The sequence below is a fragment of the Heloderma suspectum genome, chromosome 5, assembly GCF_057233095.1.
Source record: "Heloderma suspectum isolate Gila_16-S chromosome 5, 16-S_ref, whole genome shotgun sequence".
Lineage (NCBI taxonomy): Eukaryota > Metazoa > Chordata > Lepidosauria > Squamata > Helodermatidae > Heloderma > Heloderma suspectum.
Genome location: NC_139462.1, coordinates 86481719 through 86625897, shown reverse-complemented (window position 1 = coordinate 86625897; position 144179 = coordinate 86481719). Strand labels below are relative to the sequence as shown.

At 42.4% G+C, this 144179-nt stretch overlaps 4 protein-coding genes across 62 annotated transcripts in view; 3 read left to right on the top strand and 1 right to left on the bottom strand.

Moving 5' to 3' along the window:
- The window catches only part of ACSL1 (acyl-CoA synthetase long chain family member 1), a 58396-nt gene extending 15279 nt beyond the window's left edge, over positions 1 to 43117 (top strand). For 7 of the 29 annotated variants that reach the window (XM_084856544.1, XM_084856539.1, XM_084856541.1 and 4 more), the window contains 19 exons: positions 11160 to 11274; positions 11664 to 11728; positions 14668 to 14769; positions 17499 to 17598; positions 19912 to 20090; positions 22138 to 22170; positions 22281 to 22332; positions 23273 to 23346; positions 25690 to 25767; positions 28144 to 28278; positions 28482 to 28616; positions 31533 to 31628; positions 32334 to 32406; positions 34410 to 34498; positions 34855 to 34971; positions 37863 to 38006; positions 38760 to 38861; positions 40557 to 40628; positions 41500 to 43117. In XM_084856544.1, coding sequence (XP_084712670.1) covers positions 11160 to 11274; positions 11664 to 11728; positions 14668 to 14769; positions 17499 to 17598; positions 19912 to 20090; positions 22138 to 22170; positions 22281 to 22332; positions 23273 to 23346; positions 25690 to 25767; positions 28144 to 28278; positions 28482 to 28616; positions 31533 to 31628; positions 32334 to 32406; positions 34410 to 34498; positions 34855 to 34971; positions 37863 to 38006; positions 38760 to 38861; positions 40557 to 40628; positions 41500 to 41640 — 1902 coding nt within the window. In that variant the 3' untranslated portion in view covers positions 41641 to 43117. Of the gene's footprint in view, positions 1 to 11159; positions 11275 to 11663; positions 11729 to 14667; positions 14770 to 17498; positions 17599 to 19911; positions 20091 to 22137; positions 22171 to 22280; positions 22333 to 23272; positions 23347 to 25560; positions 25639 to 25689; positions 25768 to 28143; positions 28279 to 28481; positions 28617 to 31532; positions 31629 to 32333; positions 32407 to 34409; positions 34499 to 34854; positions 34972 to 37862; positions 38007 to 38759; positions 38862 to 40556; positions 40629 to 41499 lie in introns of all 29 variants that reach the window. The other 22 variants (XM_084856551.1, XM_084856545.1, XM_084856550.1 and 19 more) reach the window with 6 other exon arrangements.
- Positions 43118 to 69596: 26479 nt separating this feature from the next.
- CENPU (centromere protein U) lies at positions 69597 to 88958 on the top strand. 3 transcript variants are annotated; one of them, XM_084856585.1, is made up of 12 exons: positions 69597 to 69814; positions 73099 to 73153; positions 75109 to 75226; positions 77304 to 77436; positions 78503 to 78575; positions 80553 to 80622; positions 80942 to 81065; positions 83341 to 83419; positions 84493 to 84540; positions 86270 to 86331; positions 86795 to 86948; positions 87517 to 88716. In XM_084856585.1, exons 1-12 carry the CDS (start codon positions 69720 to 69722, stop codon positions 87634 to 87636), a joined length of 1131 nt encoding a protein of 376 aa, XP_084712711.1. In that variant the 5' UTR covers positions 69597 to 69719; the 3' UTR covers positions 87637 to 88716. The 3 variants fall into 3 exon arrangements, with proteins under 3 accessions (XP_084712711.1, XP_084712712.1, XP_084712714.1); XM_084856586.1 differs by lacking the exon at positions 69597 to 69814 and adding an exon at positions 69900 to 70023 and having other exon boundaries at positions 87517 to 88958; XM_084856588.1 differs by lacking the exon at positions 69597 to 69814 and adding an exon at positions 69900 to 69933.
- On the bottom strand, positions 73560 to 116463 carry PRIMPOL (primase and DNA directed polymerase). Of its 23 annotated transcripts, XR_014792142.1 has the most exons (17): positions 116049 to 116463; positions 114115 to 114190; positions 112707 to 112891; positions 107562 to 107653; positions 107271 to 107339; positions 105005 to 105146; positions 103756 to 103903; positions 99591 to 99878; positions 97198 to 97360; positions 96269 to 96366; positions 93760 to 93846; positions 93567 to 93675; positions 92093 to 92175; positions 91957 to 92003; positions 88972 to 89301; positions 78518 to 78558; positions 73562 to 74682 (listed from the first exon to the last, which is right to left on the bottom strand). XR_014792142.1 is itself a non-coding variant. In XM_084856569.1 (16 exons), the coding sequence occupies exons 2-15, from the start codon at positions 114122 to 114124 to the stop codon at positions 88981 to 88983; spliced, it is 1842 nt and encodes a 613-aa protein (XP_084712695.1). In that variant the 5' UTR covers positions 114125 to 114190; positions 116049 to 116463; the 3' UTR covers positions 78496 to 78558; positions 88972 to 88980. The 23 variants fall into 23 exon arrangements, 18 of the variants coding, with proteins under 18 accessions (XP_084712695.1, XP_084712696.1, XP_084712709.1 ...); XR_014792143.1 differs by lacking the exon at positions 107271 to 107339 and having other exon boundaries at positions 73560 to 74682; XR_014792145.1 differs by lacking the exon at positions 107562 to 107653.
- Positions 116462 to 143140, top strand: CASP3 (caspase 3). Of its 7 annotated transcripts, none has more exons than XM_084856590.1 (8): positions 116640 to 116750; positions 120878 to 120956; positions 123226 to 123311; positions 125973 to 126097; positions 130782 to 130910; positions 135976 to 136151; positions 138426 to 138543; positions 138879 to 143140. In XM_084856590.1, exons 2-8 carry the CDS (start codon positions 120879 to 120881, stop codon positions 139103 to 139105), a joined length of 939 nt encoding a protein of 312 aa, XP_084712716.1. In that variant the 5' UTR covers positions 116640 to 116750; position 120878; the 3' UTR covers positions 139106 to 143140. The 7 variants fall into 7 exon arrangements, with proteins under 7 accessions (XP_084712718.1, XP_084712721.1, XP_084712719.1 ...); XM_084856594.1 differs by having other exon boundaries at positions 116680 to 116750; positions 123230 to 123311; XM_084856591.1 differs by lacking the exon at positions 116640 to 116750 and adding an exon at positions 119567 to 119641.
- Positions 143141 to 144179: the final 1039 nt, after the last annotated feature.

Here is a 144179-nt window from a genome sequence, read left to right as displayed (position 1 = left end):
TATAGCGATCTTGGAAACAGTCTAGGCTTCATCAAATAGGTTGAGGTTGTTTTTTTAATTAAGCTTTAACACAATTAACTGGAATAACATGTTGCTTTGAAGCTGATGGTAGAGTGCCAACACGGCACCCATAGTTCATGCCAAACAAATTCCTCCTGTCTTTACAACACATACACGTACACGCACACACTCTAAGTACTGCAGCATTTTATCTCATTTTCTTATCTGATTTTAGCAGACTGTTTTGGCAAGGTCTTAAACAAGGCAGAGAAGCCAAATGTTGGAGTAAGTCTCGTTCATGGCATGCCTTGCTTTCTGAGACTTAAAAGTGCTGTCTATACACTCCAGAGCATCCTGTACAACCATGTAGGCTAGAAACATTTTTATCTAAAGCATAAGTAGATTCAGGTAATAGTTAAGGTACTAAATAATTGGTTATTTGTAGCTCTCCTACTCCTCCAATGCTCTAGCTCCCCAAGTGTAGTGTCTGAATCCCTGCCTAGTCACAGCTATGTGTTGTGCCAACTCTCTTCTTTCATTTAAAGTCCAGTTTCATTCTGGGACTTGTGAACTGTGCTTTATTATATGCTTATTAGCAAACAGAACATACCCCCATTCACCTTGCTTCAGTTCAGTACTGCTGAATCTATCTGCTGTCTAATGCAGAGCACTTTGCTATAATTGGGAGAAACATTGGCCGTGATAAGATTTAATGTGCAATGAATCAAATAGGAACACTTGGGTGGGACTGTACATCCCCATTAATAGTAAGATGCATCCAGTCATTTAATTGGGCCCTAGATGAGTGTTGCATTTCTGCATCAGCTGCTTCTGGACACAAATCTGTCTTGCTGGATCAAGGATAACGACACAAACACCTGCCTAAAATGCATATTGTATGCCTTCAACTAAGAACAACTTGCTTACCTGTCACATAGGTTCAAATACATCTAAGGCTATGTAAAAACTTGAATACTTCTTTTTTCGTGGTGTTGTGCTACTTGAGTGCTTGGACAGAACTGCCTTACAAATCTAATGTGCCTCACTGTATATTGTTCCCAGTGCTGTGATTGGGATGTCACTAGACCATAGGAAAGGGGTAGGCAATGTGGTGCCCATAGGCACCAGTGTGCCCGCAGACACCTCGCTAGGTGCCTGCCAAAATGCCCTACCCCTTCCATTTTTTTTTTAATTAGCACATTTTCTTATTGGCAGCTGGGATCACTTCAAAGCAAACTGAGGATCTTCAGCTGTTGCCATCTTTGTTTTCCATGAATGCCTCTGAGCTACATGATGAAGCTTCGGGACATTCTTAGGAAATGAAGTTGGCAGGCAGTTGCAGAGTGATGCTTTCCTTTGCAGTGTGCCCAGCCACCAAGAAAAAAGAAAGTGGCGGGGGGAGAAAAGAGCGCTGAAAACTGTGGGTCCAAAGGGGTTGTTTAGTGTGTTGTAGCTCAGACTCCATCTCTGCCTTGTAAACAGTTGTTTGGGCGGATGTCCTTTATGCCTAGCCGTGCCTCATGCAGCCATTTTGTGGTGGTGCCCATGGCAGTTTCTGAAATTGCTAAATGTGCCCACAGGCCTAAAAAGGTTGCTTACTCCTGCCATAGTTATGATATAACCTGCTCCAAAGTATTGTGATTAGATCATGCATTTGAAAACCATACTTGCTTCTAAGTAATGCTTTTACTACGATCTTTCGTTGTTCACTCCACTAATTGTATATCCAGCTAGTAGCTAGTTCAGGTTCTTGTGAAACAACCTACTTGAAACCAGCCTGTTCTTCTTGCCTAAATAAGCAAAGAATCTGAACTAATACCTTTTAGGCCCATAACATTAAAATAGTACGTGGATAAATCTTGTGTTGAACTGGTACCTTTCTATCCTTAGAGCCAGTAAACTGTTAATGTGGAGAAACTGGGGTGTTGCAGAGTAGGAACTGGTAACATGGGCCTGTCTTGACATTGGAGGGATCTGTTTGGAAGCTCTAAATTTCATAAGTCAACAAGGATTTGTTTGCAGGCTTGTGCATTATACTTTCCCATATACTTGTACGTGGGAGCAACTCTTGCAACTTTGAGAATCTCTACTAGCCAAACAGAAAAGGATCAATTTGTTTGCTGTCATGGAGTAACTACTAGCCTCTTCTGGAAAGTTCTTGGCACTTCATTTTCAAATAACTGATCTTGCTTAATGTTTGTGTATATAAACAGAGGGCAAAAAAGAAATTGCTGAACTTCACAAGTGTCTGCAAGGGCCCACAAATTGTGGCTGGCCTCAGCCAAATTTGTGCCTGGCATAACCCTGCTTCATAGGGTCTGAACTTCAGAGACAAGCATGGAGATAGGCATTTTATACTTGAGCTGGTCTCTTTAAATGTGGGGTACCTGGCACAGTAGCCCAGCCTTCATTTCAGAGTAGCTATCATGTCACATTTTATGCATCTTCAAGATGCACAGGATGGAATTCTCCCCCCACCCCTTAGCAAGTCCTGTCTACCAGGAAACATAAGGAAATATCTTCCCTTCATACCACTTGTTTTACCTACCTGGGTTGTCAAAGGTGCAAGGAGAAACTTCATTTCCACAGGTTGCTCCTTGCTTATGTGCTGAAATGCCATGCGCCCAAGGGTACTAAAAGCCCATCAGGAACACAATGGCCACATCTGAGTTTTGTTGTTCTTTCTACTGCCAACTCCTCCCCTGAGCCTACAGAGATTAAAAAGAGTCTTTTCTTCTATGATTTTTTGGTCATTGATTGTCATTTCTCCCTTTGGGGTATTGTTTTGTCTCCTCAGTGACTTGCAAAGGGCCTCTTTTTAGGATTATCTAATGCAGATTATTGGGAGTAAATTGTTTTGTTTCCTTATGCTACCTCTCTTTAACCTTAATAAAGCTTATTAATTTGTAACCTGGGGTTTGATTGCATATTCTTGACAACCCAAGGATCTGTCCTTTTGTGTCCTAGATCACTTGTTCATACTACATGCATTGACACAGGGGACTTAACGTGAAGTGGGCAAGTTTGTACGTTGCCCCTCCCAGGCAACAAATCTGCAGATACTTGAGTTCCCTCACTCAAGGTCTAGGGCAGCCTTTCCAAACCTGATATTTTCCAGATGTTTTGGACTTCAACTCCCATCAGCCCGAGCCAGCACAGCCAACGGTCAGGAATTTCTCAGGATACTCTTACTTAAAATTATTTTGAGGCCACCTTTTAAATGTAAAATCCTTTCAGGAATGTTAGGAGTTGTAGTCCAAAACATCTGAAGGGCACCATGTTGTAGAAGACTGGTCTAGAGTAAATTGAGAGGTAGTTGCAGCAGGAAGGAAGGAAGTGTTCCATGCTGACCTGCCCCACAGGACACATTCTTCACAGCAAGGTTCTCTGCAGTGCAAACTCGGACAGTCGTCAGCTCCAAGCTCAGGAGAAAGGTAGAACTGTCTCATATCTTCAGATGTAGTCTCCAAAGTACAGTGTTACGTGGAGGCCCCCCAACCTCTGTCTTCCTCCAGAAGCTAGGGAGGGAACGCTGTTTCTTCTTCACTCTTTCCTTCTCGCGCCTTACAATCCTGGCACCATTTGATGCTCAGTGTATAAGCTGCTAGTGCTCCTCAGCCTTTGCCCCTCCTAATGAGGCTGGAAAGGACAGGGATGTGCTTACTAGGTATAATTCTGTGGAAAAGGTATGTGGGCTGCAGGATTAAATGCTTTGGTTTATGGTGATAGATAGTATAAAGCTACAAACCAGTAGTTTTAGCAATCACTTTGTATAAATGATTGCTCAGGAAATGTATGAATTAGAACATAGGACATTTTGATTTATAATCAATTCCCTCTGCAGGAATGAGGAACCACATCTTCTGAAAAGTCCTTTTTTTATGCAATTACTGCTCTTATGAGAACCCCTCCAATGCTCACCTTCCTCAGTGCAAAGGGGCAAATATGAAAATATTTCTTCCTATTTCTTCCTGTATGTCTTAGTTTGTAGTTCCAACACTGTGTCCAGGGCTTTCTTCACATGGAGCATTTATCCTGCAATTGAGATTGCTCCTTCACGGACACTTGTGGGCTCTTTATGACGCTGTGACCCTCCAGGGTGTCTCCTGCACTAAATGCCCTTTGTTCCATTTTAAAATAGATTGCAGATAATGAGCTATCAAATTACCCCATTGTATTCCACTTGAGTTCCCTTCATGAAAAGAGGAAAAGCGGCAAGAAGAGGAGTGAGATCAATGAAAGATAATGGAAGACTCAGATATGGGGAGAAGGAGGGGGAAAGGGGAGGGAGAAAAGGAAGCTAGTGAAAAAGGGAGGTGTTGTGATCCTGCATTTAAAATGGAAGCAGAAAGCCCCATTTTAAATGGAAGATTTTAGGCTGGCGTAGAGATGCCCCAGGACAACTACAATCCAAGATCAACCCTCTTTCCTTCCTGTATTACACTGGCTTTGCAACTGAGTCACTGTATTTAATAGAATCAGTATGGCATTCTTCAAAATAGTTACCGCTAATGCTTGGTGACACTCTTTCCATAATCTAATAAACCTGTAGTTGGTAATAACTGTTGCAAAACATCTGGTTGTCAGATGTTTTGCTGAAACTGGTGATTGGCAGTCGGTGTGTTGCTGGGTGGGTTGGTGCACTGTTGTTGATTTAAGCAAAGCACTCTCCCAGCCAGACTTCCTCTAACATAGGCATACATCCAAGGATCTTTTCTCTACAGAAGTGTGCCTGCAACAGCTTGCATGAGAATCTCTGGCACTACCACTGTCCTGCTTCCAACTCTTTAAGTGAAGCCCCAGGCTAACAGCAGTGCAATTGCTAGCACTATCCCTTTTCCCACACCCATTGCCAGTAAGTAATGTTCCCTGCCCTCCCCTCATCCATTGCCAATAAGTTAGGCACTGGAATATTCATGCTGTTATATAAGCTCCAAAATTCCACTAGCAAAAATGAGAGCTGGTATAATATCCAAGAGCATGAACTGGGAATTTCCCAGTTCAGATCTCTCCTTTGCCATGAGTTTGCTAGGCAGCCTTGAGCAAGCTGTCTTCTCTGATCCTCATTTCCAATTTGTCCTAGAGGGAATATTATTGAACTACATCTTACAGGGTGGTACGATTTATATAAAATGTACTGGACACTGAAAATGTTTGACACTAAGTATTAACTTGCTAGATGGTTCATTAGCTGTGGAAATTCTGCCAGAAATCAGTGTCTGTAGGATAGCCAGTCCCCAGCTAACTTTAAGTCTATCTCTAAGGATGGAAGCTTCTGTCTAATGGGCAGTGGGAATATAGTTAACTTTAATTATTGAAGTGATCATATCTTGAAGATATGCAAACTTAAGATATTGACTTGAAGATAAGATAAGATAAGCCTTGTTATACTGCATTTTTTTGTTGTTTATTCGTTCAGTCACTTCAGACTCATCGTGACTTCATGGACCAACCCACGCCAGAGCTTCCTGTCAGCCATCGCCAACCCCCAGCTCCCCCAAGGTCGAGTCCGTCACCTCCAGAATATCATCCATCCATCTTGCCCTTGGTCAGCCCCTCTTCCTTTTGCCTTCCCCTTTCCCTAGCATCAGCATCTTCCCCAGGGTATCGTGTCTTCTCATTATGTGGCCAAAGTGCTTCAGTTTTGCCTTTAAGATCATTCCCTCAAGTGAGCAGTCTGGCTTTATTTCCTGGAATATGGACTGGTTTGATCTTCTTGCAGTCCAAGGCACTCTCGGAATTTTCCTCCAACACTACAGTTCAAAAGCATCTATCTTCCTTCGCTCAGCCTTTATGGTCCAGCTCTCGCAGCCATAGGTTACTACGGGGAATACCATTGCTTTAACTTTGTGGACCTTTGTTGTCAGTGTGATGTCTCTGCTCTTCACTATTTTATCAAGATTTGTCATTGCTCTCCTCCCGAGAAGTAAACGTCTTCTGATTTCCTGGCTGCAGTCAGCGTCTGCAGTAATCTTTGCGCCTAGAAAGACAAAGTCTGTCACTGCCTCCACGTTTTCTCCCTATATTTGCCAGTTATCAATCAAGCTGGTTGCCATAATCTTGGTTTTTTTGAGGTTTAACTGTAACCCAGCTTTTGCACTTTCTTCTTTCACCTTCATCAGAAGGATCCTCAGCTCCTCCTCGCTTTCAGCCATCAAAGTGGTATCATCTGCATATCTGAGATTGTTAATGTTTCTTCCAGCGATTTTAACTCCAGCCTTGGCTTCATCAAGCCCAGCATGTCGTATGATGTGTTCTGTGTACAGGTTGAATAGGTAGGGTGAGAGTATACAACCCTGCTGTACTCCTTTCCCAATCTTAAACCAGTCCGTTGTTCCGTGATCTGTTCTTACCGTTGCTACTTGGTCGTTATACAGATTCCTCAGGAGGCAGACAAGATGACTTGGTATCGCCATGCCACCAAGAACTTGCCACAGTTTGTGATGATCCACACAGTCAAAGGCTTTAGAATAGTCAATAAAACAGAAATAGATGTTTTTCTGAAACTCCCTGGCTTTCTCCATTATCCAGCGGATATTGGCAATTTGGTCTCTAGTTCCTCTGCCTTTTCAAAACCCAGCTTGTACATCTGGCAATTCTCGTTCCATGAATTGCTGGAGTCTACCTTGCAAGATCCTGAGCATTACCTTACTGGCATGTGAAATAAGTGCCACTGTTTGATAGTTTGAACATTCTTTAGTGTTTCCCTTTTTTGGTATGGGGTATTTTGGTATTTGATTTGATTAAAAAAATGGTATTTGATTTGATAAAAAATCAAATAAGTTGATTTTTTCCAATCTGTTGGCCATTCTTGTGTTTTCCAAATTTGCTGGCATATGGCATGCATCACGGTGACAGCATCATCTTGCAAGATTTTAAACAGTTCAGCTGGGATACCGTTGTCTCCTGCTGCCTTGTTATTAGCAATGCTTCGTAAGGCCCATTCAACCTCACTCTTCAGGATGTCTGGCTCTAGCTCACTGACCACACCATCACATCTATCCCCGATATTACTGTCCTTCCTATGCAGATCTTCCGTATATTCTTGCCACCTTTTCTTGATCTCTTCTGCTTCTGTTAGGTCCTTGCCATCTTTGTTTTTGACCATGCCCATTTTTGCCTGGAATTTGCCTCCGATGTTTCTAATTTTCTGGAAGAGGTCTCTTGTCCTTCCTATTCTATTATCTTCTTCCACTTCCGCGCATTGCTTGTTTAAAAATAATTCCTTATCTCTTCTGGCTAACCTCTGGAATTTTGCATTTAATTGGCCTTATCTCCCCCTATCACTGTTGCCTTTTGCTTTCCTTCTTTCTTGGGCTGCTTCCAGCGTCTCAGCAGACAGCCATCTTGCCTTCTTGGTTTTCTTTTTCTTTGGGACGTTTTTTGTTGCTGCCTCCTGAACAATGTTGTGAACTCCTGTCCATAGTTCTTCCAGGACCCTATCTACTAAATCTAGTCCCTTAAATCTATTCTTCACCTCCACTGCATATTCATTAGGAATATTAGTGAGCTCATATCTAACTGATCTGTGGGTCTTCCCTATTCTCTTTAGTCTGATTCTAAATTGTGCAATAAGAAGTTGGTGATCTGAACTACAGTCAGCTCCAGGTCTTGTTTTTACCGACTGTATAGATGTCCTCCACCTTTGGCTACAAAGGATGTAGTCAGTCTGATTTCGGTGTCGACCATCTGATGAAGTCCATGTATAAAGTCGTCTTTTAGGTTGTTGGAAGAGAGTGTTTGTTATGCACAGTGAGTTGTCTTGGCAAAATTCTATCAGCCTATGTCCCGCTTCATTTTGTTCTCCCAGACCATGCTTGCCTGTAATTCCAGGTGTCGTTTGACTACCCACCTTAGCATTCCAGTCTCCTGTAATGAAAATAACATCTCTTTTTGGTGTACTATCCAGTAGGTGCTGCAGATCCTCATAGAACTGATCTAATTCTGCTTCTTCAGCATCCGTGGTTGGGGCGTATATTTGGATCACTGTGATGTTAAATGGCTTACCCTGAATTTGAATTGAGAGAATTCTATCGTTTTTTGGATTGTATCGGAGCACTGCTGTAGCCACTTCATTATTAATTATAAAGGCTACTCCATTTTTTCTGTGGTCCTCTTGTCCACAGTAGTAGATCTGGTGGTCATCTGATGTGAAGTGGCCCATTCCAGTCCATTTCAGTTCACTGACACCCAAAATGTCTATATTTAATCTTGATATCTCCCCAATAACCTCATCCAATTTGCCCTGGCTCATAGATCTTACATTCCAGATTCCTATGGTGTGTTGATCTTTAGAACATCGGATTCATCGTTCACCACCAGCACCGTCGGCCGCTAGCCATCCTTTCGGCTTTGAGCAAGCTGCGTCATCACATCTGGGGCTAACTGAACTCTTCCAACCTGGGAGTCCCATCTTCTGATGGTATACCGACATCTCTGGTTGTACTGATCCATTTAGTTTTCATGGCAAGAATACTGGGGTGGGTTGCTGTTACCTTCCCCAGGGATCGTATTTAGTCTGACCTCTCTGCCATGACCTTCCCGTCTTGGGTGTCCCTTCACGGTTTAGCTCATAGCATTATTGAGGTGCTCAAGCTCCAGCACCACGACAAGGTAACGATCTCTTTTGCTGGAGTATACTGCATTTAGTTACACTTAAATGTGTGAATGTAGCACACTTCGATGATACAGGTAGGCCTGTTTTAAGAAGGTGCAACCACCTTTCATGCTCTAAAGAATATATATTTCTTGGCCAACTCAGGTTTGCTGCTGCTGCATAATCCGTGATTATGCAGCAGTGTAAATAAAAGGGTAATAGAAGGATAAAGTAGAATGTAGCAAGAGAGCTTATAAGATTCTCATTCCAGTAGACATTGGGTTGCATCATGCCTTATTTAACTATGTGTGTTGCACAGGAATTTCTTACCTGAGTGAATAATAGTATTTGCTTTTTGGGGTTGTTGAAAACTTAGGACTTAAACTGCAGAATAGTGAGGGATCACAATATAACACTTGCTCTTATTCTTTATTATTTCATTTCCATACTGCCCAATAGCTGAAGCTCTCTGGGTGGTTCACAAAAATTAAAAACACGAAATACAGCATAAAACAATATAAAATATGAAAGCTTAGTACTACAATATAAAAGTACAACTAGAATAAAATTTAGCAACAATGTAGAGATTTAAAATACAGATTTAAAACAGCATTGCTAAAAGACTAGAGTGCTAAAATGCTGGGAAAATAAAAAAAGGTGTTCACCTGGCCCCGGCAGGAGTACAACGTAGGTGCCAGGCAAACCTCTCTAGGGAGCTCATTCCAAAGCTGGGCTGCCACAGCAGAAAAGCCCTCTTCCTGGTAGCCACCCACCTTACTTCCTTGACATGGCTCCCAGAGAAAGACCCCTGAAGGTGATCTTAGGGTTCGGGCAAGTACATATGGGAAGAGGTGATCCTTCATATAACTTGACCCCCATGCCATTTACCGTTTTGAATGTTAATACCAGCTCTTTGAATCAGGCCTGATTATACTCTACAGTATTATACTCTACAGTAGAGGGCATGCTTTGTATTCTGCAATGATCATACCTTTTCATTCATGGCTTGTGTGGTCCTTCTAGTTCATTCATTGTCATCTGGAGAGTACCAACTGACTGATTATTTCAGTTAAGCTTTGATGTAAACACCAGTAAGTAGCATTTATATCGGTGTCAGTTTTTAAATATAAAACCCTGTGCAAGAACTGTTTTGGAACCAGTTGAACTAGAAAACATTGAACAATGCCTTTCCATAGCGAACAGTTTGTAAATACACAAAGAAGGTGCTTCCAGGTAATTGCCTTCCAAGCAGGAGTAACACTGTGTAAAGTGGAAGGAGGTTACAAATACGCTACACATTTGTGCAGGGCATGTACTTGTATCTCTATTCTGGTATGAATACTAAAGTACAAGAGAAATCTCTTAAGAACTCATTCTGAACAGTTTTCCTGAGTAAATGTAAAGAACTTAAGCACTGCTGCTAGAGCAGTAGCACAGGTGGTAGAGGAGGAGAGATCCCACACCTCTGTATGATTTGTATGGTTAGTGGGTTTGGTCACAGGGCCCAACCCAAAAGGTTGCACTCATGAAGAACTTCATAAACTATAGATCAGGGGTGCACAATCTTTTCTGCCCTGAGGGCCACATCAGGTGTCTGCTAAGAGGCCGGGGGCCACACGAGTGCGCTCGCACACCTTCTGTCATTATAAATATATATAGAGACACGCACGCGTTCACACACAGCGCCACCACACAGCTTTGGGTTACCCCATCAACTGCAATCACAGTCATAGCTTTACTGGTGGCATAAGCAGCAGTAAAGCTGTGATCTTGGCAGCAAATTGGTGGTAACTTTGCATTGCAAAGCATTGCAGGGCACGGGGGGCTGCGATAAATTGCTTGGGGGGGCTTCATGTAGGCTGCGGGTTGTGCACCCCTGCTGCAGTAGATTATTGCTTTAGCCATGACAGTTTCCAAAAATTGTAACTTGGAACCAAGCAGTTACATAAAGTCATCACAACATAAATCTAACTTTAACCTATATACTCTGCCAGCTTTAATTTGGTTTTAGTGGCAGTGAGAAATTAATAATTTGCACTGACTAGTGAATCCCATAGCTTACAGAGACTAATATACATTTTAAGTTCAATTTGTTTCTCTTATTCAAACAAGTTAGTGGGAATAGTTCTACCAAACTACCAGTTCCAGAACTGACTTAGACATGCTTCCAAAGTACTCTGCAACTAGACTAAGATATTGGCAGTACTTTTTGTTCTTGTTTACACCTCAACCGAATGCAACTTAGCTGGGATTTAACAGTGGCTGTACATATTCTTTAGCATTGTACTAGGAATGAAATGGGGTAGAAAATTACTTGGGGCACACAATCCTATGCGTGTTTAGACAGAAAAAAGGGTTGTTTCTGTCTAAATGTGCAAAGGATTGTGCCCTTAATACCATGAACTAATGTTCAGTTTTTACCCAGAGTTTTATTTCTTTAACATGCTTCCTAATTTGATAAATTGTTGTAACATCCTAATTACTTAGTTATTGCTGTCTGATTTTGTATGGAGTGGCACAGAAGGCTATGGAGAATGTTTAACTTTCACCTCCCTTTCTACAGGGTGAAGAGCATGCCCGACGATCATCGTTACTTGACAGTGATGAGCCAGTGACATACTACTATGATGATGTGAGAACAGTTTATGATATCTTCCAAAGGGGTCTACATGTGTCAAGTGAGTACTGATACTTTGGGAAAGAATGGTTAGGCAGAGTCTGGCCACCTTAATGACTTTCATGGAGTAGTACCACATGGTATACTGGATCTAAAAATCCATGTATAGTGGAAAAGCAAAGTGAGCTCCAAGTACTAATCGGCTAAACTTTCAGGACTTGAGGACAGGAGTTTACATAGTTCTCATCTCAATCTGCATGAGTTGAGGGGTTTGCAGTATTAACTCTTGTGAGGAATGGAAACTTGTACATGCATTTTCAACTTTAGGATTATAATTTAAAAGTCTAGACCAGAATAATTTGATAATGGAGTGAAATTGAATCTCTCCTTGGAGGCAGGGAGGAGGTTTGCTAAAATTATGTAACCCTTTAAACTTTTATATCTCTGTAGACAATGGCCCCTGCTTGGGTGTAAGGAAACCAAATCAGCCATATGAATGGATCTCTTACAAGGAGGTAAATGGACACAATTCTATGTGGTAATATGATTAGTGGGAGGGGCAGGGGGGCAGGGAATGCCTCCAGTGATTTAACAGCACACTCCTATGTATATGTCTGCTCAGGAGTAAGTCCCGTTGAGTGGGGCTTACTCTCTGGCAAATAGGTATAGGATTGTAGCCTAAGTTTCTTTCATTGCAAAAATTGTTGTATTGGAGAATTTTGAGAGCTGCAATTTTTGGATGCATAGTTTAGAGTTACATTCTTTGGGTTTAAATCTGCTGTTAAGTATCCCTAGCATTTAGGCTTCCTGTCCTGCACACTCGCCTAACAGCCCAGACTCTGGTTAGCAATTTCAAGATGTCTTATACAAAAAATATTGACTTGGATCTTGAGATAAGCTTTCTACTGTGAACTTAAGCTTCCTGTGCCCTCCCTACCCCAACCGGAACCAGAAAAGCCTGTCTGGAGGAGCACTGGGTGGGGTGGGGGATGTGCTGCCAGGGGAGAGGGGGAATTGTCAGAGGTTGCCGTTGCGTGTGGGTGGGGATGGGAAATTTCCTGCAAATTGAGCATGTTATGAATGAGTCTAAACATTGTTGAAATAGTCTAAATTCAGAACTTTCTGCATAGTTTGTACCCAGTACAAATGAATCGTCAGAATAGTTGCGGAACCCCTCTTGGCTTTGACAAGAGTTCAGATGATGTTGATGCTGTGTGGTATGTGTGACTACTTCCTAGATATTAAATCTGCTGAGACAGTTCAGCTCTTCTACCTTAAAGTAAAATTATGCTCAAAGTCAGGGGTGGAGAACCTCAGGCCTGTGGGCCAAATCTGGCTGTCTTAGGGTCCAGGTTTGGTCCTCCGGGTTCCCAGATAGCCATACCCCTTTCCCCTGACCACCAACCATGGGGTGGTTTTCCTGCTTTTGAACGCTTTTTCCCCCTCATTGTAAAAGCTTGGAATGCCTCTCCCTAAGACTGAGTTACTGGCAGGAAGAGCTTTCAGCTACAACGTGCTGGCATGTTTTGTATTTTGGCCCCACCCCTTTTGCCTTTGCCCCTACCCACTATGGGAACGTGGCTCTGGAGAGCTTCTCTGAAATCGAATTTGGCCCTTGGGCTGAAATGGGCGCCCCACCCTTGCTCAAAGTAAATCCATTAACACAAGTTCTACAGCAATGTTTGTAACTGTGAATCTACTGTGAATCTTGTTTAAAATCTGTGTGTAGCTTTGAGACTTTGACCTTTTATACACAGAGGCTGTATAAGGCTGATTCTATTTGGCTACAATCTGTCCTTTCAGAAATAAGTCCAACATGTGTGTTTTGAAATCAAAGGTCCTGTTTCCTTCTCTTGATCTGGTAAGGCTTTGGTATGAACATCAACCTGATAAGACATAGGAAGTGTCTAGAAGGCAAAACGTCACCACTGATTTATGTTCAGCTGTGCATGCATCTTCTTATACTGTAGACATACATCCTGCTCAGATGTAACAGCATACAGTCTAGCTTCAGTGCTGTCCTCATCATCATCATCAATTTCATTTCTATACCGCCCGATACCGGAAGCTGTCGGGGCGGTTCACAAAAATTAAAACTACAAAGTGCAGCATAAAACAATATAAAATATAAAAACCTAAAACCACAATATAACAGTACAACCAGAATAAAACCTAGCAGCAGTGCAGTCATTTAAAATACAAATTTAAAACACCAGAGCTAAAAAGATTAAGAAGCTAAAATACTGGGAGAATAAAAAGGTCTTCACCTGGCACCAGAAGAACAATGTAGGCACCAGGCGAACCTCTTAGGGAGTTCATTCCACAGCCAGGGGCCACAGCAGAAAAGGCTGTCCTCCTAGTAGCCACCAGCCTCACTTCCTCACCCTAAGAAAGGAATCTCTACCCTCCTGAGCCACCAGAGATTTTATCTAGGGCCCCCTCCAGGCCTGGTGGGAATAAAAGAATGTTAATGATACACTGTCTCCAGATTCACTTTGAGTATCTCTTTTTGGGTGGGGTCCTTCATGGCAAAGGCTGTTTTCTCTCTGGGCCATGTCCAAGAACTTAGCCCCATCCACTTTAATGTGTGGGTTTGCCTTGCCCATTTCAATGTGTTTGCCTTTCTGTCTGCTTGACCATGAGGAAAAGGCATAGTGGGATCAAAGGCCAGTGGAACTGATGTTTCCTTCACTCCTCCCTTCCCTGGCAGGGGCGGTTTGACCTGGCCAAAAAGTGGCATAGGCACAGGATGGTAGAAATATGGATCCTGTTACATTGCTGCTACCACTGAAGATTGCTAGAACAACCTATGGAGTCTAGCCGCCAGCTCTATTGAGGACATCCTATCCTGCTAAGGACTAAAACCTCTTCTGCAAGGGCTCCAGCACTTACAACCATATTTGTGGGAAAGGGAATATCCTCCAGCCAGAATGTAGGCAGTTGTATGCCATTATTGGGGATGGCCCTGAAGTGGTGTATATTGGGAGAGGCCTTTTGGTACGCTCAAGGGGCTGGAAGGAAGAAGCAGGAAAGTCACCTTCTGCACAAACCCTTTTGCTGGTGCTTCACTGGATCCAAGCCATACAGTTTCAATTTCCTGGAATATTCATTGATGCATAGCCATAGCTACTGGGAAATGCTCTTTATGTGTAAGATATGCTGTAGCAGCTGCCTCTTGTCTCAAAGCTGGGCAAAGCATCTGTGAGAGGATCTGATATCAAGGCAAAATTCCATGTAAGAGTTCTGTTATTCTTCTGTCATATATGACAGGGTGAGAATTGATCTTGTAAAATACCTGTCTAATACCTTATCTGTGTGAATGCGTTAAGTGGCTAGTAATTACTGAAGAGGCTGAATGGCATAAAATAGAAAACCAGAAATGCATACACACTAGCACAGCACTGGTAAGTGATACAGCATTTAAGAGATATCACAATTTTTCTCCCCACCCCAGACTGCAGAAAGAGCAGAATGCGTTGGTTCAGCACTTCTCAACAGAGGCTTCAAACCATCTCCTGATCAGTATGTAGGAATCTTTTCACAGAACAGGCCTGAGGTAATCAAGGATCATTATACTTACTAAACTTATGAGATGAGAGAATTGAGTAGTATAGCTTTGCATCTCAGTACAACTTCCCCTTGGCACAACTTCATGTATGGGTTTTGGATATGGAAGGCTTGGTCTAGTCACCCAGGCCCTGCTGCCTTGGTTGGCTTGGTTAGTGACACTTGAGGTGGGTTTGCCTTCTCATGAAGTATATAGCTTAGCTCACCTGTTCAAGCAGCCTAGAGTTATTGCTGCTTCTTCTGTTGACTGTATCTGCTACTTATAGAACACTGGTCTGGTCTGGAGGAGCCACGGAGCTGTGTTCGTCAGCAGTGCACTTATACATGGTGGAAGTAATGACTAACATAGAGCAGGTGCTGAAAATGGTAACCTTTTGGTCTCTTCTTATCTGCATCTTCCACCTCCCCAACAGCAGCCAGTTTCATGACTTTTACACTTCCAGTATTACAATGGAGGGAGAAACTCTACCATTTTCATCAGCATGTGTTCACCATGTCCCGTTCCTCCCAGAGTGGCAATATGAATTGGCCCTGAGAAACAAGATTCAGAAGTGGATTTATTCTCTCTTTCTCTCCCCCCACCCCCAAACTACAAAAGATTTGAAAATAAATACATCTAACGGGTAGAATTTTAAATGCTGAATTTCAGTGATGTCTTGATAGAATATGCCAGGGAAAGTATGAGTGATCTTGTATCGAAGTACTGGGGGGGGGGGGGGGAGTTATTCCCCTTGGTGTTGATTCAGGCTCACAGTGTGTGACTGATACCATTGTAAGACACACACAGAAGTCAAAATTTGGCTCATAACTTCATCGCAAGAGCCAACTCATGCTGAACGCTGTGTTGGCATGGGTTGCTATGGTCAGTGCATGGATTGACTAAATGGAACTTAACATAATTGAAACAATTGTATCAATAGTATGCATTAGATGTACAGATTTTGTAAATAGATGTACTATTTCAATTTGCATTTTTGCAGATTGTCAGGTACCTTTCATTCTGTTGTCTCCATTGGTGGAATTAGATTTTTTCCATTTTCCAGATTTATGCAAATTCACGTTTGCACAAATTCTCACTTGCAAAAATGTATAAATCCCTCCAAAATTGTGCAACTCCTCCCCCAAATGCACATTTTCATGTTTTAACCTATGAGGGAAATACATGTTTTCGGCCGGTGTTTTTTTTATTGTACATATTTTCCTACGACTAAATTTGCTTAAAATTCCAGAAAGTAAAAAAAACAGTCCTCAAGTCCATGGAATCTGTGCGACTCAGGAAAAGCTGGTCTGCTGGGGAATCCACAGGTTGGATTCATAGAAATCCAAACTCATTTGATTCCGTTGCAGAGATCTCTCCAATAACCCTAGTATGCATAAAGAAAATTTCAACTTTTCTTAGCATCCAAGAAACTTGCCAGCAGCCATTTAACAAAACATTGTTTGTCCATTCAGCTTTCTCAATTAGCAGAGGTAGGTGATATGATAGCTTTCAGTCGTAGATGGGAAGAAGGGAGCTTTGCAGTAGTGCACCCTCTGTACTGCTTTTGACCCCTGGCACAGTTGTTGCTTACCTGTGCCTTCCCCACAGCTCCCCTTTCTATGTAGGAGTTTATCTATGCTCATGTGAGCCTTTCTCTGTCCCAGCCCCTTCTACCTGTTTCTCTGGACCTCTTCCTGTAATGATAGTGCTACCTAGATTTTTCCTTCTCCCTTCTTGTCCTTTAAGGGATGGAGAATCATTTGTTGCAGTTTGGATTAGATTGCACTATGCTGTGCTGGTAAGAAATCCAAATGCCACTGAAGTGTGTATTTGTTCAGAAGAGGTATGTGGCATATTCTGACATAGGCCTTCTGCTTTTGGTACAAGGTGGACAATATATTTCAAGACTGGATTATGACCTTTGGTTTGTATGACAGTGGCACATGCCACCAAGAGCACAGCTTTTGACTGTTGTACATCAGCTGCCAGTCTAGTTGCTTCTAGTCCCATGTTTAGTACTCAATCTAAATTTCATCTAGCCTAGATATTCACATACCTTGCCTCAGGTCATGGTTTTGATAGCAACTATAGTTCTTGCATGAACAACTACTATGGTGTGAACATATATAGGTTGGCCTATATATAATCAACCAATCAAGGAGAGTTGGTACATAAGGACATTTCACATACTTGCCTAATATATTAAAACTTGCATATGTCAGTGACGAAGTCCTCAAGTGCTGAACAAAAACTTAGAGAATTAGTGCAGAGGTCCCGTCATTCTTGACATAGTAAAGTGGCATAACTGCATCTTTCTGTAGCCAGTACTTCATGTGGAAGAAAACTGCTTAACACAAATGTTTAATAACTGAACAGTACATTGGTTTGGTGCAGGAAAACTGTATGAGTAAACACATGTCTAGGGAACCTGATTAGGACCATGTTTCCCAGACATACAAGCACTGGCTTTTAAAGAAGTGTACATTCTTGTGATATCCACAAGCTACATATTTGCAGGAAGGAGTGGTGTTTTTCCACAGCAACAGTTGTAATGTGTGGAGCTGCCCTTACTGCATAGTTCATAGATGGTAACAGCATGTTTTGAAAACAAATGAGGCCGACACTTCCAAACCTGAGTCAGTGTTTGAATGCTATTGTTAAAATACCAAAACTAGGCAAGCTGACTGTAGTACCATTCTTGGCAAATAAGTGCTACATTAATTTTGCTTCTCTTGCAGTGGGTTATCATTGAACAAGGATGCTACACTTACTCTATGGTGACTGTACCCCTTTATGACACTCTTGGGGCAGAAGCTATCACTTACACTGTAAATAAAGGTATGTTCCGCCTTCCTCATCATCTGAATATGTACATATGCAATACTGTTATTACTGAAAACCCTCTAATAGGACCTGAACATCACTGAATACAACTAACTTTGCAATTGGAAATTATTTGTGGAATTCACTTGAAAGCTGCTGTAGCAACTTGATGCCTCAGTTATTGCAGAGTCTGGGGAGGTGTCTAGTTCTCTGTCTGGTTGTGTTTCCTGGGATCAGTTTCAGTTGTTGCAGCCTGATGACGTGGACAAGATGCTAGAATCAGTCCGTCCCACCACATGTACGCTTGACCCTTGCCCATCTTGGCTAATACAATCCAGCAGGGGTGGATTGGCTGGTTGGGTCCAGGGGGTGGTAAACGCTTCGCTCTGTCAGAGGGTGGCGCCTACCACCTTGAAAGGGGCTGTAGCGCACCCACTCCCGAAGAGGACCTCCCTGGACCCAGAAGTGTGCGAGAACTATCGTCCCATCGCTAATATCCCCTTTTTGGGCAAGGTGCTTGAGCGTGTGGTGGCTGGGCAGCTTCAGACGTTCTTGGAGGAAACTGATTACCTGGACCCATTTCAGTAGAGTTTCAGGCCAGGGTACGGCACTGAAATGGCCTTGGTTCCTCTGACTGATGACCTATTCCAGGTGAAAGACAAGGGAAGTGCTACCCTGTTGATCTTCCTGGATCCCTCAGTGGCTTTTGATACCATTGTTCACAGTATCTTACTGGATCGGCTCTGTGGAATAGGAGTTGGGGGCACTGTGCTACCGTGGTTCCGCTCCTACCTGCAGGGCCAATTTCAGAGAGTGGTATTGGGGGGATTCCTGTTCTACCCCATATCTATTAAGCTATGGGGTGCCACAGGGTTCGATTCTATACCCCATGCTGTTCAACATCCATATGAAGCTCTTGGGTGAGGTCATTAGGGGTTTGGGGTGGGGGTGTCACCAGTACACTGATGATGCTCAGCTCTACTTGTCCTTGTCGTCGGAGTCAGCTGAGGTAGTGAAGGTGCTGGACCAGTGCCTGGAGGCTGTAATGGGCTGGATGAGGGCCAATAAACTGAAGGTAAATCCTGACAGGATGGAAGCTCTGTGGATTGGTGGTTCCTGAGTCTAGGAATTGGGTAAGTGACCTGTCCTGGATGGGGTTGCACTCCCCCTGAAGGAGCAGGTGCGTAGCTTGGGAGTACTCCTAGATCCGTCCCTGTCACTGGAGGCCCAGGTGAACTGCATGGCCTGGAGTACTTAGAGCCAGGTTTGGCTGATCCACCAGCTACAGCCTTTCCTGGACAGGGATAACCTAGCCACAGTAGTGCATGCACTGGTAACTTCCCGATTAGACTACTGCAATGCACTTTACGTGGGGCTGCCCTTGAAGATGACTCAGAAGTTGCAGTTAGTACAAAATGCAGCAGCTAGACTATTGACTGGAACATCATGGAAAGATCACATAACACTGGTCTTAAAGGAATTGCACTGGCTGCCAATACGTTTCCAGTCCGAATTCAAGGTGCTAGTGATGACATTTAAAGCCCTCGGTGGCTTGGGACTTCAATATTTAAGGGAGCGCCTCTCCCTATATATGCCTGCCCGAGGATTGAGATGTGTTGGAGGAGCCCTCATCTGCATCCCACCAGTGCGAGATATACACTATGGTGGGACATGGGAGACAGCTTTTTCTGCTGTGGCACCCTGGTTGTGGAATGCCCTCCCCTTGGAGTCCTTATTGGCGCAGACAGTGGTTTTATTTCAGCGCCAAGTTAAAACATGGCTTTTTACTAAAGCCTTTGAGAGCTAATTGGATTCCCTAAGTTTGTACACTGCTTTAACTGTTTTATTGTTTTAGATTTTAAATTGGTATTGGCTAGCTTAATGATTTAGTATGTTTTTAGCTATTTAAATTATTTGTTGTTTTACACTGTTTAAATTGATTTTATTGGTACACTGCCCTGAGATCCTAATGATATAGGGCAGAATACAAATGTTTTAAATAAATAATAAATAGCAACAGAATATCAAGGACTAGGATCAAGTAGCCTCTAACAGCTTGCCTTTGGTAGACACTAGGACTTGCTGACAGTAGGAAATGAGCCCAAAGATTCTTGTAGTCTCTGGTTAGAATGGCTTGGGAGAAGCAGCAATTTCCCCATGTTGGCCTCTACAGCAAAGTAAATCAAATCAAATGTACAAAATGTAAATTGCTCTAAATCTCGGTTTCATAGTCTTTCATGCAGAAATAAATTGGACTTCATGAAAAGATAACGCTGGTTCTAATTACTTAAAGTTTGAACGTATTTGCTGTCTTTCTTCCCAATTTAGCTGACCTATCACTGGTTTTTTGTGATAAGCCTGAAAAAGCTAAACTTCTGCTGGATAGCTCTGAGAAAGGAGAAATGTCAGTCCTCAAAACGATTGTGATCATGGATCCCTTTGACAGTGAGCTTGTGGCTCGTGGAAAGAAATGTGGAGTAGATATCGTCAGTTTGAAAGAAATTGAGGTAAGCAGAACAGCTTCTAGGACAGCCTCCAGTTTTGATGAGATAGCCAATTGCCTTAATGAATGCAAGAAAGAAGTGAAGTTTAGCCAGTTACAAAACACTGCTCTTTGACCAGTGAGTGAAATATAAAGCTTGGACTTTCCACAATGAAGACTGAACCTCCTGCCCAGTTTACACATTGCTGTTGATATTTCAGAATACCTAAATGATTCTAAACATTTGCCAAGATTAATGATATACAAACTAATATGGCTGGTTCAAAGGTTGTGTCAATTCTGCAAGATTTGCACTTGACAAGTGTTCAAATAAATCTCTGTAGTCCTAATTCATAAAATGTCACTGTAACAAAGATCGAAAGTGGTCTTGTACATAAATTGTTACCTTATAATGTTTCTTAAGGTTTTATTATGTAGCTCTTCCGTAAACTTTCAAACTGATTCTTCAAGAATCCTTAACATCTGCATCGCACAGCACAAAATGAAACCCAACTTCTGAGAGCCTGATGCATCTAGTGCCGATGCCTACATGTTTCTAGTTGCTTAGGGTGCTTCCAGATGAGGCTTTTATTGTGCCATCACCCTGCCTAATTAAAGGAATTTTATTTGGAATCCAGACATCGTCTTCCACTCATGTTTTCCCACCACTACTTCCATTGTTTTTTTCTCACTTCAAAAAAACTGTTAAGGAAGAAAATACAGGATAGCTTCATAGTGCCTTCTGATGGGTAGCACTAGGGGTAAAGTTCAGTATATGTCTTACTTAGAGTAGACCCACTGAAATGAATTTCATTTGGTCTAATCTAAGTAGGACTTATGTTGGATTTTACGCTATGAGCCTTCCTGCTTCCAGTCTGGAAGCACCCTTATTTCATTTTTATACCGCCCAATAGCCAAAGCTCTCTGGGTGTTTCACCCTTAGACTACTGAATATCAAATGACTTGTTTAATCCTCCTTTGGGTGACAGACTTGTCACTGGAACAACTACAAGATTAACTTGGCTTGATACTCAGGGATGTCCATTCCTTTCTGAATTTCCCATCCCTGTTAACTCAGAATCACTGTTGCCACAGTGATAAGATGTTTTGCTTATCAATTTCATAGAAAATGTCATTGTAATAGCAAGAGCCAAAAGGATAATGCCTGCTACAGAAATGGTAGCATTGAAGAGACTCCTGGGGAAAGGCTTGTTTATCCTCATAGGAACCTGTTTAGCCTAGATTACTGCCTCCCAACCATCAGGTTGGTTTGCTTTATACCAATTTCCAAGGTAGGGATTCACTCTTGAAGTTCTATTCTGGCAGTCCAAGCTATATTTTATCTTTCCTTTCCCTACCCCCACCCCATCTTCATTACCTTCAGAAAATTGAAGTCGGAGGGTGTTACGTCAAAGGAGCACTGATACACCCAACATGGCGCAAACACACTTTAATCATTTGCCTGTTTACTGAATCATAGGGCAGGCAGCTCCAAATGCTGTACTATCAGCATGAGTATTGCTTCATTTAGTGAAGGAATGTGCTTTTTAAAGAATTCTTAATGTTGTGATATTAATGAAAGTGATGAATTTAAAAGTAAGGAGTTGAGAATTTGGCGTGTTTCTGGTACATTCCTCATGCATGTTCCAAGATGTTTAATATTACGGGGCACTGAGTGCTGGTCTAGAGTTGTCTTGGAATTAACTGCATGTGATCAAACAAATACTGTGCTGCCGCTGGAAGTTTTACCAATTCTAGTTCATTGAGAGAGGGAACAGATCAGAATCTGTAGACCTTTTTGTTGAGTACAGGTCATAACCATCAATTGTCTTCAAGAATTTGAGTTATTTTGCTAATATGTTTTATACATGCTTTCTAAAAAAACTGTTAGGCTTTTAGAAACAGTGCAACCAATTTGGATGAATATAGGCTGTCTTCCAAACAGCATTAGTCTTGGTTAGAAACTAGCTAATGAAAAGCAGTAGTCAGTGCAGCTCCTTATAATAATCTGGAAATTATGAAGATGACTTTAGCTTCCCATCTAATTTGCCATCTCTCCTTTTTCTTTAAAGGAATTGGGAAGAGCCCACAAACACAAACCTGTAGTAAGTAGCATACATCTATATAAGACCTATTGCTTAACTTCTTTAATCTTACAAACGGTATGTGAACCATTTAAAATCCATAATACTAGCAACTAATTTCTTATTCTTAGATTCCAAAACCAGAAGACTTAGCCGTAATCTGTTTCACCAGTGGAACTACAGGTATGCTTGTCTTAGAACTAAGGGCGCAATCCTGTCCAAACTCGGAGGCTGATAGGCATCCTATGCAGAGCGGGAGAAGCACAGAGACAATTGTTGCCTCCATGCTTCTCCTGCTCTGCATTTTTGCTAGATGGACTTTTTTGCCCATCTATCTGAGGCATTGGGAAAGGGGAAGAAAGGAGGCTGGGGAGACCTGGAGATATGATGTAAACCATCCCTTCCCTGCACACTGGCATGCCACCTTTCCCTTCCTTCCTTCTAAGGTTGCCTTTGCGACCTTGGAAAGGCAGCTGGCATAGTCCTCTCTGTGCTGGCAGGGAGCGGGTAGGGAGCTCGGACTCCTGGGTCTGAGGTCAGAGCATTGTTGTCAACCTCGGAACCAGGAATCCAAACTATCCTGTGCGACCCCCCACCCCACCCCCCGTCGCTGTCTAGGGGCCATAGGTTTGCTCTCTAAGTCTTGTAGTATGAGAACAAAATCTTGCTTACAGTGGGGAGGGGGTAGGATGTTCTTTCTAGATCACATGCTGGAGAAATTTAAAAATTGTAGTGAATATACTTCTGTTAGTCCTTCCTAAATTAAACTGCAGATATTGGTGTGTGTGTGTGTGTGTGTGTGTGTGTGTGTGTGTGTGACTGGCTTCTAAACATGTACTTGAATCTTGAGATACCTGGATTGCAATCGTATGGAGAGAAGTTGTGTTAATACTATAAAAGCAGATCTTTTAGTAAACTGCTATGAGCCCAAGCTCATAAAAGATTTTGGCAAAGACAAATAATAAATGTTGGGGATATTAGAATGTATCTTTCTTCAGCTGTTGATGGAAACGTGAGGGTGTCTATCTACTTACCTGGACATATACAGGAGTTCTCAGGAACTCTTTTAGAAACTGGATTATAGATCTCTGCTATTGCACATTTTAACACCTTTTCCCTTTAGGAAACCCCAAAGGAGCAATGCTTACGCACGAAAATATAGTGAGCAATATGTCAGCGTTTGTGAAAGCTGCAGAGGTAATGTTTGCTGATTTAAAATCCTTTAAAACCTTGGAGCATAGCTCACTTTAAAAGGAAGCACTCAAACCTTTCATAATGTAATATTCTCATAATTTAAGAAACCTGGTGTAGCCTGACTGTTGGATCCAGACAACTGCAATTTGCATGTCTAACTTTGCAGAAGAGTGTAGAAAAATATTCTGTATTCAATTTTAATAATTCTGCTAGCATTTTTTTAAATTTAAGCCATTTTCCTCTAACCACTAAATCAATATAGGCAAGGTTAATACTTTGTGGATTAATCTACTGTCTGTTATGTTTTATAATTCACCCTGTCCTGGAGCTTCAGTTAACTTTAATTGCAGGGTGAGCCAGGTCCCATGATACGGGTTTGTCTGCTAAATTTCTTAATAGAATTTAGCGCTTCTGTAATACTGAGTGTCTGAGTGTTCTAGTGCTTAACAGAGTATTGCAAGGGTTGTTGTAGGCTAGTATTTGACTAGTACCAACAGGGAGTAAAGAGGTGTTCAGAGTGTCTTGCCTAACACCACTCAGAATCAATGGCAGAGATTAAATTTGTGCCAGACACTACCTGACTTGCCATGTATGTAGTAATCTGTACTCTACCAGTTCCTTCCTAGCATTTTAATTTGTCTAACACTTTGGTTTACCACCAAATGTTAATTCTGTAATCATGTACACTGTTACCTCTCTACTTGTAGGCTGTTGTCTTTAACCAGATGAGTTTTAAGAATCTAAATCATTTGGCAGGAGGGGCGGAGTAGAAAGCTGGTTTTAAAAACTCTTGCAAAAAAAGCACATTTAAGCATATAATATAATATAACAGAACTATCTCTGGATTTTGTCTCTGGAAAATATCCTAATTCTATGTAGCTGATGAATCAGATGGAGGATTGGTTTTGTTGTCTATTGAAAATAGCCTGCTTTCTCTGAGTCATGTTTTACTTAAACATCTTCATCTGTAAGTTTCTCTGCTTTTGCTGCACCTTATTTAGCTCTGCCCTCTGCTTGTGCATATCATATATCCAGAGAGTTATGTCTGTTTTTGCCTCCAGTATAATGGCGAATCCTACCTGGGAGTAAGGGATGACCATTTCAGCATCTTATTTCTAATGCTCCTATTTAGCTTTTTGGATGGTGAAAGGTTCTTTCTGATTCAGTTTTGCAGCTCTGAAGAATGACTCTTCTATTGATCTCAATAACCCAAGATTAGACTTGAGAATCTTGGTCAGCTAAAATGGCTGAGTATTTAAAATTAGGGGTTCTCAGGATGCTAGCCCAGGGTCCACATGAGAGGTTCAACACTATCTGCCTTGTGCCCTAAAAATAATGTGAAATTCTGTCTAACAACAGAAGGGGGTTGTGATCTAAGCAACCATTGCTTTATTTCTAAAAGATGGTTCCACACAACTGCACCTTGCATTTGATGTTGAACTTTTTAGTATTCCTGTGCAGTGGTACCTTCCACTTGGAGAAATATCAAAGGTTATTGGAAAGTTGCGCAATTGAGGGAGAACAGTAATAGCATAGGTCTGTAAATTACTATTGTCATATCACATACTATTGTTCTAGCACACACAAGTTGCCATGGTCACAGTGTTAAAGGTACCTTTTTAATGATCCATATTTTACCTGCACATAGCACACAAGTGTAACAATAGCTTTATCCAATGTGTTGGAGTGTTGTTGCTGATGAAGTCTGCTACCCCAGTCCAGAGGGGAGAAGTATTGACCTCACACAGAACAGCAACATCAGTTCAACTTTAAGAGTTGGTTCAAGCTGGATATCCAAAAGACTTGGCCACATAACTGTTCCATGGGGTATAGAAAGTAGCGTGCATTAGCCAGACTAGCCTGATGCATGTTGCGTTCTTTCTAATGGCTTCGGTGATCATGTGTACTGATTTTGGTTATGGTGGTTGTTTTGGCATGAAAATGACAGCCTTTTCTGCATGTGGAATAAAGCAGGGAATACTTTGGTTACCTAAAGAGTATCTCAATTTTGGCAACTAAAAAATAAACAAAGGCACCTTTTTCAAATCTTTCTAAAACTCATGGTTTAACGGTAGTAAAGGTGAGTTTTTTTGGTTGCCTCAGAGTTGAGAACTATAGCTTTTGGTTCTTGCACTGCACAGATCGCAACTATCTTAAACTTAAATCTTGCCTAATGAGTTTCTATTTCCTCCTTCTTACTGGTGCTTCTGCTGACAGAAAGCAGTTTTTCCTAGTCCAGAGGATACCTTAATCTCCTTCTTGCCCCTGGCCCATATGTTTGAAAGAGTTGTGGAGGTAGGCATTTGCACGTTTTATGTAACTATTAAGTAGTCTCCTCTTTTGCAGAGTGGATATGTAGTGAATCCCATCGACACACACATTTCCTATTTGCCTCTTGCACATATGTTTGAACAAATAGTTCAGGTAAGTTACTTTGCAATAGGGTGGGGTGGGGGGTACTATTTGTAAGTCTACCCGCAACAAGTAAGTAAACCTCTATAGACCTAATGTGGCTTAAGGAAATGCTTAATCCAGCCTTTCACAACCTTGTAGCCCAACAGTGTCTGGGGAGCCAAAGTTGGGAAAGGCTGGCTTGGGACTCCAGACTCTGGCCTCATCCATTGGCTAGAGAACCGAGGGCCACTGGGGGGCTGCACCTCCTGCCTCCCAGGATGAACATCATCGCAGGGGGGGGACCAAGCTGGTCCTATACATCAGTCATTGGTGTATTTGCTTTCCTTCCCCTTCTTCTTCCCAATCCCTTTTCCTTTTGTGTCATGTCTTTTAGACTGTAAGCTCGAGAGCAGGGACTGACTTAATATTCATCTTTGTAAGCCACTCTGGGAGCCTTTTTCGGCTGAAGAGTGGGGTAAAAACACCCTAAATAAATAAATTAAGCTCTGAAAATTGGTATAAATTCACTTTCCTTTACTAGCTAATCAAAATTTCTGGTAAAAATCCTCTAAAATTAAATAATGCAGAGGTAGCATTGTCTAACACTAATCACTAAAACATGTAACTGCATGTTCTGTTAATTGAAAACTTAAAATTGTGGAAAGCCTTTTTAGTTCAGGAGATAAACGGATGTTTTCTATAAGGCTAAGTTACAATGCAAGCTGCATGCCCAGATGTATTTACATAAACGTTTTACTAAAAGCAGAAATTCCTCTGAAAAGACTCATGCTAATTACATAAAATACTGAAGCAGGCTGAAAGATTGGCATCTCAAATAATGGCTGAACATAGTCCCAGGAAAATAGATTTGAGTCTGTGAGGAGGATGTCATTTGCTGCCTGCTTCCCTGACACTAAACCTGTTCTTTAAAAACACAAATGATTTTACCTTTATTTCACCTTATTTAATGTTCTGAGTTGCAGTAAGACAAGTAAACAGAAGGCTTTTCCTTTGGCATGTATTTAGTTTCAAACACTGATAATATCTTGCTGCTCCCCTCCTCCTAATTATTCTAGTAAGTATAATATAGCTGACTAGTACTTTTTTCAGCCATTGTAGCTAGCTAACGTGTTTTTGTTGTAGCTCCTACAGGAAAGGTAATGAAGCAAGCTAGGACTCTTCAGTATGACTTCGGCTCAGAATACCCTAGTGTTATAGAACTTACATCATCTTCCTTCTTAAAAGAATAAGGGGAGAGGCCTTTGCAGTGGTGGCCCCCTGATTGTGAAATTCTCTCCTCAGTAAGGGTTGCCTGGTGCCAACTTTGTTATCTTTTGAATGTCAGGTTAAGACTTTCCTCTACTCCCAGGCATTTGATGACTTACAATGGAGCTCTTAATGTCAGCTGTTCTTACCAGGTCTTGCTATTTTAGTGTAACTGGGCTTTTTAAGCCTGTTTTAAGTTGCTTTTAAATTTTGTATGTTAATATTTATATTACATGTTTATTGTGTTGTATTTGGGGGGGTTTATAATTTTTGTGAACTGCCCAGAGAGTTTTGCCTATTGGGTGGTATAGAAATGAAATAAATGAATGGGTTTGGAAAGCTATTATCAGGATTGTTGTGTGAGTAGCCAAGTTATGACTCCATGTACTTTGAGAATATGAGTAAACCAATGTAGTCAATGCTATCTGAATGTCCAGCTATAATACTTAAAATTTAAAAAAAGCTGCATGGCTAGCAGGCAGCGTCTGTCCCACCATCTTTCTGTGGAAATAGCTGCTTATCTTCTGTTGGTCCCTCCCCTCAACCACCCTAATTATCAGTGGTATCACAAGCCCACAGGTGAACTACTTATTTCCATAATTTATACCCCATTTTTCTGTATTAAAATATACTCAAAGATGGTTCAAAAACACATCCGTTTAATTTAAAATGATATGAAATGGTCAAAAATAGTAAAAAAAAAAAAAAACACAAAAAAACCCCACAACCCTTCTCCATGAAAGGGCAGAACTGGCCTACTAGATGGAATTGTTAAAAGGGGAACATGATGTTAGAAAGGCTCTAACTAGGACTTGTAGCATCTCTCTTAATTGGGTAAGTTTTGAAATAATAAGGGAACTTGAAGCATAACAAAAGTGCTTTCTGTATGGTAGAAAGGAGATGTTTAGAGTGGCTAAGCCAGCACTGCATTTTCTTGGTAAAGACTTGTGGTCAAAGAGTAATTATAAAGTAGATATTGCTGTGCAGCTAAGCTTGTAGGTTGATGGAAGACTGCTAATGAGTTACACGACTACTACTATAAAATACACATAATGTTTCTTTATTTTTAAGATGGGGAGATCTAGTTGTTTTATCCACTTTGATTTGCTTTTAATTCTCTTTCGTGATCCTGTTCTACAGTGTGTGATTCTCTGCCATGGAGCTCGGATAGGATTTTTCCAGGGAGACATCAGGCTTCTTATGGATGACTTGAAAACTTTGCAGCCTACAGTGTTCCCAGTTGTGCCAAGGCTGCTGAACAGAATGTTCGACAAAGTAAGTCTCTGAGCAATTGAACTGGATAATGCTTTCCTTAAAAGTTCAGAAGAGCATTGTTTGCTCCTTGGTGGATCTGCGTGTAGTTAATAGCACGAACATAGCAAGTTTGAACTGTTGCTCACTGAACAGCTGCGCATAAGCTAGTGAAGGATCCATTCAACTTCTGCTGCAAACATAACAAAATTGTCCTCTCTTCTCAGATCTTTGGCCAAGCAAATACTTCATTTAAGCGGTGGATATTGGATTTTGCTTCCAAGAGGAAAGAGGCAGAACTTAGAAGTGGCATAATTAGAAATAATAGCCTGTGGGATAAAATGATTTTCCGTAAAATACAGGTAACTATACTCCTTCGGTTTTTAAGTGCTGGATCCTTGCTCAAAGAGATGATCGGTCCCCTGTTGAAAATAATGTCCCCTCTGCAAGGGGCAGAAGCAGCTTGACTCCCAAGTATGACCCTGTACTAAAATAATAATAATGGAAAATGTAGTTAGGAATATAGGAAGTGCTTTATACGAAGTCAGAGCATTGGTCTATCTAGCTCAGTATCGTTTACAGTGACTGGCAGCAGCTGTACAGGGTTTCAGATGGGGTCTTACCCTTGGCCTACCTGGAGTTGCTGGGGACTGAGTGTGCTCTAACAGTGAGCTACAGCCCTCCCCCAAAGAGTTCAGGCTGTATAACATGGTATGGTTCTTCCAAACTGTCTTGCTGCAGTTTGTAGTTGGGGCAACTGCATATTTGAATGTCCCTTTTACATGGGGAAAAACCCTTTCTTTGCATATAGAAAGCTCACATCAAGGAAGACCAAGGCTTACTAGCTTTTCAGAGGCAGGGAGTTCTTGATGTGGGGAACCATTCAAACATACAGCCCCCTCCCACCAGCGGTCTGAAGTAGTAGTTCAGCTTCAGGATCCTTCATATAGTGACTTCAACCCAACATGGTAATTGTGTCTATTCATGCTCACAGTACCTTTTCATGGTGTGCAGTCAATACCCCTCAATAGGGAGAGAAGCTTTTGCGTGTGATGAACTGATTGCGTAATTGCTACATGTGATGCTTTATTGCTCTTGTCCGGAAACAGAATGGTGACTCAAATGCATGAACATTTGATCCAAAGCCTTGGAAAATAGGGCCACCTAGTGTCAAGAATCCAGATATGGGGCTGTTCCTTCAATTTAGTTGGTCATTTTTAGCTTGCTGTCTGAGGAGGGGTTCATCACACAAGGCTGTTTATTTCACAATTTACCGTGGCTTCTCTTTCTGCATTCTAAAAGAGATCAAGATCAGCTCTTTACATAAGTTCTCCACAGCCTCTGGTAGAAGAGCCGATGGCAAAGCAGTGGGTCTCCGGGGGGATTCAAGTGTATATCTCCTCCCACAAAGCAGCGCAGGGGTGGGGGTGGCTTCGTTGCTGTCAGCCATTTACGTGAGGAGTCACAGTCTTCTTCCTCCTCCCCCGGCCAGCTCTATGCTTGCTTTGAGCTCTCCTAGCCCAGCCAAGAAAACTCACCTTCCAGCCCAGGTCAACCGGCAGACATGCTGGAGGAGGGGAGGCGGGAGAGCAGTTGTGATTTTCCTGCTCTTCTCAATGGCTTCTTCTTCCTAGGCTGTGGTTATAGGGGAACCGCACATTTACACACAGCCATTAAAAGGGCTTTACATTTAAATAGTGGATTATCTTGGGTGAGGGCGGGGTAGTGGGATAAAGGTCAAATACAGCTGGATATGCCCTGGAGGTTGACAGTGTCATGTAAACAACCAGCAAACTTCCGTGAGTGACCAATCACAAGCCCACGATAAATGCCTCGTGTAAAGACAGCCTAAGGCCCCTAATATTTTAAGAAAATACTCCATGCCCCAGGAAATTCTGAATACATAGTATCAATTCCTGTCAAAACCATTCTGAGCACTGCTTCCATGTTTTGGCTGCCACATGGAAGCTACTTGAAACATCCCCACAGGGTACCCACTCCATTTATGTGAGGACAAGCCATGATGCAAGCAGCAGCCATGCAGAAGCTGTTCCGTATAGTTTGCACACAGCAGCTGGAGTGAGGGAGGGAGAGACTTGTGTAGATAAAAAATACAGAGAAGAAACAGAACAAAAGATCCTGCATTGTATGGATCTTGATACAAAGGTTTTGCAGAGTAAAAAGGTAAAGGTGTCCCCAACCAGTCGTGTCCGACTCTAGGGTGCGGTGCTCATCCCCGTTTCTAAGCTGAAGAGCCAGCGCTGTCCGAAGACGCTTCCGTGGTCATGTGGCCGGCATGACTGAACACCGAGGTGCACGGAACGCTGTTACCTTTCCCGCCGAGGCGGTACCTATTTATCTACTTGCAATTTCTTGCTTTCGAACTGCTAGGTTGGCAGAAGCTGGGACTGAAGACGGGAGCTCACTCCGTCACGCAGCACTCGGGTCTCGAACTGCTGACCTGCCGACCTTCCAGTCTGCAGTTCAGCATCTTAACCACTAAGCCACCGCGGTCCCCTTTGCAGAGTAGATTGACATAAATATTGCATCCCATTACTAAAAGTATTTTTTGTAGCGAGAGCAGTAAACACCCATCTGTCTTAACCTTCACACGTGTACGCAATTCCTCTACAAATACTCATAGCCTGTCAGTTCAAAGCCTACTTAATTTTAGCTGCATACAATAATCGAATATTAAATAGGTTACATTTTCATGGATGTTCTAGTAATGAGACATTGTGTTTAATCTACTTTGTATTCTAATGTTTGACTACGAAAGACCAGTTATGCAGGTAACTGCTATTATATGAGCTAATGGAAGAATGCAATACTAAGTGGGATTCCCTTCACATAATGGCAGTAATATCCACTGCCATTATGTGATCCATCCATTATGGGACTACATGAATGGATTCATGTAGCTAGTCCCCATGGCAATGTCTTCCTCCCCTTTTCTAAACAGGATCAGATTATGCATTCATTGCTCAATATACACCTTTGTTTTTAGACTGGCTGTTAAACTCTATTGCTGTGACCTGAGGCAGTTCTAGGTGTTGAATTAACATGACTTGGGTTTTTTTGGTGAATGCTGTTCGAAGGAATAATAAATTTATTCATGTAATGCTTTATCATCTTTAGGCACACGTACTTGGAAACAATCAGTGGGACTTAGACCATTGAATATACTTCCAAGTATGACTCAAGTGCCACTCATCATAGCTTTTTCTTTGCTGTTGCTACTTCAGTGAAAATATTGTGTGGGTTTTTTTTTTTTTCAGGCAAACCTGGGAGGAAAAGTGAGGCTAATGATTACAGGAGCAGCTCCTGTTTCTGCAAATGTCCTGACCTTCTTAAGAGCAGCTCTTGGTTGTCAGGTGAGGTTTGACTTTGACTAGATTTTCTGGTATATCTTGTTATTTTGTAGAGTTCCTCTAGCACTTTTTATGTCAAGAATATAAATGTCATACTTTGTTCATAGTCTTAGGTTATAGATATAAAGAACAGCATTCCATATATGACTGACTGAATGAGGGAAGGTTGTATCTTTGCATGTTCACTTTGCACATGCTGAGAAGTACCTCTTAGATACTTAGACTTAAGTGCCACTTTAAGAGTCTCTAACTTCTTCCCGATAGAAGATCAAATAAATTCATTCTAGAGAACAACTCCATAGAAAAGATTTGCTAGCTTATCTTCAGTCTGCCTTCCCATTTGATGTGCCATAATTCAAGAATCCTTACTATGCATGCATTCATTTCAGAGTGGGATCTCTTGTAACATGCATTAAAATACCACGCCATCCAAAAGAGGGCTAGTTTTGGATAGTGTGACAGGAAAAACTCACTCCTGATGTCCACATAGTATAGGAATGGGCAATTCCATCCCTTTAACAAGCTTGGCCTTGGGTACAGTGTTGGTCAAGACTTAACTACAGTGAGTCCTGCATTTGTACAAGGTAGTCCTGGAGATTGCCTCCAGTTCTATTTCTGTGTTATAGGAACAACAGACTAGTATTCCAGCAAGGTTGAGGGCTTTGGTGGAAAAGCTCCAATAACTGACTTGTGTATTCTGCTTATCAGTTTTATGAAGGCTATGGACAGACAGAATGCACAGCTGGGTGTTCCCTAACAATACCTGGTGACTCGACTGCTGGTAAGGCTTCTGTAACTGGTATTTTTACAGCATTTTAAGCTTGTTCACTCAAGAAGAAAGTGAGCCTTCTGAAGACATTCAGAATATAAACTTGTGAGAAGCAATTAATAAGAAATGTCAGTTTATAATGGACTAGGAGTAAGTCTTATAGCTTGGCATTATGGTAGTCCAGTGGTTCCCAACCTTGGTCCCAGAAATTTTTGGAATACAACTTCCATTCATCCTTGATCATTGGCCATGCTAATGAGAGGTGTAGTCAAACAATATCTGGGGTGCCTGGCTGGGAGCCACTATGGCAGCCTCATAACCTATTTCCCTTATTTGCCCACACAGGCCTACCACTAATCAGTTGTGGTATATCTGAAAAGAGGGGTAGAGGGGACAGGGGGAAACCCACTTCCAGTCCTCAAACATTTTCCTTCCTAGAGGTTCTTGCCACAAATGACTAAGGAAACACAAGCATGCATTATTATATATTTGGAGGAAAGGTGGTATTTGCTGTCTCATGTTTTTAAATGCAAGGGATCTGAAATTTACTGCATGCAGAATCTTCCTCTGAACCCAGGCTAGCCAATACCTGAGAAGAGGCCTGTGGCATCCTAGAGATTCATGTTTCTATGGCAGGGCTTGCTTAGGAAATAGCACAGTTCCTCAGACATACGATGGACTGAGGTAATTTGGAGATTGGTGTCTACACTAACTACTATCACTGTAGTGACCGATACAAGTTCTGTCTTAACACACGCAAGGCTTGGAACCAGTTCACGTATGGGAAGCCTTGTGTATTTTCTAAATGTAGGTAAGGTTTGTGGAGAAATATTAATGAGAACTGGGCAGTGCATACAGATATAGCAATTCGCCAATAGAAATCTGTTTATTATAGTCCATAACTGGCTTGAGAATATGATAGAGAATACATGTTTGACAATATGAAGAAAATACATGTTAACTGGGCTCTCAACTGCAACAGAATGTTTTTAGCAATCTTTTCAGTAACTACAGGGGGGATGTTGGCTAAACAATATAAAACAGATTGTCTTTGCCTGGCAACTTAGACAATAGAGGTGTAATCAGTTCTCTCCTGATATCCTGATAGGAAATTACAATGTAGAAAGACATGCATTACAGTCCCTAAATTCCATGAACCACAAGGCCAACAGAGTTGCAATGAAGAACCCTTGTTGAATATCCTCTCTAACAGCAGATGGTAAAACATTCATATAAGCCAGTGTAACACAACCCAGGCTTATAAACATAAATAGTTCTTAAATAGTTAGCCCCTTTACTTCTAATTAGGAACTGAATGTCAAAAATGAAAGAACAAAATTTAACTGCCAGGGATGTCAGATTTTGCCATTCAATACCATATATTCTTAACAGGACTACTCTTGCCTTTTCCTTACCCAGAGGAAAAAGTTCAAATGGAAAGATACCCAGTTCCATTATTTTAGAGTGTATAGCCTTCACCCAGGTATTTCTGTAGGAATCTTGCCAGGGTATAGAACAGTAGCAAGAGTCCTATTAGTCAAAACAAATTTTAATCCATCTACAAAGGGTAGATGCCCAAGCTGTACATGATATGGAGTTTAACCTAGCAATTTTCAGAGTCTCATCACCTAGAAAAAGTGTAACTATGATAGAAGAGCAGTCTCCAATGTACTATCCAGTTCACATGTTTCTCCATGCAGTTATGAAGAACATAAGCAGATCTTACATGAGTGAGCAGACCCTTGGATGAGAGATCAAACTAGAACAGACTGTTTAAAAATAATAATTATTAATTATTAATAAAGCTTTAAAGGGCTGTGGTCAATGTACTCCTCTAAACATTCAAAACTCACATTTTAAAACTTGGGACTAATAAATTCCATGAGAAAGCAATAAAGAATGTAGCCTGAAGGGTGGCGTTTCTGCCTTTTGTAGACTTAAGATTCTGAATGGAGTGGGTTTGGCATTTGAGTACCTCTGCCCCACTTTAAGCTATTATTTCTTCAAACAAATAGGTCACGTTGGTGCCCCGATGCCTTGCAATCTCATAAAGCTTGTTGATGTAGAAGAAATGAATTATTTTGCTGCCAAAGGAGAGGGTGAGGTAAGTAGTGCTCTAAATTCAAAAAGTGGCCACATGCCAGGAGTCCTCAGTACCCAAAGTATGTATTCGGGTTTTCCCAGAAGAATACATCCTATATCCTACAGTAATCAATTCAGAAAAAATAATCTCAGTTTAATGACCTTGGATTGTGATCTCAATCAATGCAGCTTGTCAAGCAGAAACACATGGACTTGCTCTCATAACATCAGAAAGGAGTGAGATTAGAGAGAATCCTTTTTGGTCAGATACACTACCTACAGTGAATGAGCTGTACTCCTCTTACCTAATGCTGGAACAATTAATAGAAAACCGTTCTGCAGAATTTTTTACAGAGCATATATAACGTTCTATTTCAGGTTTGCGTAAAAGGGCCAAATGTGTTCCAAGGCTATCTGAAGGATCCTGAAAAGACTGCAGAAGTTCTCGACAAAGATGGCTGGGTACACACTGGAGATGTTGGGAAATGGTTACCGGTAAGCACACCTGTGTATTGGGTGTTCTTTGAATCTCTGAGAATCTAAGGGCGCAATCTAAGGATCTAAGGGCGCAATGTTAAACATGCATAGGATTGCACCCAAGACTCCTTTAGGCAGCAGGTACTTTACTTCTCAAGTAGTAGGACACTTTTTCCTTTTGTAGACCTAAATACTGCAATTCATATTAGGGTAATATGTTTGTTAGGACAAGTCAGAGGTTACAAAAACTTTGCAAGCTTTTGAGAGCTCCAGATCTCTTCATCAGGAAAAATGTTACAAAAAGCGTAGGGGTAGGGGAGGAAAAAAAGGCTGACTGGATGTTGGAAGAAATGAAGTTTCTGAAAATATGACATTCAGCTGTTACTTGGGACTGAATTTTCAAAAATGACACATCAACTATTGTTTGTTAGTTCTAGCAGTCCTCGGGGGAGTCCCAGGTACAACCTGGAACCACCACGTCACCTGTTAGAGCCTAATTTGAATGCCTCCAACCTCCAATCAGTTTTTATTATGGGTTTACTCTACCATGTCTTTGTCTTTAAGTGTGGTTTTCATGAGCTGATCATACGATCCTGTGGAGTTGTATGTCAGTGTTCTTCAGGCAAAGTCATTGATAGCAAACCTGATATTCTAACCTTCATCCTGTATTATGGGGGACTTTCTTTTCCTAGGCTCACATTTTGTTGCTTAATTTACACATATGTAGACTTACAATCTAGTCCTTCTAGGACATTGTCACCTGCATGGTAGTAAATAATGTCCCCAAATTTCAGCCATCCACCTTTTACAGTTTTCTTTCTATAAACGAAAACATACCTGGGACATAAAATATCCCACAAAGTCTATGGATTTTTGCCCCCGGGGTGCTTTTGCACCCCACACAATGTAACGCATTAGAGCACAAAATGTTCCATGCCCTTTTGATTAAACTACTGGTGATCTTAGACTTTTGGGTTCCAGGAAGAGAAATAAATCCCTCCCTCACCCAAACACTGAGAAACTGAAATGTAAAATCCCTTATTATGCTGATTGTAGTCTGCTGGGGAAAGATCAGTCTCCAGTGACTGCTGCTAGCAGTTGAGAACAAAACAGTTGCACGAGAAGGGGTGGACGACATGGAGGTGGGTTGGCATCATGTTCACCTGATCCTGTCCAAGGTGAACAACAGGTTGATGCAGGTACCTAGAAAGGCAAGAATGGGATGACAGCCAGTTCACCAAAGAGCAGCCAGAGAGATTGTGCGTGAACATCCAAGGCCAAAGAGAGGTGCCAGAAAATACTCTTTTTCAGAAACCTTTGAGCTGATTCGCATGGAACCCATTCTTAGCCTCTTAATCTGTGACACAAACAAAGAGGCGGAGCGTGTCACCAGAGAATGGAATGAGAACAACCCTACCAAAATGCGTCAGTGGAAGCACCTTGATATTACTCAGTTGAAGGCATACATTGGACTTTTGCTTCTGGCAGGGGCGTACTGTCGACTTCATGAAGCCTTTGGGATTCAACTTAGGGGTGCACCTCCTTCAGAGGAACTATGACCCTTAGAAGATTTCGTAACATCACACGGTTCATGAGGTTTGATAACAAGGGAGTCTTGTAGAGCTGCTGACAAGCTCGCTGCCTTTCAGGATATCTGGACCATGTTTATGGAGCAGCTACCCAAGTGGTACACACCAGAGATAGACCTCACTGTTGATGAGCGGCTGGTGGAGTTCAGGGGCGATGTCCATTCAAAAAGTACATACCAAGCAAACCGGGGAAATAGGGCATAAAGGTGTGGTGGTGCTGCAATGCTGGGACATCCTATCCTCTCAAGGGAGATGTGTATCTGGGCAGGCAGCCCTGGAGCACCACAGGAAACCCAGCTTGGGTTCAACATGGTGACAAAACTTGTGGAACCCCCTGTTTCCACACTGAGAGAAATGTGGTGGGGGATAACTTCTTCACAAGTATTGAACTTGCTGAAGCATTGACAATCAAAGACTTAACTTATGTAGGTACACTGAGAAGGAATAAACAGTACATCCCACCCGAGATGCAGCCACATCCACGCAGGGAACCACTCTCATCACTATTTGGTTTTGACTGTGACTCTACTTTGGTATCATATGTTTCCCCAAAAGGGAAAGCTGTCATTCTCCTCTCCTTGATGCATCATGACATGGTGGTGTGTAGGGAGTCCAAAAAGCCAGATATAATTGCACATTAGAGTGCTACCAAAAGTGGGGTGGATAACCTTGACCACCTTGTGATGCACTGTTCCTGTAAGTGTAAAATTAACAGCTTGCCAGTGGTGCTTTTTTTTTTTTTTTTTTTAATATACTGGATATTGCAGCCATAGCCAGCTATGTGTTGTGGGTCCCCATACATCCTCATTGGGAGCAAGTAGAGTGCCAAAACAGAGAAGGCACCTGTTCCTCATGACTCTCAAGAAAGAACTGATATGTCCAAAGGTGCAGTGAAGAGTGCAAGACATGCCAAAACTTGGTGCGAGCACTTAGTCTGATGCACTTGCTCTGGGTTAATGCATGTGTTCTGGCCAACCTTTGCCTCCACCTGTACAACCCTCTGGATCAAAAGGACACCATCACTTCTGCACTAGAGCAATAGATTTTTAAAGAAACACCAGACAGTGCACCAACTGTGGCAGGTTTGTTTCTAAGGAGCACTGCATCACTGCAGTGAAGTGCTCTTTGTGTCAGTAGGTTGGCACAAACAATGGCCTTTCATAGGGGACTTTTGCCTCACCGGAGACAGTTTTGTGTATGGGGTAGAAAAATGACCCCAAAGATGTACAACGCTAGTGTTCAAAAACTATGTATGTGTCTGTTCCCAGTTGTTGTGCCTCTTGTGAACTGAAGTAGATTGATTTTCTTCTTGTGTTACAGAATGGTACCCTGAAGATAATTGACAGGAAAAAACACATATTCAAACTTGCACAGGGAGAATATATAGCACCAGAAAAAATAGAAAATGTATATTTGAGGAGTGAACCTGTTGCCCAGATATTTGTCCATGGCGAAAGCTTGCAGGTAGGTATCTGTTTTCCTGAAATGTCTAAAGTTTAGTCAACTAAACAGAGGCCTGCTTAAACATAAACATCTTTAATATGAATTTGTTGCTGGACTCCCGTTATGATTGATCTAAAGTTTTGCTTCTGCGTCTGTTAGATAAGAAAACATATGTATGTCTATGGTAGTACTGATGTGTGCATTAGTCTATCAACCAAGAGAGGCTAACCTATCTATACACATAGTAATGCCTTGAGTGTCTAGGCAGTGCTGGGAGACATTCCTCCATAAATGTTGCTTCTTAAAAATGAAGGCCGTAGAGCGCAATCCTGTACATGCTGGCTGGGGGTTGTAGGCCTTTTTTCTGTCTAAACATGCATAGGATTGTGCCCTTGGTCTCTTTTACTACAGGTTTGTTTGTTTAAATTTTTATCTGCCTTTCTAACATGCACGGAAAGTCTCAAGGGAGCTAACATAACTTAAGTCAGTTGTGTAATGAGCTAAAAACAACAAAACAAAGGATTGCAGGCACTCAGCAACAAGACTTGTGAACCAGCTAAACTATAAACCTGCTGGAATAAAAACATGTTGGTCTACTATCTAGGGGCCATAAGGGAAGGAGCCAATCTGATAGGGTCTTCCACAGCCTGGGGACCACAACAGAGCTCTCTCCTGTGTTGTGGTATTATACATGCTACTCGGCTATACTTTTTCTAATAAGAAACTTGTAAAATGGTTGATTCAGCTAAAACCTGATTTCTGACTTGGTTTTAGGCTTTCCTAATAGGAATTGTGGTACCAGATCCAGAAGTGTTATCCAGCTGGGCTAAGAGAAAAGGACTGGGAGGCTCTTATGAAGAACTATGCAGAAACAGAGTAGGTGATCTGATCTCAGATTACAGGTCTCTCCCCCCTGCCCCAATGACTCGTAGGCATCCCTTCAGTGCAGGAGTGGAGAACCTCAGGTGCGGGGGGCCAAATCCAGTCCTCTTTGGGGTCCAGTCTGGCCCTCCAGGGTTCTGCAGGTGGCCATGCCTCCTTCTTCTGGCCCCACCCCCTTTTCTTCAACCACAAATTGTTTGGTGAGTTCCCAGCTTTTGTGGGTTCCCCCCATTCTAAAAAGCTTAAATGCCTCTCTTACGGGTTAGTTACAGGCAGTAAGAGCTTTAAGCTACAATATGCTGTCATTTTTTTTCATTTTTGCCCCCATTGCTTTTGGTCCTGACCATCACTGGAATGTGGCCCCCAAGAGCTTCTCCCAAGTGGAATTCAGTCCTGGAGCTGAAAGGGATTCCCCACCCCTGCCTCCATGCATAGGGCTAATGAGTGGTAGGTGGATGAGGGTGTTAGTTTATTTATTAAAACAATCTAAAACCACCATTCATCTGTCCAGGTACAAATATGATTACCATGGTAAGGCAGTTGGCTATTAAGCAGAGGGGCCTTTTCAGTGATGGCATCCAAGTTGTGGCATGCCCTCCCCAGAAAAGGTCGCCTGGCACCTACGTTGTGGTCTTTTTGGTACCAGGGAAAAAACACTTTATTTTTCCAGGCTTTTTAATCCTTCAGTGTTTAAAAAACAGTGTTGGTGCTTCTCAGATCTTTACACTGTTGTTGTCCCCTGCAGCTGGTTTTACTTTGATTTTATTCTGTTGCTGGGTTTTTACATTACATTTTATTACGTTCTTGTATTTTATGGCTTTTAACCTCTGTTTTGTGTACCATCCAGAGAGCTTTGGCAGTTGGATAGTATAGAAATGTAATAAATTAAATTAAATGCATGTCACTATAAGACCAGAGAAGATGACAAATACATTAAGAACAGACAACAGCCAATTAAAATGCCTGGATGAACAAAAAGGTTTTGAGCTGGCAGCAAACAATTTTGCCAATTGCACTTCCATGGGTACGGTATTCCATACGGGGCACCACAACCTCTTGTTAACATAGAGCGTACCTGAGGCACTAACCCTAACAATCTTAAGTCATGGGCAAGCTGGTATATGGAGATGTGCTCCTGCACCTTCTGGCCTCACCCTCAATGTCTGCACATATGCCCAGCTAGATGAGGCCAGAAGGGATGGTATTGCTTTATGTCTTCCTCCTACATGTGGAGGGAATGACCCAGTTTGCACACCACAATGACAAATCGTGGGTTATTTAACCTATGATTTGCAGGAACACACGCTGCCTGGGAGCCACTTCTGCTTTCTGTAAACAATCTCTAATCGCCTGAATCAGAAGTTGTAAGTGTGACGACCGACCCTGGACCAATGGGTTGTTTAGGGGCTAAACAACCTAGTGGTTAAGCTATGCACACAGCATGCATCCCAGCAAATTGTGGGCTAATTAACTCATGATTTGCCACCATGATGTACAACCTGGCCCAATATGTGAGTAGGACTCTACTATACTGCCACTATATAACCTGCTCTGAACTTTATTAAAAGGCAGTATATAAATACCCCTAATAAATTAAATACTGCATGCTTTTGCCAGGTGATCTACAAAGAGTTCGATAATACCTTCTGTCCATATTGTTCTGTAACACTGTTCTCTGGGTCTCAATAGGACATCAAAAAACATATTCTGGAAGACATACTGAAAGTTGGAAAAGACTTTGGCTTGAAGTCTTTTGAACAGGTGAGAATCTCTCTGAAACATGTCTCTGCAACTGAGGTCTTTACTGTAATTTTCAGTTAAACTGCATATCTGCATAGCATTAGACTCGAGGGTTACAACCTTTAATTGCGCAATTATGGATTAATCAACGAAGGGAGCAATCCTATGGACACTAGACACTGAGGGCCATAGAATTGTTTGGTTTCTGGAAACCAAGGTCGGACCAGGGCTCTGCCCCCTTATGGCCAGCATGGTTCTTTCTGTGCTGCCGCTGTCTCTGTGCTCATAAACGGAGCACAGAGAGGGTGAAAAGCGGGCACCCAGGGGCAGGCAGGGGAGGAGACTATAGAAGCCATTTTAGACAGCTTCCTATCGGGCCTCCAGGCCCCTTCTTTCCCCGAAGCCACAGCTAGACACGCGAAATCACCCGTCTAGACAAAAATGCAGGGTAGCCAGAGCACGGAGGAGAGGCTCCCCTCCGTGGTCCAGCCACCCTGCATAGGATAATCGGCAGCCTCCAATTTCGGAGGCTGGTGATTGTCCAGATAGAATTGCACCCAAAAGGTTTATGTTTAGAGCAATTTTAATCTGTAGGGCTGACTTTAAGAAAACTTGTCTTACTTTGATTACTGTAATAGTGAATGGAAAAGATGGCCTTTTCCTTGTAACAATGAGTTGTAGGTTTTGTTAAACTGCACTTATCTCAGACACTTATATTAAGGTTTAGTAATTTGCAAATATATTTAAATTGGTGAGCATCTCTAAGAGAAACCACTTGGGATAAACTGCTCTAAGCACTTCCTCTCTTCTTCCAAAATGCATTGTACTGTCACACGTGTAGAATCCTTCCTAAACCAAAATAACTTAACTGACTTAACGTTCAATTTTCCAGGTCAAAGGCATTGCCCTTCATACTGAAATGTTCTCTGTCGAGAATGGCCTGCTAACACCAACGTTAAAGGCAAAGAGACCTGAGCTACGCAAATACTTCAAGTCCGAGATAGAAGAACTCTATGCTAATATCCAGATGTAACTGAGGAAAAACTGTTGGAGAGAATGGCACTTGCTATAGACCGTCATATCTATAAACTGACTACAGCAAACATAGGGATGAAATCAGTGCAATCATTAACTTGTACGCAAATTGGTACTCGACATAGGAAAATGGAACACTGCCTTACTGTCCACTTGTGTTGCAGACCATTTTTTAATAGTGACATACAACTTCCTCAATGCGCCTTAAACTGTAAATGGTATCTGTGTGATTTGTAAGTTATTTAAGACTTCCTTAGCCAAAAATCTCTCTCAAGGCATATAAAATCTCTCTCAAGGCATGTAAAAGACACTCTCTAAAATGTGCTAGCAACACACGTTATCTTTTACATGCCTTGGAGAGGCATGTAAAAGATAAGACACTCTCTCCAAGGCATGTAAAAGATAACGTGTGTTGCTAGCACATTTTATTGTCTTTAGTATATTGTACAGCCAGTGACTTTTCAAAAGATTTGGCATATGGAGGTTTTTAGCGCAACACAACAGAGGAACAAGGATAATGAAGTGTCCCTTATTTGTGCTGGATCTTTGGTGGAATCTTGGCTGCCTTTGTTCCTCGCTGACTGTTTGGAAGTTTTATTTAATTTCTGGGTGCTAATGCAACCAGCTACATGACAGATGATCAGATGTTGTATCTTTAGAATTAGTTGAGGGTGCCTTATGCCCTTGGAGTCTAGATGAAGCTACCCATGCAATGCAAGGTGTCGGCTTCAGGAGAGCCAGAGATGGTTGGCCCATAGCGGCATCATGCCGTAGAATGCACGTGGATGTTGATGGAATTCCAATACTGGGGTTAATGGTCATGTTCATTTATTGCCAGCCACTGGATTGCCACAGCAGAGCAGGCTTAACCATGATCACTTAACTTATTGGTCTCTGTGCAAAGTTAGCTTTTGCCTCTCATCCACAGAATACAGACTATTGAGGAAATAAAAGTGAGCATCCTAAATTAAACTGATAGGATCAAAAAGTGAAAATGTTTGGCGAAGTATACAAAAGGGGCAGGGAATGGAATGTTGTTTTAACATGGGACATTTTTTGTTGGGAGTGGAGAAGGAGACTTGAGTTACCACATACCTACATCTATATTTCTTTGGGGGTGGGTGGGATGGAATTGAAATGCCTTGTAGTAATCCATGCTTGAGGTTTTTTCCATATAGCAGTCATTAATTCCTGTCAAATATATGTAAACAAGCACAACAAAGTTTGCACTAAAGATTGTGTGATTGTAATGCACTACCGAGTTGCATAATTTCATACATGTGTACTATAATTGCATACCAGTATCCAAGCCAGTACTCCTAGAATATTAAGTCACTTGTTACATTGGAGTTCAAATGTTTGCTTAGTGTTGGCTATTTCTATATTTTATAAACCAAAATTTCCAAAAACCAATGAAGGTAACCAAAATAAATATTTCTGCATTTACTTTGAGTAAACCTTTTAAAATTGCACTTAAAATGCTAACAGTTTTGTTCACTCATCCTGAAAAAGAAAATGGGAACCACTGTCTGATAAGCATCAGATGGCAAATTTAGTTCAAAAGATATTGAATATTGTTATCTAATTTTTGAGGTCCTTAATTATTTGTATCCCAAATGATACAGGAGGCTAGAGAAAGAAATACCAATTGAGTAGTCGGGTAATCTCCAGTTTGGAACTCCTGCCTGCTGGATTTTCTTTCCTTTGTCAGGCAGGAGTCATTCTGACATGTTGGCAAAAAAGAATTTCCTAGGCTTATCTTAGTAGGTTTTTGGTAACTGACAAATACAACTAAGACTGCATGTAAAGTAGAGAAAATCCCTTGCAAATAACCTATTAAGCTACAGGCTATAACTAACTACATCAGGGGTCCCCAGTGTGGTACCTGTAGGTGCCATGGTGCTCGCAGCGACCTCCAGTGGCACTCACAAAGCTCTCCATTCCCTGCCCCCTTCAAAAATTGTCCTTAATATAAACCTTGGAAAATGTTAGGATAGTCTTCTTTCTCTCCCTTTCTAGCCTCTAGTCTTGCTCTTTCTCTCCCTACCACCGCCTCTTTAGCTCACTTTTGATTAGCCAGGCCCCCACAGCAGCCATTATGAGACTAGCCACATTCTCAGTGGGAGCCATTTTGTGGTGCTGCTCACAGCAGTTTCTCAAATTCCCAGATATGCCCACAGGTCCAAAAAGGTTGGGGACCCCTGAACTACATAAACAGAAAGAAACAAGCATCTCATTAGAGGAGGTGTTTCCTGGTGGTACAGTTAACTTCTGGAGTTATCAGACCAAGCTGCTTGTCACTACAAAATGTAGCCTGTGGTCATACAGAGCTAGTTGTTTTTCCCTTTCATTGCTACCTGCAAACACACACAGCTCACAACTGTGTTTTGATAATACAAATCTCCCACTATTGTCTTTCTAGCACCAATATCTAAAGTTTAGTTTCATGGTTTAAAGCAGGGGTGGGCAGCATGTGGCCCTCCAAATGTTTTGTCCTAAAACTCCCATCATCTCTCATTGGTTATGTTGGCAAAGGCTGGTGGGAGTTGTAGGCCAAAACATCTGGAGGGCCACAAGTTGCCCACCCCTGGTTTAAGGAATCCTACTGTACTCAAGCTGTAGCTTGCATTTCTATTAGACACAGGTTAGAACATGCAGGGTGGGTTGTCAAATAGGAAAATAATTGTTGGAAACCTAAACTGTTAAGACCAAGGGTCAGCAACAAGGTGGGCACCTGCCAAGCCCCCTGGTGTGCTTGTGAGGTTACTTTTCCCTACCTCTGTTAAACCCAGTCGATGGAGCGATATTGCTCCATTTATTTAAATAGAGATAGGGAAAAATATCCCCTGCCAAAAAACAGCTTGAGATGGGGGAAGCTCACCCCCCACCAAGGACCTTTTGGGCAACAGGGTCCTTGGCGGTGGGTGTGCTTCCCCCTCCAGTTGTATATTTTAGCAGGGGATCCTTTCCCTCACCTCGATTAATCACTCCATTGACTTTAACAGAGTTAGGGGAAAGGGTGTCCTGCCAAAAAATGGCTGTGGCATGGGGCAAGAAAAGTGAGAATCCAGAGAAGGAAGGGCAGTTCTAAGATTTTATCCCCCACAGAATTTGTGGTAATGCTCAGGACACTTTTTCCCAAAATGTCAACAGTTGCCTATCCCTGTTTTATATATGTACTCTAGAAATGAGAAGACCTGTTTCAAATTGCTGTGCATTATTCTGATATTTTAACAAAATTAAGTACTCTTAGGCAGTGAGGGAGAAGTATCTATGTATTATAGTCCTTGCTATTGTAAACTGCAAATATTACAAATATTCCACTTCCTATTTGATCAAACACACTCCTAGAATGGGGTTGAGGATTAGGGCAACTTTAAAAGCATGCTCCTAACTTTTCCTAGTGGTGGAATTGATATCTCCCTAAGGAATGCTTGCCTGACCCATTTGGAATAAAAGGACGTAACATCCTCCCCACTCCCCTTCAACTCAAAAGAACGGAACAAAAGAATTCACACTACTCTACCAGCTCATTGATTAGTATCATACTAGGGTTATTTTTTTTTAATATATGCACTTTCTTTACACTTTGAAACGCCCCTGTTAGCTTGGGCTACGCTACAAATTATCCCAAGTCCTCTATTCCACCTCTCCCCGTAGCAGCAATGTCTATAATTCAACCACCACAATTATGTTTCTTCCACAACCTTTAACCTAGTTTGGCAATAGCCAGCAGCATACAAACCCTCCTTGTCCTAACATCTGCTGAAATATGTGCACTAAAACTAAGGACTTCTGATAAACATGTTCCCATTAAAGGCTGTATGTATGTTGCAGCGAGCTTGAGACTTACTCCCCTGGCCTGTTCTGTTTTACAGTGTGTTATGTCCAAGCTGTATGTTAGCCATCCTATATATTCTCAATATTCCTTATAACAACCATATAAGCCAGGCTGCTTTTACAATCCCCATATTGTTGACGTGGTGGCCTTAGAGTGATTTGCCTAAGGCCATTTAGTACAGTCAGGGCCAGAAATATTGGAACAAGGATAACTGTTTTGGCAGTTGGCCTCTGTACACCACCACACAGAAGTTGAAAGGAAACACACCCAGATGGGAGCGAAGGCAGGACTTTCAGCTGTAATTCAAGGGGGCTGACAAAAGTGGGGCACTAACCATTCAGGCCCCTTCATGGATCACTGCCTTGTTGTGGCGAAGGGGCTTGCGTAACTCAGTGAAGCCATAAGCTATGCCGTGCAGGGCCACCCAAGATGGACAGGACATGGCAGAGAGTTCTGACAAAATGTGGTCCACTGGAGAAGGAAATGGCAACCCACTCCAGTATTCTTGCCAAGAAAACCCCATGGAACGTATCACAAGGCTAAAAGATACGACGCCAGAAGATGAGCCCCTCAGGTCGGAAGGTGTCCAATATACTACTGGGGAAGAGCAGAGGGAATTTCCAAGTAGCACCAGAAAGAGTGAAGCGGCTGGGCCAAAGCCAAAAGGACACTCAGCTGTGGATGTGTCTGGTGGTGAAAAGAAAATCCAATGCTGTAAAGAACAATATTGTTTAGGAACCTGGAATGTAAGATCAATGAATCAAGGTAAGCTGGAGGTGGTCAAACATGAGATGGCAAGATTGAACATCGACATCTTGGGAATCAGCGAACTAAAATGGACAGGCATGGGCAAATTTAATTCAGGTGACCATCATATCTATTACTGTGGGCAAGAATCCCTTAGAAGAAATGGAGTAGCGCTCATAGTCAACAAAAGGGTGGGAAAAGCAGTACTGGGGTACAATCTCCAAAACGACAGAATGATCTCAGTACGAATCCAAGGCAAACCATTCAACATCACAGTAATTCAAGTCTATACCCCAGCCACTGAGGCCGAAGAAGCTGAGGTTGATCGATTCTATGAAGACCTACAACACCTTTTAGAACTAACACCAAAAAAAGATGTCCTTTTCATCATAGGGGATTGGGATGCTAAAGCAGGAAGTCAAGAAGTCACCGGGATAACAGGCAGGCATGGCCTTGGTGTACAAAATGAAGCAGGACAAAAGCTAATAGAGTTTTGCCAAGAGAACATGCTGATCATAGCAAACACTCTTTTCCAACAGCACAAGAGACGACTCTACACATGGACATCACCAGATGGTCAATATCGAAATCAGATTGATTATGTCCTTTGCAGCCAAAGATGGAGACGCTCTATACAGTCGGTAAAAACAAGACCTGGAGCTGACTGTGGCTCAGATCATGAGCTTCTTGTTGCAAAATTTCAACTTAAATTGAAGAATGTAGGGAAAGCCACTAAACCATTCAGGTATGACCTAAATCATATCCCTTATGAATATACAGTGGAGGTGAGGAATAGATTTAAGGGATTAGACCTGATAGACAGAGTGCCTGAGGAACTATGGACGGAGGTCTGTAACATTGTTCAGGAGGCAGCAACTCAATCCATCCCAAAGAAAAAGAAGTGCAAGAAAGCCAAGTGGCTGTCTGATGAAGCTTTACAAGTAGCTGAGGAAAGAAGGGAAGCGAAAAGCTAGGTGATATTCAACCTGTTCTGGAGGGGGTTGCACTCCCCCTAAAGGATCAGGTTCGTAGTTTGGGGGTGCTCTTGGATCCAGAACTGTCACTTGAGGCACAGGTGAACTCAGTGGCACGGAGCACTTTTTATCAGCTTAGGCTGGTATACCAACTACGCCCTTATCTGGACAGAGATAGCCTAGCTACAGTTATCCATGCTCTGATAACTTCTCGTCGGGATTACTGCAATGCGTAATACGTGGGGCTGCCTTTGAAAACGGTCCGGAAACTTCAGCTGGTCCAAAATAGGGCAGCAAGATTGTTAACAGGGACTGGCCTGCGAGCTCATATTACGCCAGTACTTTTCCAGCTGCACTGGCTGCCAGTCCATTTCCGGGCCTGATTCAAAGTGCTGGTGTTAACATTCAAAGCCCATAACGGCTTGGGGCCAGGTTACCTGAAGGATCGCCTCCTCCCATATGTGCCTGCCCGGACCTTAAGATCATCATCACCGGCCCTTCTCCGTGAGCCCCTGCCAAAGGAAGTGAGGCGGGTGGCTACCAGGAGGAGGGCTTTTTCTGCTGTGGCACCCCGGCTCTGGAATGAGCTCCCTAGTGAGGTTCGCCTGGCGCCTACATTGTATTCCTTTCGGCGCCAGGTGAAGATCTTTTTATTTTCCCAGGCATTTTAGCATTTTAGCTTTCTAAATTTTTACCTTTGCTGTTTTAAATCTGTATTTTAAACTCTTGCACTACTGCTAGGTTTTATTGTGGTTGTATTGTTATATTGTGGTTTTAATGTTCTATATATTTTAAATTGTTTTATTGTGTGTTGTTTGGTTTTAATTTTTGTGAACCGCCCAGAGAGCTTCGGCTATTGGGCGGTATAGAAATGAAATAAATAAATAAATAAATAAAAGGGGAAGATATCTCCAACTGAATGCAGAGTTCCAGAGAATAGCAAGGAGAAACAAGAAGGCCTTCTTAAATGAACAATGCAAAGAAATCGAGGAAAACAACAGAATGGGAAAGACTAGAGATCTCTTCAAGAAAATTGGAGATATCAAGGGAACGTTTTATGCAAAGACGGGCATGATAAAGGACAAAGAAGGCAGGGACCTCACAGAAGCAGATGAGATTAAGAAGAGGTGGAAAGAATACACAGAAGAACTATACAGGAAAGATCTGAATGTCCCTGATAGCCATGATAGCGCAGTCACTGAACTTGAGCCAGACATCCTCGAGAGTGAAGTCAAGTGGGCCTTAGGAAGCATTACTAACAACAAAGCTGGCAGAGATGACAGTATTCCAGCTGAGCTATTTAAAATCCTAAAAGATGATGCTGTTAAAGTGCTGCATTCAATATGCCAACAAATTTGGAACACTCAACAATGGCCGCAAGACTGGAAAGGGTCAGTTTACATTCCAATTCCAAAGAAGGGCAATGCCAAAGAGTGTTCAAACTACCGCACAATTGTGCTCATTTCACATGCCAGCAAGGTGATGCTCAAAATCCTACAAGCTAGGCTTCAGCAGTATGCGAACCGAGAACTACCGGAAGTACAAGCTGGGTTTCGAAGAGGCAGAGGAACTAGAGATCAAATCGCCAACGTTCGCTGGATCATGGAGAAAGCAAGAGAATTCCAGAAAAACGTCTATTTCTGCTTCCTTGACTACGCTAAAGCCTTTGATTGTGTGGATCACAACAAACTCTGGCAAATTCTTAAAGTGATGGGAGTACCAGACCACCTTACCTGTCTCCTGAGAAACCTGTACGAGGGTCAAGAAGCAACAGTAAGAACCACACATGGAACAACCGAGTGGTTCAAAATTGGGAAAGGAGTATGACAAGGCTGCATATTGTCGCCCTGCTTATTTAACTTATATGCAGAGTACATCATGAGAAATGCCGGGTTGGATGAATCACAGGTCGGAATTAAGATTGCTGGGAGAATTATCAACAACCTCCAATATGCAGACGATACCACCCTAATGGCAGAAAGCGAAGGGGATCTCAAGAGCCTCTTGTTGAGGGTGAAAGAGGAGAGTGCAAAAGCTGGTTTGAAACTCAACATTAAAAAAACCAAGATCATGGCATCTGGCCCCATCACTTCGTGGAATATAGAAGGGGAAGAAATGGAAGCAGTGATAGATTTTACTTTCTTGGGCTCCAAGATCACCGCAGATGGTGACTGTAGCCATGAAATTAAAAGATGCTTGCTCCTTGGGAGGAAAGCTATGGCAAACCTAGACAGCATAGTAAGAAGCAGAGACATCACCTTGCCGACAAGGGTCCGTCTAATCAAAGCTATGGTTTTCCCAGTAGTAATGTATGGCTGTGAGAGCTGGACTATAAGGAAGGCTGAGCGCCGAAGAATTGATGCTTTCGAACTGTGGTGCTGGAGAAGACTGTTACGAGTCCCCTGGACTGCAAGGAGATCAAATCAGTCAATCCTAAAGGAAATCAACCCTGAGTGCTCCTTGGAAGGACAGATCCTGAAGCTGAAGCTCAAATATTTTGGCCACCTAATGCGAAGAGAAAACTCTCTGGAAAAGACCCTGATGCTGGGAAAGATTGAAGGCAAAAGGAGAAGGGGACAGCAGAGGATGAGATGGCTAGATAGTATCACCGATGCAATGAATATGAACTTGAGCACACTCCGGGAGAGAACGCAGGACAGGAAGGCCTGGCGTGCTATGGTCCATGGGGTCACGAAGAGTCGGACACGACTTAACGACTGAACAACAACCATTCAGGAAGGACAGCCAGTGGCATACACACACACCCATCATTGGTGGCTCATAAGTAATGGAACAAACCAACATCATTTCAAACTTAAGGGTTGCCTGTAATACCTGGATGAAAATCCTTTGCAGTCAATGACTGCCTGAAGTCTGGAACCCATGGATATGACCAAATGCTGAGTTTCCTCCCTCGAGATGCTTTGCCAGGCCTTCACTGCAGCTGCCTTCAGCTGCTGCTTGTTTGGGGGTCTTTCTGCCTTCAGTCTTGTCTTCAATAAGTGAGAAGCATGCTCTATTGGGTTGAGATCAGGTGACTGACTTGGCCATTGAAGAACATCCCACTTCTTTGCCTTCAGATACTCTGGAGTAGCTTTTGCTGTACGTTTTGGGTCATTATCCATCTGCAATATGAAGCGGCGTCCTATCAGCTTGGCAGCATTCGGCTGAATCTGAGCAGAAAGTATAGCCCTATATACTTCAGAATTCATCCTGCTGCTTTGATCAGCAGTCAGGTCATTAATAAACACCAGTGACCCAGTTCCATTGGCAGCCATACATGCCCATGCCATCACACTGCCTCCACCATGTTTGACACATGATGTGGTATGCTTTGGATTATGAGCTGTTCCTTTCCTTCTCCATACTTTTCTCTTCCCATCATTCTGGTACAAGTTAATCTTGGTTTCATCAGTCCAAAGAATCTTATTCCAGAACTGGGCGGGCTTTTTAGGTGTTTGCTGGCAAAGGCTAATCTGGCCTGTCCCTGAGCGTTACCAGTGGTTTGCACCTTGTTGTGAAGCCTCTGTATTTACATTCCTAAAGCCATCTCTTGACTGTAGATGTTGACAATGACATGCCTACCTCCTCAAGAGTGTTCTTGACCTGGCTAGATGTTGTGAAAGGGTTCCTCTTCACCATGAGCAGAATTCTGCCGTCATCCACTTTAGTTGTCTTCCGTGGTCTTCCAGGCCTTTTGCTGTTGCTGAGCTTGCCAGTTAAGTCCTTCTTTTTCAGGATGTTCCAAACTGTTGTGTTGGCCACTCCCAATGTTTTTGCCATCTCTCTGATGGGATTATTTTGTTTCCTCAGCCTAATGATGGCCTCCTTCACTTGCATGGACACCTCTTTGGACCTCATGTTGGGAATCCCAGTGAACAGCTACCAAATGCAAATGTAACACTCAGAACCAACTCCAGGCCTTTTCTCTGCTTGATTGGTGATGGGGTACCCAGGAAACAGGCCACAGCTGGCCATGCAGCTGCTTGTCAGCCATTCTTTCCATTACTTATGAGCCACCAATGATGGGGGTATGTGTATGCCACTGGCTGTCCTTCCTGAATGGTTAGTGCCCCACTTTTGTCACACCCCTTGAATTACAGCTGCAAATCCTGACTTCACTCCCATCTGGGTGTGTTTCCTTTCAACTTCAATGTAGTGGTGTTCAGAGGCCAACTGCCAAAACAGTTATCCTTGTTCCAGTATTTCTGGCCCTGGCTGTGCATTCATGGCTGAGGCAAGATTTGAACTGGGAATTTCCCAGCTCCTGTTCTTAACCACTACACTAACTCTCAGCTAATGATGGGCGATTCCAAATGTGTAGTCCAAAAACACTTCAAAATAACCTACAATCATGAAGCTTGGATTGTAAGAATTTAAATGAAGTGTTTCTCCACTTTATATAAGTAATTCCTGTGATTCTCTAGAAAAGAGATGTTTGCCTCTGTGTACAGGAAAGCTGGAGAAGTATCTTGTGAGCCATAAAACTGTAACTGGACTGATTACACTACAGGCAGGCAAGTTCAAAAGCAAGTTGAGACTTGCTCAAAATGTTGTTGTTCAGTCCTTAAGTTGTGTCCGACTCTTCATGACCCCATGGACGATAGCACGCCAGGCCTTCCTGTCCTCCGCTCGCTCCCGGAGTGTGCTCAAGTTTGCTCAAAATAGACTCCAGTTAATCTGACATACTGCACTATACAGGAAAACGCCAAGCACACACACATCTTTAAAAAATTGACATTTTATCTTCCTTATTTTCTACTCTGACATGGAGTACTTCCTAAGTATTAAGACCTAGGCCCCATCTACATGCGCCATTTGCCCCGGTGCTGTTTCGAAGGGAAGATCTTTTCAACAGATGACGCAGTTGCCACTTCGCAGCCCGATTGTGGTTTTCACAGAGAAATCTGAGTTTTCACAGAGTCCATTTGCTGCGAAGTTTTCACTTGCTTTGGGTTCCTGCTGGGGGGTTGAGCTGTCTTCCACTTCCTCAGATTGAAATTGCAGCGTTGTTAGTGATGGTCCCTCTGTGACACCTTTTTGCCCTTCCCCATTCCTCCTTTGCATCTCTGCAGTTACAGAGGCATGAAGAAGCGGGCTGGTGGAAGGGAAAGTAGGCGGGGCAGGGGGAGAGCAGAGGGGCAAACATGTCTACCGGGAAGTAACTCATTGCCTTCAGTTCCATGTCGCTGCAGCATGGAGATGTTAAGCTACAAATGAACACAGCTGTGAAATGCTGCATGCCTGTGGATTCGAAGCTGCCCAGTTAAGAAAGAGTGGGTGCCAGGGCGGATGATTTTCATAAACATGTACTCGGAAGCACTTCATTGAGCCAGAGTTTGTGTGTGTGGGGGGGGAGGGGGGGAGCCTGTTGATTGGGCAGTTAATAGACTATGTGCTACTCGCTCTCTCCTCCTCCCCAGCTCCGCTCTCTCAGCACCGGCTCAGTCTCCAGACGCAGTGGCTGCCTGCTTGCTTGCCTGCCCGCCTCAGAAATGTGTATATGGAGTTTGTGATGAACATCTACTCACAAGCAAGCCCTGCATGCTAGTCACGCACCCTCCTCCCTAGCTCTGCACTCTCTGCTCTTCCTGGCTTGGGAAGCCCACTTAAACTCTCCCATCTACGGCCCCAGTTGTTAATTCGCAGTGCTAATACTGTGCAGTTCCTACCAAGCAAACAATGAAATCAGTCCCATGTAGATGCAGCCCTAATCATTTATGCAGATACAAGCAGAAGATCAAAGGCAACATGCAATATACTAAATTCTATAAAAAAGGAAACACTGTCCTAATTGGGCACCTATAGTGTGGCAGAGATTGTGGTACAGTTGTATCCAGTTGTAACTCTGTCCTCCTATTCTTAGCAAGGATGTGTTCCTGTCTTTCCCAGCTAAGGCTGTATCAGTCCCAAACCTAGGCTAGAAAGCAAATTGAAATGCGTCCTATGATAGCCATTCAGAATAGCTGGAGAGTACCAGACACAACCTGTTCAAGTAATTTGCCTCCAAAGAGGGGATTAGACAGCACAGGCCAATAGTGAGACAAAACAGTGAATCTCTCCCAGAATCCCCCAGGCAGCAAAGTTCTATGGAACAACATGGGCGGTGCTGCAAGAGGAAGGGAGAATTTTCCCCTTCTGTTCATAGAAGCCTCTGCTGGTTCAAAGAGCTTTCCATGAACAGAAGAGAATGGGAAAAACCCTACCGAAGTACTTTCCTTCCACCCTTGCATTTGTGCAGTATTGCCCAGCAGAGCTCTTCTGAGGGCTCCTTCACACTGAGCTTTTATCCTGCAATTGAGATTGCTCCTTCATGGACATTTGCGGGCTCTTTACATGACGCCGTGATCATTCAAGGTGTCTCCTGCACTAAATGCCCTTTGTTCCGTTTTTAAATAAATTGCAGCTAATGAGCTATCAAATTACCCCTTTGTGTTCCGCTTCAGTTTCCTCCGTGGAAAGACGAAAAGTGGCAAGAAGAGGATTGAGATCAATGAAAGATAATGGAAGACTCGGGGAGAAGGAGGGGGAAGGGGGTGGGGGAAAAGGAAGCATGTGAAAAAGGGAGTCGTCGTGATCCTGCATTTAAAATGGAAGCAGAAAGCCCCATTGTAAATGCAGTATTTTAGGCTGGTGTTGAGATGCCCTGAGTGAAGAGAGAATAGATCAAGTAGAACCCTTGGTTTCTCACTAGCATTCTTGACAAGTCCTTGTGGATAAGATCATTCACATCTGCTCTGACTTGGGATTCCATGTTGAATCTGCTGCAAATGCTGGGTGTTTCTTTAGTGCCGCATGTTTACTTTTATTTGGATGACTTTCAGTTGTGGTAGGCTGAGGCTGCAGACCGTGGGTAGGATCCAATGCCAGTCCCAGTGCACTGCCAGCAGTAGGGCACTGTTGGATCCTACCCAGTTTACTAGAAGTGTGGTTTGGCACCTGTGTAATTGATCTTCGCCCATCACGACTGCTAAAATTTACCAGAGAGGGAATGATTGATTGGAGCTAGGAAGTGATGGATATTTACTTGGAGCAGGGGACAATCCCTGTCGCCTTGAAGGAGGCAGTGGTGAGACAGCTGTTTAACAAATTGCCCTGCTTTGTCACACTATTAGCCCCCCTTTGGAGGTGAGGTACTTGAGCAGATTGTGTCTGGTCAGCTCCAGCTATTGCTGAATGACTATCATCAGACTCATTTCAATCCGGTTCCTAACCTGGGTTTGGGACTGATACTGCCTTAGCTGCCGATAAGCTCTGGGAAAGACAGAAATGCATCCTGTTGATTCTCCTGGAACTTTCAGTACTATTGACCATGGTATCTTTCTGGCTCTCCTGCCTGGGATGAGTGCAGGAGGTACCATGCTTCATAGGGAATATTCCTAACAAATGGGCAGATCTCAGATGGTGGAAATCGTTGCTCAGCTCTATGGCCTTTCTGCTGTGAGATTATGCAGGGCCATATTTTATCCTCCCCCCATGCTATTTAACACTTACATGAAGCTACTGAGCAAGATTGTGACAAAGTCCCGACTCTTTAAGACAACTTACGTCTGCCAAAGACTTTCCACCATTACAGCAAAGTGGACAAAACATGGAATCCCCAGCTTAGCCCGAATTCACAAGGAGCATCTGATATGGAAGAAGAGGTTTACGCTTCCTCAGGTGTATCTGCCCAGGTTTACACCTTCTAAGGGTGCAGTCCTATGCATGTTGAGACAGAAAAAAGCGCTGCATTGTCTAAACATGCATAGGATTGTGCCCTAAAGCTGCTTCCATTGGCTAAGCATTGTCAGCTGTGTACCTACATGTTGGGACCCGACAAGCCTCAGGATCCTATCTGAGTGATTGGATGCTTGCTTTCTCCCTGTCAATTACCATCCCTCTAAGAACACACCATAAAAATGGAGTAAGTTCATTTTTCCTTTGCCTCAATTTGGCTTGAGGAACTCCGTTTACTCCCTTCAATGACAGGTCCTGTGCCCCTTGACACAGATAAGGATCCTGTGCTTTTATGTAATTTACTGAGACTAACTTTAGAATGGTCTCTATATAAGGTTAGTTGGAAATTACTGTTTATTTTTCTTTTTGTGAAATTTTCTTATTTCTTCTCATTTATCCTGAATCCACTAATAAATATTTTAATTAGAAGCCTGGAGTTGACTGAATAAGCTTTACAGGCCCTCCCATGAGCTGGATGCTGGGCATGTGTCTTTACCATATTTGGTGGTAGAGTTGTGAGATTTTTCCAAATGAGGTCTCTAAAATCCAAAGGAGCTTGTGGAAAATCACCAAAATAATTACATGAAAAGAGAGTGATGAAATTAGGTTACAAGTGAATTTATTTTGGGGTAACAGCGAATTTCCCCATTTGGATAGTTTAGGATACTGCAAAAGTAAGGAATGGCAGTCAGAACCTCTCAGTTCCAAACTCTCCTGGAGGTGGGATTGTGTGTCCATCACAGAAATCATCTGTCATCAATGTGGAGATGACAACCAACTCTACTTCTCATCTGATTGAAGTGGGCCAGTGATTGTTCTGGAATCGGTAATAGGCTGGAAGAAGGTGAATAAACTTAAACTCTTCCCAGTACTTTGGGTAGATAGTTGATCAGACCATGGAGGTGTTCAATTCTGGATGAGATTAGATTCCCTTGTAAAGATCAGGTTTGCAGCATATTGGGTTTTTCTAGATCCAGCTCTTATGAAAACTTGGGTAGTTTCAGTAGCACAAAGTACCATCAACTAACTTCAGCTGGTACACTGAGTGGGACCCCTTCTGGAAATTGATAACGGGGCCACAGTTATCCATGCTTTCACATTATCCAGCTTCAATTACTGTGAGGTACTGAATAGGTCTGTCCTTTAAAAGTACTTGAAAATGTCAACTGATTCATAATAGTGGCCAGATTCAGACTAACTGGTAAGATGTCAGCTAGACCCACTTAAGAACTTGAGCAACTCCTGTTTGTTTGTTTGTTTGTTTTTAAGAGAATTAAAATCAAAATGGCTGCTCTTGGACGTATCAAAAGAGTTTTATATTAGTCAACCTGCTTCCTGGGATTCTTATGCAGAACGGCTTTCATTCTGTCTGGAAGCAAGTAAGATAGCGAATCCTGAACAAAAGAGAGCTGTGCTCTTGTTAGAAAAAGGAGACTCCATAACCATTGGCGTCTCAAGTTACGTAAGAGCCCGAGTGGCGGGAAAATATAGGCGGAGCAAAAAGGGAATCATACTGACGCGCTCATGACTAACGGCTTGGTAAGCTGATAGTGACTGTTTATTGGATATTAACTTAGTGAGCCGATGTACTAACTGTTTCATTGGTTACTGGTAAGAACAATAGAAGCGATATGATATAAAGGGCTTTTGCACATGTGTCTCGGGGTCCAGACTGCTCTGCACCCGTTTTGCAAAACGTTCAATAAAATAGTGTTGGATCCACTGCTGCCTGCCTGGCATTCTTTTCTTCTAAACCGAAAGCAAGGACTTTTTATCTAACAATTTGGTGCCGTGACTCGGATCCTGCTTCGGGGCGCGTCCCCTTCGTGCTGAGCCGAGGGGCCGCGGAGGAGAAGTGGCCACAGGCGGTTGTTTTATACTGCCTTCTCCTCACGACGGTGGCGGCAGAAGTGCCTGCGGACCAACGCCAGAGGAAGAGGGAGATGAGATCACTCCTTTTAGGCACCAGCAGTGGATCAATAAGCAGCTGGACGCAGCTGCGGGCGGGACAGAAGAGGCTTTTGGGGTAAGTGAAACAGCTTACATTAGGGGATAAACGCGGGACGGTGGTGTGTTTGTGATTGTGTGAGACGCCTACGGGCGAAGCGAGTGAGGAGCCCCGATCTGCATTTCCTTACCCCGGAGACGGGCTAGGTCAGAGGAGGGCGAAGCGCAAGAATTGCTGACTGAAATTCCCACCGTCATGGGCGGGTCCCAATCTAAGTCTGCGAAGAAGTCCCATACGCCCTTGGAGTGTTGTTTGCGCAATTGGTCACATTTTAAGCAGGATTATGGAACTAAGATGACAAAGGATCGTCTTGTCTTTTTTTGCACCCGGGAATGGCCAATATTAGAACCCAAATGGCCACCCGAGGGGTCTTTTGACCCAACCTTGGTATCTGATGTGCGAACAATAGTAGCACAGAGGGGAAGTTGGGACCAGTTCCCTTATATTGATTCGTGGGCAACTTGTGTGCCCCTTGGCGGCAGGCCTGCTCCGTGGGTTGTTAAATGCATGTCCCTTGCCCTTCCCATGGTGGTCAAAAGGAAACCACCAAAAGAAGGACCACCCAGGGTCGTGGCCACGGCACCGGAGGACCTACTGCTTCCTCCTCCCTACGGGACAGCCGTCGCAGGGCGCTCGTTGCAACCACCACCCTCTCCTGAGGGGCCCGCCCAGCGGTTAGATGCCCCCGAAAAGGACCCCTCTCATGAAATAGTACCAGAGGACCCCACCCCTCTAGTTGAACGCCAGGACACTCTCCAAGATCGTCTATATTCCCTAGAGGAAAGATTGGAGGTCCTACAGAGAGAGGCAAAAGGGGGACCTAACTACAACCTGCGAAAGGACCCCCAACCACCGGTGAAGTTCACCTTCCCCATCAGAGAAGTCCCCGACCCTACCGCCCAGCATCCTCAAGGGATGATGTTTGTTTATGTCCCATTCACAACATCTGATTTGTATAATTGGAAACAATTTAACCCCTCCTTTGAAGAGGATCCCGGGCCACTCCTGTCTCTGATGGAGAATGTGAGGCTTACTCACAACCCCACATGGGACGATACACAAATGCTATTGAACACCTGTTTTCTCAGCCAAAAGCCAACCATCCTTGCGGGGGCACGAGCCAAGTATAGGGAGGAAAATCCCCAGGCAACTGAGGAGGAGACGGCGGAGGTTCTGCCCACAGGACGACCCAATTGGGGGGTGGCCACAGCGGCACATAGACGCTTACATGCTGACTATTTTCGACTCATTTTAGCAGGCATGAAGCAAGCCGCGAGAAGGGCCCCCAATTTGCAAAAAGTCCTGACTCTAAAGCAAGACAAAAACGAACCTCCTGCTGTGTTCCTCCAAAGGCTGAGGGAAGCCTTCGCTAAATATACTGACATTGACTTGAATGATCCAAATAATTTAAGGATCCTCACGACTCAGTTCGTGGGAAATAGCTGCCAGGACATCAGAAAGAAGTTGCAAAAAGTTGAAGGAGGGTTGGCAGCTGACCTAGGAGTTTTAGTTGAAGTGGCTCAAAAGGTTTATGAGAGGCGAGAAGAAGAAGAAGGAAAAGAAAAAGACAAGAGGCAGGCCAAGCTCCTTGCTGCGGTTCTTAAACCTGACAAGGAGGGAGCTAGGAAGGGGAGAAAAGGGGGAAGGAAAGGATCTCCCCTGGGGAAAGATCAATGTGCCTTTTGTAAGAAAATGGGGCACTGGAAGCGTGACTGTGAGGCTTTGAAGCAGAAAGAGAGAGGGGAAAATACGGGAGAAGCGCAGAGAGTTCTGTATGAACAGGAAAGAGATTAGGACAGACCGGGGCCCGGCCCCCTCTTAGCCGTCTCTGAGGCAAGACGGGACCCCATGGTCAAAATAAAGGTTGGGGGCCGCTCCTACAAAGCCCTTGTGGACACAGGGGCCGCCCTGTCCGTCCTCCCCCTCAGTGAGCCCCCAACGGGAGGTGGGGGGTTCACCACCATAATGGGGGTCGAGGGAAGGGCAACCCAAGTGCCCCTCTCTCGTCCCCTGTTCACCAAGGTTGGGAAAACACACCTAGAACATGCATTTGTCTGTACCCCCTCCTGTCCGGTGGCATTGCTAGGGAGGGACTTATTGACTAAACTCCAAATTGAGATTGCTTTTACTCCTGACGGAAGGATGGAGATACGGCTCCCTAAACAGCAGAGTAGTAACTACCAAATGGCCCTTTTGAAGGTTGCAGAAGAATCCACCCCAGAGGCCACCGAGGACTGGAGCTTAATAGAAAACAGAGTCAACCCTCTAGCTTGGGCCGGGATTGGAGGGGCCTCTCGTGCCAAGTCGGCAGCACCATACAAAATTCCCCTCAAGGAGGGAGCAAGGCCTGTTCATGTGAAACAGTATCCCCTTTCCCGCCAAGGAAAGGAGGGCCTACAACCAGTAATAACAAAGCTCCGAGAAGAAGGCCGGCTCATTGAGATAATGTCCCCCTATAACACGCCCATCATCGCTGTGCCAAAAAGGGGAGGGGGGGCAAGGGCTACCGCTTAGTGCAAGACCTCCGGCTCATTAATCAGCAGATCGAGGCCCCCCATCCTGTGGTCCCCAACCCACACACCCTCCTTGTAGGAATTCCGGAAGAGCACGCCTGGTTCACTGTCATAGACCTAAAAGATGCCTTTTTCAGCATCCCCCTCCACCCTGATTCAAGGCCTTTGTTCGCCTTTGAATGGGAAAGCCCAGGGGGGGGTCAAAAGTTCAATTAGCATGGACAGTCATCCGTCAGGGGCTCAATCTCTCACCAGTCATCTTTGGCCAGCAGCTCCAAAAGGATCTCGAACCCTGGGTCCAGCAGCACTCAGAGGTGCATCTCCTCCAGTACTGTGCCGACCTCCTGATTTCAGCCAAGGCCAAGAATGCGTGCCTGAGTGGGACGGTTTCCCTCCTCAACTATCTAGCGGGGGGGGGGTATAAAGTGTCAAAAGAAAAAGTACAGTTGGCCCAACCAACTGTAAAATTCCTAGGCTACCACATAACTAAAGGGACTCAGAGCCTAGGGCAAGAAAGAGTCGAAGTCATCCGTGACACTCCTGTCCCTAAGTCCCCGCGCGAATTGAGGGCCTACCTGGGGTTGACCGGATTCTGCCGACTATGGATAGCAAACTATGGGGAGACAGCGCGGCCGCTGTATGAGGCGCTGCAGAAAGATAGACTGGATAAATGGAAATGGACTAAGGAAATGAATAAGTCTTTTCTCAGTCTTAAAGCTGCTCTTGTGTCACCACCTGCTCTAGCCATACCAAATCCCAGCCGGCCATTTAGACTTTATGTGCATGAAAATAAGGGCATAGCTTCAGGAGTGCTTTGCCAGCGAAAAGGGCCCTCTTGGAGACCAGTGGGATATTACTCCAAGGTCCTAGATGTCGTAGCACGAGGATGGCCAAGTTGCCTGAGAGCAGTGGCGGCAACAGCTCTGATCTGTACCAAGGCCGAGAAAATGACGATGGGAGGACCCATTGAAGTTTGGGTGCCGCATGGAGTGCCACAAATTTTGGGATCAGGAGGAGGAAGCAAATTTCTCAACCCAGCCCGGCATTCCCAATATGAAATAGGTTTACTAACAAACGAAAACCTCACTTTTAATGCTTGCTCCAGCTTTAATATCGCCACACTACTGCCAACATTACTGGGCACAAACGGATCAGGACTCCCAGATCATGACTGCCTTGAAGTATTAGACCTAGACACCAAAGGCCGACCGGACCTTGAGGATGAACCAATAGAGGGAGCCAGAGATCTGTTTGTAGATGGATCTAGCTATATGCTGGATGGAAGGCGCTACACAGGCGCGGCCGTCGTTACTCTAGAGGAGAGTGTGCGCGAGGAAAGGCTGCCTCCTCATTTCTCCGCCCAATCCGCTGAACTGGTAGCCCTGACAAGAGCCCTGCAAGCCAGCAAGGGAAAGCGAGTAAATATTTATACCGATAGCAAAAATGCCTTCGCCGTTGTGCATGCTCATGGGCAACTGTGGAAAGAGAGGGGATTCCTTACAGCAAACGGATCTCCAGTGGCTAATGGCGGCCTAATAGTGGATCTTCTGGATGCCCTCCAGCTACCCTCACAAGTAGCTGTTGTCCACGTCCGAGCCCATGGGAAAGAAAAAGAGGAAAAATGGAGACAGGGAAACCAGAAGGCAGATGAGGCCACAAAAAGAGCAGCCAGAGAGGGAATCCAAGGAACATTCCTCATTCTACCCAAAAGAAAAGAGCGCCCCACATACTCCCCTGCTGAGTTACGGATGGCACAAGAACACGGAATAAGTCCCTGCGATGACGGATGGATCCAGATGACAGATGGAAGACTGCTTCTTCCACAGACCCTGCAGAGGGTTGTTCTAGAGCAAGTTCACCATTCTCTTGGACACCCTGGAGCATCAGCCATGATCGACTATTGCAAGAGGCTGTTTGTCTCCCCTGGCTTAACTGTATGCGCCCACCAACTAGCCACAACCTGTGAAGTCTGCCAGAAAACCAACCCTCCCAGGGCACCCCCTCCTCCAAAAGGAGGGCGACCATGGGCCTACTATCCTTTCCAGAGGGTGCAGATTGATTTTGCTGAGATGCCACCATGTAGGGGTTACAGGTATTTGCTTGTAATAGTATGTCAAATCACAGGGTGGGTAGAGGCGTTTCCATGTAGGAACTGCCAAGCTAAAACTGTTGTTGCGAAATTGTTACAGGAGGTGGTGCCCCGGTTCTCCCTGCCCGAAGTTATAGAGTCCGATCAGGGCTCACATTTCACCTCAGTTATTACACGGGGGATGGCACAAGCTCTGGGAGTAGAGTGGCATTTACATTGCCCCTGGAGGCCCCAGGCAAGTGGACAGGTTGAAAGAATCAATCGGAGCCTCAAGGAGACTTTAACCAAACTCCAACGAGGGGTGAAGCTCACTTGGGTTGAGGCTCTGCCAATAGCTTTAACGAAGCTTCGAAGGATGCCAAGAAAGGACATAAAATTGTCCCCCTTTGAACTGATGTTTGGGTTCCCACCTCGGGTACACTGCGGAAGGAGGGAGGAAGTCAAGTGGGAGGTGGGTGATCAGATGCTAAGGGATCAGTTGACTTCTCTACAGTCTGTTCTTTCACAGCTACGAGCTTATTCCGTTCCGTTTCAGAGACTGCCGTTAGATGCACCTATCCATCTCTTCCAGACGGGAGACGAGGTGTTGCTGAAAAAGTGGAATAAAGAAGCTTTAAAGGAAGGGTGGGAGGGGCCTTATTTGGTGGGACCAACCAGTCACTCATGTGTAAAGCTTGTGGGTTCTAGTAAATGGACACATTGCAGCCGGATAAAGCCATTTAAGCGACCCTCGCTTCCTTCTGTCACTTGGAAAGAATAGGAGGACACAGGCAACGGTCCTTTGCTCCCTGGCACCCCTCTGGAAGCTGCCAAGGACACAGGCGAAGAAGCCATCCAGGAGCCACAATCGCCTGTAATATACAAGTCACAACATCTGGGAAAAGCTCGGGTTCGAATTACAAAAAACTTGTAATATGAAGCAAGTATTGTGGGTGGTGTTGGTAATGTTAGTTAAAGAAATATTAATGTGGATGGTGATACCTCAAGGACTTGGGCTTGACAGCTTTAAGATAAAACCCCGAAATGTCACACCAACACCCCTCAGACCACTTCTGGTACAGATCCCTGAGAAAGAGAGGCGTCCCTGGAGAACCAGGTTAGGGATCCCAATAGCAGAGGAAACTGATAATGTGTGGTTAGAGTGGATAAAGTATACAGCCAAGTCTTTAAATAAGTCTGACTGTTTTGTTTGTGCCACAGGGAGATCTGTAGCAAAGGTGCTGCCCTTTCCACTGGGATGGGACACTCCTTCCCTCCTCACCTGCGTGATCCGTTTGTTCCAACACCCTGATGCATGGGGAGAGGAGGAATGCCAAACCCTCAATAAATTATACCCCCCACTCAAATCAAAGGATCATGTCAGACCTTCCACAGTCTTCCTGCAAAGAAGAAACCATACCGGATGCATACACCGAAACCTTGCAGACACAGAGGGGCGTATGGGGAACCTGACGAGTAAAGTAAGATGTGTTAATTCCACCCGCTTTAGGAATAATTCCCTTTCAATCCCACGAGCTGATCTCTGGTGGTATTGTGGTGGCCTAGAGTTGTATGAGATATTGCCCTCCAATTGGTCCGGAGCTTGTGGGTTAGTTCAGTTGGCAGTCCCCTTTTCAATTGCATACCATCCAGCAGAGAAGACTGGCCAACCCCGGCAGAAACGATCAGTAACCCCTTTTGATGATCAAATATATATTGACTCCATAGGAGTACCAAGGGGAGTGCCAGATGAGTTCAAAGGAAGAAATCAAATCTCTGCAGGATTTGAATCTACCCTGTTTTGGTGGGTGACCATTAACAAAAATGTAGATTGGATCAATTACGTTTATTATAATCAACAGAGGTTTATAAACTATACTCGAGATGCTGTAAAAGGATTGGCTGAACAGCTAGATGCCACCAGCCAAATGGCTTGGGAAAATCAGCGTGTTCTTGATATGATGTTAGCAGAAAAAGGAGGGGTTTGTGTCATGCTAGGTGGACGGTGTTGCACCTTCATCCCTAACAACACTGCCCCAGATGGCACGGTAACAAGGGCTTTGCAGGGTCTCACCGCCTTGTCTGAAGAATTAGCCGAGAATTCAGGGATTAACAACCCCGTGACTGACTGGTTGGAGAGATGGTTTGGAAAATGGAAACACCTAGCAGCCTCAATCCTTATTTCGCTTGTAGTGATGATAGGAGTTTTAGTGTTATTTGGATGTTGCATTATCCCCTGCGCTAGAGGCTTATCCCAGGGGTTAATTGAAACCGCTCTGTCAAAACAGATACTCTTGCTTTATTGTGCTGATAAAGAAACTCCGTTTTAAATGCTTTAAGACGTGAATAAAGACTTAAAGGAGGGAATTGTTAGAAAAAGGAGACTCCATAACCATTGGCGTCTCAAGTTACGTAAGAGCCCGAGTGGCGGGAAAATATAGGCGGAGCAAAAAGGGAATCATACTGACGCGCTCATGACTAACGGCTTGGTAAGCTGATAGTGACTGTTTATTGGATATTAACTTAGTGAGCCGATGTACTAACTGTTTCATTGGTTACTGGTAAGAACAATAGAAGCGATATGATATAAAGGGCTTTTGCACATGTGTCTCGGGGTCCAGACTGCTCTGCACCTGTTTTGCAAAACGTTCAATAAAATAGTGTTGGATCCACTGCTGCCTGCCTGGCATTCTTTTCTTCTAAACTGAAAGCAAGGACTTTTTATCTAACACTCTTAACTGTTTGTGGGCCACAGATATTTGCCATAATAAAATCCCTCACTGTTCCTGCCTCACCCAAAACTATTTGATTAAATTTTAGGTTTATTGAAGATACATTTCTCACCAAATCCTTCAGTTATTCTGCAGAGATTTAAATTTGACAAACAAATGCAGCAACCTGGAGAGGGTATTGCTGCTTATATTGCAGAACTGTATCATCTTTCTCAACACTGCAACTCTGGGAATCTTCTAGAGGATATGTTGAGGAATCGTCTTATCTGTGCGGTTTATGATGAAGCACTACAATGACACCTCCTGTCCGAGCCAAACTTGACATTTGCAATGGCTCAAAAAAAGGTATTAGCCAGTGAGACTGCATAACTATATGTCACAGAACTCAAGAGAGATGCAGAGGATGTAAATGCCATCCAGAGCAAGCAGGCTGAGAATTCTGGGCAGTAAGGTCAACAGAACAGAGGGGATGCACCCTCCATAAAATCTGCAGATAGGCCCTGGCTTACCTATTCCTGCTCAGGCTGTGGAGGGCCAGAACGGCACTCTCTGTGCAGATTCAAGGATGCTGAGTGCAGATTTTGCAAGAAGAAGGGTGACCTTGAGTGAGTCTGCCATTCAAAATCTGTCAGCACAAGGCCAAGGAACTATAACAAGGAGTTACTCCACCTAGCGTTTGATGGGGTTGATTATCCACAGGGTTAATCACAGAGAAACTCAACAGCTATATCACATGCAGAAGGTCTGTGGCAACAAACCTCATGATTCTGTGTTGTATGCAACAGTATTACTCAATGGCTGGATGTGCAAAATGGAAGTGGATTCAGGGTCTGGGGTATCCATAATTAACAGAAACACCTTTAAGCACGTATTTTCTGGGACCCTTGCTCCAAAGTTGTCAAGTCCATCATGCATTCTGCATAATTACAATGCAAAGAAGGTTTATATCATTGGATGCTGCACTGTAGATGTACAGTATAGCTCCTTCCAAAGGAAGATTTCACTTATGATTGTGGAGGGGCGGAGGAAAAACCTCTTGGGGAGAAATTGGTTCTCATCAATTGGAATTAGCATTCAAGGAATTCATGCCCTCACTACAGGTCAGCTTGCAGCAATTGTTAATAAATTTCCAAGGGTATTTTCTGGAGAATACAAAGGGAAGCCAGTGTCGATCCATCTGGATCCATCTATTGCATCAATTAGCATGAAAGCCAGGAATGTGCCTTTTGCATTGTGTGGAAACATTGAAGAAAAGCTTGAGCCTTTCATCAAGCAAGGTGTGACTACACAGACCCAGTGGGCTATGCCCATTGTGCCAGTATTAAAGCCTAATGGGAAGGTGAGACTGTGTGGGGATTACAAGGGCACTGTGAATAAGGCACTTAAGCAGCGTGCATACCCAGTGCCTTCTGTCAATCACCTCCTCGCTGTTCTTGGTCTGGCCCAAGCATATCAATAGTTGGTCATCGATTATTCTATAGCAGATGCCCAAACAATAATCACTCATCGAAGGGCATTCGGAGTAAAGCATTTGCAATTCAGAATTTCTGTGGACCCTGGACTGTTCCAACAATTCACGGAAACCCTATTTTCTGGAATTCCAGGCCTTGTACCACATTTTGGCAATGTCCTGCTCATGGGATCAACAGAGCAAGAACTAGTCCTACAATGTTTTGACACCTCCAGCATTCATGTAAAAAAGGATAAATGTAAAATTGGAATCTCCAGCATAACATTTTTCAGCTATTGTATTGATGTTTCTAGCATTCACCGCACTGATGAAAAAATATGTGCAATTCGTGATGCACCTGCTCCAAAAACAAAGCAGGAACTTCAAGCCTTCTTGGGACTTCTCAGTTTCTACCATGTGTTTCTTCCACAAAAGGCTACTATTGCTGAGCCACTGCATCGCTTGCTGGGAAAAGGGGTTCCATGGAAATGGACCAGTCAGCATGAGAACACTTTCCAGAATGTCAAATGCTTGTTGAGTTCAAGTTCTGTGCTTGTACATTATGATGAAAAACAACAACAACAACAACAACAACAACAACTACACTAATCCTTACCACTGATGCTTCTTCTTATGGGTTGGTGCTGTGCTAAGCCACAGATTTCCAGATGATACAGAGGCACCAACTGCTTATTATTCAAGGACTATGTCATCCACTGAAAAGAACTTTGCACAAATTGACAGGGAAGCCTTGGCTGTTATTGCAGAAGTCAAAAAGCTCCACAACTATCTCTATGGCCATGCTTTTGAAATGCGCACAGACTACAAGCCTTTTCTAGGAATCTTCTCTCCTGGTAAGCCTGCATACTATCACCCTGCATACAGCGCTGGAGCATTCTGCTCAATGCTTATGATTATACATTTGTCCACAAACCAGGAAAGACAATAGCTAATGCTGACGGATTGAGTCGGGTACCACTTCAAATTCCAGATGTTGTTGTACCTCCTCCACTGGAAGTCTTGATGCTAGAAGCCCTTCCTGATCCACCTCTTCAGGCTGATCAAATTGCTAGGCTGACTGCCTGTACTGGCTTGCGTTTTAAACTGAGTATGGAGGGGATGGCATGAGACATCAGCATGAGACGTCTGCTCAGAAGGGATGTCTGCTATGGGGAAACCATGTTGTTATTCCAGATAAGGGTCATCAAACCATCTTGACCATGCTGCATGCAGCTCATCCAGGGATTCTCTGCATGAAAGGATTGGCCAGGAGCTATGTCTGGTGGCCCGGTATTGACTCAGATATTGAAAAAAAAAGTAAATGAGTACAGTACCTGTCAAGTCACTAGGCAAGGGCACCTTTCTTTCCATGGGAAGTGACCAAGAAGCCTTGGTCAAGAATCCATATGGGTTTTGAGGACCATTTCAAGGAAAAACCTTTTTGGTTGTGATAGATTCCTACTCGAAATGGCTTGAAGTAGTTTTAGTACCATCACAAACAGCCGCTGCAACGAACACAGCACTGCACCACTTATTTGCAACCTGTGGGTTGCCTGAGACTATCGTCTCAGACAATGGGATTGTATTTACATCTGCTCAATTTAAAACATTTGCAGACAAGAACCTTATTTGGGCTGTCACCATTGCACCTCATCATCCCTGAGCAAATGGCCAAGCTGAACGGATGGTGCAGACAACAAAAGATGCTCTGAAGTGCATTGCGAGAGGAGACTGGCCAACGTGCCTTGCCAGGCTTCTCATTGCTCAACATGTTACTCCTTGTGCAACAACAGGAGTCAGTGCTGCAGATTTACTTATGGGGCAGTGTCTAAAAACTTGTCTTGACTGTCTCCATCCAGACTTAGCTGAAGACTTACGAAGCAAATGGGAGCAAGCTCTGGATGCTGCTTTCTCAGCTCCTACTCTCTGTTCATTTGCCCCACAAGATCAGGTGCTTTCTAGGAACTATGGTGCTGGACCGAGATAGGTTCCTTCCTCTGTCACTGAGGTCACTGGACCTGTGTCATCCATGGTCCAGTGTGTGGATGGATCAGTGTGGCATTGCCATGTTGACCAGCTGACAAGGTGTTCTGGCCAAAGTGGGTTTTCATCAGCAGAGGTAGCTGCTGAAGATTTATCTGGAACTGAAGGTCTACCTAGAACTGATGAGTTTCTCTCATCACCTGTTGAAGTGCCAGAACCACTAAGCAGTGGGAGCAATACTCCTTCCTTACCTACAACAATTACTGAAAGGAAGTCATCTGAGCAATCTACACATACTAGTCGACTGCAGAGACCGTGCCATGAGAGGGTTCCTCCTCTTTGGTTGAAAGACTATGATAGGTAAGGGGGAAGGAATGTTATGTATTTCAGGGGGTACTGTGGGTTAGTTATTGTTTTTGAACCTTGGCAGCGCCTGCAGAATTGGGAGCAGCAACAGTGGGTGGAGTTTCTGCTAAACCCTCACTTCTGTGTGTGCTGAATAAAGACCAGTTGTGTTTGAGGCCCACTGATTCCTGCAGTCAGTCCTACTACCAATACAACAGTAGTAATCATATCTAACCCATACTGGAAGAACTTTGCTCTGGCTAGCTTTACCCCCAGCACAATTCAGTGTGCTGTTTCTTACCCTTTAAAGCCCTAAGCAGTCTGTCATCAGGAGAACTTAAATTACCATCTTCTGCATACATCTGCCCATTGAGATAATCTCAGCTCTTCACCAGGTTCTCCCATTTTCAGAGGTAACGGGGTGGTTACTGAAGAGGGTCTTTTCTGTAATAGTAGCTTTGGAATTCCATCCTAGGGAAGTTAATGGTGCTGTTGCTTGTTGTTATTCAGATGTCAGGCTAAGGCTGTTTTATTTTCCAAAACTTATGTTGGCAATTCCTTTTTGTGTGTCAGTATAATTTTGTGAACTGTTGCCAGCTGTTTTATTGTTTTAGGCTGCAATCCTAAACACACTTAGGGAGCAATTGTATGGCCACTAGACAGTGGCTAGACGGCCATAGGATATGCTGTTTTCTGGGAACCAGCCTCAGAGGCAGCGTGGAACAGCCCCGTTCCTCCGTGCTCGCAAGAGGAGTGCGGAGGGGCCGGAAAGGGGCGTGACTGGGGACATTCCAGGGTGGGGAGATCGTAGCTGCCTGTACCACACATCCAATGTGTCGTACAGCAGCCTCCTTCCCTGCTCTGTGGTCCTGCGGCTAGACAGCCACAATCAACTGTCTAGCAGAAAAAGCAGGGCAGGAGAAGCGCGGAGGGAATGATCCCCTCCGCCCTGCCCTGCTTTGGAGAGGTGGTTGCCTCCGAGTTTGGAGGCAGATGCCTGTCTAGATAGGATTGCACCCTTACTAAGGAATAAGTCTGATTGAACTCAGTGGGATTGACTTCTGAGTAAATATGTTTAGGTTTACACTGAAAGTTACATTGTACAATTCTTCATTTTTTGTATGTTATTGTTTAAGTCTTTCATTTTGTTTACAGGCCACCTTGAAGGATTTTATAAATGAAAAGGCAGGTTATAGACTTCTGAAATAAACTAATCAATAAATAATAAAGTCATGGTATATTTAAAATTATTTGCAATGCCTTTCCATCTCTTGCTTTAACAAAAGTAAAATAGTAAAAATGCTTCATATATATACTATAGCAGATACATTTTGAAGATCAATCAACTAGGCAAGATTTGCTTGGGACGGAGAATTAGGGATTTTGATTAATTGAATAAATTTACATCTAACTAGCAACTAACCAGCGGAAACTAACTAGTTACTACCCACTCACTCCCCACCCTGGTGCTGTACCGTAGAGAAAAATCAATGCCAGATATGGAAAAACCGCGGTACCACCTATATAAACAGTACTGATATAACCCTATCAGTATAGTTTAGCCTCCTGCCACTAGATGGTGCTGCTCCTCTTGCAGCTAACAAGCTAACGCAGCCAGGGGTCTAAAACTCTACCGCAGAGGCAGCGGACCAAACCATCTGCCGAGATAGAAAGCGGGGTGGCGATACAGGAGAAGGATGAGTTACTGTTTTCATTCATCCCTGCCGACCAGTCAAGATCATGTAGAACAGAAGAGAAGAAAATTGCGTGTAGCATATACAGGAGGCTCTGGGTAAGCTTGAGCCGGATCCCAGCGGTTAAGCCCACACCCACCCCGCTCCCGTGTATCAAATGGGACGGCCCGGGCCCGGCGGTTTGAGTTACGACGGCGGGAAGCAGCAGCTTGGGAAAGTGCGGCGACCCTGCGCGCTTCCCCCCCCCTCCCCCACCGGCAGACGGGACTTTTCGGGGCTACTGGCATTAGGGTGGCGCGTGCGACTGGTGACTAACTGAATTAGCGGGAAAGAGCGGGGGGGGGGCGGGAATCGCTGCGCCGGCGCTAGGCGCGCAGGCAGAGGAGGCCCAAGGTTGAGCGGAGGGCGTGGCCAGGAGAGGGCGGGGCTGGTGAGCGGGGCGACGGCGGAAGGGCTACGGGGCAGCGTGGCGTAGTGGCTAGAGCGTTGGACTGGGAGCCGGGAGATCCGGGTTCTAGTCCCCAGCCGGCCATGGAAGCTCACTGGGCGACTTTGGGCCAGTTACAGACTCTCAGCCCGACCTACCTCACAGGGTGGTTGTTGTGAGGATAAAATGGAGAGGAGGAGGAGAATGTAAGCCGCCTTGGGTTCCTTGCAAGAGGAAAAAAGGCGGGGGAGAAATGCGATAACATACAAAATAGGGGATGTTGGCGAGGCTTGGCAACAGTTGCTGAGGGACAGCGAGGGCCGTCAAGGGGACACCTGTGAGCAGTGAAGCGTGACCATTGACGGGCGAGGCAAATAGGTGCGCCTGTATTCATCCGTCCATTTTCCAGTGAGCTTAGTACAGCATATCTGGACCTATTCAATTTTATACTCACAATTGCTCGGGGAGGTATTTATTTATTTGATGCATTTATATCCCATCTTTTCCGCCAAGGAGCCCAAGGCAGTATGTATGATCCTGCTCTCCATTTTATCCTCACAGCGACCCTGTGAGGTAGGCAAGGCTGGGAGTCAGTGACTGGCCCAGGGAGCTGACTGAGGGGGGATTTGAACCTACGAATCCCCAGCCCTAGTCAGATACTCTTAACTACTACACCACACTGATTCTCCCCACTACACCCAACATTTAATCTGCTTTGGGAGCGATCCTATGTGGATCAACAGTTGCCTCCAACTCCGAAGGCGACCGCCTATCCAATGCAGGGCAGGAGGAGTGGTGAGGAGCGGATCTCCTCCTTGCTCCCCCTGCCCTCCTTTCGTAGCTGGACAGTCAATTTTGGCTGTCTAGGCACAGGACCTCAGAGCGTGGGAAGTGGTGGCCAGACAACATTTGTCGTACTGGCATTTCTGACCCCCTCGCCTCAGCCCGCCCCCAGGAATGCCTTTTTTACTCCTCCATGCTGCTCTTACGAGCATGGGGCCAATCCACACTGCCTACAAGGCGGCACAGGAGGGGGTGGGGGTCGGTTCTCCGGAAACCGACCTAGGAGCATGGGCCGACCTATCCTATGGCCGCCGACCTATCCTATGGCCATCTAGCAGCTGACTAGCAGGCATAGGATTGCGCCCTTCAGCTTTCTCTGTGAGGTAGCTTCCTTTCATGTGGGTAGCTGACCACGTTTGTCTTGGTGACCTTTACAACAACCTTATGTGATCATTAAGTAGTACTATGTCCATATTACCCGTGGTGGTTGGGAGACTGAGAGATAATGGCTTGCCCTAAGGTCACCCATTGGGTCCATGGCTGGGCTTTGAACTGAGGATTAATAATAACCTATTTACCACTGTGCCAAACCAGCTTGCCAGTTGGAAACTGTGTGCTGGACTAGATGGACCTTTGATCTGTTCCAGCAGGGTATCTTCCAGTATGTTTGAACTGATGCTGGGGGCTATAGTTTATATGAAAATGGCAGCCCCATTTGTTCGTGTGTTTGCCTGCTTCACATATAAAGTGGGGAGTGTGTGTGTAGGTCTTAGCATTAAAAGGTGGGGGAATGTGAATCCTCCCTTGCCTTAGCTCTCCATTGCCTCAACTCTTCTCCCCCCCCCCCTTCAGCCCAGGCCTGATACCAGAAATGAGCAAGGCTGGGAGAAAGTGCTAGAGGTGGCAGATTATCATGAGATAAGGAAGGGCTGAGCACTCCTTACCTGTGGACCCCTTTTCATGTTAAAATTAGATCCTTGTCCCCATTGGTTGAGGCAGACTTATGAACAAACAACAGTGCTTTACATTTTCAGTGAAGCAGACATAAGAGCAAATGTCACTGCCACCATCATGAATCACTTGACTCAGATTAACCAACATGGGTGCAGTTTCAGACTTTAAGGAGTGGGGGAAGGTAACATATTTAGCTACCGGTTTAGTGCAGGGAACCAGTGTATAGGTCATATATAAGATACTCCTGAGGCATAATCACATGTGAAATGAAATGGGGAAGGGTGGCATTTGTCCCCCAATTAAGAAGCATCCCTGGTAAATCAGCACTGGCTTCTACATATCTAAGATGAGGGTTCCAGACCAGTATAAATGAAAAGGCTTGAACAATGGCAGTTAGTTTAGAAATTGAACATTTAATACTTTTTTGTTTCCTGCTAAGTTTGTTATCTGGGCTCCGTTTGTAAATAACTGGCCTACAGCTTCATGTAGTACATTTGTCTCTAAGAGGCAATTTGTGGCTGCTCTTGTGACAAACAGTATCTTGGATGTGTAAGGACAGGATGGTTACCATTATGCAGTTTATGCCTGCCATTCATGTGTCATACCTTGTCTAATAACATTATGGAATGTAGGTCAAGGGATGGAGGGGTCATAGAATGCTAGGAAAGAGCAAGGGGAGGAAAAAAAAGTCAGTTTCTAAATATTACCACGATGACATTTCACGTATCAATGAAAGCATGCTCTAGATTGCATTCAGCCATGAGGATACTAATCTATCTATATACATACACCAACACAAGAAAAGAATAGAATGGCAGAATCCACATGTAAAAAGAACAGCGATTTGTGCACTTACTGACAGTCCCAGGGATGTTCTGAAAATATGTGATATACTCCAAAGCTATGCAGGATTTTGCCTGCCAGTAGTTGAATAAAAGATTGTCTAGGACTGTTTCCAGAGGTGTGTGGTACCTTGAAGACTTTATTCTGCAATAAGCTTTCATGGACACTGTCCAATTCATCACATGCGTGAAGCGTCTAGGACTTTGTTAATCTGCTTTTTAGGGACCTCAGGTTTATTGCTCCTTAGAAGAAGATGTTCCATAGAAGAAAGTGTACTCGTCTAATAAATATTTGATACTGATCCTGCTGTAAGATATATGGATCTAAAAAAGAGGAGTTGTATCCTTTTAAGGTAATTTCTTTTACCTATTTCAGTAGTCAGAAGATGCCAAAGAGAAAAGCAAGAAGAGATAACAGAGAGAAACTGGGAGTAAGTGGCACATTTCTTTTTCAAGAAACACATGAGGCATATACCAGATGTATTTAATGCAGAGCCTTGAGTTGATCCATATCTCTGAGTTCTATAGTTTTATGTCACTAATTTTAAATTTTGAGTCTTTTTGCTTCAGATATGTAGATGACACTGACACCCCTGCCACAGAACTTTAAGCCAAGTGATTTTTTTGGAAGTACTGGTTGTACTGGTTGTCAGTGTGTACAATCCTATTTTGTTCTATTTTTATTCATGTGTAACTCAAGGTTGCGCTTATATATTTGTAAAGTCATGCATGCACACACACATATGCACATATAAGCACTGACACTGGTAAGTATATAGATTTACTGGGGTTAAGCAGACCGTGTACTTGGGAGCAGAAATCCAACTCATAAAAGGAGAAAAGATATAACTCAGTTTTATTGATTACAAGTATAATGCAATGGCATACAAGGCTATGCAATGTATTTGCCCCAATACAACTGCCATACAATTCAACTCAGTTGCCCACAAGGACCCAACCACAACAGGGGATATAATAGTGGTCACTTCAACCTAACTTGACAATTTCAGCAAAGGGGTATGGCTAATCTTCCATTCTTTTGGTGGAAGTGAGTCCCAACCCTTTTCTGGTCAGTCCAGGGCAAAGCTTTGATTATGGAACAGGCAGACCATCCTGGGTCAGTTGACCAGGGAGTCCTTTAAAAGAGATCTTAAATCAACATTACTAGAGCTAATTGTGTTTGATAGTTCTTGCTTGCTTGCTTAACTTCCCCTTTGTCTACCCCAACTTATATACTACTTTCAGCAAAGCTGTTATACAGAAACATAGGCTACTCCCTATGCTATTCTACAATACTAAGGTAATCCAAACAATGTAGTGATGTCAGCAAACCAATTCATTGAAGCCAGCAAGTCAATAGAGTAAGTTTAGAAGAACAGTTATGGATCCTAATCAGTGATTTCACAAAAGTTCAGCAACGTATCCTGTGACTCCAGTCATATTTAGAACTTCAGCAGCATCTTGAGCACTTAGGGCACAATCCAAAGTTGGAGGTTTACAAGCATCCTATGCAGAGTGGGAGGAGCGGCTTTGCCTCTGCACTCTTCCCACTCTGCATTTTGGGTAGACAGGCTTTTTTGCCCATCTAGATGGGGCATGTCAGAGTGGGAGGGAAGCAGCCTGGGGAGGCCTTGGGATAGGTTGTATCTCAGCTTCCCTAGTCCCCCTCCCTGCCCACCGGCACACCCCCTTTACTCCCTCTCCTAAGTCGCCTTTGTGGCTTCAGAGAGGCAGCAGGCACAGTTCTCTCCACACCAGCTGTGAAGTGGAGGGGAGTACGGATTCCTCGATCCACAGTTGGAGCTCTGTCTCTGACCTCGGATCCAGGAATCTAAATTATCCTATGGCCCCCCTGACTCTGTCTAGGGGCCATAGGATTGCTCCCTCCATAATGTTTTGTTCAACTTCCTCTTGGACAACGTTCTTCAGGTGTTCTTTTCATGCTCGTGGCCGTAGCTCCCTGCGAATATCAGTAGGTAAGTTATAGAAGTCTCATCACATGAGTAGATGTTCATCCCCATGCAAGCCCTGATCCATTGACAAAGGCTTTTTGCCACACTGTGTGTACGAAAAGCATTTTCTAGATAGTGCACCCTTTACAGACAGACCCTCGTCAACCAGATGCCTATCTTCAATGGAGGTCTACGCCCACTTACATACAAGCACGCACCCATGAATATATGTTCTTCACTATGTATATATTGTCTTTATTTGCTTTTTGCATTTTTTTATTATGAGTAGTAGTATTTTATTAAAGTATTTCTTTCTTGTTCTAACTGCAAAACTTGTAGTTTTGTTCAAATGTATATGTCTTTTATATACGAATAAATCTCCTTTTTAAGCTAGTTGTTACAGTTATGTTTTACTGCCCCCTCCCTCTCTCCAGGGGCACCAAGCCAAGTTGCACTCTCATGATAAATTGACTTCCCCAGAGGAGCCAGATGTGTCAAGTATTTTGAAAATTCCTGGAATTGGGCAAACAGAGGAGCCTGATGATTTGTTTGGTCAGTGGTCACATCTTACATCTTTTAATTTGATAGTATATAGTGGTTACTTGGGTTGTCAACTGATAAGAGGAATCTTAGTCTAGTAATAATACAAACTTTGATTTACAGCGCAATCCTACGCTTGTCTCTTCAGAAGTAGGACCCATTAAGTTCAATGGGCCTTAGTCCCAGGTAGAATGATAGCTAAACATTTTATCTCTAATAGTTACATGAATTGTCCCTAACTCTTGGCTCTAAGAATGTGGCAGAGTACTGCTAACTCTGTCTGAAAGAATGAGGAGAGAAATTTCATACTGTGGTTTATGGTTCCAGTCCAAAAATAAGATTAATAAGATATTGTGCAGAACCAGCTAATAACTCTTCTGAGATGTCCTGTATCATGGTGGAAGTGGAATGTATGTATGTATTTATTAAATAAATATGTAATAGGGAATGGGAGCATCTGGTATCTGAAATACCAAGCTATTTGAATTGGATCTTTATATATACAGTATTCAGTACAATATTTATAAATGTTCTGAAGTACTATTATATTTATGGAAAGTCTTGATAAGATATATTGTAGAATCTGTACCACCAAGATACCTATAGAGTCTGAGTTAGATTTAAAATGAATGAACAAATGAAGAGTAAAATAAATGATTCTCTGACCTGATACTCATTGATCACTGCTGCCCACTGTGGTGTGTGCCGGGCAGTTTTTGAATATTCAGGCCACAGCTTGTATCATCTGAACCTGGGCAGTGGGGGTTGTGTGAAGGTTGAACAATCCTTGCATAACCCTAGAACAGGCCATGGGTTACGCGGCGGTTGTTTAACCCTTGCACAACCCCCTCTGCCTGGGTTGGGACAACACAACAAGCCACAGCTGTGGCTTAATTATTGAAAATGGCCGCGCACACATGCCAGCATGCACCGCAGCCCACCATGGTTTAAGTAAGCTATGGTGAGCTGTCTGATTGTGTGAACCAGCCCTGTTGCTATAGCAGAGACAGGTTTAATTCATATACTATGAATGTGATATTGGATAGTTATTTATTTACAAGATTTATATACCGTTCTGCATCCAATAAACTATCTGAGCAGTGAACAATAAAAAGGGGAGGAGATGATGATGATAGAAATACAGAATTAAAAACTTTAAAAACAGCTTGTACCAATAAAACCTTGGCTGGTTAGTCAGGGAAGGCTTTTAAAAATATCCACGTGGATCTAAATCCATGTACGTTCATGAAACTTTATCATTAGCTATCTTGTCAGCTAGGTGTGTACTTTGTGTAAACAAAAGTCTCTGAAAGCTGATGTTCAGATGAAAGGCAGTGCAACTGAGTTTCCTACCAGCCTTCTGTTTTTAATTTTAGAACATTATAACCACCTATTCTCTGAAGAGTTCTTAAAGCCAACGCTCATGGTAATATCGCATAACACTTTAAAGTAACATACAGTAGAGTAACATCAGGGGCAGTCTCAGGGTTGGCATCACTGGGCACCTGCAGGGGCACACTGCCAGCTATCAGGACTTGCTGCTTTTACTCCTTGATGTATCTGCTTGTTCACCTGCCTCTTCCAAGCCTTAGAAGAGTGACAAGAGCAAGGGAAAGAAGGAGCAGCCTCTCCTTTTGGGTAGTGGTGAGGATTAAGTCCAGAGGTAAAAGGCAATTGAATGGGTAATGATGACTGGAATTTGGTCACTGAAAGACCACTGAGGCAGGACCACTGAAGGCAGTTTGCTGAAGAGGCCTGTAAAACCTGGAGCCGGCACAGAATGACATTCTTGCCAGTCTTCCTGATATCAATGTTTTGTAAGGAGATACGCTGCCTCCTAGCTGAATCTCTGCTTCATCAAGATAAATTGTGCCCCAAAGCTTGTGAACCACTTCAGGGCTGAGAATCCTAACACATTAAAGCAATCCAGAACTATTAGGGTCTGGAAGCGAGAAGCAGTGCAGCTGAAAAATCCAGACTTTTCTTGTGGTTATGTTTTTCTGACTCTTAGCCATGGGAAAGAAACAACAGGAACACCACAAATAAAATGGTATAGTTCATTACTACTACACTTTTCTACTTCATCTAGATCATCCTTTGCATAGCACTGCTGTGTCTGCTTATGAGGAGGAGGAGATGGACAAAGATCAGTGTTCAGAACCTGACGAGTCAACCAATAATTCATCTGATTCAGAACCAGCAAACAAAATTACAGTAGAAAGGTATCTCAGAAATAAATTTGAGGACATGTTTATCCTTCTAATGCCTTCTGTGTACCCATTCTGCATTCACTCATACACACTGCATTCACTCGCGGACCTGTTAGCCAGGCTTATAATATGCTAGCTGTACTAACCTAGGCCATCTGTTATCCACAGTATAGAACTCCATTCTAATCCTCATGAATGATTTCATGCAAATGAGAGTCACATACCGACTATGCCCAGTGTTTGGAATGCGTTTATTGCTAAAACCCATAGCCAAAAATATAGATGAGTGAGTATTGGCCTTCACCCTCCTTTACTTTCTATACATACCTCTATATTTCATAATATTTTTACTCTGAGGTATCTGTTGATAGACGGGTATCATAACTAATCTTAGAGAATGACTATAGAAATATTCCTAAATTACAGGATGATTAATTACAGTCAGTCCTTTATATAGCCAAAGGGCATACATATTGGATTATTTGTTTGGCTTTTTGTACTCTTCCCTGAGCCATCAAAACTGAATCTTTGGGTCTTACAATACCTTCCAGAGGGTGGCACATTTGGCCACCCTTCCCAGGAGATGCAAAAGGTATTCAGTCTTTGTAAGTTGTCTCAATAAATTAAGCTTCAGTGCCTATCAGCACGAACTGTTTCTGTGGAATATCTGATCCTTTAACCACTATGTAGCAGCTCAGATAGCACATTCACAATGCAGTCCTAGGCAGGTCTACTCAGAAGCAAGTCCCATTGATTTCAAAGAGGCTTGCTCCCAGGTAAGTGGGTGTAAGATTGCAGCCTCAGTCTTTCAGGCATGCACAAAACTAATCCACATTTTCTTTTTCTTGCCATTCACATGCACAAACACCATTTAGTTCACATACTCAGTTGATCATTAGTATACTAGATTGCTGACTCCTTGTTTCACTGAGCCGCCTCCTGGCAATGGCACACAAATCTTTTGTGACAACAGTGAAACTCCTTGGCAGGTTGAGTACTGGGAAAGGTAATGAGCTATTGATACCTTAATGTTATAACTGCATGCCAATATACATTGCATTATTTATAATTTTTCTAGTAAAAATCAGCCTACCTTGAAATCAAGAGTGGGAATAGACGATTCTGAAGAGGAACCTGTGAAAGAGAATATGGTACTTGTATTACTTTAAGAATATGTCCCCCTTTTTATTTTGGGAGAAGGGAGAAATTCAACAATAAATTTGAGAGGCGTTTGGAAGTGTGCAGCAAAATATGTTAGCTGCAACTGTTGTAGCTGGGCAGTATTTGTATGACTTCAGACTCAGCAAGAACAATTCATCTATTCTAGTTGAAATGTCATGCCAGCGAAATTCACAAGCAATGTTGATACTGCTACTGCATATCTACATGTGGTGTGTCCCTTAAAGTCATGGCTTGGTCTTAGAAATCTGGAAACGTATTAAATATAAAGTTGTTATAATTTCACTTTTAGAGCTGAACCTCTTTAATAGATTCATCCCAATCTATCAACTGTGACTCTTGTCAAATCTCCTTTTGAGTGCTCTAAAGTCTGGTAGCTAGAGAACAAGACACACAGTCTATGTACAAATTTTGTGCAGTAGGCACTGTATCTTTGTCAACACCATGTGTGTATAGCCTTTTGCTGTTTCTACAGTTCATAGACTGCAGAGGTTGCCTGCATGTTTTCAGGTTTCCCAGCAATCCCATGAGTGCTAGACATTTCTGTTAATAAGAACTGACATTCTTGGAGTTCTAATTAGCATTCTAAATTTGCCACTGTACAACTCAGGTATGTCCTATGTTCTCACTACAGACAGCTGCTTGAAGAGGCCAAATTCTGCTGATAGTTAGCATAAATGGACATAACTTGAGGTTTTTGTAATATTGTCAGTCTCTTATGTCTGCTTCTCATATTAAGGGTGCAAACCTATTGTGATAAGCAGCCGCCTCCGAACTCGGAGGAGACCACCTATCCAATGCAGGGAACGAGCAGTGCGGAGGGGATCGTCCTCTCCACACTTCAGCGGCCCTGCATTTGCAGCTAGACAGCGAATTTTGTCTGTCTAGCTGCGGGAAGTTGGAGCGGGGGGGGGGGGACGCATAGGAAGGGTCGGAACGGCACTTCCACCCTCCCCACCTCGGCACGCCCCCAGGAATGCCCCATTTTCGCTGCTCTATGTTCCTCTTAGGCGCGCGGGGCCATTCCACACTGCCTGCGAGGCAGCGCAGGACGGGTGGTGGCTGGTTCTCAGGGAACCGACCTATCCTATGGCCATCTAGCCGCTGACTAGCGGCCATAGGATTGCGCCCTAAGGAATTTGTATAGTACAAATTTACCTATAGTCTATGTAACATACATTTTTTTTATTTTTTAGCTGTTTGTACTTGCTGCAAGGATGCAACACCATTTGTAGCTCCCTGTAGCATGTACATGTATTGCAGACTACAGGGAATAGTCTGCAGGTGCATATTATGTACAGGTATATAAGTGCTATTTCCATAATTTGTAGAGCTATTCTTATACTGGGAAAATGTAGATTGTGTTCGTGCATGTAAAATAAAAGGCTTGCACCACATTCTCTTTCTCTTTAATCTGAGAATAATCACTTAACTATTTGCATTTAGAGATCAACAGAATTTACACCCAGTGCAGAAGACTGTAAACTGCCATCTGCACTGTCATTAAGGAACAGCTCCCCAGAAAGCAGGATACTGGATACATTTACAGATTTTGTGAAGAATTTGAGTGATTATAAGGTTACAAATTATCACTATGTCCCATTTGCATCACACAGCTATGTCCTGAGAAGCTTTGTCAGGCACATAACTGTTTTTTGTTTTTGAAAAGTATGTTTTATTCAAAAGAGCACTCACAGGGAGACGTGGGGATGTGAAGAGATAAGACACCCTAGCTTACTTGTCTTAAAGATATATTCACTGTGGTGCTTTCACTGCTGCAAATGGATCTGTGCAAGTTAGTGGGGTGCTGTTGCAAATAAGGAGATAATAAGCAGAAAACCAGCTTTAAATGTTGCAGATTTAGACAGACTTTATAATTGCTGCTCTTGCCTAATGCAATTAAAATGTTCTTCCAGGCATATAAGTGTGTCTGCCTTTTGTCCTAACAGATGCTTAGAAGAGCTAAACCCTTTGTGAAGAAGGAGGAGTCTTCACCAGAGATGGAGATAGATTACCCAGGTAAGGAAGTGGTCATGTGTTTTCTCTCTAAAGGTCTACATTCAACATTTCTCAGAGCTTAGCTAATGTATGTGATTCTAGAGGGACTACTACTCATGATTTTTTTAGCAACTCTGTGAAGCTTCAAGAGTTAGCATTGCATGATGTCAATTTTTTTCAGCTTCACAGCAAATTAAAATTTTATAAGATGCTGTCATATATGCCATTTATATCTTTGAAAGGTATCTTCTGCTTATAGCTGGGAATAATTTACGGGAGCTGGGGTGGATGGGAGTTGTAATACCAAAGTCTGCTTCAAAAACTCTGCTATTTTATTTAGATTTAGATGATGATCCACATTTGGTAAAAGTTTGGGACCCCAAAGGTCTGAAAAAAGTTGCCAGTCATGTCACAGAACTCGATGTTATTCTGGATGAGTTTGAGAAAATAACAGCAAAATACAAGTAAGCTGAGAACTCTATTGTGATATTCAACCTAAGATGTAATTCAATATTTTTTTAATCTCTGTTATTGACTGAGTTGCAGCTGTGTTTTTCAGACATTTACTACATAAGCACAAGAAAATAATCGTACGGTGTTATGAATAATTATCTTTTTGTGGAATATTACATGGCATCTGGTGTGTTATTCAAAGCCAGCAGGAGCAGAACACCAAAGAATCAAATTATTTTACCTTGATAATAATAAGATAATAAGATAACAAACTGTGCTTATCTAAACATTTATCTCCTCACCTCCAAGTTTAAACCTGAGGATGAAAACAGAACTAAGCAAATTACAGTTTCTTAAATAGTTGTGTGATAATAGGTTTATAGTAGGAATGCAACTGATTAGTAGCAATAATACAGTCAGGGCCAGAAATATTGAAACAAGGATAACAGTTTTGGCAGTTGGCCTCTGTACACCACCACATTGAAATTGAAAGGAAACACACCCAGATGGGAGCGAAGGCAGGACTTGCAGCTGTAATTTAAGGGGTGTGACAAAAGTGGGCCACTAACCATTCAGGAAGGACAGCCAGTGGCATACACCCCCCCCCCATCATTGGTGGCTCATAAGTAATGGAACAAATGGCTGACAAGCAGCTGCATGACCAGGTGTGGCCTGTTTCTTGGGTACCCCATAGCCAGTCAAGCAGATAAAAGGCCTGGAGGTGGTTCTGAGTGTTACATTTGCATTTGGTAGCTGTTCACTGGAACTCCCAACATGAGGTCCAAAGCGGTGGCCATGTGAGTGAAGGAGGCCATCATTAGGCTGAGGAAACAAAATAAACCCATCAGAGAGATAGCAAAAACAGTGGGAGTGGCCAACACAACAGTTTGGAACATCCTGAAAAAGAAGGACTTAACTGGCAAGCTCAGCAACAGCAAAAGGCCTGGAAGACCATGGAAGACAACTAAAGTGGATGACGGCAGAATTCTGCTCATGGTGAAGAGGAACCCTTTCACAACATCTAGCCAGGTCAAGAACGCTCTTGAGGTAGGCATGTCATTGTCAACATCTACAGTCAAGAGACAGCTTTATGAATGTAAATACAGAGGCTTCACAACAAGGTGGAAACCACTGGGAAAGCTCAAGAACAGACAGGCCAGATTAGCCTTTGCTAGCAAACACCTAAAAAAGCCTGCCCAGTTCTGGAATAAGATTCTTTGGACTGATGAAACCAAGATTAACTTGTACCAGAATGATGGGAAGAGAGAAGCATGGAGAAGGGACAGCTCATGATCCAAAGCATACCACATCATGTGTCAAACATGGTGGAGGCAGTGTGATGGCATGGGCATATATGGGTAGCAGTGGAACCGGGTCACTGGTGTTTATTGATGACCTGACTGCTGATAAAAGCAGCAGGATGAATTCTGAAGTGTATAGGGCTATACTTTCTGCTCAGATTCAGCGGAATGCTGCCAATCTGATATGCCACCGCTTCATATTGCAGATGGATAATGACCCAAAACGTACAGCAAAAGCTACCCCAGAGTTTCTCAAGGCAAAAAAGTGGGATGTTCTTCAATGGCCAAGTCAGTCACCTGATCTCAAGCCACTAGAGCATGCTTCTCACTTCCTGAAGATAAGACTGAAGGCAGAAATACCCACAAACAAGCAGCAGCTGAAGGCAGCTGCAGTAAAGCCTGGCAAAGCATCTCGAGGGAGGACACTCAGCATGTAGTCATGTCCATGGGTTCCAGACTTCAGGCAGTCATTGACTGCAAAGGATTTTCATACGGTATTAAAGGCGATCCACAAATTTGAAATGATGTTGGTTTGTTCAATCATTTATGAGCCACCAACGATGGGTGTGTGTGTATGCCACTGGCTGTCCTTCCTGAATGGTTAGTGCCCCACTTTTGTCACACCCCTTGAATTACAGCTGCAAGTCCTGCCTTCGCTCCCATCTGGGTGTGTTTCCTTTCAACTTCAGTGTGGTGGCGTACAGAGGCCAACTGCCCAAACAGTTATCCTTGCTCCAATATGTCTGGCCCTGACTGTACATGCTTTAAAATGGCAGTTGAGTAAAATCCACTTTTCTGCTTTAGAAGTTGCAACAATTTTCAGTATAAATACTTTAAATTGTTTTGAGCACGGTCTGATTTTTCTCCTTTCAAAAGATAATGTTCAGTAGCTAGAATTTGTTTCTTTCAATATACAAATCAGTTCTTCATGTTTGTCAAGCACATATATGTTTACTATATTGATGTGTATGTATTCCTTTTTCAGAGAAGGAGTGGAACTGAAGTTATGTAGGAAAGCTATTGATAGTTTTTGTATTGGGTTCAGAGATCAACTCTTGAATACTGTAAGTACAATCCTCTTTATCGTCATATATACTAATTGCACTTCCAATATTCTGAATGCCGGTCCTTATATGGCCCATCTATACACAAGATGGAGGTATTGGCAGTCTTGGGGAAACCCTTACGGTTGCAGAAGCAGTAAAACACTTTAGTTTTGGCTACTGCAATATTAAAACGATAGTTATGTATGAAAGATGTTTGTGATAACAAATGATTTAACACTTCTATAGGCCACCTACATACTTGCATATCCTCAGTTGAAAAGTTAATGTAAAACTGCTGTGGGAGCATTGCTCGAAGATTGTATATAAATCTTTTCAATAAATGAAACTTTGAATCATATTTCCTCTTGGTGAGCATTGATTCTTATAAATTCTTGACAGGGAAAATAAATGCCACAACATAAGACTTAATCCTTCCCTGTAACAGGGAAGGAACAATGGAAACTAAGTAACTTTCCACAAATTATGTATGTAACTGTAAGCTGATGCACCACCCTAATTACCTGTGTGACCCTCAGTGATGGAGGAGCCTGGATGGTGTCCCAGAAGCTGAGAGCTCACCTTGAACTTTAAAATCCTGCTTGACACCTATGTGTAGACTTACCAAGGCTGCAGGATCTGCATTCCACTTGGCCAGGCATAGGATGGTGCAGGTGGAGTCTTGGAAAGGGCCCCGAAGGAGGAGATGCTGGGTTGTGGAATAAGGGAAGAGTTGCAGCATTGGCTGTCTTTATTATGAGTAGACAGCCTATTATTGGCTGCCTCTTCTGCCCATTACAGATAGTCACCCCCTGTCACCCCGCCAGCAGTCTTGATCCCATAGCTATGAAAGATACACCTGTATGGAGTCTAAAAAGGGGGGAATCACTTTTCTGGAAAAAAATCTTTAAAAAATGTGTGAGCTTATCTGTGATTGGATATCCTTTCCTCGGGACCTTAACATCTAGAAAATGTGAATTCTACCAATCCCAGCCCTCACAGTGACATTTTAAAACTATATTTACTCTTTAATCCATTATGTTATTAAATCAACACATTATACTATATGACTAATTTGTGCATGTTTTAATCAGGTTACAGGTGCTGAGGAATTAAAAAATACAAAACTGAAAAATGTAAAGGTAAACAATTCTGTGTATCTTCTTCAAATGAATAGATTATCTCCCAGTCTAGAGGAGAGAATGTATACTGGATTATGACATTTCAGTGAAATAGACCTAGAGGTCAGTTGCAAAATCAGTCCTTCACAAGTATGTCTTGCATTGGGTAGCAGTCATTATGGAGTGATTTTTGGCTCCAAGACAGTACACTAAATGGCATACTGTCTTGGAGCCCACATTCATTCTCTCTCTCTTGGGTTGTTTTGGAATGGGAGGGTTGGGAGAGTCTCTGTACCAAAATGCTCGGTTTTCTTGCATAACTTGGGAGTCAGGACACTCCGGTCCTCTTCCTCTCACTATTTGGGTGTCTAGGTTTAATGTTTGTTATTTTGTGTTGAAAATACAAGTATGTAGAATTGCAAGATTGGCGTGCTTTATCTGAGAATAATAATTTTACAGTTTTCTCCTTTTATAGCAATGGTTTTAAACCTCAGGCCCATGGGCCATATTGAGCCAACCTGAGGTCAACAGTTTAGCCTTCTGGGGTTCCCCAGGTGGCCATGCTCTCTTGCTTTGACCACCAGTCATTGAGTGGTTTCCCAGCTTTTGCACATTCTCCCCATCCCGCCCTTCTAACAGGTTGAAACCCTTTCCTAAGGCTGAGTTTGTTTATTACATTTTTATACCGCCCAATTGCCAAAGCTCTAATTACAGCAAGAGATTTTAAGCAAAAATACCCTTGTATTTTGGCCCTGTACCTTTGCTCCCACCCACCACTGGCATGCAGCCCCCAAGAGATTCTCCAAAATTGAATTTGGCACTTAAGCTGAAAGAGGTTCAGCACCCCTCTCTTATAGCCTTATTTTGTGTGTTTACCTGTACACAGGGGGACTTAAATGAGGTAGAGGACGGGATTACATATGCTGGCCCTGCCCCCTATGTCTCCAGTCTCCACCCTTCCCGTGCTGGGCAGGGAGGTCTGAAGGGGCCTTGTACTCACATTTGCTTGAACATAAGTAGAACATCCTTTCAGACCTTATCATTCAACACAGAAAGGTCAGGGACAGAGGGGCAGGGGCTTGTGTGCAAAGGGAAGTAAGGGGCAGGACTAGTGTAGATAGCCCTGTCCCCCTACCCAGTTTAAGCTCTCACGTGTTCAGACACATGCCTGAATGCAGCTAATCGCTGAAGGCAGGCAATAGATTTTAGTGGACAAATTTTTAAAATAACTCACCAGCACTAAATACTATTAATCTGATTTAGAAGCTATCACATTCAAATACAGTTGAACTATTTGGAAAGGGGGGGATATAAATACTTTAAATAAATCTCGTTATCCCCCCAGTACATGGCAGATATATTCCAGCCTATTAAAATTACCAGGAATTAACCACAAAGGGAAAACATTATCTGCAGATGACTATGAATATGATACAAAAAAAGTACATTATAATTATAATGCAATCTATACATGTCAACTCAGAAGTAAGCCACATTGAATTCAGTGGAGCTTACTCCCAGGTAAGTGGGTGTTGGATTGCAGCATTAGTAATTTTTGGGTTCTAAATATTTCCTGTTTCATCTTGACTTCAAGCTTTGATAAAAAGGGAAAAATCTATTTAAATATAAAATATGTCCATTTTATTCTTTAGAGTGCAGCAACTTCTCCATTATTAAGGAGTACAACTCATAAGACAAACAGTTAACTTTTGCATTTCCATTTTAAAACTACACTTTACTGGCATTACAGATGGTCAGAGCAACAAATAAGAAAAGGCAGCGTTTGGTGGAAGTTAAAGAAGAACTAATTAGGTATGTATTTATTGGCTAAAGTATTACATAAAACAACCTGACAATAGGTTTTAAGTTTATTTAACTTTCAATTGGATCAGAAGAGTTCCTATATTACTAAAGTCTAAAGGGCCTTCTTATGCCAGTCTCTTTGGTATACTCATGTTTATGATTGATTGTGATTAGTAATATTTACATTGCATCATGACATTTAATCCAGAAGACTTCCCCAAGCTTAGCACCACCCACCTTGCAGGCATTTTGGCTTTAAGTTCTATTTATGTATTATTTACTACATTTCAATACTGCCCAACAGTCAAAGCTCTCTGGACAGCTCACAAAAGTTAAAACCATAAAACAAGCCATAGTGGCTTATTAACCACCCTGCGATCGTGTGAACCGTGTCACTAACTTAATCAGTTCAGAGTAACTTGCAAAAAAGAGAATTTATCAAGGCATAATGCTCACACGCTTATGTTTGTAGAACAGAGCCACAACTGAAGAAACTGGAGAGAGAATATGCTGAACTGAAAGGAAAAATATCCTCTCTCAGGAATGCAGTTCAATTAGTCACGGATTTAAAGGATCTTCAACAAAAATATGTTAATGAAAGAAAGGAAAACTCACAAAAAATAGTAGTAAGTACATTTTTAATGTTTTGATACGCTGCAGTGTTTTACTACTCTTAATTCTCTGCCTGTTATTGCAGTAGAAACAAAATTACATTTAAGGTTAGCTAATATTTTGATTCAGTAGCACCTGGAAAATTAACATGGGGAAGCTTAGCCCAGCCGTATCTCTGCAGTATCCCCAGCACAAGCAGCTAGGCATTTCCAGGGGAATGGAGGTCTCAGATGTATTGCCACCAGAGGTACAGGGTAGTTCTACTACATGTATGCCTGGCTTTAGTCCCTTGACCCTTAAAAATAGCTTTCATACTGACCATTTCTCTAGTCTGAGACAGTGGTAGTGAATATGTGGGTGACTACCTCTGTGAGACAGCATCACTTTATATATTACTACTGAAATTTATATGTTGCTTCTCTACAGAAATTGACGTGTTTAGAGCAGAGGTTTCCTTAAGTAAGTTTGGTGATTGAAACAATTATAGTACAAAGGGATAGACCTAGTGAGAAAATTAGTTCTCAAAGGGTTTAAATCAGTGCTTTACAATAAAATTGCCCTTGCCCTTCCTTTTTTCTGCAGTATGGTGTTTCTAGCCTTCCTGCACTTCTGCTGGAATCACGAAGAATTTTAGGAGCAGAAGGTCACTTCAGAAATATCAATGCAAAATTACAACAATCTTTGGATCTGCAAAAGGACTAAGCATACGCAATATAAATGACATTTTACACTGCTACACTTCAAATATTTGACATCTAGCAGTAATTGAAGCAGGGAACTCAAGTATTAATCATTTTCCATAAAGCCTTTATTAAGATACTAAGTGGCACACCCACAGGTAATTTTAGTCTTACTTAACTAAATTGGCATAAAGACCAATGAACAGTTTGTCAAATATCACAAGGGGAGAACATATCACTGAATCAAGAATGTATTTATTTAGTAACTTTTGTGCATGGGGGAAAGTCACCTTAATGGCTTGCCCCACCAACACTGACTTCCCTGCTCAATCTTCCTGTCATGAAATGGAGATGCAGGGACAGAAAGAAACACCCTAGCAAGGAGGAATCATCTCTGAACATTATAGTAGTAAGTGTTCATTTTACTACATCAGGATTATGGGACTGTTCGCATGATCATGACAGGAGAAGTAGGCCACTGTGGCTTATTTCCCCCGCCGCATGTGAGTGTGGGGTGGGGAATTAGCATAATTAACGTCAGCAGCATGGCTTGCCATATTATGCGAATCTGGTGAGCATCGCTTGTTGCTGTGGGTAACAAGCCTCTGGATGGCTTACCACACCACAAGCCACCTTGGCCAGGTTCGCATGACACAGCAAGCCATGCTGCCAAGGGTAAATATGCAAATCTGTCTGACACAGGGTGGTTAACAAGCCATGGTGGCTTATTGATAGGCCTATGATCATGTGAACCAGGTCTATATAAATAGTATAAATTTACATCAACCCAGTATGTTTTAATTCTGATGTTAATTATGATAGTCTAAAATAGAACAGTCTAAAATAAAGAAGCTTGTCTATTCTTCTGTCAATCAGTTCTACAATCCTGCATTTTATGCAGAACAGTGAACAGGCTGCTATTTGAGAGTTCTGAGGTATGACTGCAAATACTACTAGAATTACTTCAATACTAGTACTATTTATTTCATTTTAAAATACATTTAGTACTCTGAACAGAATTTAACATTTTAAGTGTGTCACTGCACTATGATAACATTGTGCTAAGCTTGCATGATTAAAAGCAATCCTATTTTCATAACTGGCATCTTGGTGGTTATTTAATGGAACCCATATTTCTGGCCATAAAAATCACTTCTGAAATGAGAGCGATATTTTAGAAGCATTCACACACCAGTCTTCAGCAACCACAGTGAACATTTAGAATTTGTTTTCTAGTGAATAGCTAATATTACAGTGACCTCTTAAGAAAACATGGTTAATTGTATGGCTAACATGCCTGTCTACTACCAGCAGGATCTATGACTGATAACACTTAATTCAACCATGCCTAACTTACTGAGTATACTTATTCTTTGATTTCTTTAACTTCATGTTTTCTTAAAGCATCTACTAAGAGCTCATCAGGTATTTCATCCACAATCCAGGTCCTCTGTGGCTGGAAAGTATTAACAGCTTCAGCTAGTTCCACATCTTCAGAAGCTTCGAAAAAATAGATGTCGTTCTCATCATCCCATTCGACACTTGAACTTTTCTTAGCATCTGATTCCCTGTTTTCTTGTACTGGAGTTAAATACGTGTTGTCTGTTAAGCCTGTAGGATCATAATGTGTAGTTGCTTTTTCTTCAATGTTCCCATTTTCATCCATTATATATACATATTCTTCATCCTTTAAACCAAACAATTATTTCAGAAATAACACACATGGGGGGGTATACTTTGCTGATATTTTATAAAGTCAATAGATAACTGCTCCCCCACCCCAATCCTGCCATTTCAGAAGCATCTAGCTGATGTCAAAGTTAGATACCTGGTCTGCTTTCATAAATAAGGTATTCATATGTAGTAGTTGTAAAAAATCATTCCTGTTTTGTATAAAAGCTATAATCTGTCTGCAGTCTACCCAACACAGTACATGCAGCGGCTGCTGAAGAAATCTTGTTTAAATAGGAAATAGCTACGTCTCAAGAGGACATTTTCTAATCAGTTAGTCTTCTCAAAAAGATCCTAAATGTACAAGACTAGCTCACATATGCATGCCCATCACTCACTCATTATATTATCAGTTGCATGAGTGAATGCAATCACAGATGAATCATTATAGGTTGAACTTGTACATCATCAAATAACATATGTAATAGAATACTTTGACTTGACGCAGACCACACTTCGTTCACTGAGTCATGTGTTTTCAGATCAAGTGATTGTACTTGTGTGGGCACCAGCTGCTGTGGGCCTTGTTCATCTGTTAAGATGGTGGCATGTTCTTTAATTTATAATTTTGCACTATTTTATTGTTACGAAGAGGTGGTTGCCAACTCTAACACAAGCCACCTTGAGCCCCAGGTTTGGTGAAAAAGTAGGATATAAATGTAATAAACTGCAAGGGTACTGTTACACATAGTAGAGCAGCTGCAGTATGGCTCAGGCCAATATTGGTGTTAAAAGCAGTTGAACCATATGCAAGCGGCTTCACAATGGCTTAACTAGGTTGTAGACAGGAAAAGTGTCCCAAATGCAATCTGCTCAGGGCTACATAATGATCCTTTAAGGCAAGGGTAGGAAACCTCTATGCCTCTCAATCTCTGTTGCCAAAATCTCCCTAAGCTACACTCATCACTGGCCCACTTCGGGTTATTGATATTATTTACTCCATCCTGCTTTGTCCCCAGCTGCAAAGCTGAAGGAAACATTACACAAATTGGAGAAGGAGGATGACTGGATGCAAATGTCTTATCTTTTTGTTCAATATGCAACAACAAAGAAGTCACATCCAACTCCACCTACTTTTGGCTCTGGCCACATCCACTGCTGGAATGCAAAGCCCAGCAGATTTCGACCAAGATAATGCAGACCTTGACAGGAAAACATTTCTATACCCCTGCTTTAAGGTTATGCAATATATTTCAAGTGTTTAAGTATTTTAAGGCTAAGGAAATTGGACATATTTTCAAAGTGCTGGGAGGTTTATGGGGGCACTGTTGCTGTTTCTGTGTCTGCAAAATAACCCTGTAAAACACATTTAACCACTGAGTATTATGGGTGAGAGAGAAGAAAATCAAAGACACGTAACTTTGCTCAAACAGTATTAATTACATTGACAGGATTTCTGAACCACAGTTTCTAAGGTAGCTCGCGCTGGAGCGGGAGCAGCCTGAGCATACAGTTTGTATTTTATGCAACAGCAATTCTGCAAGCATAATGCATGAAGTGGCTCTTATTACAAAGTTCCATTGATTTCAGTGTGCATTCCTGGAAGATGCACAGTTTAAGGCAGAGGTCCCCAACCATTTTGGACCCATGGGTACATTTGAGAATTTTAGAAACTGCTGTGGGCACTACCACAAAATGGCTCCCATGAAGGATGTGGCTAGTCACAAAATGGCTAATGTTGGGGCCTGGCAAAAGGAAGGTAAAGACTGTGTGTGTGTGCGCGCGCGCACGCGTGCACAGGCAGCCAGGGGGAGAGAGAACAAAACTAGAGGCTGAAAGGGAGGGGGAAATGGCAAGACACAGGTAGAAGAGAGATAAAAAGCAAGGCTATAGGCTAGAAAGGAAAGGCGAGGGACAGGGAAGAGAAACAGTGAGGCTAGAGCCTGGGAGTGGAAGGAGAGAGAGAGTGCTATGGGGAAAGGTCCCTGTGGGCAGAAGATTGGGAGGGCCCAGAAAGCAACTCTGCCTGCCCACCAACAGCTGTTCTGCAGCAAGTACAGGAACAGGAAGGAGAACGTGGGATCCTAATGCTTTCCAAGGTTCTCATTAAAAAATACATTTTTGAAGGGAGCAAGGAGCCACATTGGGGATCCATGACCTAAAGCATCCTTCTTAGGCTAGTGGCCTCCAGATGTGTTGGCCTAAAATTCCCATCATCCCACAGGTCATCCTATCTGGCAATGATAAAAGTTGTAGCCTAACACATCTGAAGGCCATGAGGTAGAAGACTACTTTACAGTGTGATTTTAACAAATAATATTAAATATTAAACAATATTTTAGTAGCAGTATAATTATACACCTCACTCACAGTGACTGTGCCTCAGTTTACAGCTGTAAGGGCATTCATGCAAAACAACATACAAATTGAGAGAAATTAAGTAGGTGTGGGCTTGTAAATTTGCACAAGAAGTCTACTGCAACATTAAAGGCTGTGCTAAAGAAAATCCTAGTTTTATATAAAGTAGGCATAGAAAGATAGTCACAATTTTCTCTTACGCTTGCTCAGTTTTCACCACCTCATTTTCTAACGTATTTGCTACAGAACAGATCTTGCCTATGATGTAACTACAGCTTAGTTACAACTTAGTAACTAAGTGAGAAAAACATACCTCTTTGAAAAGGAATGGGAGGCATACCTCAGCTGGTAACGGAAAACCTACATCACATATAAAAATGAGTTTATATTAGTTATAACATACTTAAAATTAGTAATTGTAATATTGTAGGTTATATAGAAGTACTCACATTCTGACTTGAAGTTTTCTGCTCTGCACATAGGGTCATGACATTTTTGATACCAATTTTCACTTTTCAGATTTATTATAATCCTTAAAATACAGATGTTTTAGATTTAGTTTGTAAGTGGCAGTCAATGGCAACCATCTTAATCGCTATGTTTTATAGACCTGCTCCAAATTATTAATACTAATTGTCTGACTTACTGACTGAACTATTCATATGTATAAAACAAAAATCTGATGATCCCTAGCCTGATCTATCAAGGGATATCTACATACAGACTCCCCAACCACATGCTCACGTGTGAGTGGCTACCATGAGTGCCACGGTAGGCAAAGAGTCCATGTATCATATGAGCAGATCATGATCTGTATTATTAATCCAGATGCTCCTCTTCTCCTCACAATCATCTAATAGTTGATCAGGTCTCTCAGTAAACACACTAGGGTGCAGGCCCTGCTGTGAGCCCATTCTTTGAAATATCTTGTAAGGACTGCTTAAATCCAGTGGGATTTTTTTTAACATACTGAAAATGAGATGCAGTCAACAAAACAGGCTCCAATCATGATTAAACATGAGCTTTACTATGGCACAAAGTTAGGCATACTTAGAGGGCAGTATGCAACAGGGCGCTTATGCCCCCACCAATTCTGTTGCACAAGCAGTGCATCCGGCCAATTCCATTGTTCAAGCAGGACCCACTGCTTGTGCAACAGAGATTTAACGCTTCCTAGAAGAAGCCCCAAAATGAGCAGAAACGCTCATTTCTGTATCAGTGAGCTCCGCTGATCCGCCCCATTCCAGAAACGAGCATTTTTGCTAATTTCCAGTTTCTTCCAGAAGCGCTAAATCTCTGTTCCCCAAGTGGTGGGCACTGCTTGTGAAAGGGAATCAGCGAGGCACAACACAATTGGTGGGGGTGTAAGTGCCCTGTTGGCTACTGCCCAAAGTTCCATTAATTGACTATGCGATAAGCATGAATAATTAGACAACTCAAGGTTACTTTAAATCAGGAATCTAATCTCCCCTACCTCCAGATGTGGCTAGGGAAAGGGAGGATTAGTCCTGGCCATAATCCTATACCCACTTCCTTGGGATTAAGACTCATTGAACTAGACTCATGACTAGACAGTAGATAGGTATAGCACACTGCACTAAACTAGTGCATAGCTATACAATAAATAAAATTAAAAGGGCTGATAACAACGTTTTTATGTGTGCGTAGCTCTCTTTAGAATTTTATAAATGCACAGAACGTATGTACAGTTTAATGTTACACTTGGAAAGTTCATGGTTGTATATCAAAATGCAAAGTAAGGACTACTACCAGTCAGAATGTTCTCATTCTCTATATGGCAATGTGCATCCACTCTTAGCCTGATTCATTGCCTTTTAGATCCAAAAATATTCATAATAAATGTACAAAAACCAATAACCCTTTAAACAAACTATTATAAGGTTAACATGAAAATGTACCTACATTATATTGTTACTTTTGTGAGCTCTGCCAATATTTTTACACCAGCGATAGTTAGAGATGTCATATACAAGAAGCTGTTCAAGAGAAAAATAATTCCATCGTCTTATCCCTGGAAAACAAGACACTTTGTTTTCCAAACGACTTCAATACCTTTAGAAATCTCTTTTTTCTGGATACAAAAAATAATTCTTACCTCCTTGAACATTATCTTTATTGACTAGAGAGAGAACAAACTTATCAATTTCTGGATAAGGTGAACAGTGGTATCCTCCTACAGGGTCTATGAAGGGTACAAAAGATTAATAACTTATTCTTCCACAACATATACTGAGAATTAATCTGAATACTATTAGGAACCCAATTAGGGCCTCGTTGCATTGGTACACAAAGAGGTATTTTTTAAAAATACCAAAACCATTCTAGCTTGTCTGAACTTATCCTATTGTGATCAGGTTGCTGGATACATCATAGTAACATCATTCACACTTCAAGTTGACTTCAAGTCAGGGCCAGAAATATTGGAACAAGGATAACAGTTTTGGCAGTTGACCTCTGTACACCACCGCAATGAAGTTGAAAGGAAACACACCCAGATGGGAGCCAAGTCAGGACTTTCAGCTGTAATTCAAGCGGCTTGACAAAAGTGGGGCACTAACCATTCAGGAAGTGCAGCCACTGGCATACACACACCCCCATCATTGGTGGCTCATAAGTAATGGAACAAATGGCTGACAAGCAGCTGCATAGCCAGGTGTGGCCTGTCTCCTGGGTACCATGACCAATCACGCAGAGAAAAGGCCTGGAGTTGGTTCTGAGTGTTACATTTGCATTTGGTAGCTGTTCATTGGAACTCCCAATATGAGGTCCAAAGAGGTGTCCATGCAAGTGAAGGAGGCCATCATTAGGCTGAGGTAACAAAATAAACCCATCAGAAAGATAGCGAAAACAGTGGGAGTGGCTAACACAACAGTCTGGAACATCCTGAAAAAGAAGGATTTAACTGGCAAGCTCAGCAACAGCAAAAGGCCTGGAAGACCACGGAAGACAACTAAAGTGGTTGACTGCAGAATGCTGATCATGGTGAAGAGGAACCCTTTCACAACATCTAGCCAGGTCAAGAACGCTCTTGAGGAGGTAGGCATGTCATTGTCAACATCTACAGTCAAGAGACGGCTTTATGCATGTAAATACAGAGGCCTCACAACAAGGTGCAAAACACTGGTAACGCTCAAGAACAGACAGGCCAGATTAGCCTTTGCCAGCAAACACCTAAAAAAGCCTGCCCAGTTCTGGAATAAGATTCTTTGGACTGATGAAACCAAGATTAACTTGATGATGGGAAAAGTATGGAGAAGGAAAGGAACAGCTCATGATCCAAAGCATACCACATCATCTGTCAAACATGGTGGGGGCAGTGTTATTGCATGGGCATGTATGGCTGCCAATGGAACCGGGTCACTGGTGTTTATTGATGACCTGATTGCTGATAAAAGCAGCAGGAAGAATTCTGAAGTGTATAGGGCTATACTTTCTGCTCAGATTCAGCTGAATGCTGCCAAACCAATAGGACGCCGCTTCATATTGTAGATGGATAATGACCCAAAACATACAGCAAAAGCTACCTTAGAGTTTCTGAAGGCAAAGAAATGGGATGTTCTTCAATGGCCAAGTCAGTCACCTGATCTCAACCCAATAGAGCATGCTTTTCACTTACTGAAGACAAGACTGAAGGCAGAAAGACCCACAAACAAGGCCTGGCAAAGCATCTCGAGGGAGGAAACTCAGCATTTGGTCATGTCCATGGGTTCCAGACTTCAGGCAGTCATTGACTGCAAAGGATTTTCATCGAGGTATTAAAGGTGATCCTTAAGTTTGAAATGATGTTGGTTTGTTCCATTACTTATGAGCCACCAACGATGGGGCGGGGGGTGTATTCCACTGGCTGTATTTCCTGAATGGCTAGTGCCCCACCTTTGTCTCACCATTGAATTACAGCTGCAAGTCCTGCCTTCGCTCCCATCTGAGTGTGTTTCCTTTCAACTTCAATGTGGTGGTGTACAGAGGCCAACTGCCAAAACAGTTATTCTTGTTGCAATATTTCTGGCCCTGACTGTATCCTTCCTTCTTTCAAGAAAATTGAGTTCTGGGCCTTCTACCCCCAAGTCTACAATGGAAAAATAGTCAAATCTAACTAGCTTTTCATATCCAGCATTTTTGTTGTTGTTCAGTCGTTAAGTCGTGTCCGACTCTTCGTGACCCCATGGACCATAGCACACCAGGCCTTCCTGTCCTCCGCTCTCTCCTGGAATGTGCTCAAGTTCATATCCATTGCATCGATGATGCTATCTAGCCATCTCATCCTCTGCTGTCCCCTTCTCCTTTTGCCTTCAATCTTTCCCAGCACAGTCATCAGTAAAATCAACTTAACATTAATCTTGCTCAGGAATATATTCCTCCTATGTGCAACATGGTTAATTATCAGAAACTTTCAAAATGTAAAATTGACAGATATATTACAGCACATAATAATGGTTTGATGGAAGATACAATTCTTCAGATGTGTAATTAGAAATAAAATTTTCACCAAATTACTCAGATGTATACAATTTTTAGTCAAATGCTGAAATAAAGATATTTTAAATTTTGCAATGCCATAAAATTATTCCTACAAATAAAATTTCAATTAGATTTGATGGAATTACCTGGACAGCTATTCACAATGTTGTCATCTAAATAGACAGACTTTTCTCTTGTCTCCTTTTGATTGTCACAGGTTAAAATTTTGGAACAATCTGAAAATCTGACAAAAATGGAAGAAACAAGGGCTGAAAAAGAGAATCTCAAGCTAGCAGGACACAAGCATCTTTGCCCAACCACCCTTCTATATTCTGTGGACATACTCTCTTTTTGCACTACACACACACACACACACACACACACCCCATTAATTTCACTTGCATAGTTTCCCCTGAGTGCTTTGAGAAGCAAATGCATAAATCAGTGATAAAATGACAGCAAGCAGACATGCAAAAAAAAATAAAAAAATTCAGGGCAGGTGGTTACAAGAGAAGGGAGGCAGGGCAAGGGGAAATCTTCCTTTTTTACCACCCATCTTTCCAGCTCCAAAGAGTAAGATCTGGGAATAGCCCCACTCCTCAGGCCAGGACACTTGAGCACAGTCATGATCTACCATAGGGATCCGCAACCTTTTTGGCCCTGAGGGCCACATTAGGCAGTGCCAGGGGGCTGTGCACACACACAAGCCTGCAGCTGCTTTGCTAGCACTAGCAAAGGAAATCCCTTCCGTATCTCTGCTCTCTCATCAGAAATCGGAGAAAAGGGATTCCCTTGCTAGCACTAGAAACCTCAGGCAGTGCCCCTGTGGTGGAAGATGCAGGGGGTCTGGCAGGCTGCCAGAAATGGCTTGGCAGGCTGCATGCAGCCTGCACATCCCTGATCTACCATGACAGTACTATGCACATTTCCTTCAAATCTTTCAGGATTTTAAACAGTGAGATGGTGACTGGCATGCATGCATCACTCACTGCCTTTGCAAGTTAAATAATGAACATATTCAGTACTATTAAAAAGAGTTAGAAAAATAATTTGAATTCCAAAGTGTGATTGTTACCTTACATTACAGATCAAAGAGGAAAGAAAATATTGCTCTTTTATGCAAGAATTCTTTACAAGTTTAGGAACAAACTTGTTATCTTCAGCAATATCCAAAACAACACAGTTTCCTGCTTTTGATGACCTGTATAACCGGAAGTTTCTGTTCTTTGTATAAACTCCTAGAGAAAGAAAGTTATTGGCTGTATTTACAATTGCCTATTAGCCAAACCAACAATTAAATGTGTTTAAGGCCACTGATTGCAATCTGCAAAAGTATGCTTAAACTCTCCTGGATTGTAGCCCTCTGTCACTGAATCCCTTTAAAAATAGAAATAAACCAGAAAAACTGCACATATATAATCTATCGAAAAGTGAAAGAGTATTTGCTTCATTTGGTTTTAACATGCTATCCACAGGATACAAAGATTCTCCTTCATATGACAATTGTTTCCTATTGCTCATGGCAGAGCTTTTTTCCCCTCGTGTCCTTGCACAAGGATCTTGTAACAGATCTTGAATGAGAAGAATGAAACCTATCAGGCAAAATCATAAATTCAGCAAGATTTCAGAATGCAAATTTTATTCTGGGTTTATCCAATGGTGTCATTCCATTAGCAAAAAGCTTACACTGCTTGCGAAAAGCTCATTTTCATCCTTGTACAAGTGTCAAATCCAGTACTGTGACTCCACTTACAGAGGGTGTTGCACAAGGTATCGCCACAGTGTTGCACAATTTGTTCCGCAAGTCCTTTCATATGATGTTGTACAATGCGTTCCGCAAGCTGTTGCACAACTGATTACGACTTCATTAGGCTAGGTGTTGCTTGTACTAGTTCTGCTAGCAATTATGCAACTGCAGAACAATGCCAACTCTTATAACTTTTCCACTAGCATAACATTGGATAGAATCCTATGAATTTTGAACATTTCAAATTGTACTTTTGAAATTTGACTTTGAGGAATAGTTGAGAAAAAAGAGAAATAACAAAGGATAGAAAGAGGTAAAATAAAAACAACAAGTTGTCCTCAAGTTGTTTATTTTTCCTCAGCAAAAGTAAAGAGCTGCCATAGTGGCAGTTGAAAGAGAACTGAGGGAATAGGTGGGAACATGGTCACTGGGCATGCACATTGGGATGGTGAGGGTGGGTTCCCAGCAAAATTCCTTAGCTATAGAAGGTTCCCAACAGGGGTTCTACATAGGACAGAGCCCGTGTGTGTGATGGGCAGAGATGAAGAAGTGTCTTTTACTCCTGGTTAGGATCAAAGAAGAGATACAAAGTTTAAAGGTTAGGCTGGCAGTTTACCAAGTGACAGTTAAACGGTCACTGTTACTTACAATTACTAAGATGATAGCTATATCAAGTGAGGTTCCTGTCTTTTTATTTAGGAGTAGTAGTATCCTAAAGTGGGCAGTTTATAATACGTCACTTTGTTCCCATTCCATTTAAATCTATTTGTTCATTATTAGAAACCAATGAAGGTGTGGAATCCCACCAAAAATGAGTTGATTAGCTGGAGGATTCTAGCTAGAAGGAATATAAGAACGGGTTCCGCACTGGTTGAAGATCAGTCAGGCAATCCTAGGTTAACTGTGAAGATGACTAAAGTCTCAAAAGAGGCTAAGAGAGGCCTGGGGAGAACTTATAGGAGCAGCAAAAGCTAAGAGCTGAAAGAAGACCATTTTTTAAGAAAGGTGGTGGGATAGTAATGAAACGCACAGGGGGTGAGCCGCAACATACTAACTAACTTGCAACACACATGCACAAAATAAACTCTTCAAAAAATAAATGAGTTATTCATATTTCTATATGGGGAGATGCACATACAGTTTTAGAACAAAAATGCCACAGGCCTCTTCATGAGACTTGGATTGCTACTGACAATCAGACAATACTGAGGTAGATGAACCAATGGTTGATTGGTTCAGCACTTCATATCATAATCAGTTTTAAAAAATGGGATGATCCAGTCCCTTCCCACACCTCCCTTTCCACATGTGGGTGACCTGTACAACTGCCCCTACCCAATTCTCTTCTCCCCTATTGGCAGTCTTCCCATATACAGAGAGCTGCACATGACATGCTTTCTGGAAGGATCAGATCAGGCATACACCTTTGAGCATCCAGTGTTATTTAGCATGTAGGAATCAGTGCTAAGATTCAGAAATATTAAAGTAATTGAATAATTTTCAAAGTTACTATAGGACTGGGATGGGCAAGAAACAGTCAAGAAGCACACAGTCTCTTTTTACATAGTCTAACTGGGAACAGATGTACAAGGGTTAGAGTCACTGCAGACTTTCAGATGTAACAGCTAGCCCTCCAGTTAAGGCCACAAAAAGTTCCCAATTTCTACACATATTTGAAAACAGTATTAGAACAGTTGTGCATGAAATGTGTTTATATTTACCGAGATCCACAAACAGTTGCTTTCCTCCCTGTTTACCATTTACTATAAGAAAAGAAAGATCTGGATTTTCTTTCCATTGTGAGGTCTGCTTTTCCAGCGTTTTGTGTGAATTCAGCTGCCAGCTTTGAGACACATCTTTGGTTACACTCTGGTTTTCAAGACACCTGGGCAAATTAGTGGTAGCATTATAATACTGAGAAACGGAAACAATCTGTTTTTCTGGAACCATTGTATCTTCATTCTTAGTTAGAAGAACATCAGGTTGCAAAATCATTTTTAAAAAATTACCTTAAAAACAAGAGGGGAAAAATAGAATAGATTAACATTCTGAAAGCTAGCAATATTTTTAAAGAACCTGTAATTTTCTGTTGCAAAACGTTTCAAATCTAGGAATCAGCAGGGACTTGCCTGCCTAATGAGAAATACTGAATCTAGAAAAGTTTACAAAATAAAACAGCATACGTAGTACAAATTCCTTTATCAAACTCATTTTATTAAGAACATATCCAGGCTAGACCTTCTCATGCTCCCAATGTGGTAGTAGAGCCCAAACCCAAAAGTATTGGAAGTGTCCAAAGGCACCATCCTATGCACTGCAGAAAGACAGCTAAACACAGACCCTGCCTGTGCCCAACATGCTTTTATATCTAGAGACAGGCCAAATCTCAGCTGGATCCCGGGTTTGGATGTATAAGTTTAATTTTTGGTTAAAACTGATATTGCACCTCAAGATTTGGCCCCTTTGACTTTGACTGACGTATTTCAGTCAAAATGGAAAAGGGCAACTGTCACTGCAGGGATGGCGTCAGGAAGGCTAAAGCTGAGAACAACCTGAGGTTAATGAGGGATGCTAAAAGCAACAAAAAGGCTTTCTTCAGCTACTTGCAAAGTAAAAGACAGAGGAAAGAAATAGTGGTTCAGCTTTAAATAAGGATGGCAAAATGATAACAGAGGACAAAGAAAAGGCAGAGGTGCTCAATTCCTACTTTGGCTCAGTGTTCTCCCAAAAGAGGGTCTACGACCCCCCGGCAAAGTCGAAGTACAGGCTGAAGGGGCAGGATTGCAGCTTGAGATCGATAGACATATGGTCAAGGGACACCTAATTACTTTGAATGAGTTCAGCTCTCCAGGGCCAGATGAACTGCATCCTAGAGTAATAAAGGAACTGGCAGAAGAACTCTCAGAACCATTGTCTATTCTCTTTGAGAAATCATGGAGGACGGGTGAAGTGCCCGATGACTAGAGGAGGGCTAATGTTGTCCCTATCTTCAAAAAGGGTAAAAAGGAGGAACCTGGGAACTACAGACCAGTCAGTCTGACATCAATCCCTGGGAAAATTCTGGAGCAGATTATAAAGCAATCCATCTGTAAGCACTTTGAAAACAATGCAGTGATTACTCAAAGCCAATGTGGATTTGTCAAGAACAAATCCTGCCAGACGAATCTGATCTCATTTTTTGATCATGTCCTTGTGGACTGTGGGAATGCTGTAGACATAATATACCTCGACTTCAGCAAAGCTTTCGACAAAGTGCCCCATGATCTCCTGATGAGCAAACTAGCTCAAAGTGGGCTAGATGAAACAACGATCCGGTGGATCCACAGTTGGCTACAGAATCAGACTCAAAGAGTGCTTATCAATGGGATCTTCTCAAACTGGGAGAGGTAACGAGCGGGGTACTGCAGGGCTCAGTCCTGGACCCAGTGCTCTTCAACATTTTTATTAAGGACTTGAAGGAGGAGGTGCAGGAAATGCTGATCAAAGTTGCAGATGACACAAAATTGGGCGGAATAGCTAATACTTTGGAAGTCAGAAAAAAAATTCAAAGTGATAGACTGGAGCACTGGGCAGAAAACAACAGCATGACATTTAATAGGGATAAATGCCAAGTTCTGCACCTAGGAAAAAGAAACCAAATGCACAGTTACAAGATGGGGGACACGTGGCTCAACAACACTACAAGCGAGAAGGATCCTGGAAGTGTTGTAGATCACAAGCTGAATATCAGCCAACAATGTGATGTGGCTGCAAAAACGGCAAATGCTCTTTTGGGCTGCATTCATAGAAGCCTAGCTTCCAAATCCCGGGAAGTACTAGTTCCCCTCTACTCATCACTGGTGAGGCTTCATCTGGAGTACTGTGTCCAGTTCTGGGCACCACATTTTAAGAAGGATGCAGACGAACTGGAGAGGGTTCAGAGGAGGGCAACAAAGATGATCAGGGGACTGGAAACAAAGCCCTATGAAGACAGACTGAAAGAACTGGGCATGTTTAGCCTTGAGAAGACTGAGAGGAGACATGATAGCGCTCTTCAAGTACTTGAAAGGTTGTCACAGACAGGAAGGCCAGCATCTCTTCTTGATCATCCCAGAGTGCAGCGCACAGAATAATGGGCTCAAGTTACAGGAAGCCAGATTCCGGCTGAACATCCGGAAAAACTTCCTGTTAGAGCAATATGACAATGGAACAAATTACCTAGGGAGGCAGTGGGCTCTCCCACACCGGAGGCATTGAAGACGAGGCTGGACAGCCACTGTCAGGGATGCTCTGACCTGGATTCCTGCATTGAGCAGGGTGTTGGACTCGATGGCCTTGTAGGCCCCTTCCAACCCTACTATTCTATGATTTTATGAGAAACTGCATAATTTGGGTTTCTCACGAAATGCCATCCTGGCCCTAGGCCATATAAAAGTCAAAGGGGACATACGCCAACATATTAGGGACAAGTTGTAAGATTAGATAAGAATAGCTACCCCATACTCGGAATTCAGAGATGGGGGCAGGCTTTCTTACCTGCAACTTATTTAACTACTTTAACCAGTCCAAAATATAGAAAGTGTTCATGCTGGCCAAGTTCAATGTGCTACCTTCTGCACTTTTGGAGCATAGATATAATAGTACCTTATACTCTGATTGTTTATGCCCCTGTGAAGCCGGCGTGGTGGAGACTACAGGCCATGTACTGCTGTATTGTTCTGTCTTATTATTTTCAGCATATCTTTATTACGCCTATTTTACAAGGAATACCTGGGAGATCTGATACGTTTTATACATATTATCTCTTGGTTGACCAGAATTCTCAGGTAACCTCTATGGTAGCTAGATTCTGCACTGCTGCAATTGTGTGTTGGCTTGGGATCATATCACTTGTTAATGTTTTAATTTGTTAAATATTGTATTATGAGTGGGTTATGTGTAATTCTTATTTATTTGCATTTTTAACTAACTCTTATCGCTTTTATACTATTGTACTTACAGTGTTACTTCACTTAGCTGGTCTTGTGGCCATAATAAACTATTACTACTACAGACCCTGCCAAACCGAATCAGCCATGAGGACCAGGGCACCAATGCTGACTTCCAGTGCAATCCTGTATGTATCTGCTCAGATGCAAAACCCATTGAGTTCAATGGGGCTTACTCGCAGATAAGTGGGTGTTAGACTGTAACCTAAAGCAACTTACACATTGGACTATGTAAACTGGAAATACTGAATCAGTTGCATTATTGTTATTTACATATGCACACATTTTTTTTTCCACAGGACTCAAGATGACCATGTGTAAGGCCACTGGAAGAGAGTTTCAATGTTGGCATGATCACTGAAAAAGCCCCATCTCTCATGCATGGCAGTTTAAGCAATTTTAAAGGCAGCCACTCAAGACCCCAGAAGTTTGAAGTTTGTCTTATTCTCTCTCAAAGTCTGACTTTTAAACATTTTTTATCTTGATCCTTTCCAATCTGGTTTTTGCTCTTTTCATTCAATTGAGACTACTCTATATTTGTATTTCCAGTTATCTTCTTTCAGCAAAATTGAAGACCTCTGCTATTAATGACTTCTTCTGTATCTTTCTTCAGCCTTTGATGCAATTGACTCCAAATCTCTCCTTTTTTCTCTTGGTTTCTTGCAGACTGAAACGATGAGAAAGCAATTGTATCTTTCTTACTGCTCCTTGATGATTTCTATCAATGGTTCTGTTTTGTCATCTTTTCCCCATTTCCTTTAGGGCAGGGGTAGGGAATTTACGGCCCTCCGAATTGCTAATTGTTAGTGATAAAAAAATGATCAGAACATGAAATGACTACAAATGCACACAAGTCTTCATTATTTTAAAATAGTTACAAATCACAGTTCTGTATGCATTTGAAATAAGTTATGCTTACCTATATGAATATTACTCTTAAATGCAGCATTGTGGAGCTGAAATATTAAATGAGAACTAAATTTTTCTTCAGTGCTGGAATCTAAATTCAAAATATCTTCAGTTGAACATTTTATTCCATAGTGTTCATCTAACTTCTTACAAACAAACTGAAAAAGACACAATGACATTAATTCCTTTAACAGTTTGTCCCTATATACAGAAAAGCACGTTTTATGTCTTTATTAATTACAACTTTAAAATGTATAAAGCTAGGGAAGGCTGAAGAGCCAAACGAATAGTTACATTCCAAACGCATGGTGTAGACTTCACCCACCCCATTTCAATGGTATTTTCACATATTGATCACACATGTATGGGGAGAGGGGGATGCCATTTTCTCCTTCAAGCAACAGCACCTTGGGATTCAATGAATGCTACTTTGGAGGGCCCCTTCCAAAGCCTTAGGAGTGGGTTTGTAAGGGGTACAAATGGGGAAATGGGGAGGAGGAGGAGAAAAGGCCCTGGGCATATACAGTGTATCACACATAGCCTTTTGGATTTCAGCCAGTCCATTTAAGATGGGATGATGTCTCTTTAATAACATGGTTATATCAAACAGGTTTTTTCATATCCTTTTTTGCTAAGCCACACTTCAAATATTTCAGGCCTCATCCCAACTCCTCCATTTTTTACACAGCAAATGGGAAGTTTAAAATGCTATCCCGCTCTCCAGTACACACTCCTCACATAGCCTCAGATCTACTCAAACCCATCCTTTCCACTTCTGTCATCAGAATACATCTTACAAATATACTTTGAGCCAGATTTGTGGTGTTGTGGGCCCACAAGCAGCTACAGGTTTTCCCAGTATGCTCAAACATCTATATCCTCTACTAAATATATCCCCACTAGGATACACATGCCACTTTGGTTAAAAACAACAACCCACATTGGAATTTCATACTCCAAAATTTCAGGTATCCAATACAAATTTCAAATCACTGCTCATGTTATGTTTCTTCCCCATAATACTGCTTCCCAGTTGCATAGACTGAAAAGCCTATAGTGGTTTTGCCCAATAGCCTGCAAGGTTAGAGTCCTAGACTTAAAGCTGGTAGATTCCGATGTAGCATTGTTTTAAACTCCCACGGAAGAGATTCTACAGTCTCTCTTGGCAGCTGATTCCATTACTTAACTGCTATTATAGTTAGGATATTCTCCCTAATTTTCAACCTAAATCAACTTTCCTGATAAAAAAAAAAAATTACCTCTATTAAGTCTGCTACCATCTGCCTTCCATCAGCTCCTGGATTTGTTGGAATGTAGAATTCCAAATCAAAATAAAGTTTGCAAACGGTTGTTTCTGGAATAACTTCATAGCAATGCATAAGGCTGGTTTCACAATGTTTGCTAAAGGAAGACAAGAATCATAGTAAGTATATTATTGCAATTATAATTACTCAACTAAAATAAGTATTCCTGCTTCTCCTTAACAAAATTGCATTAAAAACCCTGAGAGAAATAGGACCAGCGCAACAGTACTTGCCATTAGTAGTAGTACTGTAACTAGTGTTGCAGCAAGATTATATCAGAGAGTATCACTTTATGCCAGAGTGTCAGGTGTTACATCATGCACTCACATTTTTTCTTGGTTTCCTTTTCAGAAGGCACCCCCACAACAGAATTTCCCTTAGTGCTTTTTAAATCTTCCTAGTCCAAGAACCTGTTTGGAGATTTGACTCTAGAACTTTTAAAGAGTAAGCAGGATGCATACACTGGATGGACTTCCTTTTTGAAAAACGCCCGTGCCAGATTCCAAAACTGCTGTTTTAACTTGATCAAGTTTTAAAGGGAATATTGATTCCATGGAAGCACTTCTCAGAAAGAAACACAGAAAGATCAAGTGCACATACCTATCTGATCTCAGACCGATTAGCACCCTGATAAAATCCCAAAACATTAAGTTTATTTGGTTATGGATTGTGCTGGAAAAAAATACCTGAAACTGAACTTGATATTACTAAAATCACTGAGATACATTTTCCACACAACAATATAGGCAGCGATGGGGCACAACATTTTCCAGTGCTTTATTTTTCCACATAAAATTTTCCATTTCATAAATTCATTCATAACAATGAGTGGATGCTAACTGCAAATACAATATTAGGCCAGCTTTGAACCTTCAGAATCATAGTTAATATTTTTAGGTTATTATCCTTAGCAAGTATGTGAGAGAATACATATATGTCACTGAAAGGTGTATACATCTCAGTGTGAAATGGAACTAATACGTAGTAACAGTGAAACTGAAGGTGGCCCAACAACCTTGATGTAAGAGAATTTAACTCTGTTGAAACAGATGAGTGGTTGTCAGTATATCATGCAAAGTTCTTTGGGTTGCTAAACTTTATTAGTGTGTCAACAGTTTTTAGTACCTTCCTTCCCTCCACCCCCAAATTTAAACAATGTAAGGGAAGTACATACTATTGTCTTTACATTTTTACAAATATTCCAATAAAAAAATCTACATAACCTTACATTTAAATCACATTAGCAATGCTTTAATTTTTTTCCTGCACATATTTCAGGTCAAATACTTCTGTACTGGGCCAAAAAATAACATGTTTTTGTTTTGTTTTTTTAGCTTTGGTTCATTACTAAATACAAGTGAAATAAACATGCTAAATTAGATCACTCTCTAGGACATCCATCCCCAGCGTGGTGCCCTCCAAATGGATTTCATCTCTCACCAGCCCTAGCCAACATGGCCAATGATGAGGAATTCTGCGAACTGTAGTTCCAGAAATTTTCCAGTTCAGAATTTTTTGGAAAACCCTCATCACTAAACATAGATACAACAAAACCTGTTCAGTTAAAATGCTCAATCAAATGCATAATATATTATTTCATTAGTTGAAGCCCTGACTCTATAGAACTCAGTGATAAATTTATTACCCTAGCTTAGGATTTCAACCATAATAATTACATTGGCTGATGGGTTAAAACAGTAACTGTCTGCTATATCAATTTATTTCCCAAGGGGGGAAAAAAAAATTGTGGGGAAGTGAAGACAAGGAGAGGCATTCCAGAGTACTACTTTCAACCAACTTCTGCAGTGAATTTCATATAGGTGGAGCAGCAGCACTGCAACAGTCACAGAAAAACTGATATTCTAACACAGGGTCCACAATTTTTTCAGCCCCAAAGGCTGCATCCAGAGTTGCCTGGAGGCTGCACACACACATGGGATAGGCTGCTTCAGGGTCGCTGAGGAAAGGAGGAGGCAAATGCCTCTTCAATTCCCTCAGCACCCCTGATTGGGACTGCTGCTTCCCGGGGCCATTAGTGGTGGTAAAGCAGCAATCCTGGCTGCTTCAGCGTCTCTGAAAGGAGGGTTTGTGCACACCTTTTCTAACAACTAGACTGAATTTGAGTCTAATTAAAAGGTGAATTAAAGAAGTGATTATGATTCATCACACTGGAGCAAACAAATGAACATATAAATCGTAATGGTTGCAATGCTACACATACTTGGGAGTAAACGACGCTGGACACAGTGGAACTTGATTCCAAGCAAATATGCATAGGCTTGGGCTATATCTGTATAACGAAATACATTATTTTATATATCAGTTTGTATTTTTATTCTGTAGTTCTAATCTATTATATTTTATATTGTATTATCTGTTGAATTTCAGTGGTTTTAATTTTGTGAACCTCCCAGAGAGCTTTGGCTATTTGGTGGTATAAAAATGAAATAAATAATAAATAAATCATGTTGCATATAGTCTTTGTGCTTTATTTTGCATTTCAGATACTTACCTGTAATAAAACCAAAGCTCTGTGTATGTTGTCACAAGATAAAACCTTTGCTTCTTTTCAGCATGCTTTTCCAAAGCAAATACATGAACATCCTTTTAAAATAATAATAATAATAATAATAATTAAAATTAGTTGTACTTGTCTCACTCAACATATCTGTGTGCCCAAAGCCAGTTAGGAATTTTATGCCATGGTTGGCTTCTAATGCGTTCCTCCTGTACTCTAGAGATAATATATACAAGAATGCCACGGGATGGTGAAGGCAATGAGTCTCTGTATGCAAAGCAAGAAGTTAGGTCAGGCACTTGTCCCATAATGGTGATCTGCCACAGTAAGGATCTTTTACTCCATTTCCTGAGATACAGTCAGGGCCAGAAATATTGGAACAAGGATAACAGTTTTGGCAGTTGGCCTCTGTACACCACCACACTGAAGCTGAAAGGAAACACACCCAGATGAGAGGAAAGTCAGGACTTTCAGCTGTAATTCAAGGGGTTTGACAAAAGCAGGGCACTAACCATTCAGGAAAGACAGCCAGTGGCATACACCCCCCCCCCAATTGTTGGTGGCTCATAAGTAATGGAAAGAATGGCTGACAAGCAGCTGCATGGCCAGGTGTGGCCTGTTTCCTGGGTAGCCCAAGACCAATCAAGCAGAGGAAAGGCCTGGAAGTGGTTCTGAGTGTTACATTTGCATTTGATAGCTGTTCACTGGAACTCCTAACATGAGGTCCAAAGATGTGTCCATGTGAGTGAAGGAGGCCATCATTAGGCTGAGGAAACAAAGTAAACCCAACAGAGAGATAGCAAAAACATTGGGAGTGGCCAACACAACAGTTTGGAATATCCTGATAAAGAAGGCATTAACTGGCAAGTTCAGCAACAGCAAAAGGCCTGGAAGACCACGGAAGACAACTAAAGTGGATGATGGCAGAATTCTGCCCATGGTGAAGAGGAACCTTTTCACAACATCTAGCCAGGTCAAGAATGCTCTTGAGGAGGTAGGCATGTCATTGTCAACATCTACAGTCAAGAGACGGCTTTATGAATGTAAATACAGAGGCCTCACAACAAGGTGCAAACCACTGGTAACGCTCAAGAACAGACAGGTCAGATTAGCCTTTGCCAGCAAACACCTAAAAAAGCCTGCCCAGTTCTGGAATAAGATTCTTTGGACTGATGAAACCAAGATTAACTTATACCAGAATAATGGGAAGAGAAACGTATGGAGTAGGAAAGGAACATCTCATGATCCAAAGTATACCACATCATCTGTCAAACATGGTGGAGGCAGTGTTATGGCATGGGCATATATGGCTGCCAATGGAATCGGGCCACTGGTGTTTATTGATGACCTGACTGCTGATAAAAGCAGCAGGAAGAATTCTGAAGTGTATACTTTCTGCTCAGATTCAGCCGAATGCTACCAACCTGATAGGACGCGACTTCATATTGCAGACGGATAATGACCCAAAACATACAGCAAAATCTACCCAAGATTTTCTCAAGGCAAAAAAGTGGGATGTTCTTCAATGGCCAAGTCAGTCACTTGATCTCAACCCAATAGAGCATGCTTTTCACTTCCTGAAGACAAGACTGAAGGCAGAAAGACCCACAAACAAGCAGCAGCTGAAGGCAGCTGTAGTAAAGGCCTGGCAAAGCATCTTGAGGGAAGAAACTCAGCATGTAGTCATGTCCATGGGTTCCAGACTTCAGGCAGTCATTGACTGCAAAGGATTTTCGTCCAGGTATTGAAGGCAATCCTTAAGTTTGAAATGATGTTGGTTTGTTCCACTACTTATGAGCCACCAACGATGGGAGTGTGTGTATGCCACTGGCTGTCCTTCCTGAATGGTTAGTGGCCCACTTTTGTCAAACCCCTTGAATTACAGCTGCAAGTCCTGCCTTCGCTCCCATCTGGGTGTGTTTCCTTTCAACTTCAATGTGGTGGTGTACAGAGACCAACTGCCAAAACAGTTATCCTTGTTCCAATATTTCTGGCCCTGACTATATATGGAAGAAACTACATGTGATCTCTTTTTGCCAGCTTATTCCCATTTTTACACAAGTGAACAGATGACAGTTGTTTTGCAGAGCAACATGAATTCAGCATAAAGCCAGTCAAATTGTTCAGAATCCATTACATGCTTTCACTGAAAATCAGTGAAAGGTACCTCACCACTATTCTAATATGCGGATGTAGATCAGGCAAGATAATTTAGAGTGTTGAAATGTCACACAGAGAAAGCAGCACTTTGGGTTTACTGTTATTTTTTAACCAAAAAGGAGTGCGGAGGCAACCTTTGTAAACAAACAAGGGGCGGGAGGAAGAGGCCAATAATAATTAAGCAAGAATACTGTATAATAGAGACAAGTTACAATAATAACAAAATAAATACTACCTACATACGTATATTTAAAAAAAATATGAAGCAAGACTCAAAAAACAATACATAATTATTATAAATAGAATGTAGGTACACATCATTGATGTGGTGGAGTCACTGGTAAAAAAAATAACAATGGTCATTCAAAATAATTGTGCGTTTGCATTGCAAATTATATTTATCACTGAACCCTACAATGTGTGTACCAATATGATCAACTATGAGTGTCGTCAATATGAACAAAATGTCAATCCAAAAAGACTTTCTCATATTAAAATTTAACTGCTGAGATGGACCAATCCTTTTTACTAACTGCAACAAAGGAAGTGCAAACATGAGCTCTTCTGACTTCAACTGACAACCTCCAAATGACCACAAAATCATCAAGTGTTTTTACCAATAAATTGGTCTCAATTACGTGCATTTACATTCACATTCTCTGTATTATACTGGTGTATTGCTTCACATCATTTTTGTATTACATACATATACGTATTATTTCTTTTGGTGCTGACTCATTTTTATTATACAAGTGGGATCTGCAACACAATGTTGCAGCATGGAGTGCTCCTGTTCAATGTTTAAGCCATCTAGCCATGTCCTCTTCCAGGACATTCTATTCCACACACCCGTTTTCCATTCCCCTCCCCTAACAAACACAGAACTCTGTGGCCATTAGGCATGGTTTGTCTTCCTTTGGGCTGTTTTTCAGAGGGTGGGAGGGTTGCACCTTTAGACTTTTTCCTCAAGATTTTTTGTATATCTACAAACCTTGGGGTTTCCCCAAGTATTCCAATAAATTCTTTTTTTCTTCTTCTCAGTGACCCTGTCTCAGTTACAGGCCTGAGCACTCAACAGCTGAATTCACTATTAGAGAGACTGATTCTTGCATAGTTGTTCTTGGCTTTTTTTTTGCTTATTTTAAAAGGCAAACAAGGTAGAAAATGTCAAATATTGCTTATTATGAGGGTTTTTTCCCCTATTTTTAAAACCTTGATAGGTTAGCTCTAAGCTTCATTTTAAGGAGACTAATAACTCATTTATTCTTCCCTTTCACGAAGTCAGAGTGATTTTTTTGAGGCAGTGCCTATTATTTCTTACAATGAAGGAAGTGCTACATTTTCTGGGAAATATTGCCTTATTTTCTTTAGCTTTGAACACAAGAAAAGCTCCACTGGATCAGATCAAGGAACCAACATCCTATGGTTGCTAGTGCTTCTAGGAAGCCCACATGGAGAGCATGTAGGCAACCACTATCCCCTGCTGCATACCTCCAGCAACTGGTATTCAGAGGTATACTACCTTTTTATTTAATTGTTTGTGCCAGCATCTCGACTCAGTTATTAACTGAATCTAGACAAGCCAGAAGTGCTAATAGTTTGGAAGGCCATGTAACCTGGGAGCAGTGGATTTCAGTTCAATTGGTTTCTTGCTCTCCTTAAAATATCAGGTTTGTGGTCTTGGTGTAGTCTTGGACTCTCTGCCTAGCAGTTTGAGTCATACATGATAACAATGGCTAGGTCCGCATTTTTCATCTTCAGATTAGCAGCTGTCTGCAACCCCATCTCTTGGACTCTGGGTTAGATTCAGGATCTGCCTTCCATGGGAAGGAGGGCATCATTCACAGAAGGTGCTTCCATCTGATTTTTAGGGTTCCCCCCTCTGCCCCATACCACAGCTCATCCCATTCATCAGGGTCCCCAGACCAACTGTGTAGCATTTTCAGAGGGCTGGAGGGACTGCCATAGGGAGAAGTCTACTTCGGCCAGCCCAGTTGCATGTCCCTAAATCTGGATCCAACCCTCTGCCTTTGCCACTTCAGCAGCCTTGGATTATGGCAATGCTCTCTACACATGACTGCCCTTACAGTTGGTTTAGAAGCTGAAGTTGTGGCAAAATTCTGTAGCCCACTTTTTAGCCAGAGCAGGCCACAGGGAACTGAAGTACTTTGGCCACTTTGGCCACATAATGAGAAGACAGGATACCCTGGAGAAGATGCTGATGCTAGGGAAAGTGGAAGGCAAAAGGAAGAGGGGCCGACCAAGGGCAAGATGGATGGATGATATTCTGGAGGTGACGGACTCGACCTTGGGGGAGCTGGGGGTGGCGACAGCCGACAGGAAGCTCTGGCGTGGGCTGGTCCATGAAGTCACAAAGAGTCGGAAGCAACTGACCGAATAAACAACAACAAGGCCACAGGGAGCATGTTACAACTATTCATGCTTCTCAGCACTGACTGTTGATTAGTTTCTGGGCTACATTCAAGATGCTATTCATTAACTTTAAAGCCTTCAACAACCCAGGGCCTGAACATCTGAAAGATATTTTTCAAAATATTCCTCCCAGTCCTTAAAGGTTGGTAATGGAAGCTCTGCTCCAGGTGTCCCCCTTTTCAGAAGTGAGACTGATAGGAGCTTGGAGCAGGACTGCCTCAACAGTGGCAGTGACTCTTTGGAACTCCTTGCCCTGGGAAGCCTGGGTTCTAACATTTTTACCTCTTTATTTCTTCACTGTGTCATAAAAATGTGTCTGTGAGAGAACTTTTCCTGAGGTTGGTTAGCTGGTGTGGGGGTCATATTACTGTTTGTATTGTTTAGTTGATTTTAATTGTACAATGCTTTGTATATTTTGAATAGTAAAGCATTTCATACATTTTAATAATAAAATGAATTTCTAAATCATCAAAATGCTCCAACAGAAATTAAACTAACAAAGTATCGTATTGGCAAATAAATATTCCTAAAAATTTACCATCGTACCTCTTCACAAGTCTTGACAAAGTTAAATGCTGGAGTTTGCCGATGAAATAGCTTCCACACTGAGGATGGTTGCCATGGTTTGGACAGCTGTGGTTTGTAACGTGAGCAGAGAGGCCTTCTTTTATACCAAGATGCTAGCTCTTCAGTGTCCTTTACTTTTTCTTCCCATGTTCTTTTTGTTTGTTCTAAAGTAATCAACATATCAACACTTACACCTACCCAGAAAAATAACCCAATCAACAGCAAGTTCATATTTTGTCCATTTATAAATAACAAGGGAAGTTCAGGATAATGTACAGACAGATGTTACACAATGTAGCCCAGGAGTTGTGAGGAGAGTTATCTTTTACCTTCTTGATTGCTAGATTGAGATGAAACTGTGGCATTGTATATTGGGTGACCCAACTCTTAAAAACAGAAACAAAGGGGCATGGAAGTACAGATCCAAACACCTTCAGGATCAGTTGGCACCACCAATCAGGGTACTGTTTATTTCGATGCTGACATTTATCCTGCACCCTTACTTGAGGGTTATGCAGATATATTTCACAGAATAACTGGGTTGGTGGACATGCGTGTGATATGTCTAGCCTTAGTACATTTAACAGGGAACACATACCTTAGGGCCACTTCCTACAATACATTTTGTACTTGGGTATTGATATCCAGTTACAAAACCCAAGCATCTTCAGAATGGTACACATGTATAAGTCTTAGTTTTTTACCTTAGAAAAAACATTAACAGAGGCTCAACACTTTCCTGGTTGCTGCTCATATGTATGAGATGAAAAGCTGTGGTACATACATACATGCACTTGTTTTAAATGGTGCTGTATTTGGTGCCCCACTCTTAACACTATTTGCTGAAATATTTTAATAACAAGCTGTTACCGCATTCAGAGAACATGTTCCACCAGCAAATCAGTTCTAAAGGTGAGAGTACTAAATGCAGCACTGGAACATCATAATGAAGTAGAACATTACTCCGGTGCTGCAAGCATATCGTTGTAAGTATTTACGATAAAGGCATTTTCATAGTATTCCATTGCTCAATATCTCTTTTCTCAACAAATCCCACCTTTATTTGAGAATACAAAGGAATCCTTCTGTAAATGGAGGTGGGGGAGGCAATGTTCACTTCCTGTTAGAATCACCCTCACATACTGTTCCAGAAGATCCCTCAACCTGGAGCAGACTTACAGAGGACATAAGGGAAGGGGGAGCAGAGACCCAAGAATGCCCCATTCTATGAGCAAAACTCTGCTCACAGAACTCTGGATCCAAGCAATTATGTGAACTGTGAAGACATTATTCTGTATCAGCACTTATTTGATTTACAATAATTTATAATGCTTAGTATCAGTATATTTATTGTAAACATTTTCAGGACTTGGAATAATGGACTTACTGGTGCTCATGGGAGCTTCCTCACAGAGAAGTAATCACTAGCATTTAATTTTTAGGCTCCTACAAAAACAAATAACCTGTAAGAAAATATATAAAGCGCTGTATTAATATGGCATTGCTGCTTAATTTTTATGTACAGGAATTCCCTATGTTCAATGTACTTTTTTCAAATTAGTGATAGTTTTTCAGGACTAAGACAGAAAAAACAGAAATTGAGTACACACAGAAGACCTGCAATTCTCATGTTACACTAACAAAAGGGAAAATATTAAAGATAGCCTTTCCTTCAAACAAGTAAGATAGCTTTTGTTTATTAAGCTATATGCTACATTACGCTTTCTTCAGTTTCTCAATATGGCAGGTATTGTTTGGTAATATTCAAATGTATTATATATTCAGTCAGACCACAAATCTGTTAAAAGGCAAGTAATCAATCAATGAAACATTCTACAATCCATAGAGAACCCTAATAATAATAATACCACCAACGTCCTTCTAGTTCATTGTCCTGTCTGAGAGTGACACCCACTGCCCCATGCTGATGATGGAGCAACAACTAAGCCTGCAATCCTGTACTCACTTATCTGGGAGTAGACCCCACTGAGGGCAATGGGCCTTACTTCTGTGTAGACATGCACAGGATTGCACTGCCTGTGATCAAGATAAAGTGCATCAACCACTTGCAGGCATCAGTGTCACAACCTGGTATTGAACAAGTGCTAAAGAAGACCCAAGACATAAATGGCATAGCTGCTATAATGGGAACAGCCACCATCCCAAGAACAGATACACCTCAAAGACATCATGAGACAAAGTAGCAACAACTGCATACCATCTTATGCTCATTCAAACATATGCACCCAACGTTTCAGTATTCCAACTGACGTGTAGTAAAGCACAAAAAATGAACGAAACCCAGGATGCTGCTAAAGCCATGCTGGAACGCACCTTGAAGTGCTTATCACACATATGCATACATAAATGTACAGTTTTATGTCAGAAGGAACAATTGGCTCTTAAGGTTCATTTCTGAAACCCTGCCCATAAAACATCAGTCTGGAAAAGACTGGTTCACATGCTTTACTCCACAATCCTATACATACTTGTTTAGGAGTAGGTCCAAGTAAATAAGCATAAGATTGGATTGTCACTTCAGGACTGTGCCTGCACAGAAAATTAAAGGTCAGCGTGGTTGTGGCAGTTTACATGGTTAATGAAGTGCTAAAACAAGAACGTTTTGTACATTTTATATGACTACACATACTCACTTCACCAGCATCCTCTGCACTGGTTAAGTGCACAAACCATAAGTGGGTGAATGTACTAACTGGATGTGTGTGGGGGTGATGGAAGAGGTGTGTGGTATGCCCACTCCTATGGTGCTGCAACCCCAACTAGTGCCCTCCAGATTTTGTTGGACTTCAGCTCCCATCAGCCCCAGCCAGCATGGCCAATGGTCAGGAATGCCAGGAGTTGTTGTCCAAAACATCTGGAGGTTACCAGGTTACCCGGATAGGCTAAAACAGAATTCTGTTTTACACCACACTGAGAGCCAGTGTGGTGTAGTGTCTAGAGTGTTCGACTGGGAGTCGGGAGATCTGGGTTCTAGTCTCCACTCGGCCATGGAAGCTCACTGGGTGCCTTTGGGCCAGTCACAGACTTTCACCCCAACCAACCTCACAGGGTTGTTTTGGGGATAAAATGGAGAGGGGGATTATGTACACTGCCTTGGGTTCCTTAAGGAGGAAAAAAGGCAGGACATAAATGTAATAAATAATAATAATACTCTGTTGAGGAAGGGCAGGCAAATTGTCTTCCTTCTCAGAATTTAAAATATTCATTCAGCCCACAATTCCTTGTCAATTCAAAGCTGTCCTCTTGACAAAATATATCGTATACAAGTGCATTTCAAAAAAGCGGTAAGGGAAATAATACCTGTACTACTCCCAGGGCGACCTTGGATCCCTACCCATTTGTCAGAATTATTGCGCGATGTATCAACGCTGAACAGAGAGCCGAAGTGGGATCTGATGACCTTCGTGCCCCACAACCTTAGCTCCAAACTGCACTTGTCAGAAAACACTTCTTTAAAAAAAAAAGCTAGCTGCCTCAAAGTAATATGTTTTCTGCTGTACGTTACGTAACTCCCAGGCACTATGCCAAATTTCAAAACAAAGCGATCTGATATTTACAGCATCCACACAGGTGCGGCTGAATCGAAGTACAATCTCAAGGGCGCGCTAGCAACCGGCAGGCAACGGTGGGCAGCGGGCGCAGAGCGGTGAACGGCCGGCCCACCTCTGAAGCGGAGCGGGCGGGCGGGCGCCGCCTCACACGCCCCTGTGTGAGCGGAGTCGCTCGGGCGTGAGGGAGAGAAAACGGGCAGAAGCGCCGCCGCCCGCGCCTTCCCGCTCCTTTCATTGGATAAAGCTCCCTGTTGCTGGGGCCGTCGCCGTTACGGCAGCGGCTCGCGCCTCCGCTCCCTCCCCCTCCTCGCAGGGGCGGAGCCGAGAGGGAGGCGGAGCGGGGGAGCAAAGCACCGAAGGAGGGAGGCGGCGAGCCCCGTGGGCCAGACGGCTGGCTCGAGAGCGCGGGAAGCCTCCAGCCGCAGCAGCGGGGCAGGAAGAGACGTCAGAGGTCAGTGGCTGTGCGGGGGCGGCGGGGGCTTCCCCCGCCCGAGCAGCTTTCTCTCCCCTCAGGGGGGCGGCTGGGTGCCGCTTCCGTTTTGGGTGGGGAGAAGCCCCCTAGCAGCCGCCTCCCGCCGTAGCCCGGTGTGGCGCCTGGTTGGGAAGAAGCGTGCGAGGAGGCAGGCGGCGGAGGGAACAAGTTTCTCTCAGCCAAACTGTTGCTTCTCCAGCCGAGCGTGCACCCGCGGAGGAGGGGCGCAGGAGGCGCTTTGAAGCGGCCCCAGTTTTCTCTCGGCTCAGCGACCGAGAGGCGCCATCGCTGTTATTGTTCGCGCTTACTCCTACCCCGGCGCATCTATCACGCACGCACGCCGGCCGACCTTTGAAAAGCAACCAAAAAAAAAGATGGACCTCGTCGCGAGGAGCTGACTAATAACGTGGAGGCTGCACAGTAGGGGCTGAGCTGGAAACAAAAGAGAGCCGCTCTCGTTTCTCGAGTGGGGACAGGCAGATGCAGACGTGTTACTAACCGCACAGCTCGCTTCGTTCAACAGCATAGAGCGAAGTCAGGCCAGTTTTTTTTTTTTTTGCTCGATAAACGTTCAAGATCTTGCTGTAACAGGATATAGGAAGGGATAAAGTTTTTTTAAAAAAATACACTGCAGATAACCATTACTATCCAATCTTCTGTAGAAGCTAATTCTCAGCTGTATCCTGCAAGAGTAGGAGAATGTAATCTTTGTGTGTTCCAAAACAGGAAAAGGTAGCTAAGTTACTCTGGTTAATTAAACCACAGTTAAAGGTTGTGTGTGCATTTTGGTACATCAGAAAGCTTGCCTATAAAGCCAGCTGTTCTGTTTTGTATTTAGCAGCGTTAAGGTAAAGGTAAAGGTGTCCCCAACCAGTCGTGTCCGACTCTAGGGTGCGGTGCTCATCCCCGTTTCTAAGCCGAAGAGCCAGCGCTGTCCGAAGACGCTTCCGTGGTCATGTGGCCGGCATGACTGGACACCGAGGTGCACGGAGCGCTGTCACCTTTCCCGCCGAGGCGGTACCTATTTATCTACTTGCAATTTCTTGCTTTCGAACTGCTAGGTTGGCAGAAGCTGGGACTGAAGACGGGAGCTCACTCCGTCACGCAGCACTCGGGTCTCGAACTGCTGACCTGATTTACCAGCGTTACCAGATTTAAATCCTGAGCTTGCCTTTGATAGGGCTTTCTCGCTCTGATCTCAACATGGGAACAATGAGTTCATGGGTGTTTACAGGCAGTCTTCTACGCTATTCTAGGACTAGTCCAGGCTCAAGGTGCTTCGCTTAGGGTTAGGGCACAATCCTATACATGGTTAGACAGAAAAAAAGTCCTATAACTCCCATCATGCCCCAACCAGCATGACTGACTGGGAGTTGTAGGACCTTTTTCTGTCCAAACATTCATAGGATTGCGCCCTTAATAGATGAAACTGCCCTATGACTAAAGACAAAGGAAGTGCAAAGCTGCCTAAGACATTTTGCTTGTCTTACAGAAACACTTTTGGTCCCCCAACCCTCTAGAACGAATTTGGAGGGCTGCAGGGGGTAAGGGGAAATTTGTTCCACCAGCTGTTCCCTTCTGCTGGTGGGACAACACCACTGAATACAGCCCTATGTCATCTTCATGTTAACAGTTCTCTGCCAGAAACTAAAGTCTTTGAGAATGAATTTGTCAATTATCCAAGGAAACGTGACATCTAATGGCCCTTAACACTGCTGATAAAAAGTGCTGTAATTGAAGAGAAACATTGGTTAGAACCAGGGGCAGTATCCAGCAGTGACATTCCTCAAACTCAGAATAGCGCTAGCAGATCACCGCTGAATCTTTCCGTTGTGCAAACAGTTACCCATTAAGCTTGTGCAGCTGGTTGTGTGAGCAGTTGGACAGCATGTTGCGCAATGAGTGCAAACAATTGCGCAACGTTGCGCAAGAGTTATGCAAAACTGCTTGCACAAGCATAACTAGTTGGATTCTTCTCTTGCACATAGTTCAGAACCTAGTTTCCACTAGCACATTTGCACTAATGGACTCACACAGTTCGCTATTGCCCCAGGAATGTAAATATGTTTGCGAAATGTAGGAGTCAGATAGAAGGAGATCTTACTTTCTGACTTCTGCAGCAACCCATGTGCCAGTTACCAGGCCTGCTTTTTAGATGCCTGTAGGAACTTGAATGTTTGCACTGTTGTGCCATTAATAATGTATTCCTGTTAAAAGTGAAAATGATAGTACATAGTTTGACCTTGTATAGCAAAGAGGAAGTGTCTTGGCGTTGCACAATAAGCTAACCAGTTTTGCTCATTTCAATTATCTGTGGCATTCTGCTAGTCTGTGAAGTTTTGCACTAATGTTGTAAGGTCTGGAAACATTTTCCGTATTTCATATTTGTGAAAAAGTCACCATAAAAAATATATCCAGAAACTAAAGTATTTTATATTGCCTTGTTAAGAGCTTGATGTAATAATACCTGAAAGAACAGGCAGACTGAGACTCCATTCAGACAGCAGGTTCCCTCGGTGATTTATAGCATCCCAACTGCAAAGGTAGAAAAAGTACCACAGCCAACATGTACCAGTAAGGGGTTAGAATTGTTGATTTGCACTGTGCTATCCATAGGATCCACCTAGTCAATTTGGACTGGCAGAGATCAGCATGGGTAAATCGGCACATTTTGTGTGACTTGTGGGTGGCGGGAGCACTGTTTCAGCATGTTTAACAGCAGGATAAACATTTGTCTGTAAGTTCCTTATTCAGCAAAACTATAGTGACAATTTAGGAATATAGGAAGCTGTCTTCTACTAAGTCAGATCACTGGACCATCCAGATCAGTATTGTTGACAGTGATTGGCAGCAGCTCTCCAGGGTTTCAGGTAAGATCTTTTCCTAGCCCTGAACTTCTGCAAGCAAAGCATATGCTCTACTGCTGAGCTACAGCCCCTCCCACCAAAGCCTATCACTGGTGCATCTTGGGTTCAAACTACACAAAGCCTATGTGGTCTCCCTACTGTTAAAAACTGAATTAAACTGAGGGCTGCAAACTTCATTCAGACAGTATGCGGGAAGGGAAGCTTTAACCCTTTTCTCACAAGTCATATTTGTAATCAGACTTGCTTTTCCCTAGCTGCTTTCTCCCAGGGGAGTGGAATTTTGGGCCAAATGTGATGTGCAAACTGGGTCATTGTGTCTATAATTGGAAGTCTGGAGCCTGTTTCTGTATGTTATCACATTTCATTTATCTAATATAAGCTGTGATAATGTTGAATAATGATAAGCATCCATGTCAATCTGTGCAGGGTACTTATTCAAAAATACTTTTATTGGGAACATGATGAATTAGTGGCTCTGAAGGAACGTAACTAAAGTTGAACTACTGATACACATAAAACACTGCATGAATTTCTTCTGGAAATATCTCTGTTCAGATAATATTTCAGTTTACTCTGTGTGACGAAGTAGGTAATACTGTGCAAGACAGCTGTGTTTATTATGGGCAGTATCCAAGTTTGTCCACATGCTGCCACAGCTTGTGCAACAGGGAGCTAGCGGTGAGAAAAGCTACCAGAAATGAGTGGAAATGCTCACTTCTGGAATGGGGCAGGCCAGCAGAGCTTGCAAAAGGAAGCTCTGCTGACCTGTCCTGATCCTGAAAGGAGAGTTTTTGTGTCTTTCCGGGGTTGCTTTTTTAATCACTATTTCTGTTGCGTGAGCAGTAGGTCCTACTTGCGCAACACATCGAGTGGGAGCACAGCTTCAGTATTGGGTGCTGCCCCGTATTTCCTATCTGATACTTGCCTGAAGCAGCCAGCAGTCTGGAAGTAAATAAAGAGTGCCATATTTTAGATCTTCAGACTCTTTAAATTTAAGGAATGGATTTTAAAAATCAATAATTGTACTGCCCTAGATGATAAGCTATGCATAAAAAGGCCTGCACTTTGCTGTGAGTCATCTCAACTGTTTTGCTGTTAACATTTTCATGAAGGCGCTTAACTTTCTATGACATTGAAAACCTTTCTATCAGTGAGGGTGCGGGGGGAGGGAGTATCAAAAAACAGAACACCAATTAGCTATGACTGTTCCTTGAAAGCTCGTTTTTTCATCCTTCATAGAATGAGATCATCCTCCCTGGAGAAGTGTATATTCTGCTTGACAGAATATGACATCAGTGCATTAGCTAACCAAGATGAGGTAATGCTTTAATACCTAGCAAAGTTGGCTAGTAACAGCATTGTCCTCCCAAGAGCTTTGATGCTTCTCCGTGTTAGCATCAGTGCTGTGGAACAGAAACAAATAATTGCTGACAGAGCATGTGTCTGACTGCATACAATCAAAACGGATGTCTGCTTATGGATAAATCTTTTTGTGGCCCTTTGTTCTTGAAACACGTGTGGCCAACTTGCTTCATTTTAAAGACCCAAGTGCATTTATTTTAAAAGCAAGGACATCTTTCTATATTTCATTTTAAAACTATCTATGTAGCTAGTGTTCTAAAGATCGGTATTCTTAGAGAATTCTTGGAATTTCATTTTCTTGTGAGCATCCTGGCATAAACATACTCACTGAAATGGTAGAATCTCCAATAATACTATATATAAGCTACCCTTGTATGTTTTCTTCTGGGGTTTACAAAAAAACACAGTCCTCAGAATTTCAGCTAGAATGATAACCCTTTAGAATATTTATTTACTAAATGTATATCTATACCACCTTTCAGTCAGACTCTCAAGGTGATGTCCAATAAATATTAAAATGATACGTGTTAGGATTATATTCTCCTTGTATGAGGGGACTGGAGGCAGCTCCTATTTTAATCTATTCATTTGATACTTAGGAGACAACTCCTAAGTTTCTGGAAAGTAAATGAAAAATAATTATCTCAGTCAGTCTCTGACAAAGAGCCTGACATTACTTGTCAATCAAAAGCATTTTGTCCAAAGGTTTAGTTCTGCAAAAAGTACTCTCAGAATGCCGCCCAGAATCCAAAGAGAAGTCTTTGTTCCAGCTTTGATGAAATTGATTAATACCTTTGGTGAATTGTCCAATTCAGTTAATTGGTCAAAGTCGGAAACAATGCCAGTTGGAGATAGGGTATACTCTAGTGTATTTGCCAATTGGCAATTTTGAAGGTGCTCAGAGTGTATTACTTACTTGGGAATAATTATTCCTAGAGATATATCTCAAATCATTAGGTTAAATTTAAACAAGTTGATTAATGATGTTTCGTGAAATATAGATAGGTGGGCATCTTCAAAGTTGAGTTTATGGGGTAAGGTGAATACACTTAAGATGAATACCATCCCTCAGAGGATCCCTATACATATACCTAGCAAATATTTCCAAAAACCTAATGCTTTGTTTCGTAAATTCTTTTGGAGTTCCTCTCCACCAAGGATATCTTTAAAATGATGCAACTTCCAATTAATGAAGGCGGGTTCGGTTTTCCAGATCTGACTATGTACCATCAGGCCTATTTGCTGCCCTGTATTAAATTTTGGTCTTTTCCACTCAGCTTAGATTTTTCCACCTTGGTCAATGTTGGAATCTTCTTGTCTGGAGCTTCTCTTTAAATGGATGGCATTAGGTTCTCGGCATATCAAGGAAGACAGAGCTCCTCCCACAATTTTGGCTATATCGACCTACGATACATACTTACAAACATTTATTATCAATTAATAAATATGATACAAGTGGTTTACAGCAGGAATGGGAGAGGGAATTGGAACGTCCTATTTTGTTTAATCAATGGACTGCTGTCTTGGCATCTGTATCAGACATTTCAGTGCATCTTCGGTTACATCCTATTCAGCAAAATCTTTTGTTTCTGGTTTATTGGACACCACAATGTCTTATTAATAACGGCTTGTCAAATTTGTCTAATTGTTGGAAGTGTAATGCAGTCAATGCTTCTCTTATTCATACGTTTTAGAAATGCCCAGTGGCTGCCTCCTTTTGGGAGAAAGTTATTATACGGATAAATTTTGTATTGGAAAGCTCTTTAATATTTACTGATGTAAATGTTCTTTTAAATTACTTACCTGCTTCTTGGAATGTAACACACGGTCAGCTTCAATGGATTTTTTGTGCCTTTTTGGTTGCTAAAAGACTGATACTACGATATTGGAAGGATAAAAGCCCACCTCCTATAACGCAATGGACTGAAGTCCTAGCAACATTTGAAAGAGTGGTATATAGGCATAACTTGCAGATGGACTTATATGTAGATATTTGCTCTGCTTTTACTGAAGTGTATGTGTAGCCTATTTTTTCCCTTTTTTTCTTAAATATTCTAATATTTGAAACAGAGAATTTTAGAATATGTTGTTGTATTTTTTTTTATTTTGTTCCCTCTTTTTTGGTTTTGTTATATTTTCGGTTTGTTTTGTTAAAACTCACAATACAAAATTGGGTGGGGGGAAGTACTCTTAGAAATATCTAATATCTTGTACTTTGTTTTCAAACAGAAATAACTATGGCAGACAAAAACCATATTCTGAGATCGCCACAGACTGTGACTGATGCAAAAACCCTCTCTGGTTCTGAAGGGTAAGTGGGGCTTTTTATTGGTAGTAGTTTGTTGCTTTTTCCTTAGCCAGTGCAGGATTCAGGGTTATGGGAGCACTCTGTGAGCCTCCTTAACATATATGGAGTGGCCACCCCTCAGTGCACCTACTCTCCCATGGACCTGGTACCAACTAAGGGTGAGTCAGCAAGCATGCAGCGGTGGTGGCTGCTCCTCCTTGCCACTACCTGTCACGTATCCATTATCCTACAGTGAAAGAGAAGGCAAGCAAACAGTGATGAGGAGTGCAGCAGCTCTCGAGCCTTAGTTCTATCCAAAAACTAGGGTGGGGATTCTATGGGAACTGCCATTTTATACATATGAAAATCACATGAATAAGTTAGGAAAGGCAGGTAACCTTGAAGACAAGTGTGTATCTATCTATGTATAAAATTTATATCCCGCCTTTCCACCCACAGTAGAGTTCAACTGTGGCTGAATTTGCCTGGGTAATATAGTGATGGATTAATAGTTGAAGGAAATACAAGCAAGCCCTCAAACTACTCATAAGAACGTAAGAAGAGCCATGCTGGATCAGACCAAGGCTCCATCTAGTCCAGCATTCTGTTCATACGGTGGCCAACCAGCTGTCAACCGGGAACCCACAAGAAGGGCATGAGCGCAACAGCACCCTCCCACCCCTTTCTCCCCTCAACTGATGTACATAGGCTCACTGCCTCTGGTACTGAAGGAAGTACATAGCCATCAGGACTAGTAGCCATAGGTAGCCTTTTCCTCCAGGAATTTGTCCAACCCCCTTTTAAAGCCATCCAAATTGGTGGCCATCACTACATCCTGTGGTAGCAAATTCCATAGTTTAACTATGTGCTGTGTGAAGAAATACTTCCTTTTATCTGTCCTGAATCTCCCACCAATCAGCTTCATAGGATGACCCCAGGTTCTAGTATTGTGAGAGAGGAAGAAGAACGTCTCCCTGTCCACGTTCTCCACACCGTGCATAATTTTGTACACCTCTATCATGTCTCCCCTTACCCTCCTTTTTTCCAAGCTAAACAATCCAAGCTGTATCCCTTCTGTCAGAGGGGAGATGCTCCAGCCCCTTGATCATTTTAGCTGCCCTTTTCTGCACTTTTTCCAACTCTACAATAACTTTTTGAGGTGTGGTGACCAGAACTGTACACATTATTCCAACTGTGTCCGCACCTTAGATTTGTATAGGGGCGGTATGATATTGGCAGGTTTATTCTTAATTCCTTTTCTAATTAGGCCTAACGTTGAGTTTGCCTTTTTTACAGTGGCCACACACTGGGTTGACATCTTCATTGACCTGTCCACCACAACCCCAAGATCTCTTTCCTGGTCGGTCACCGCTAGCTCAGATCCCATCAGGCTACACTTGAAGTTGGGATTTTTTGCCCCAACATGCATCACTTTACATTTGCTTACACTGAACCACATTTGCCATTTAGATGCCCATTCTCCCAGTTTGGAGAGATCCTTTTGGAGCTCTTCACAATCCCTTTTTCTTTTAAGCACCCTAAATAATTTGGTGTCATTGGCAAACTTGGCCACTCACAAATAACTCATAGCTAAGTTCAGTATGTTGTGGTTTTAGGACCATGAGTAGTCCTAACCTTTCTGAAGATGTACAGGCAATTTTGCTCCAGGGGAGAGCATAGATAGATACTATCATCTTATCAACTGAGTGCATACCCTCCTAGTCCTACTGTCAGCTATTTGTTTTCGGAGGCATCACCTGGCTATTGTACATCACTTTGCTTTAGATTTCCTCATAACATGAGCACATAAACATAGATCTGTAAGAGGCAGGCTGTGAATGATTGGCAGCAGAACTAAGACTGAAAATGACCCAAGATAAAATATTTTTAGTTCTGCTTCTAGAAACCTGATTTGGTGGAGACTGGCTCCTTCCTCCTCCACCTTTAAAAAGCACTTGAAAACGTCCAAAAGCTTATTGGGTACTTTTCAAGGACCTTTGGCCATTTTACAAATGAGAATACAGTTAATCTGAGCACTTCTGGTATAGTTTGTTCCTCATATATATGTATGACAGTATGCCTATGTCCACCAGTTGCTGGGGAACCCAACTGGGAGGGGGTGCTATTGCACTCATGTCCTACATGGGGGTTTGGGCACTGTGAACAAAATGCTGGATTAGATGGACCCTAGATGGACTAGATGGAATGCACTCATTGCATTCCTTACCAATTTAAGCTTCTTGTGTGAAAAGGCCTTTTTATATGTGTTATTCATTCTTCATATGGTTCTAACATATTTATTTATTACAAAGCATCCTGAATGCTATTCAACAGTACAGGGGAGTCTGGAGGGGCTATATCATATTAATTTGTTATTTTTTCAATTACTCAAAGGGATCGGTGGGTTATTTTGTCATCAAATCTCTGCTGTCCTTTGGTCCTCACATTTACCTGTGAAAGTAATACAAATAAATATTTTTACTGCTTTGATTTATTTATTAGAAGATATTGTGCATTTGAAGGAGCTACTTACCAAGGTTTTTGCTAGCTATTTTTCATTTGACAGTAACATTCATAATCTGAACTTAAACAACACCCCATAAATATAAAATCAGAAAATGTAGTCTTTTTCAGTTCTGTGCTTGAACATCTTATTTAGCCTTTACATTGTCTGGTTCTTCACAGGAAGAGCATACCTGTTAGCAAATCTGTGGATTCTGTGATACAGGCAGATGAGAGTTACAGAATGGACCGTCCAGAAATGGGGATGTGTGTTTTAGTCAACAATAAAAACTTCCATCCAGCTACTGGTAAAGACCATCTTTCTATTGTGCTTTCTTCTTTTTGTTAATGCTCCCCTTCATTAAGTTCAAAAGATGAAAATGTAACTTGTTTTAAATTGTCAAATGTGACTGTTTTGAATATACTCCCTATAAAGTGACAACTTGTAGCTTTGCAAAATTAGATGCCCGAAGTCCATTGAAATCAATAGGTTTAGGCATGCCTTAATCTGCATAGATTTGGGCTGTGAGTCTTAATGAGAGCAATATGCCTTAAGCATAGTTAAGTACTATTGATTTATACAAGTGTTTCTGGTCACATGTGTTCTCAGTTTGGTGTGCAGAGGCATCCACATATGGGTAACTTCCACTGCGACCCAAAAAGGCAGGGATCACATGATCACAGAACTCTGCCTGAGACCGTTTACTCTGTAGCACCACCTCCAGCTCTCTTTCCTTTGTAACCTCAGCCACTAACCCACCCTATTAGTGAGGTACCTTGTACACATCCCATTCAAGGATGCTTCTGTGCACCAAACTGAGAATGGAACATTGGTCTCTTGCCATGATGGTTCCTTCTGGTTTGGTGTGACAGAGGCATCCACACCATACCCTATGGGTGAGTAAAAGGTACACGTGCAATTGGTCTCTGCTCTCAAAGCATTCCAGATTGTGCTGAGCCCCTTCTCTCAGCTGTTAGTGCCTCCTTTTTGCACGCCTTCCTTTTTTTTCATTCTGCTCCACGAATACCTTTTCTGTCTTTGGTTGGTCACGGAATGGAACTGAGGGCGGAGCTACAGGACAACAGCAAAGTTCTGTGGTCATATAATCCCTGCGGTAGGAGGAATTAACCCATTTGTGGATGCCTCCATTGCACCAAATCAGAAAGAACCTTCTGATAAGTGATCAATATTTTATTCTCTCTAGTAATCACCCTGCGGTGGCTCAAAGGGTGAGTGCTCTCCTCTCCGTTCACTAGGAAGCCGGTTCTTTGAGCCAGGGTGTTGGGAGGGAAGTTATTGGCAGCTCTATACCATGATAAGTATGGCCAAATGTAAATACTTCCAGGCCAGGAGTGGTGTAAAGTGGCCCAGGACAGAATTCCAGCATCCCATTTCTGCCTCAGGAAACTTTTAAGTCTGCAGCAGCATTAAAGGTAAGGAGGAGCCAGTGTGGCAATAGATATGAGAAAACAGCAAATAAAGCCAAGCCACCACTGTCACTCATAGCTAGAAGGACTGGGGACTTGGAGATTATACAGTCAGGGCCAGAAATATTGGAACAAGGATAACTGTTTTGGCAGTTGGCCTCTGTACACCACCACATTGAAGTTGAAAGGAAACACACCCAGATGGGAGCAAAGTCAGGACTTTCAGCTGTTTGACAAAAGTGAGGCACTAACCATTCAGGGAGTACAGCCAGTGGCATTCACACACACCCATCGTTGGTGGCTCATAAGTAATGGAAGGAATGGCTGACAAGCAGCTGCATGGCCAGGTGTGGCCTGTTTCCTGGGTAGCCCAAGACTAGTCAGGCAGATAAAAGGCCTGGAGGTGGTTCTGAGTGTTACATTTGCATGTGGTAGCTGTTCACTGGAACTCCCAACATGAGGTCCAAAGAGGTGTCCATGCGAGTGAAGGAGGCCATCATTAGGCTGAGGAAACAAAATAAACCCATCAGAGAGATAGCAAAAACAGTGGGAGTGACCAACACAACAGTTTGGAACATCCTGAAAAAGAAGGACTTAACTGGCAAGCTCAGCAACAGCCGAAGGCCTGGAAGACCACGGAAGACAACTTAAGTGGATGACCGTGGAATTCTGCTCGTGGTGAAGAGGAACCTGTTCACAACTTCTAGCCAGGTCAAGAATGCTCCTGAGGAGGTAGGCATGTCACTGTCAACATCTACAGTCAAGAGACGGCTTTATGAATGTAAATACAGAGGCTTCACAACAAGGTGCAAACCACTGGTAACGCTCAAGAACAGACAGGCCAGATTAGCCTTTGCCAGCAAACACCTAAAAAAGCCTGCCCAGTTCTGGAATAAGATTCTTTGGACTGATGAAACCAAGATTAACTTGTACCAGAATGACGGGAAGAGAAAAGTATGGAGAAGGAAAGGAACAGCTCATGATCCAAAGCATACCACATCATGTGTGAAACATGGTGGAGGCAGTGTGATGGCATGGGCATGTTTGCCTGCCAATGGAACCGGGTCACTGGTGTTTATTGATGACCTGACTGCTGATAAAAGCAGCAGGATGAATTCTGAAGTGTATAGGGCTATACTTTCTGCTCAGATTCAGCTGAATGCTGCCAACCTGATAGGATGCCGCTTCATGTTGCAAATGGATAATGACCCAAAACATACAGCAAAAGCTACCCAAGAGTTTCTGAAGGCAAAGAAGAGGGATGTTCTTGAATGTCGCCAGTCACCTGATCTCAAGCCACTAGAGCATGCTTCTCACTTCCTGAAGACAAGACTGAAGGCAGAAAGACCCACAAACAAGCAGCAGCTGAAGGCAGTTGCAGTAAAGGCCTGGCAAAACATCTTGAGGGAGGAAACTCAGCATTTGGTCATGTCCATGGGTTCCAGACTTCAGGCAGTCATTGACTGCAAAGGATTTTCGTCCAGGTATTAAAGGCAATCCTGAAGTTTGAAATTATGTTGGTTTGTTCCTTTATTTATGAGCCACCAACGATGGGTGTGTGTGTATGCCACTGGCTGTCCTTCCTGAATGGTTAGTGCCCCACTTTTGTCAAACCCCTTGAATTACAGCTGAAAGTCTTGACTTCGCTCCCATCTGGGTGTGTTTTCTTTCAACTTCAATGTGGTGGTGTACAGAGGCCAACTGCCAAAACAGTTATCCTTGTTCCAATATTTCTGGCCCTGACTGTAGGTTCAGAAGAGAGCCAGGTGGCCCTAGCAGTCATGCAGTTACATAGCCAGAATGCTTCTTCAGCCACCTAGGACATGAAGGAAAGACTTTCCATTACCTGATGGCACTCCTTTTCAAGGGGCAGAAAAGTGCCCCAGAGTGCAAAGACCCAGAACGAAGATGGAAGTGTAGTGGAGGAAATCTTGCATGGACTGTGATGAGGCATATTCTTCATGCCCTATGCAAAGGTGCTTTGGCACCCCTGCCTAGCATAGGTCCATTACAGGAACAATACCCTCTGAGGCAACACGTATGGGCATTCAGAGACAGCTTTGTAACTACCTAAGATAATATGCTGTGTATATCTAATTTATATCTGCAGTTCTAGAGTTAATCTGTTGATTGGCTAGTCCGAAGGATATACAGCATACGAAGTAGGAGCTCTCATTATTAATAGTAATACATAATAATAGTAATAATACAAATAAAACCAACAGTATAGAACTAATGAACATAGCAATGCAGCATAAAATACAATATCAGGTATAAGAGGTAAAATCACATTGCAGGGACTAACCCTCACAAAAATACTAAACCTCCACAAAAATACTGAAAGATTTTAAAGGACTTTAAAAGATTTTAAAAGCTTGAGAGAACAGGAAACCCTTAGCCTGGCACCTAAAAGATAGTAGTGTGGGCACCAGGCAAGCTTGGCTTGGGAAAGCATTGCAGAGCTGGGGGGCCACCATCGAAAACACCCTTTCTAGATGATGTGCACACATAATGCATTTGCCACCATCTTTAAGCATTCCCTCCAGAGAGAGGAACCCATCTTTAATAACTCGTATTAAAATCAATTAACTTTTAAACAATTTGTTGCCCAATTAATCGGGGGCAGTTTTTAGTCAATGAAAGGGGTTTGTAATTGTTCATTGATTAACCATTATAAGCCCAAATACGATAAATTATTTAATACTACTGACTTGCCCTGGTATAGCCAAGGACATGATTTAAAACTGTCACAAATAGTTACGTTGCATGTTAGCACCATAACTTATTTTGGGACCCAGAGATTTGTGGAGTTGGGGCCATGGCAAACATTAATAAATATTATTCCCATTTCTGGATTTCTAGTCATACCCATTCTGATCAGCAGCTGCCCCAGGGCAAGAAATATTCTGATTAGCAGCCTTGGTATGACAGAAAATATTTTCATAAACTTACTTTAATTGTTTAAAGAATGCATAATAAAAGCATAGCTTCAAATTTGCAGTCAGGAAAATGGAGCACTTCTTTTCACTTCAAGATGTTATTTGCTGTTAGTGTACACATGATGAAATTGTCAGTCTTTCTGGTAAGCTCATTAAAGCTGTGTGGTAATTAAAACTCCACAGTACTGATTACTTCTTTCTTTGTATGCTTTATTCAGACATCTTTTTCCAGACATGTTATTAACTTGTTACAATAACATAAAATACTGCTATAGTTACCATGGGTTTTTTTACATGCAAAATGTACAAGATAGTCCATTTGAACTTGCTTACCTTGTGTTTTGCTGCTTATCCCAGGTTGATTGTCCAGCTACAATAAAACCATGCATTCCCTTTAAAAGTGTAAGGTATACTATAAGGCAGGCATTATTTCAATTCTGGCTGTGTTTTCCAGGCTAAACTGCTTTCCTATATCTTTATGACTTAAATATGTGAGAAAAGTCATCTGGCATCAACTGTGCTAACTTTGTGCATGAGTATAATTCTGAGCAGAATTTCCATGAGACATACATAGTTTTTAAAACGCAGTCACCGTAACTTTGTCTTTTTCTTCTTAAATCCAAAGGGATGGCATATCGATCCGGTACAGATGCAGATGCTGCACGCATCATAGACACTTTCAGGACCTTGGGATATACCATCAAGCCTTACAACGATCTTGCATGTAAAGAAATCATTGATGTTTTGCAAAACGGTGAGTAGCAACTTGATGGATGCATTACCAATTGTGTTGCAAGATTCCCCAGCTGTCAGAACATCGGAAGCTAAGTAGGGTCAGCCCTGGTTAGTACTTGGATGGGAGACCGCCTGGGAATCAGGCTTCCTGCATTGAGCAGGGGGTTGGACTCGATGGTCTTGTAGGCCCCTTCCAACCCTATGAGTCTACGTACAGCACATTACAGTAATCCAAACGAGATGTAACTAAGGCATGTGTCACTGTGGCCAAGTCAGACATCTCAAGGACTATTATTGAAGTGTGCTGTGCGGGCATCAAATCATTACCACAGGGTGTCACTAGAGATAATAAAATAAGTTGTACTGGATAAAAGAAGCAAAAGAGTGTCTTATGTAAATTGAAAAGCAATATCCTCTGTGAAGTAATCTCATCTAGATGTATGTCTTAGGCTGCAATCTTACGCACACATATTTGTGAGGGTGTGTCAGTCAACACAGTGAAACTTATTTCTGAATAAACACAGATAGGATTGTGTTTTATGTCAATCTCTTTTTTCTCTTTACACTGGCTTCCCGTCCCCCTTGGATGGGAGACCGCCAGGGAATCAGGCTTCCTGTATTGAGCAGGGGGTTGGACTCAATGGTCTTGTAGGCCACTTCCAACTCTATGTTTCTATGAACATAAGTACTGTGTTCATTGTTTTAGGAATGGGAAATTGTGGAAATTAAATTAGTAGTAGAATACTCAGTATGACAGAAATGTGAAGGTTTCCTATTCACAGATCTTTATGTATAGCATCAGGCTGCATGCACACTATATGTGAGGATCTGAAAGTATTGATAACTACCAAACAGATGGTCTGCTTTGACATTGTCAGTCACTTGTTGGAATAGGGAGGCAAATTCTGAATCTGGTATCACTGGTGCAGTGCAAACAGGTGCCACTGCACCCATGAGACCGTGCTAAGTTGTCTGCCATGGACTCACTGCCTCGCGCTGATTTCCCCCCACCCCCATGCAAGTTAATGGAGTGATTTCTCCATTGATTTGCAGGTGGGAGTTACACCTCCAAAAACGGTTGTAGATGGGGAAGAAGCCCACCCCAACCTCATCCTTGGTAAGAGATGGGTTTCTCCCCAATCTCCAGCTGTTTTTGGCACTGTGACCTCCCCTGCAAATCCGTGTCGAAATTGACCCACTGACTTACATTGGGTGGGTGCACTCTGTGTGTGTGTGTGTAAGGGAGGCTCCCTGCATTTGTGACTGGCTATGCCCCCCATGAACACACCCATGGCACTTTTTAAAAACCGAAATGTGCCCACGGGCCCCAAAATGTTAGAGACCATTAAAGGTAAAGGTGTCCCCAGCCAGTCGTGTCCGACTCTAGGGGGTGGTGCTCATCTCCATTTCTAAGCCGAAGAGCCAACACTGTCCAAAGACGCTTCTGTGGTCATGTGGCCAGCATGACTGAACACCGAGGCACACGGAACGCTGTTACCTTTCCCACCTATTTATCTACTTGCAATTTCTTGCTTTCAAACTGCTAGGTTGGCAGGAGCTGGGACTGAAGACGGGAGCTCATTCCATCACGCAGCACTCAGGTCTCGAACTGCTGTCCTGCCGACCTTCCAGTCTGCAGTTCAACATCTTAACATCTAAGCCACCACGGCCCCTTAGGGACCATTAGTTTAGACCAGTCCACACAGCAGTAGGAGAGCAAAATTGACCGCTCTAATCGTCTCTTAGGCAATGCATACGTGGATGAGATCCATCACAAATCCATGTGTTTCTAGGCCCTACCACAAGATATGGAAATTTTACCCCATGTAGCACTTAATTGCATGCGTGGAATTCAATCAATGTGCATAAGCCTGCTTCTATGCGCAGATCACCATCACTCACTTTGGATTATTTTTCTTTAGTAATACAGTCTCGGTATTTTTACATTGAAGAGCTTCCTCAGAGCCTAAATTGTTAAATAAGAATATTCCTTCCTAATTAGGAAAGATAGCAAGATATGTTTCTCCCTTTAGGAAAATATTTCATTGTAGAATTAGAATTCACCCTAGAATATAAAAAGTCACTTTCAGTCCTGCTTTGTTATCCCATCATTTCTCACAGGCAGGTTTCCTTACATATTTCTCTCCCAATAGTAGTTGTTTCAATAAATATCTTTTTGAGTTTTATTTATACAATACGGTTGCTGACACTGCCTCTTGCCTATCAAAAGGATTGTCTGACATTGCAGCAGGATTTATCCTTCAAGTATTAATACTGCAGGGGCAGTGTGATGTTTTGGGAGTTTTAGCAAGTTTTTACATATCATCACTAACACTTTAAACTCCAACCAGAAGTGTATTTGCAGCCAGTGCAGTTACTTTAAAACTGGCGCTATATGATTGCTGTCAGGAACATGTTACAGAAATCTAGCAGATGCATTCTGCACTAACTGTAGCTCCCATGTCTAGGCCCAGTCTGAAAGTTTTTGAATGTCAAATATTACTTTATGAAAAGCAGAAACTACCACATAAGTGGTAGGAAAATAGAGAAGTAAAATTGCTTCCAAGTTTTCTGCCTAGTCCTTGCCCTTTTATACAGGGCATACAGGCTGTGTATCAGATCTTAAATTATTCCTAGAAGTGCTGTAAGAGTTTGGGGCTGTAGTGTTCCCTGTGATAAGCAGCTTTAGATGTAAGACCCACAAATAAACCAATGATCAGCTCAAAAAACTAGCTTGCCCATCCAAGTTCCCCCCCAAAGTCAAAGATTCATGTGGGTCTTTCCTTTGAGCATACAGCTTACTTCCAAAATGGATTAATTTGTGAGTTGTGGTCTCTGAATTCCTAATGAAGATCTAAGAACTATCCTTACTCTTGAAAATAAAGTACTAAACACTTGTTTAATGGTACTTCAGAACAATTATATCTACCTTACTTTCAGAGCCCTCATTTTAGAGCAGGGGTGGGCAAATTGTGGCATTCCAGATATTTTGGCCTAAATAAATTCACCCTAGCCTACAAAACCAATAGTGAGGAATCATGGGAGCTGTGGGCCAAAACATTTCAAAGGTCACAAGTTTCCCACACCTGTTTTAAAGCAAGAATAATCCTTTTGTTGGCTGTTCTGAAGAAAGGCAGGGGCAGCCTGCCCATATAGGCGAATTAGGCCTAGTGTACCAAGTTAAGTGGTATTGGGGGATTCCTGTTCAACCCCATAGGTATTAAGCTGTGGGATGCCACAGGGTTCTATTTTATCCCCCATGCTGTTCAACATCTATATAAAGCCATTGGGTGGAGTCATTAGGAGTTTTTGGGTGGGGTGTCACCAGTACACTGATGATGCTCAGCTCTACTTCTCTTTGTCGTTGGAGTTAGCTGGGGTGGTGAAGGTGCTGGACCAGTGCCTGGAGGCAGTAATGGGCTGGATGAGGGCCAATAAACTGAAGGTAAATCCTGACAGGACAGAAGCTCTGTGGATTGGTGGTTCCTTAGTCTGGGAATTGGGTAAGCGACCTGTCCTGGATGGGGTTTGACTCCCCCTGAAGGAGCAGGTGCGTAGCTTGGGAGTTCTCCTAGATCCATCAATGTCACTGGAGCCCCAGGTGACATTGGCCCAGAGTACTTGGGGCCAGCTTTGGCTGACCCGCCCGCTACAGCCTTTCCTGGACAGGGAAAACCTAGCCACAGTAGGGCGTGCACTGGTAACTTCCTGATTAGACTACTGCAATGCACTTTATGTGGGGCTGTCCTTGGAGATGACTTGGAAGTTGCAGCTAGTACAAAATGCGGCAGTTGACTTGATCATCACACAACACTGGTCTTAAGGGAATTGCACTGGCTGCCAGTACATTTCCGGTCAGAATTCAAGGTGCTAGTGATAACATTTAAAGCCCTAAGCGGCTTGGGACCTTGATATTTAAGGGAGCACCTCCCCCTATATATGCCTGCCTGAGGATTGAGATGTGTTAGAGGAGCCCTCCTCTGCATCCCACCAGTGCAAGATATACACTATGGTAGGACATGGGAGAGAGCTTTTTCTGCTGTGGCACCCCGGTTGTGGAATGTGGTTGTGGCACCTCCCCTTAGAGGCCCGATTGGTGCAGACGCTGGTTTCGGTGCCAAGTTAAAACATGGCTTTTTACCAAAGTCTTTGAGAGCTAATTGGATTCCCTGAGTTTGCACACTGTTTTAACTGTTTTATTGTTTTAGATTTTAAATTGGATAATCTAGCTTAATGATTTAATATGTTTTTAGCTATTGATATTTATTGTTTTACACTATTTAAATTGATCTTATCTGTATGCCGCCCTGAGATCCTAATGATATAGGGCAGGATACAAATGTTTTAAATAAATACAAATTCACCAAATTCGAGGAAAACATACAAATTTAAAAATCAATACAAATAAAATAACGAAGATGTCATTATTTCAATTCCTGTGCATGTGCAGAGGTAATATGACCAAGGCGGTGGAGGTGAGTGAAGGACCGACTGGGGATGTTGGGACTAAGGCCGCCTGCCTGCCTTTGGGACCCAGTCCTCCCTCAGGTGATGCAGGATATCCTCCTGCTCTGTTGCCGCTCCCAGTTGGATGCAGGGATGAGAGGGCCCCCGCCCAAGCAGTTGCTAGGGGCTGGCAGTGCCTTGTCAGCCATGTCACCCCAAGGATGCAACCAGGACCCTCCCTCCATGGCTGTGCTTGTCTCCTTTTATCAGCCCCTCTGTGTTGATTCAGTGCTTAGTAAAAAATAACAACATTTTGGGTGTGTTTTATTATAAATGATAATATTTCTGCTTCCGAAGATTGCAGGGAGGTTGCCTCTTCATTAAACGGAAAATAGGGGCAAAATGTTTCCCAGTTTACCAAAAACCTCAGCCTAGATCTGCCCTTGGGGCTTGGGGTGCTGATTGCATGGTTCGCCTAGGACGTCAATTCCTGACAGTTAGTCTAGGCCTGCCCCTGAAGAAAGGCATTACTGTGCTTGAAGTTTGCTATTAACTAAAATCTTTTTGTCCAACAAGAAACATCAAATGGGTATCTAGACTTTCTGAACACTTAAAAATTGTTTATTTTCTCTTTTAAGTTGCCAAGGATGATCACAACAAGAGAAACAGTTTTGCTTGTGTCTTGTTAAGCCACGGGGAGGATGGACTGATCTATGGCACAGATGGTCCTCTAGAGTTGAAAATGTTAACCAGTCTCTTCAGAGGAGACAGATGCAAGACCTTGGCAGGAAAGCCGAAGCTCTTTTTTATTCAGGTAATTGCACAAAGTGGACAGATGACAAGTCTGTAAAGCTTCTAATAAAAAGATTGCCTCAAAGATAAAGAAATTTTATATACTGAATTTTATATAGGTGTTCATGTATGATGGGAATCAGATATACAGCTACATTTTTAGAGGATATAAAATATATCCAATGTGACTGGTAATGTTGATAGATTAGGATTTGCTATATGCTAATTTAATTGTTCAGTTTACATAGCATCCCTCATGTTTGGATAAGGTAACAATCTAAAAAATGACAATATAAATGGAATTAAGAGAGTGATTAAAGTTGCCCTCTCCTTCTTATATCTGCCCATTGAAAATAAAACAGGAAAATCTTACAAGCTCAGAAATTGGCAAACCTCCAACTGATCACAGTTGTGGCACAGCTACTAAGGATGCTTCTGTATGTTGCCTTGCTCTTTGATCATGATACACAGAGAGTTGTGAAGGCCTGGAAAAATTCAGGGCGGGGGAGGGGGGATACTGGTTATTCTGTTTTTTCCAAGGACCTTTTTGTGTTTTTCCTGAAAAATACAACAATTTTGAATTATGAAATATTTTCTTTTAGAATTATGAATAAAATGTTTAAGACAAAGTGTTCATTTATTGCTACCCAGCTTTCACGCCACCAAAATGATTTCTAAAAACTACATAATAAGAAGACCAGAGATGTAGAATTTCTGAAAAACTCGAAGCCATAGGACAAATGTTTTTTTAAACCGCTCCATAAGTTTACCAGCGTAGTTATATCTTCCATTCTTTATTAAAATTATTGATCAAATGTATGTTTTGCTGATAAACATTTAGGGATGCTCCAAATCACACTGAGTTCCCCAACATGTGACTAGAATAATCATATCATAATTTGTGAAGAAAATGTGCATTCTTGGCAGTTTGGATTTTGTTCTTCTGACTCCTATGGTTCTGGGCTTGTTCTGGTTAGATGCTGTAGCAGTCAGTGAATGTAGTCTTAAAACCTACATGTGAGAGAAATACTGTATGTTATCGTGCTAGTGCCTCCACATGGAACAGAACAATGTGTGGGTTATCCCACCTATGATCTTGTTTAATTTAAAGTTGAGGGTTGGGTCTGTGGAACTCACTGCCAGTTTTTTTAAATAAAGTTCCCAGTTGGACCTCACCATTAGAGAATGCTGCCTCAGCTATAAAATCTTTAACCACTGCCCCCAAATAAACCCTCTGTACCTAAAAGAAACTCAGTAACCTGGTTCCTGTGGCATGACTGATGCCACAATTAGAGACAACCTTTCAAAATTGAGATGTTTATTAAGGGAATTATTTATAAAAGGGAAGAAAATGTCACTTTTCAAATAAGAAGCTAGGGTGGCTGATAGGTTCTTAAATATGCTTGGTTACCATTTCTAATAGATAAGATAGTCTTCCCCAGCTAAATGTGTGTGGTGGGGGAGGAGAAAATGCAGCTGGAGCAGGCACCTGAGGATGGTGTTCACCTGCTTTCCCCTCTCCTGGTGAGTTATATGAGCTCATTTAGCTACTTCATATGCACTTTGAATGAGGAAATGCCGACAAGGTGGAAACCTTCTGGAGCCTACAGCCAAGTACTTGGGGATATGAGTAATTACATTTCACTATCTTCTGACATTCCTACCAGAAGCTCGTGGAATCATTCTTGTACAGTAATATGAACATCTGCCAGGTCCAGCACTCATTCCCCCACAAGCCTCATAATCAGTACTCCTTTCATTAGAAAATGAGGTCAGTGAGGAAATGAAAATTTTGCATAATCTGTTAATTTTTGTAGATTTACTTGCAGATTTGACTTCGTGCTAGTTAGAAAAAGCTTATATATCTGAAAATCCGTCTGAAGCATTATCCAGGATTCTCATTCAACTAAAACAGCTAACTATCGTCATTTGACCAAGGCTCAAGGAATAAACAGTTCACAAAACCATTTCCTGAGTATTGTTTCCACTGGCAAAACACAGTTTAGGGTGTTCTGTTATCTGCGACCACAGTTCCAGCAGAGTACTCTAAATGTGCTGTAAGCTTTTGATCTGACTCAGAGCCACTTTGGGGTGTTGCAAAACTTCAAGGTTCCACTTGAAACTCAAACCATGTCAAGCCTTGCAAGTCTCCCAATTGCTATATGCATCTTTCACATTAAAGTGTTCCCTTATTCCCTGTGTGTTCATTTTTATCCAGATGATGTCATTTTTAGTGAGAAGAGATTGATGGTAATATTTATGACAAGCATTTACTTTTCTGTTTTACTTGGTGTAGGCTTGTAGAGGAACAGACCTTGATTCTGGTATTGAAACAGACAGTAGCCCAGATGAAAACCTGTGTCAGAAAATACCTGTAGAAGCAGACTTCCTATATGCATATTCTACTGCTCCTGGTAAGATAAATGATGAAAGAGGTCAAAATACATTTGATTGGATCCAAACTTCATCATGCTTAGAGTAGACCCATTAGAATCAAGTTAGTCATGAAAAATTCAACTGCATCCAGTCCATAGATAGGTTTTTTTTTTAATTATCATTTAATGTATCTCCTAGCCAACAAAGGTACCTCAATAGTTCTTTTTGGGTTTTGTGAAGCAATTTCTAAAAGCCTTCATTTAATACTTGATTTGTTAATTTCTTAATACTCTGGGAGAGCAAAGTATATGGCTGGCTTTTATAACCGCATTTTAAAAAAAGTATTTGATGCCTTTCACTTTCTCTGTTATAGGCTATTACTCATGGAGGAACTCATCAGACGGATCCTGGTTTATACAGTCGCTGTGCATGATGCTGAAACAATATGCTAAAAAACTTGAACTTATGCAGATCCTAACACGTGTAAATCGCAAGGTTGCAGAATTCAGTTCTTCTTCAAACCATCCAGGCTTCCATGGAAAGAAGCAGATCCCCTGTATTGTGTCTATGCTCACAAAAGATTTTTACTTTTCTCATTAAGGTTTCTACTTTGTCACATGAAAGCTAGCGGAACAGAGCATTGATGCCATTTTAACTCTAAACGGGTGATCAGTCTCTTGTTGCATTAAGATCTGCAGAGATAAACATTTTCATCACTAGAACAGTAAAATAAATGGCGAGTTCAGAAATTCTTATTTGGGAATGGAAATATATGTAGATTTGTGGTAGTTCTTTGACCCCTTGGTAAAAAAGATGAAAGGACCAGATCAAGTAACTTACTACTGCTAGAATCACAGTAGACCATAAAGAGCAATAAAATGTGGCATTTTCAAGATAACTTTGTTAATTTTGGTAACAGTGCTACAGCCAAATCTTAAACATAATTTCCTGGAAATTATCTGTGTTGATATCAATGGGAACTTTTCCCAAGTCAACCTAGTTAGGACTGGTGTCATTACACATGAGTGCAATTTTTCAAAATGATTTGAGGGTTAAACTACTGGCTTTCCTGTACAATTATATATCAGAATCAAAGTTCCGAGGTAATTATTGGTAGTAATCCAACAGGGGCAGTGTGTGTGAGGCCAGTCCCATCAGGCCCCTGTCTATGTAGCACTTCTGGGCACAAGCCCCAATTTATGCAAAAATGCTGGTTTATGAAAAGGGCAGGTTTCGCCACTTCCAGAAACCAGCGTTTTCAAATGCGTCAGGGCTTGCTCTGGAAGTGCTATATTGCAACTACGTATAGTAGGGGTTGTGTGCGGACCAGCCCTATTGGATACTACTCTGTCTTAAGTTTGCTTGAATAGCTAATTAAAATGCTTTCAAGGCTTGTCAGAGCATTTTGGCCACTGAAGAATACCATTTATGCTGTGGATATTTTTAAGTTAAAAAGTCACATCACATCTTACATTTAATAGATGACAAAAGCTGCTTGGACTCTGTTCCAAACTGGATCCAAGACCTATATAGGTTTACATTTTAATTCACATTTCAGTTTAGAGTTTGCGGGATGGGGGTTGTACATGTAGTAATTTTGTACATAGAATATACATTTAACCCACTCCTAAACACACTTTGTAGTTCTTAGCTAGTATCAAATCGTTCTCTTTATGTATTCGAAGAGGCATGTAAAAATGTATGTCCCATTTCCTAATTTTGACTTTGCATTTTTAAACAATATATACCATGTTTAAAAATAGAGTAGCAGTAGGTATTTTAAAACATTCACCTACAGATTGGATTAAAAAATTCTTGAGCCCCTTCTAGCATGCTAGAAAAAGGTCTTCAGGATATGTGTGTTAAACATAATGACCTGCAGTCTTCCACACACCTAGAATCATAATTGGAGGGGTCTTATAGGCCATCTAGTCCACCCCCTTCTCGGTGCATGAAATCCAGAGCCAGAGCATTCCGAATAGATGGCTGCTCAGCTTCTGCTTGAAGACCTGAGTGAGGGAGGTAATTGATTTCCATCATTGCCATTTTAAGTTTCTCCTAATGTTCAACTACAATCTGCCCTCCTATAAATTCTACATGACATCATTTCAGGTATTTGGAGAGTGCTTTCATGTCCCCCTCAATCATCTTCATACTAAATATATCCAGTTTCTTCAACCTTTCTTCATAGAACTTGTTTTTCGTGCCCTGATCATCTTTTTTGCCTCCTCTGACCCTATTCCAGCATGTCTACATCTTTGAAATGCAGCACCCAGAACTGGATGCAGTACTCCAGATGAGATGTGGAATAAAATGGAACCTCCTTCCAGTTTGATGAGGAACCACTGATGAGTACTCTTTGAGTATGGTTCACTAAACAGGTATCAATCTACCTGATGGAATTATCACCTACCCTGCATTTTACCGCTTTGCCAACTCAAATATCACAGGGAACTTAGTAAAATGCTTTGCTGAAATCAAGATAATTACATCCACAACATTCCCACAATCCACTAAGTAACCAAAGAAAGAGATAAAATTAATCTGGCAAGATTTATTCTTGAGAAATCCATTGTGGCTCCTACTATTCATTGTATTATCCAGATGCGTACAAACTGACTCCTTTATAATCTGTTCCAGTATCAAAGTCAGATTGACCGGTCTCTATTTTCCCAGATCTCCCCCCCCCTTTTTTTTTTTTTAAAGATTAGGACACTTTCTTATCTCCAGTCCTGTGGCATCTCACTCATTCTCAAAGAGTATAGAATTGACAGAGGTTCTAAGAATACCTCAGCAAGTTCCTCTTTGGTATTCTAGGATGCAGTTCATTTGACCTTGAAGACTTTAACTCATTTTAAAGGTATGTAGATATAAAATACTTTAAAAAGAGTAAACTGTAATCCTGACCCACCATCTTTCACAATACCTTAGAGAATTTGCAATCTTTGGGGAGAAGACACAGGCAAAATAGTTAAGCAGCTTGGCCTTCTTTATCACCTGCTAACATTTTACCATCCTAACTGAGCAGCAGGCCTGTTGTTTCCTCTTCCTTCAAAATTCCTTTGTGTTACTCTTGGCGTTCTTTGCCAGCCTCAACTTGTTCTGAGCTTTAGCTTTGCAGACACCATCCCTAGAAGTCTGAGAAACTCATCTTTGGTAACCTGACCTTCTTTCCATTTCTTATACATGTCCTTTTAAAATTTTCAGCTAACCACAAAGCTTTTTGTGCAGCCACGTTGGGTTTTTTAGTTATCTCCCATTTTATTCTCTCATTAAAATGGTTTGCAATTGTTCTTTCAGGAATACCTTCAGGAATTCCCACCCACGTTAAGCCCATTTCCCTATTACCATATCTAGCTATGGAATCCTACCTAGAGTTTCTCTGAGCTTCTTAAAATCAGCTTTCCTGAAATCCAAAGTACCATGCTGACTTTTAGTTTTCCTTAAGATCAAAAACTCAAGCATTTACTTTCCCCCAAAGTACCCACTACTTTTAACTTCATTGATCAACTCTTCCATATTGGTTAGGATCAAGTTGATGATAGCCAATCCCCTCATTCCTTCCTCCACCTTCTGAAATAGAAAGTTGTCAGCAAGGCATGTCAGGAATTCATTAGAGATTCTATTCTTAGCAGAGTTTGTCTCCCAACAGATATCAGGGTAGTTGAAGTCTTCCATTACTACTGGTTCTCGCTTCCTTAGAACATCTGTAATTTGTTCTAGGGGAAACAACCACATCTTCTTGGTCTAGCAGTCTATAGTACTGCAGCCATAATGTGGTTTCTCCGTTTATTTTTACTCCAGGGCTGTCCACAGGGCTAACATGTTCACTCTCTTGGATTTCTGTGCAAGTGTATACATTTGACATAATGCTACTCTTCCTCCCTTGCTTAATTAATGCTATTAATTCCCATGGACTTCAAATAGACTTACACATAGGTATGTGCAACATAATGAATGTCTTCAGGTATGAATAAAAGTGTGTGTGTTAGTGGAGCTCTCACCCTATCCCCCAAATTTATGGTGCTTGTAATGTTCAGAGAAAAGGATGCAAGTTCTCTTGAGTACAACTAAGGGCTTCTCTGAGTTGTGGCCTTTCACCTTGATCCAGGTTGAAGACAACATGCAGAACTAGGTTCTGCAAAAACATTGATGGAGGTAGATGGGAGATGCAGTATCCCCCATTGTTGATGTGTGCTTGGCATGGCTGTCTAGCAGAGCACAGTCAGAGAGTAACACTTCAATGATGTGTGAGGCTTTGCTGCTGAAAGGCCTTAATTGGCTACAGGGGCTCTTAGACTCAGTGTAGCCATCCGCTGTTATCCTATCAAACAGCTGGTTGGCACCTTAAAAGGCAAACACAGGATTGTGATTACAACTGGCATAATTTGTATATTTCTGAATTTAGGGCTAGCTAAATAAATCAGTTAATTACATAGAAAACTGAAGAGTTGACTACATCAGGTGCTTGCAAACACAAATCTTTTTAAAGAAGTTTACAACTTATGTAAAGAGTAATATCAGAAACGTGACCTACCATTTCAATCAAGATTGTTCAGGATTTAACTTATTAAATATTTATGTTTGACTGTTAACTTTCATATGGGAACCTAATAAATCATGTGCATTGTTTAATTAGCGTAATCGTCTTTTTCTAACTGTAGAAATGTCAGGCTTGGTATGATACCAGCATCTCAGTGTCCTATGTCTGTTTTTCTTAATCTATAAGTCATATCAGTCCCCATAGGGTACTGCAAATAGAGTTCAAGACCACTTGCCAAATACAGAACTGAACTGTTAACATAGCATTGCTATTGGCACATAGCCTAATTAGTCGAACACCCATGCTGTGCAAACTCCATCCATTTGAGGCAGTATGTTGGCCTTAACATTTGTTCATTCCTCTTTAAATTATGAGTACCTGTAAGTTAATGTGGCAAAGGAGGCACTGGTCAGGTGTTGCACAACACAATAGGAATAGGTTATACTTAAAACCGAGTAGTATATTTTAGTAGTATTACTGGAAGAACCTGAGAACGGAAAAGAGTATTTGGGTTTTCAGTAGTTCTATATGTAGCCTAACAGTGACTGGGTTCGCACATCACAATAAGCCATGGTGGTGTCAAGAGCACCCTAGCAGCCTCTCAGTACACCTCAATAGCCAACTCAAGACACAGACAAAAGGATTCTTTTCAAGGCTTTAATCCTTTTACAACTTAATGACTCTTTCAGATGCTAATCAGCAGTGACTAAGCAATGAACAGCGGAGTAGCCTATGCTCCGGGTAGGCAGTTGATCCCCATTTGAAGGAGAATCACTTGAAGACCCTGAACTTATGGGCTAGGGAGAGATCCTCCCTCTTTCCCTTGGGTCCACGGGACACGGCTGTTGCTTGCATGCCAAACAGGTTCTATGCCTCCATTCCACGCCCTCCATCGCTCGTCGCTCTCTGCGTCAAGCGTTCAGCAAGCCCCCCTCCCGCACTTGCTCACTGCCAGGGTCACTATCTCAGGAATGCTGGCAGGAGGAATCTGCCAGCTGCTGTGCCTGTGAGGGATGAGCTGGCTCCTCTCCCACGGATTGCTCATCCTCCTCAGAATCAGAACTGCTCTGGGGTTCTATCGGCTCAGTTTCCACCTTGACAGGTGGTTTGTAAGCTACTCACAGTAGCTTA

Coding starts and splice junctions, on each gene's coding strand:
- CENPU (XM_084856585.1), top strand. CDS start 69,720: ATGAGTTACTGTTTTCATTCATCCCTGCCGACCAGTCAAGATCATGTA. Junction 77,437..78,502: donor AACAAAATTACAGTAGAAAG/GTATCTCAGAAA, acceptor TAATTTTTCTAG/TAAAAATCAGCCTACCTTGA. Junction 84,541..86,269: donor CAAAACTGAAAAATGTAAAG/GTAAACAATTCT, acceptor CTGGCATTACAG/ATGGTCAGAGCAACAAATAA.
- PRIMPOL (XM_084856569.1), bottom strand. Junction 105,147..107,270: donor CCAGCGTCGTTTACTCCCAA/GTATGTGTAGCA, acceptor GTCTTCCTTTAG/CAAACATTGTGAAACCAGCC. Junction 103,904..105,004: donor TGGTAGCAGACTTAATAGAG/GTAATTTTTTTT, acceptor TGTCTTTTTCAG/TTTGTTTGTAAGAAGTTAGA.
- CASP3 (XM_084856589.1), top strand. CDS start 120,765: ATGACATTGAAAACCTTTCTATCAGTGAGGGTGCGGGGGGAGGGAGTA. Junction 130,911..135,975: donor CATTGATGTTTTGCAAAACG/GTGAGTAGCAAC, acceptor TTCTCTTTTAAG/TTGCCAAGGATGATCACAAC. Junction 136,152..138,425: donor CGAAGCTCTTTTTTATTCAG/GTAATTGCACAA, acceptor TACTTGGTGTAG/GCTTGTAGAGGAACAGACCT.